We start from the raw sequence: 121,896 nt of genomic DNA, 5'->3' as shown, positions 1-121,896 counted from the left end.
TATTAAAACCCTATCTATCTATCAGGATCCCTTAAGTGGACCCTCTGGAGAGTGCCCCTGACTGCTGAAAACAGTACTCTGATCCTCATCAGTGGGAAAAATTTAGACTGGTCATCACTCATTCACTCCTAATGCCGGTCAGGGATACTTCTTCAGAGGGGGGAATATTATAGACAGATAAATTAGATAGAAGATAGCAGGCAGCTAAAGTGGCACTGGGCCCAAGATAGAAGGAAGATAGCGAGACCTTGGTCAGATAAGCAGGAGCCTGAAGTCAAGAGTTAATAAGAACCAGATGGACAATTAATTCCAGGGATTTAGGAAGGAAGGTAACAAGCAAGGTGATGAATGACCACTGTGACAACTTCTGTTCTTATGTGTCTAGAAAACACTTTTTTCTTCTCGCTTTGTTCTTTTAATGAACTACTTGGATAGGATAGAGGCAAAAGACCCCTGCAGACATATGCTTGCTACGTCCCTTGATCCCTTGTAGCCCCACTTGTTTAAGTAAGCTTGCTTTAGTCTAATAGATTGATCCTAGTTTGACTCAGAGAGGTCTGAGTCTTGGTCATTTTTTAGTGTAAACACTCCTAGACAAAGAGTCCCTTTCAGGTCACCTCCTGATTACTGGGAGCTATTCCTCTCTTCTTAATAAACACTCTTCCTGTGGACTTCCTGTGTCCTTGATTTCACTGTTTGTCCTCGTGAGACACGGACCCTGATTGCACCATTATAGTAGAACACCCCCAGGAAACCAGCTAGCAAGAGTCTGTGCATGTTTCTCCCCAAGAAGAAGCCATCAGTCCATCAGTCCTCAGGCTCAGAGCCCGTTTAAGCATAGAATGCTTGTTGGCTTTTTTCCTTTGACATTAAATTTCTTCCTAGGTTCCCGAGAGGGGTTTTGATGTAGTGAACATGGGTTGCATGAAAAGAGAAGGGTAAAACACCAGTCTGTGAGGCAAGTATTTACAGTGGCAGGGAAAGAGCCTCCTTCTGGTGGCTGTTGCTGTCTTTCAATTTTTGTCATGAGCACATTCAGCTCATAGACTATTGCTTTCATGCCCCATATTGGGAATGGAACCAGCTGCCACCTGGTGCCAAGCCTGCAGCTAGTGCTGACACAGAGAATAACCTAGAGCAGCTCTCAGATCAGGGATCCAGAGCTGCTGCATGCGGCCTTCTCTGCCATGCACCCCCACTGCCTGTATCAAGCAGCCAACTCTCACCCCTGGCTTCCAGCAGCAGTTCTCGGGACACATCCCTGCCTCGGATTCCTAAACTCTCTTCCTCAGCCCAAAAGGAAGACATATTTCTCTTTCTTCCCATCCATTTTCAACCCCAAAGTTCTCGGGGTTTTTTGATTTTCAGATTTGCTCCCTCTTAGGATGATATGGAAGTTTCTGTTTGCTTCCTGGAATTATATCTCCAACTGAGAGGGCTTGACCTTCTTGGATACTGAGAAGACAGGAGTGGCCAGTAAAGCATAGTCCCCAAGCCAGAGTAACTTAGTCGGTTACTATGCCATCAGTGGGAGGTTGACAGATCAACACAGATGGAGCCTGGTCAGATCTAGTCCAGCTGACCTTTTTTTTCTGTAATAGGCTTTATTTTTTAGAATAGTTTAGGTTCCCAGCAAAACTGAGCTGGAAATACAAAGATTTTCAATATACCCCTATATGTACAAAGATTTTCCAAATATCCCCATTGTGCTTTCTCCCCCACTACCAATAGCCCCTACCAGAGTGGTGAACTTCTACCAATACATCAGTATCACCCTATGTCCATAGTTTCCTTTAGGTTTACTCTTGGTCTTGTATGTACTGTGAACTTGGACAAATGTATCAAGACATGTATTCACCATCACAATATTAAACAACATTTTCAGTCTCCTAAAAGTCTTGTCTCCACCTGTTCATCGCTTCTCTTCCAGCCCCTGGGACCCACCGATCTCTTTACTGTATCCATAATTTTTTCTTTTCCAAACACTACAGAGTTGGAGTCATACAATTCATAGCCCTTTTCCATTGGTTTATTTCACTCAGCAGCATGTGATTGAGTTTCCTCCATGTCTTTTCATAGACTGAAACTCCAGCTATTCATCACAATTTTTATTTTTTTAAAATTTTTACTTATTTAATTATTTTTTGTACCGGGGATCAAACTCAAGACCTTGTGCTTGCCAGGCAGGTGCTTATACAACTGAGTTAAATCCAAGCCCCTCATCACAATTTTTAATATGATGTGGGGATGTAACTTCCCTGTTGCACCTAAAAGTTTTATGTCTTGAGTGTAACTTTTGTAAGTTCCTTCCCTCTCTCCATTCTTTCTTCTGTCCTTCCTCTTTCTCATCTATTGTCTCTTTATTGTAGAACAAAAATTCAGAAATGAGAAGACTCTCACAGAGCACACAGTGTTCATTTGAACTTACAATGAGCTTAAACATATTCTGAAAAAAGTTATTTAATTGGTTTGCCACTAAGATCTATTAGGATGTGTGTGGCTGGTGTTGTGCATAGATTGAATCTATAGTTACTATTTTAATTAATATATTTTAGAGTGTATACATTATAAAGTATTATGAAAAATACAGAATTATAAACTGATGGTAAAAAATTTAGATGGAAGTTTTAAATTATGTGAAAAAATACTGAGGTTTTCAAATATTTTGATGATGTTCCTGAGAAAAACTATTTGAGGGCCACCATCTAGAAATGAATGAATGAAGGCGACAAGACAGCTTCATATATCAATACATTGATTAGTCTTCAAGACATCATGGTATGGCAATGGAATTCACTCACTACCCAGAATAATTCAGAAAATATTCATCGTTGCTCTTATCATATGTTAACTATACAGAAAACTGCATAATGAATACCAGGATGGTGAGTAAAGCAAAATCTCTCTTAGATGATTATCAAAAATGTATTCATTATCAAATTCCCTAATCAGGGCAAATTTGGACATGCTACTTATTCTCCAATGCCCAGCATGGTAAATGTAAAGATATGAACCTTGCACAAGATTAAGAAAAGAGAAAGTATATGTACAGGTGTTTGATGTTTATCTTTGTCCTCTGCCTCAGTTGGACAAGATGCTTTGATCTTGGACAAGATGCTTTCCTTGTTGGTCCTTTGGTCCTTGCTGGTATAATGCAAAGTGACACGAATTTTCAAAATAAAAACTACAGATAATGTAAAGCTAATAATTTTATTGCCTTGTAAATACTGTTTTCCTCCATACACAAAGGCTGCTGATGTATGACCACGTAGGGCTTCAGTTTCTTACAGGTCAAAAGAGGACACTATACTAGATAGTATCTGAGGTCACATTCAGTCCTTTCATGTTGTGATTTTTAGTGAGATCTTTATAAAGCTCAAGACAATAAATGATCAAGGATCAGTTTACTTATTGAATCATGATTTTGCATCAGAAGAAAATGCGTCCTGAGCCCTTGGTTGGGTTGTGAGAAGACATTTTAGCAAAGTGTAAGTCTGTGCTTCAGAACTCATTTACTGCAAATTAACCAAGAAAGGCATTTGGATGTTGCACTTCTGAAAGGTGCCCATTCTTTGCATCAACACGTTTGCTAATTATTAGGTTTCTTAGACACACTGATCACCAAATCTAGGCTTTCTTTTCTATCATTCTCAAACCTTTAATTAAGGGATAGAAGGATTATTCTTAGAAAAGTTCTGTTTGCATGAGATCAGTGTATTAACCATAGGGACTCTAGCACAGATTATGTATGTTGTGAAAATTAAAAAATACTGCAATGAAGGTAAAGCTTTGAGGAGAGACCAAACCCTGATCACTAGTGAGTTGTGCGGCCCAGAACTCCAGAGAGAGAGAGAGAGAGAGAGAGAGAGAGAGAGAGACAGACAGACAGACAGACAGACATGATGACGAAGAAGAAGGAGGAGGAAGAGGAGAGTAGGGCACTGTTACTGCTGATCTAACCATCATAGTATATGGGTCCTATTTCTGTCCTTTTTAGATGAAATAGAAGGTACCATTTATACCTATCTGGCAGAAGTTCAGACAGCAAGAAAAGTGAACTGTTTGTCCAGCCTGTGAATCATATATGGAACCTCCAACTGCTTGGAAGAGTTTAGAAGGCTCACTTACATATCAAAGCTCCCACAGCCTGGAGGCAGCAGGAAGTTTTGAGAATATATTGGAGGAATAAGATAATATCCATGTTCACTGGATACTAGGAGACTTCTTTTCTTTTTTCTGTCACTTGACTCCCATTCAGTAATGATGACTGAAATGACCAGTTGTCTTAGCCTGTGTGGGTCACACCATGATGCTCTGAACTTGGGGAAGACTCTAAAGTTTTCTCGAGGTGCTTTGTTGCCACACAGAAGTTACTGTGAAGTTTGAAGTAGACTGCAAAGGAATAGAGGCCCCAGAAACTGTTTCCAGATTCTTTATTTTCCATAGAAATTCTAGAGCACTCCATTTCTTTTGAATCACCACAGGATGACGATACATTTCATTTTTAAGAATTCTGTTAAAATTTCTTTCCAAGGTGAATACTCTTTCAGGCTGAAGGTAGCCTCAAAGAGTATACTCTCTGGCTCAGATTTTGTCTCAATTTTAATATAACAGGACAGAATAAAACAAAAAAAAAATTAGAAACAGTGACAATTACATGAACCTAAGCAGGCCATTTATAGCTTAAAAGCAAACTAAACAGTGGCATTTGGAAATAGAAGTCAAGATTGCTGTTGGGTATGATTGATAAGAAAAAAGAAATCTAGGTCAAAGACTTCAGTATTTGCAGTTCATGTTTGCAAAGGAAGGACATTAAAGCCCCAAGAAAGCTAGGCACAGGCGCATTGAAGACAGCCAGACAGCTTGGAAAAGAGTCTGATTCTTCCATGAAAATGACTCTCCGATTGCTCTGTTTCTATTGCCATCAGACACGTGGTAGGCACGCAATAAATATTTGGATGGAAGATGAATTTCTGAATGAATGTCTATAGTCCTTTTTCTCAAGGGCTCAAAGAAACCTGGCAGGCACAGGCGCAACACAAACAAGAAAATGACAGGGGCCATAAAAAATTGCAGAGCAGTTGACAAAAACAACTCCCAGCATTCAAACAGTTCCCAGGACAGTATGTGCTGGCAGCAACTTGCAGCCTCCCTTTTCAGGCCATTGTGACTGGAAACATGCTCTTCTCTCTATTTATCAAAAGAGGGCAGCAGAGAAGAGAAGTTCAGATCGGTGGCCCTATGAGCTAAGCCATCCCACGTCCCCAAACATCCTAAAGCAGATTTTCCAAACTGTGTCCTTCTAAATGTTAACAACTTTGGTGTGTGGGGAGAGGCAGGGAAGGATTAAGGATACAAATTTTAAAAATATTTTTGCACACCTATTCTGTAAAGTTTCTTAGGTGTAAGGTGTCCTTTTGGTGTTCTGAGATTAGCTTATAGTATGAAGAATTTTTCAGTCTCTTTGAATGATAAGACAGCCCCCTCACATTTTTATTGCTCTGAATACTTACTAATATCTCAAGTGAAATACAAGTTCTGCAGAAGAAAAGCTCAGAAGAAACCCATCTTCCCAAGGTCATTCCTGTTTTTTTGCAGAAGTTGATCATTCTCGGGCTTCTGTCTCTGGTGGTGCCAACAGAGAGGGGACTAGAACTTGGACTAATGACATTTCTCACAATCGATTGTCTAAAGATGGAATCTGATAAATAATGATATTGTACACTACTTTACCCTTGCCATTTCTCTTCTTGGGTAGCTATCTTACCAGTCCTGGAAAGTAAGACCAGCTCTAAAATTTTTACCTGCAAGTTAAAAGATTGCACCTCCAGTTGAGTATGTGTCTTTCTGGAATGTCAAGCCAGGCCACACTGTCATAAAGGCTGGAGATTCAGGGATCTTCCTGATTTATCACTAGTGTATCAGTTGCCAATCTACTATCATACACAACTTTCATCTTTATTTAGAAAGAGAGCACGATTTTAATGAATGAATAAAAGAGTAAAAATTAACTTGATTCTCTTCTAAGGTTGCTATTGTTGTTACCTTAGAGAATACACTATATTGAGATTACCTTTACAATTTTAATGATGATTCCAAATACTTTACGTGATTTTATCCTAATTAAAATCCTTTGACAGAGTTTATATTAGGGAGTGCTTGGACTCTGGGTAAAATTAGGCAAAAAATGAATTTGTTCCTTGGCTTTAAAGTTGCTCACAGAACTAAATAGGAGGAACAAAGAATTGGGAAGAAAAGGATATTTCAGGAGAACCAGGTAATAATAGAAACTAGAATAAGGTCTTTTCTGAGGTTTACCATTGGGAATGATTGTAAGTCTTGAGCCACCTCTCAAGACCTAGATTCCAAGGTAGAATACTGATTGTCACAGCAGGCTATCACAAACCTCCCCACTGGCTAGAGAGAGGTGTATGTTAACTGGCAGACAGTTCCAAGCCTGCTGCTTGGCTTGAGGGTAGCATAGATTCGTTGGCAGGTCCATTAAAGCCACAAGCAATTTCCCAAAAGAACATTACAGGAGTATTGCCAAAATGAGAGAGTGTGGCTTAAGGGCAAGCAATTAACAGCTTTATGTAAGGCCCACGAATGTCTCCTTATCTTAGAGATGAGGAAACTAAGCCTAGAGGGATTATTCGGCCTGCCTAAGGTCATGTGAGTAGCAAAGAAAAATCAGTAAAAATCAGCTTAAGAATTTATATTGTTTTACTCCTGAATCAACACTTTTCCTGTTATCACTTTCCCCTTCTGTGCAGTCCCACAGCGACAACCACAGCAGCTACATTTACTGAAGATCCTTGTGGTCAGATACTGCTCTAAGGACTGTGCTAATACTAAGTAGCTTATCCTCATAAAAACCCTATGGGTTATCCCATTTTAGAGATGAGGGATCTGAGGTATGAAGTCTCCAGACTTAGTAAGTGGCAAGAAAAGAATAAAAATTGAGACGTTCTAGGACATTCTTTCCAAACAGTATGGTAATAAAACAAGATGCGAAAAAACACAAACCAAAAACCAAGATGAATCTGTAATTTTACTGCTCTCCTCTATCTTTCTCCCCTGCATTTCTTTCAGCAAATATTTACTTACTGTAGTGAAGAACTCACAGCTTCAGGCACCCTGCTAGGCTCTGGAGGAGGATGAAAAAGGTGGTCATGACCTTGCCTTACAGTGTTTATAGAATAATAGGGAAGATTGAGTAATAAATTATTACAGCACATTCTGCCTAATGTTCTGCTAGATGTCTGGGGAGCACAGAGGAAAGGCACTTAGCCTAATCTGGGGAAGTGGGGGTCAGAGAAGATGGAGCATGGGTAAGAAACACAAGAGCACAAACAGTAGACCACCCAGTCCCTCAGGCCTTAAGGGGCCGGGAGCACTAACACATACCAGGGTCTCATTGAAACCGCAAACCAATACTATTTTCATGGGACTGTATAATTGTTTCTCTCTGCATCATGCTGGGAATTTCCATCTTCCTGCTGTCTCTGCACTCACCTCTCTCAGGTTTTGCATGCCTTTTTTTGCTCCAGGTGTTTAACTCAGGCTTACATAAGCTTGAAACTGCCATGACTTAACTCTAAACCCCACCCCATATGATCTATTAATGCATATATTACCATTGTGATGAATACAGTAATGACCCTCGCCATCCCCATGCCAATTTCCCTTTCACTGGAGAGACTAGAAAGCTACATGTGTCATTTATTTGTGTCTCATTGCTCAGATAAAATACCCTATGCCCAAAAGAAAGAAGCACAGGTTTATTTAGCTCACAGTTTGGGGCGAGTTTAGTCTATAATCAGCTGGCTCCAAGGCAGGGTGACATGGCAACGAGCATGGCAGCAGAAGATAGCAAAAGCAACAAGAACAAAGGGAGAGAGGAAGCAAGCCTCTTTCCCTTCCTTATATCGTATGCAGCTACCCACTCCTGGGTGGATGCAGCACTCACACCCTTCATCCCAGCATTGGACCATGAATCAATCACAAACTCTAGAAGCCCTCCCCCATAACTGTATGAGGTGTTGAGGGGCTATCTAGATACAAACCATAGAACTACATTCCCCAGATTTCCTTCCACTGGGACTATAGAGAGCCATTAGATGCATCTGCATTCAGGTGGATATGATGGAGGAGCTCTTTCTTTACCTCTTTGAGAAGCTTCTTCCAGCCTCCTCTGATAGGCAGACAAGGAGATTTCCTGAGGCAACAGCTGGCACCTATTGCTTCTTGAAGAATGCTTTTACGGTGGCAGAAATAGTCTGGTCTCTGGATTAAAGCAGTATATTCTTGCCAGCTTCTGCCTCAAGAAAACCTCATGGCAGCTTGTCCCTGGAAGCTAGGAGACACTCCCAAACAGGAAAGAAAAGTGCTTCTCTATCATATCCACCTACATGCAGAGGAATCTAACAGCCATCTAGATCCCTCTTGAAAGGAAGTCTGGGAAATGTAACTTACTAGTCTTTCACTGTGTACAAATACTGCATTTTCTTTACCTATTCATTTGCTGATGGACATCTAGGCTGCTTCCAAGATTTAGCTACTATGAATTGTGCTTTTACAAACATGGGTAACTGTGCATCACCGCAATATGATGTCTTTAACTTTTGGGGGCAGATACTTGGAAAAGGAGTAGTTGGATCGAATGGAATTCCTAGTTTCAGTTTTTTGAAGAATCTCCATAGTGTTTGTACTCGTTTACAATGCCATCAACAATGTAAAAATTTCCTTTTGCCCCACAGCCTCCCCAGAACTCGTAACTTATTTGGTTTCTTGATGATAGATAACAGTTCTTTCTGGAGTAAGATGGAATCTTGGTATTGTTTTAATTTGCATTTTCCTATTGGACAGTAATATCAAACATTTTTTCATGTATTTATTGGTCATTTGTATTTCTTCTTCTGAGAAGTGTCTGTTCATTTCAGTTGCCCCTTTTTGGTTGAGACTTATTTTTAGGGTCTAATTTTTTTGAGTTCTTTGTATATTCTAGATATTTTGGTCCTTTGCCCAAGGTGTAGCTGGCAAATTTTTTTCCCATTCTGTGGGTTGTTCTTTTACTCTGTTGGCTGTTTCCTTTGCTGTGTAGAAGTTTTGGATTTGATATGGTCCCATTTGTTGATTCTTTTTTTTTTTTTTTTTTTTTTTTTTTGTCTTTTTCCTTTTTATCGGTACCAGGGATTGAACTCACGACTGCCTGCTTGCAAGGCAGGCACTTATGCCGCTGAGCTAAATCCCCAGCCCTCTCATTTGTTGATTCTTAATGTAATTTCTTCTACAGTTGGGGTTCTGTTCAGAATGTCCTTGCCTACATCTATGTCTTCAAGAATCGAGTTTTATCTATTTTATGTTACAGCAGATTGTTTCTGTTTTAACATTCAGCTGATTGATCCATTTTTATTTTAGTTTAGAACATGGTGAGAGACATGGGTCTATATTAAATTTTCTGCATGGAAATAGCCAGTTTCCCAGCACCATTTGTTGCAGAGTCTATCTTTTCTCCAGTGTATGCTCTGGGTCCCTTTCTCAAAGATCAAATAGCTGAACATCTCTAGGGTGGTATCTTCATTCCTCTACTCTCTTCTCCTGATCCTTGCTATGATTTGGGTCTAGATGTCACCCCAAAGCCTTAGGCAACTATAGGTGGGGCTTTTTAAAAGTGGTGGCTAGATCTAGAATGTATGGCAACGGGATTGAGTCATGGTGCAATGCTAGGATTAAGGATGGACAGCCTGGATAAAATATAATGGCAGAAAGAGACTTCTTGTAGGTCACCTTTTTGGTTCACTATTTTGCTTGCTTTTGCTGTCTTCTGACTACCATGAACTGTTCCTTCTCTGTGATACCCTTGTGCTATGCCACCCTGCCTTGGAGTCAGCCAACTGTGAACTGGGACTTATACAAACTGTGAATGGAAATAAACCTTTCCTCTTAATTTTGGGTGTTGGGTATTTTGTCTCAGTAATGAGAAAAAAAGTAACTAAGTCAATCCACAAGTTTGTTTTTGTGCCAGTATTATACTGATTTCATCTCTGTAGCTTTGCAATATAACTTGAAATCCAGAATTGTGATATATCCTGCTTGGCTTTTGCTGTTTAGGATTTCTTTTGCTAGTATAGGTCTCTATTGAGTCCATAGGAATTTTGGGATTGTTTTCTCTAGTTCTGTAGAGAGTGCTGTTGGTATTGTGATTGGAATCATTGTAGATCTGTATATCAATTTTGGAAATATGGCCATTTTGATCATAATGGTTCATCTTATCCAATTACTTGGATATCTTTCTACTTTCTGATGTCCTTTTCAATCTCCTTTTTCAGGATACTATAGTTTTCATTTTAGAAGTCTTTCACTTCGTTGGCTAGGTAAATTTCTAAGTATTTAATTTTTCCTGATGATATTATGAATGGCATTGCTTACTTTATTTCTAAATGATTTCATTATTGATATAGAGGAATGCTATTGATTTTTAAATGAGAAATAATTTATTTGGAAAAGAAGTTATATCAAAGGGAGAAGGTTGCTCACTTTATGCTGCCAATCATTACAAAAGCAGACATAGGCCAAACTAATAGATAAAATGCTAGTGTGACTTTGGGGGAAATTATGATCCAAGAAGCTTCATTAGTTACTCAAAATGCACATTTGTGCAAATTAGAAAAACCTGCACATTCTTCAAGATATTTTTATTACATATTTTTGGAAAATTTTCTTTATAATTAAATTTATTGTCTGCAAATGAGAATGGCCCACTTATATGGCAACCTAAAACATGAAAAACTTTTCTTCAGACTTATATTTATTATATGTATAATATTATAAAAATATTAAGCAATTTTTGCATACATGTGATTCTGGGGATTTGAACTCAGGGCCTCATGCATGCTAGGCAAGTGCTCTTCTACTGAGCACCCCCAGCACACCAGTGCTTTTAAAATACTTCTTACACATAACTTGCCATCCTAATTGTATCATTCAGTGCTCACTAGAGAAACATTCAATATAAGATATATTGGCTGGCTGCAGAGTCAGATGTGGAAGAGTACAAAAGACCCATCTGTGTGCTGAAGATCTGAAGGATCCAGAAAAAGTCAAAGGCCTGGAGCTCACTGCAGAGTTCCAGGTGAGTCCCCATCAGGAACTGAAGGGTCTGTGCCGGAGGGCTGCAGAGTCACTGTTGCAAGGCTGAAGAGTCTGGGCTGGAAGCCAGGAGACAAAAGTCCAAGGCAATAAGCGAAGATTGGAGCTCCTCCAAAGAGACAGAGGAAGCCTTTTTTTTTTTTTTTTTTCTCTTTTTATTCCACTCAGGCTACCTGCAAGCTTATTGGTTGGTGCCACTCCCAGCCAGAGTGAGAGGTTCTAACTTCATCATTCAGTCACATCCACAACTGTGCTAAGCCAGTCAGGTGGTTGTTTCTTGGGAGCTTGTTTGGAGGGCCTAGCAGGCTCTAGCAGTTACTCAGATACCCTTGACACAGGAAACTGTCCTTGTCCATCTGGGGTGGTCTGCCTTCTTTGCAGCACACAGCTTTAGGAGAAAAGCACATGGAGTCATGAGGGAAGAAGGCACCACCTGCCGAGTCAGCTGTGTCAGCCAAATCTACTCTGGCCAGCAGTGGGGTGACAGATGTCACAGTCAGATTGCCCTCACATCCTGGTCACTTCCTTCTCAAGCTGACACAACAATTAGCAACCACACCAATATAGGAATTAAATTTATTCTCAATTTTTCACTGTACAAGGGCCACCCACTCAGGACCTCCTTCTGTCCCTCTTACAGAGAAGATTTCCACTTCTCAACAATACATATTGCTCTTAAATTTTTTTTTCATGTACACTTTTGGTCTGGAACAGCGTACATGTATATTTTTAAAAACATATTGTGATGGTATCCTATAAACACAGTTTTCTTCTCTACTTTTTCTTGTACCAGGGCTAAATCCCTGGCTTCTCTTCTATTTTTCTAACATAATATAATAGAAGTAACATTTTTTCCATTTCTACATTGTATTTCATCTATTGTTTATTATATAGTATTACTCCAAGTGGACACACTGAATTTATATTGAACTTTGGTCAATATATGGTTGTTAATATTCTAAACATAATGAAGAAAGTTATGTTGAAAACTTTTAGAGAGTAATGTAGCTAATATAAACATATTAAATAATAAATGTCCTTATTTGTTGTTATAATAAGGACAATCATAATAAAATATGTTGTTGGGATGTAGCTAATAAACACTGAATTTGCATCTGGATATTTTGTTCCTCTAAATGTCTTATTTCCCCATTTGTGTTTATACTATGATGAACCCTTTCAGCATGAAAACTCTGGGGATGCACCCCACATGAATGTAGTGCACTACAGAGAAGCAGGGGCGTATTGGGGAAAGCACGTAGTTTTGGAATCAGACAGACTTGGACTGCTGCACTTTGAAATGTTATGCTCTAAAATAATGACTTGTACAAGAATGCTTGTAACAGCCTTCTTTACAGTAGCTAAGGATTGGAAACAGTTCAGGTGTCCATCAACAGGAAACCTCATAAACTGTAATGTATTATGAATTGTTCTCCTATAAACATGGATATGTGTGTATCACTGTAATATGATAACTTTAACTCTTTTGAGAAGATATATAGAAAAGGAATAGCTGGATCAAACAGAATTTCTAGTTCAGTGTTTTGAGGAATCTCCATACTGATTTTCATAGTGGTTGTACTAGTTTACATTCCCACTAGCCATATGGATGGGTATATATATATATTTTTTTTTACCCCCTACAGCCTCATCAGCATTTGTTATTATTTGATTATGGTCTATCTGAAAAGTCAGCGACTCCCAAAAATCTGCCATGCTGGGACTAGGAGGATCCAACAAGAAGCCAACCAGCCAGCCTTTCTGATAAGCTGTGCAAGCTGCACAGTCCCAGGAAAAGTCAGCACCTCCTGTGTGTGAGGGCTGAGAATCAATCCCACCCACCCCCGTAAGCAACCCGTTGGTTTGGAGGACAGACTGGGTTGATAGCAACTAAGGTACATAAAGCAAACTAAATGCTTGCATTATTTGGTTGATTTTGCAGGCATGGAGCCAGAGGTCTGAGCATGTCTTGGGAGGATGACAGTATGCAATGTACCAAATATGGGGGATTTCCTTCCATCTTGTCTTTAAAATCCAGTATTGTCTCACTGTTTTGCTTTGTTCTGATTGTTTTGTTTTATTCAATATTTTGCTTTGATTGGTTTTATAGTGTTGTGGTCTTGGTTTGATTTTGCTATACCTGATTGAATGAACAACTATTGTGAAGATAATAAGATATACTATGGTAGCTATTGTTGTTTTCCTAGTATCCTACTTTGAAGTTCTCTACCAATTTTGCTGCTTTGTTTTAATTGGTTTTGTTCTGTTGGATTTTACTATCTTTAAAATAAAAAAATTATGGTCTATCTACCAGCAATTGAAAGGAAAAGGAAATGTGTTATTTACGCACAACAGAGTACTACTCTGCCATAAACAAAGATGAACTTGAGTCATTTGTAGGAAAATGGCTACACCTCGAAGCCATAATGTTAAGTGAAACAAAACACACAAGCTTAAATACTATATGACTTCTCTTACAGGACAGACCCAGGATATAAAAATTGAAACATAGTAAGAAATAGAGAGGTAGATTTTCTTAAATGGGAAAAGTATCAAGAGATGGAGAGAGGAGAAAGGAAAATGAAAAAGGAATGTAAACACTGTATTCTGCAAACATGTAGTGATAAAAAACCTGTAGTGTACACATACAGGAAGTATTGTTCAGCAATAAACAAATGAACTATTAATACACACAAAAACATGATGAATCTCAAATTATACTCATGAAAAGAAAGTCTTACACATAATATGACAATTTAAAATAAGCAAAGGTAATTTCTGCACAAAACACTAGTTGCTTCTAGAGATTTGGATGGGAATTTACTCAGAAGAGACATGAAGGAAATTTCTAGGAAGATGAAAATGTTCTATAACATAATAAGAGCTTGGGAAGTGTGTCTTTTTTTGATTTTTATTTTAAAGGGGGTAAAATTAAACACAACAAAACAGAACAAAATAGGACATAAGAAAGCAAAGGAAGAGATATAAATTTCAAAGCTAGATGACCTGAGATCTTTACTATCATATTGTCTCTTGTTTTCTTCCAAATAGTTGTCCATGTCTTCACATAGAGAGAATTCATACAAAACAGCATAGTAAAAAAAATGATCTGAACTGAATGAGGAAGGTGTTTTAGGTCTTCAAAACCAGACAATAGGGAAGTCACTAATGGCCTTTGTAGAGTGTCTCATTTTCTTCAAAATAGCTGTCCATACTTTCATGTATATTGACATTCAATAAAACAAAACAGGTTTCTTGGTTTCCCGGCCCTCCAGGTCCCAGTGTGGTGCGGGTCTCAGAAAACACTCGTGGCTCCTATGCTGGGCCACCACAGCTTGCCAGGCTCACAGCCGCTCACCAGGGCAGGAGGGGTTGCTTCAAGCTATTTCTTTCTGATGAATTGATCATTTCACTGCCCAAGTTCTGAAATGGCCAACAGACCATAGAAAGACATCTCTTTAGGCTCCTGCTTGAAACCAACAGCGTCAGGAAGCTGCCGGCCTTGATTCAGACCAGTTGTGTCTTTCTTCTGAACACATCTAATGGTACCCTCAAGATCTGTGATTTGCTTTGTATATAAAACTTGCCTGGAAGAGATAAAAAGAGTCTAAATAAAATACTGAGTTCTAGTTAATAATATGCATATGAAGCATTTCATCTTACTTCAAAATGCACACAAAGTTGTAGGGATCAGTGGAAGACTGAGGGATTAGCAGGCAGGTGCTAAAGGCAAGTAACATAAAATGTTGTTTCAGAATTTAGGTTTTCCTGTGTAGTTCAAATTTTTCATAATAAAACATTAGAAAATATCGCGATTTTGGACATGGTTTATAAACTTCTGAGTTTAGATTTCTGTAAAATGAAAGTAGTAGCATTCACTTTACAAAGCAAAGTGTTTAGTTCACTGCCCTGTCAGTTCATAAGCCATGAGAAGGGTTTTTAGATTTGATTGCATTGTGTAGGGGCAGTGTCTCAAATGGTATGCAGACCTATCTCTCAGCAGATGGCAGGCTGTATATTCCTTGAATGGTTGAATAGCTTTTAGTGATAGCAGTGGGTTTTCTTTTTCCTTTTTTTGATAGCAATGTTTTAGAACCAGGAAAGAGAGACATCCTTTAACGATACTTACTATAAAGAGATTGACAGAGAAAGTAAAAACACAGTATCATGGCCAAACATCATACAGGTTTTGATACTAAGTGAGCACTCATTTGTTTGACAGATATTACTGACTGCCTACTGCGTATAGTCTTAAGATCCAGGGATATGGAGGTAGCTGAACACACAAATCAGTACAAGTCCCTGTGCTTGGTTCATATTCTTGTGATGATAAAGTTTATTGGGTTTACAGGGAATCAATCTTTTTAGCTGTGAGAGCAGAAATGTGGGAGACCTTTCCTTAGCCATCTTAGGGTTGTGGTTCATACAGTTGTCAGAAAAACCAGGTTAAAAAGACAAAGGCAAAGAGTTTGATTTGATCAAAGTTTTGTGTGGCACAGAAGCCTTCAGAAATGACCCAGGGAAAATTGGCAGTTTTTATGCCTGACTTGGATGAAGAATGGACAGCCATGTGGAAATGTGAGTGGACACAGGGTGTAATGCAATGGGAGGACAGCCAGCGAGGCCTGTTCAGTTCTGTGCAAGCATTTCTTTCCCTGGAGTAGGAGGCAGGAGCCTTCTTTGGGAGAGAAGGATAAAGAGTGACCTTTCTAAGTTTATGGCTTGCTTTGAGGAAGAGCAGCTTACCTTGGGGAAAAGGAATTCTGATTTCAGTCATTTGCTTTGGAGCAGTGAAAGTGTTGAGAAACAAAAGAACAGTACACATTCAGAGAAACTTTGCTTCTGAGGCCCTTCTGACAGCCTTCAGTTCAGAGCACCCAGCTTCTGAAGTGCCATACTTTAGAACATCACAACCTGAGCTTCAACACAGCCAGCAGAATCCACTGTGTGTGTGCTCTCTTTTGGGCACTTAAAGCTCCCTCTTAAGCCATGTAGAATACGGTCCACACTTTGAGAAGCTGCAATCCATCAGAAGAGACAGATTTAAACCAAACATTGTATCAACTATAATAAATTCATTATAAGTATGCTAAACACTGAAAGAAGTATAGAGAGTTAAGGGAACTTAAAGAAAATGTCCCCCTCATATTGAGCAAAAATAATGTCCCCCTCCAAGCTTTTCTCAGAGTTAAGAGAATGAGGTGAGCTTGACATGGACCTCTGTCAGGTCAACAACAGGAAAAGCAACAGAATTTGGTGAACCAGGAAGCAAGGTGGTCATTCCTTTGGATTTTGGTTGGTTCTGGATAATTTGGCTGCAATAAAAACAGAGCAAGAATTGTGGAATGGCTTTTAATCAGAACTGGGTAATCTGGAATTAGGTTTCGCTTGTGCCTGCTCAGCGGCTGCAGCACATACTCCAACACTTACTGCTGACACAGGCACAGGTCCTAGGGATCACGAAACAAAGCAATCACACAACTCAGCCAGGACAAGAACATCCCTGTGCCCCCCCCACCACCACCACTAGGTCATTGATTCTACATACGAAGAAGACAAAAGCCAAGGGAAGATAGAGAACCGATTAGAAATACATGTCTCAGATAAAAACTGCCACTCCTATGGTGTCAATGCAACCTGGGAACAAATCGAAATGGTTGCCTAAGTCATTATTGCATTACACGTTGTGTGCCAAGTCCTTACAATGAATGCAATCATAATACTGCAAACACATACATATAAAAGTAAAAAATAAAGATGAAATCATGAAGAGCCAGTAGAGAAGCAAAGGTTCCCTAGAGGCAAGTTGTGGCCTTAGACCTCCTGACTTCACCATCTCGGCTTCATGCTGGCTAGCTGGAAGACGTTGGGCAAGCCACTCAGCCTCCAGTTCCTTGGCTTTCATATCGGCATCCGTCTCACAAGCTTGTCTCCTTACCCCCCAAAAGAATCATTCAAATTAATGAACTTAGTACAATTTCTGGCATACAAATACTGCATGCATTTTAATTTTCACTCTCCAATGACTTTCTAAGAAGATCCTAGTTTCCTCTATAAGGTTTGATTAATACCTGTGATTTGTTAAATACGTAACTGAAACCAAAAGACCATCGCTCTGTAAGACTGCTTATATAAATATATTCCCAAATCAGAAAAAACAACTTTTTCTCTTACACCCTTATTTTTTTCTAATTATATGACCAATACACTCATGTGATGGGTCATTTTGTCCATCTTCCTGAGTGGGAAGTGTCCACCTCTTACCCAAGCAAAACTTCAACCAGACAAAGATTGAGCATTAGTTCTCTTAAAGCAAAGTAGGTATTTGAGAAGCACTAATTTGCTGTCATCTCAAGAGATACAAAATCTAAAAAATCTGTGCATTTTGAGTTGGCGTCAGGCCTGATTTGTTTGACAGGCCTTAAAAGAAAGAAACATAGGAAGCATTTACCTAGACTGAAGTTAGACTGAAATGGTAAAGATGTTTTAGGTTTTGTGTAAGCTGGTAAGTGTTCTGGCTCATGGAAAAACAGTCTTGCTGAAAAATTAACACACTTTTCTTTCTGGTACGTCTTTGCATAAGTTATTCCTCTTCTGCAAGATTAGGTGATACCATCTGTGAGTGTTCTGTCGCCACTCACCACGGCTGGCATATAAATCTGCACTTTCCTTTCTCTGCCTGTTTTTAAAGGTGCAAGAATACAAGAGCTAGCCCAGCTAATGGCCAAACGCTGTGGTTGAGGCTTGTGAGCAAGCCTTTTAACCTCTTGCTTCCAACTCCTCATCCAAAGGCAACAACAATCCTCCGGACAGGGCCCTCCCCCTGCCTGTGATAGGCTGCTTGGAATAGCAACAGCCTGTGTCACCGAAAAGGGCAAAGCCTTCGGAAATAGAAACAAAGTTGGTCACAAATCACATTGGCTTTGCCCGAAGACCCCCTCCCTCCCACTTTTCTTTATCATGGTACCATGGAGAAAGTGACCAGTCCTGTCGGCGGTGCAGGACACGGTGGTTTAGTGGCGAGAGTCAGGCTGTAACTTCTACGTGACCATGGTACCTGTTGAAAACGCAGAGGGCCCCAAGCTGCTGCACCAGAAGGGCAGAGAGGCGGAGAGCGATGGCCCCTTCGGAGCCAGCGGAGCCAGCCGGCATCCTGCCTGCGCGGGAGGTAAAGTGCGACCCTGGGCTGCGGGACCCGCTGGAAGGGACCGCGGCGCTCTGTGCCTCCGGGGCGTGCATGCGTGTGAGCGGTGTGTGCGCGCGCGTGAGCGAGCTGGATGCGGGGAGAGAGGGGACAGCGTTCGTGGGACTCGGAATGACCCAGAGCTGTAACGCTGTGGGGACTGCAGTCTTCTTGGGACATTAGGTGTTAAGAAAAATGTGACTTACATACCCACTTTGTTAGGTCTCATCAACTGTGTTTACATTCGCCAATGTATAAATCTGCGTTTTGGAAAAGTTGATTGGCAATGAAGACTCATTTGTAAAAACCCACACTCATTTTTTTTCACCGATTGTTGCTAATGGACAATTATGTAAAGATTGTTTCTTGAAACAGTATTGTAAGTGGGCTTCATAAAATGATTAGTTATGTAATCAATGAACACAACTTTTCTAAATGCAGCACATGTGAGTAGTGAACTTGTGGGTTGTTCCAAACCTGAAACCTCTTCTTTGCTTGGTCTTGCTTTCTTTAAAACTGACCTTTCAAAAGAAGGTTTGCTTTAACACCTTTCCTTCCAGACAGAGAAACTGGGAGACGTTCTAATTCATTCCACTTACCTTTGCTAGTCTACATGTCCACAGACACACCTGTTGCTGCTGCTTCCTTTTCATTTAGGAAGTTCCCAAAGAACTGCAGATAAGTCATAAAATGATATCAAATATATATATAATCATCTCCTTCCTACTATTTTCCTCTGCTCTGCCCCTCCTAATCCTGTATGGTGTTCCTAAACCATATATTGGAATTTCATAAATCATCTAAAAGTCTAAATGGGGTAAATGCATTCACCTTACACCTCGAAATGGGTCTACACACTGGAGTTTGGGGCGTGGGCTTTCCTGATTATGTAATCCACTCCACCATCCCTTACATGGACTGGCAGAGGCACCTTCTCAGGAACCAAGACACAGCCCTTCCTCCCTGTCCTGTGCCCAGGTCGACCTTCTCTTTTATCACTACCTCTAGTCTAAAGACCTAAGGCCAAGTTCCAAGCTGACCTCACCTTCTCTCCAGTAGAGCTGTACCTCTTCTTGTGCATTTGTTTGCCCACTCAGTGTTCCCTAGAAGCAGGCAGGGGGAATGTGCATCCGGGTGTGATAGAGTTGCACAATTCTTTTTTCTGAATTATTGAGAAAGTGAGCTCCAGGGTGGAGATGACATTCAAAGGGAGCGCTAAGTGGAGTCAGCTGACCATGTCGCCAAAATAATAAAGAAGAATTTCTGTCTTAGAGGGACTTTTTCAGGAACTATTAAAAATTGAATATTTAAATTTTGATATGTCTGTAAAAGCACAGTATTCTTTATTAGCTTATAGTGTACAGGTTTACAATTATTTCCATGGAAGGTAGTATGTGCTTATGTAAGAGTTGAATATGCACTCATAATTCACCTCAACTGCAAGAGTTCATGTTGTTGTAAAGAAATGATAAATGAATGACATCAATTATCCTTCAAGTTTAATTTTAAATAGGCCTTTATTATAGAGAATAGAAGCCTAAATGCTTTCCTAAAATCTCAGATGAGTATAATTTGATTTATGCTATATGTAGTTTACATTAAGATGAACACAAACTCTATATTATTACTTTTGTAAATCTCACAAATTTGCTTTGACATTCTTTGCTATCCAAAGGTACTTAGACACATTTATGTTTAAAGGAATGCTTGTGTAGCCTTGCTGTATGGGTTTGACAAATCACTTAATGCCTCCAACTTTTAATATTGATATGATACTTTAATTGGTTTTATAAAGATGTTGAGATGTGAAATAATAATTATAATAATTGTCAAATGTTGCTTTTGGCTTCTCTGCATATAAATTTGTATGCTTCTCTCTTTCACTGTCCCTCTCTTTCTGTCTCTCTCTTTCTTTGAGACAGGGGCTCGCTATGTAGTTGAGGTTGGCCTTCAGCTCATGATGTAGCCCAGGCTGGCCTTGACTTCATGGTGATCCTCTGTTCCTGCTTCCTCAGTGCTGACCTTAACCCATGTGCCACCATGCCTAGCCTTATAATTTCTTTTATCAATTTCTTTTATCATATTTATAATATGATTAGCAATTACAATCCAATTTTTGGATTTGAAAGAGTGAAATTTTTTTCTGGATTTTTAAATGGAAAAATTAAAAAACATAAAGAATAGTGAGTTATATAACCTATGGCAAAGTGATTAAATCATGTGAGATACTGAAAAACAAAACAAAACAAAACCCCTAAGCTCTGGGATTGAATACTGTTGCACACAATGAACCATTCTGATAGGCCTTCTTTGGCCAGCTTTCCTTAGAAAGAATGCTTTGTTCCAATGACCACAAGTTAATGAACTTAATTCGTTTTTAAGAAGCTATGACTCAAAATATATACACTGTTAGTAAGTTTTTCAGCTTTTACAGGCATAATCAAATTGACCTTCTAGGGCAAGCTCAAACCCAATTTGATATCCCGATAGAGAGGGCAGAGCCGATTGTGGTGGCCCCGGCCTAGGAGACTTGATGTCTGCTGCTTCTTCCTCAGTTCCAAGGCTTTACTTAGTTCGTGATCTCCTTTTCCCCCCATTAACACTGACTTTACTTCTTATCTGACCAGAAAGTCAGAAACCAAGAGCAGTGTTGACTGCGTGAGTGCAGATTCTGTCCCTAGGGTCATGGATCCACTGAAAAGGCTGTACTTGATCCCTGAAAGATGCCACAGCTTGGAACTTAAGAAGTACACACATCCACCACTCAGAGGAATATCTAAGATAGTTGCTCTCAAACATTTTAAAGCTGTCAAGCCCTTTTTATATGTGAGAGCCAAGAGGCAGCCGGTATGTAAGATGAGACTGTAATTAAGCTGTTACTGAGTGTTACTCTCAAGTGTAGTCTGAACAGAGACCCCTTGAATCCATACTGGCTGGCTAAGGCTTCCTGGGATCCCCCAGGAAAGTCTTCTTTGAAAGGAGATAGAGTGGGAGTGGGGCGGCTTGTAGAAATAAATATTCCCAAGAAAGAGAAATTCTGATGATAGGGCTGTGATCGTGAGAAGAGGGACTCTAACACCAGGCTAGTTACCCTGGGCAAAGCTAGGCCCAAGACCTGGGCCTCCTGTTACAATTGACTTTAAGGACAATGCCGGGCCATGCCATTTTTTTTTTTTTTCTAGTCTTTCTACACTGTGAAAAGTTAAGTGCCAGAATACCCAAAAACTATTGTGTTTTACAAATGTGTGTCCAATAGATGGGTGGTAAAATAAAGGATGACAACAAAAAATCATTGTGCATATTAAGATATTCTCAAGGAAATGACAGAATTTGTAGACAGGTTGATTTATGAAACTCTTGAAGTTTTATAACTGGGAATGAGGCCAGATTTAAGCTCTCAGGCATGGTGGTGTACACCTGTAAACCCAGAACCTGGAAAGCCAAGGCAGGAGGATTGCAAGTTGGAGCCCAGTCTAGGAAATCTAGCAAATGTAATTAGAGCGTGTATCAAAATGAAAAACAAAAAGATTTAGAAGTGTAGCTCAGTGTGAAGGCCACTGGATAAATCTGCAGGACTGAGAGAGAAAAAGACAAGACAGACAGACAGACAGACAGACTGACAGATACCGCTCCCTTTCCAGTCAGCACCGCTGTGAGACAGAGCATTTAGCCTCATTTAGAAATCATATCAAAAAGTCTAAATCTGAGACTGCACGACTGTGAAACTTGAGCAAATGGCTCCTTTGGGGGCTCCTAGAAAGTGGAAGGCTCTAAACAAACATGGTGCTATTCACAAGCTCTGGGTGGAGCCTTTGGCGCAGGCAGTAAGAACAGTGCTCTTGCCCCCATCTAAGGACACGTCACCCAGAGATGTTGTCACTCACCACAGCCGCCCTCCCGGACAGCAGCAGCAGCAGCCAGCAACAGGCCGTGGCGGGCTGGGAGACCTGGTTGCAGCCTGAGCCAAGCCAGCCAAGCCCTGGGGCCCACCTGGACCGGCAGAGCGGAGCCGGTGCACAGCTGCATGCCTGAACAGGCCCTCCCACCAGGGCCCCTCCTGATAGGCTGAGGCCTCTGTCCCAGTTGTAAAGAGCTGTATTTTCGACACCACCCTGCTGAAGTTGCTGGAGATGGGTGGGATTTTATTTTCATTAAAGAATAATCCTTGAAGTGTGGTTTCAGAGGTAAGGTTTTCTCAGTAGTGGGAACCAAAGTACTAGTTAGGCTGAGTTAGAAAATCCAAGAGCTCCAAATGGCCCTCCATTTGTGTGCTAAAGCAACTATTTACTCAGAGTTTATGAGCAAGACCTGGTTTTTTAATCGAGCAGAGAGGGCATGCTCTTGTTCAGTATTTCCTCATGATCAGTCTTTGCCAGAAGGACGAATAATTGAATCATTTAAAACACACAGAGTTGAGAAAGATAAAGTTGGGTGGCTTCTTCCCCAGGGTCTCTTTGATCAAATATCAAATGAGGACAATTTCTCATCAAACCATCCCTTGCTAAGAACCAAAACTCAGATACAACCACAGAAACCGAAATTCCCACCTGAAATGGAGTCCAATAACCTTCACAATAAATCATACATGTGTATATGTTGTTTCTGTTTTACTTTGGATTCTCTTATTGAGATTATTTTCCTTTGTGTTGTGGCACACACATTTATACCTTTACTAAATGCCTATGTCTCAGCAACATTCTCTTCATCTATTAAATTTGGGTAGAAGTCACAATATGATTAAAATATTTTCACATCTAATTTTAGCAGCTTTCATTCAATTTGAACAATGACTCATTTTCTATTCTGCCAAAATAACAGGGAGAAAAGTGCAGTCCAGTGTCTGACTTATATGAATATTTTTTTTCCTCAAGGGAATCAAGTGTAGTTTAACTTCAAACTGTTTGATTGTGGTCCCTTAGAAGTGATGGTTCCTCAGACCTCTGGTGACTCAGGTCTGCCTGGCGTGACAGCGCTGCGGAGCTCTTAGCGATGCTCATATAACTATACAAAATGTTTCCAGCCTTAATGAAGTTGGAGTTGGGCGCTGTCTGTCAAGCTAATTTAGAAACTTGTCTGAAATAACACCTCAGCTTCAGATGTATGAGGAAAAGTAATTGGAATCCATTGTTATGGCGAGAGAGCATCTCTACGCCAATAAAATGTTTCGTTTCCATTGGGAAACTCAGCTGTAGAACCATAAGGAAAAATCACACAAAGAATGTTTTTGTGTGACGTAAGCCCAATTATGTAGATTCTGTCAGTTTTGAAAACAGAGATTCAAGAACTTATACAAAGGCATAATCGAGATGCTGGAAGCAGATATAACTTTATTTTCTTTGATAGCAGTAAGAGAGGTCTTCAACATTTTACTTTCATATTAAGGAGATCTACTACAATGATTCAGATTAAACAACCTTTTGTTAAATGATTTCTTTGGGGGGGGATAGGGATTGAACCCAGAGCCTTCACACTGAGCTACATCCCAAGCCCTTTTTTTTTCTTTTTTAAAAAATTTTATTTAAAGAGAAAAAGAAGCCACATAGAAAAAAGGGTAGAAATAATACAGAATTCTGTCATCTTAGACATAGTTGTTCAAATTACAAAATTAAAGCATGCAAAGTGGACATTCAAACAGCGACTGCAAACAGTTCTGCTCAACGATCCAAGAGAAACTCAGTAATATGGTCATCTATCTTACACACTTAAACATACGTGCAGTTATATCCTTTAGAGCACTTCCTTTTCCTCTCTTTTTTACAATAGCAATTATGCATTTTGGGTTTTATTACTCCTACAATTCTTATTACTTTTTACACTAGAGACACAATGTGATATTTATAGATATGATTCTTATTTATTTCACTTATGAGGATAGTCTCAAGTTGTCTCCATTTACCTATGAAGGCCTCAAGATCATCCTTTTTATAGCTGAGTAATATTCCATTGTATAAAAATACCACATCTTTTTCATCCACTCTGCAGTTGATGGGCATTTTGGTTGTTTCCAAGATTAAGCTATTATAAACTGTGCTGCTACTAAGCCCTTTTGAAAATAAAAGATAGATAACAGGAAATTGGGAGGCTTTTCTCAAAAAAGGTAGAGGATCAAGAGATGGAGGCAGGGAGGAGGGAAAGAGGATGAAGAAAAGAATTATGATGTGCTATGTACGTGTACCAACTTCGCACAAGGAATGCAAACATTGTGTATAATGAACATGCACTAATAAACAATCTGAAAAAACATTTTTTTTGAGACACGGTCTCACTAAATTTCTAGGTTATGCTGAGTGGGCTTGAATTTGTGATTCCCCCCCCCCCAGCCTCCCAGAGTGCTGAAATTATAGGCATATGCTTCCATACTACACCTGGCCCCCCCTTCTTATCTGTATAACAACCCCAACCCAATCAGGCAGCCGTGCTTCCAGGTCACAGATGGGAACCGATGCCAAGAGAACAAGCTGATTTGTTACTGAGTTCTTACTGCCGTCTGCCAGGCTCATCCATTCTCACAGCTCTGTGTATTAAATAATATTATATTTACCTTATAAATGAGGACAGAGAGAAACAGAAAGATTAAAGTCTTGCTGAGGCTCTGGGACCAGCGGCATAAGCACCTGCCTGGCAAGCGCGAGGTCGTGAGTTCGATCCCTGGTACCAAAAATTAAAAAATTAAAAAAAAAAATAAACTCTTGCTGGCCTTGTCAAAGTTCAGCTATATCTAACAACTCTGATTCCAGACTGTACCTTCACCATTCAGACCGGGTCCTGCTGCAGAAAGCAAAGTGATTTTCTTCCCATAGCACAGATAATAGGTGTAGGGATCTGAATTTCAGTATTCAGTCCAGCCAGGAATTTGGTTCTCTTCATATCCACCAGTGCTCTTTCTACTTTCTGAGCTGCTCTATCTGCTAATTTATTATACTCCACTCAACCCTTGATTACGTTCTATTTGAGCTAGTTTCCTCATTTTTCATGTTCATGTTTTTTCTATAAAATTATAAGTCCCTGGATGAGATATATACTCTGGAACTGTATGAGCTCTGAGCTGCCTGACAGTGCTTGGAAAGTGTTTTGCAATTTGTAATACGTGGGACTTATTCCTTTTCCTCTGTGCTGCTAGCCACAGCATCGGGGATCAGTCATGTGACACAAACCCCGCATCTTGTACCATCAAATCCAAATGTAGCCAGTATTCACCATAACCACCAATGCTGGTTTTGATGACCATCCGGATGAACCTTGCCTGCCATTGTGACAGAGGCGATACAGCACGTGGCATATGAGTGACCGTTACATGAGCAAATCAGTGGAGAAAGGCTAATTGGACTTGAGCATTTTAATCCAGAGAATCCCTACTGGACCCTTGCTGTAGGACCGGCTCAGTGTTGGATACTTCAGAGTAAAGGTGTCTAAGACAGTAACTCTGTCTATAGATTTCACCAGCTCATCAGGAAGATAAAAATCTAAGCACTTGTAGTCATGTGCCACATTATGACTTTTTGGTCAGTGATGGACTTGCCAACATATCCAACAGTGATCTCCTAAGCTTGTCATGTATTTTCCATCTTTCCCCATCTCTCCAAAGTTTTCCTCTGTATTGTATAAAGTATCCCAGCATTTTTTCCCTCTCCCTCATATCTTCCATAGTCTACCTTCCCATTAGGATAACAGCCTCTTGGTTTCTCCGTAGACACTCATGAGACCATCCAGTTCTTAATTTTATTTTTTTGAGCTCACTTTGTAGCCCAGGCTGGTCCTAAACTCACAACAATCCTCCTGCCTCAGCCCCCTGACTGTTGGGATTACAGACGGGCACCACCACATCTAACTCCAGTTCTTAATTTTAATGAATAGAAGTGTTCTTTCAGAAAGAACCTTCATTTATAGCATTTAAAATACTATTTATGGTCTTCCTATTTCATTTCCCTAATTTAAAAACTTAAATAGCTCAAGATACAATTCTCAACCATTTTTGAATATGCAGGTTCCTTATGAAATAGATGAATAACTTCAAATCGTCATATAATTATCTGTGCAGTTTTATATTTTTTGATTAGATAATACAGAATGACAGTAAGCTACTATGTAATCATGAACACATTTTTTTATTTTTGTCTTTTTCCTTTTTATCAGTATCAGGGATTGAACTCACGACTGCCTGCTTGCAAGGCAGGTGCTTTATGCCGCTGAGCTAAATCCCCAGCCCCTACATTGTATTTTTTTAAATTTTCATCTCATCTACATAGAGTTGACATTTTAAAATACAAATATGTTGCTATTTCCCCCCCCAATATTTAAATAATCATTTATGTGATTACTTCATAAGATGTTGCAGATTTTCATCACTGCTCCCACATATTAAAAGTTTTCATCCTAGATATGCTGGAGGATGAGTTCTCCTGATTCAACTTTCATTAACCAGCTATTGAACAATCTCCATGAAAATATGGAAGCAGATGCAAAATTGCAATGCTACTGAGAACCAGAGTGTGAGTTAGGACTTAATGCTAAGCAACATGCAGGTGTAATGCTAGTGTATAAACAGGGGCACTACAGTGTTAAATTCTTTTTTAAAAATTTTATTTAGAGAAAGACTAAACAAAACAGAAAATAGGCAGAAATAATACATACGTTCAGAGAAAAAAATAAACAGTAAGAAATCACTAGTTGATGTTTACATATTGTCGTTCTACAAATAGTTGTTCAAGATACAAAAATGAAACGTGTAAAATGGGAATTCAAACAGCGAGACTGCAAACAGTTCTGTTCAACTATCCAACAAAAATAGAAATATGGTTATCAATCCTATACACTTAAACATACATGTAGTTATCCATATCTTCAGTTATTTGAGATTGAACAAACCCAAGCAGGCTAATATCACTCTCAACAAAGAATAATACTATTTCTGGGTTTCACATTATGACACTCCAGGATCAGCACTGGGTATTTTAGTGTCTCTTTTTCTTCAAAGTATCTGTTCATTTCATCATGTGTCAGAAGATCAGTTCTCATAAACCATTTATAGATTCTACACATACATGAGTCTTAACGTATATTTCTATCTTTTTTATATTAGAGGGAGAAACAAAACATAGCAAGGCAAAACAAAACATATTCCTATAAACATATGAAATGAAATTAACATATAAGACCATTGTACAAAGAGTTCTACCATGGTTCTTGTGTTGTCTCTTGTTATCTCCAATAGAATTGGCTATATCATCAGACATAGTATAATTGAATATATCAGTACATAGCAGTATTAATAAAAACACAACTTTGTATATAGTATAGAACTTCAAAAACCGGCAGTTATCAAACCAGAATATGTATCATAGAATCTTGTCATCTTCAGTGTAGTTGCCTATACTCTCAGACTTGATACTATCAATCATATCAATTTTGAATAAAATCTTCTCTGCCTCATTTCTGTTATGCTCTTTTTTTGCCATCAGTTGTCTGCTTATCTTCTTCATTCTGTTCTCTGCTCCATTCATTGAGGCCTCTTTGCCACTGTTCCTGGAGTCCTAGTACTTTTCTCTCTCTCTAGAATGCCCTGCAGTATTCTCTGTAGAGTTGGATTGGTGGTTGTGAATTTTCCAAGTTTCTCTTTGTCTTGGAAGCATCTTGTATTTCCATTAATTTCTAGAGACAGTTTAGCAGCATATATCAATCTGGGTTGGAGGTTATGTTCTTTCAGGGCTAGGAATATTTTGCTCCAGGCTCTTCTTGACTTGATGGTTTGTGTCGAGATGTCTGCCGTGATTCTGATGGGCCTTCCTTTATAGGTTTTCTGTTACTTGTCTCTAACAGCTTTTAATATTCTGTTCTTATACTGAATTTCTGGGATCTTGATTATTATATGCCTGGGTGTAGCCTGTTTTGGTTGTAGGTGGCTCGAGTTCTGTATGCTTCATATATCAGAATATCATTTCCTTTTCCTATGTTTGGGAAGTTTTCCTTAATTATTTCTGTGAATAACCTTTGTAGTTCTGTTGTTTGTACCCCAGCTTCTTCATTCACATTTTTTATTCTCAAGTTATAGATCCTTTTGTCACCTTCTAGTCTTTGTATTGTTACTGCTTGTTTCTTTGTTATTTTTAAAAAGTTTTCCCTATCGTACTCCCACATTGCAAAATTGTCCTCCAGTTTGGATACTCTATCCTTAGTTTCTTTCAAGCTGACTTGCCATCTTTCCATAGAGTTTTTAATTTCCTGGTGATCTATTTGAATCTGCTTCATGTATTCTATTTTTTTTTATATTCTTGACCAAATGGTTCTTGCCTTTGTTTGAGTCCCTCCCTTCTTCTCTCTGTGTCTGCTTGAGGGGTGCTTAGTATCTCTTTAATTAATCTTCTTATATCTGGCTTTATTTGGCTAACTATTTCACTTTTGAACTCATCTATGAGATCCCGAATATATCTCTTTATGTCCACTGGCGCTGTGTCTGATATTGCATGTTTGTTGTTCTCATTCTCCTTTGTATTTACCTGTCCTGGGTCAATGTTCTCAGGGTTGGGGCCTGGGGACTTTTTGTTGTTGCTTCCTCTTCTCATCTTTTTGCTTCTTCCAGGAGGTCCCAGTTTCTGTCTTTGTTGGTTACAATTCTTCTGAAGTGCACTGGCTAGATGACCCTTCACACTGCCGTGTGCTAGTGAGTTGCAGACAGGGACAGTGTATGCTGGCCCCTCCCCTCCAGATCAGTCAAGCTGCTGTGGCCTGCACTGTATTACTTTGCCCCGCTTCCCCTCCGAACTTCTGGGCTTCACTGGGTTAGTGTGGTTAGTGTGCCAGTGTTAAATTCTTACATAATTCCATGGTGCATCCTCATTTATTTGACAGACTGGGAGCTTTTACCACAAGGAACAGGAGGCTGGATCTGAATAGCATTATAGCTGCTTCCTCTGAGGACATATTATGCAGCCTAATTTTTCCTCCCTTATCCTGTCGTTATTGCTTCTTTTTTTGTGACTCTTCAGGAGGTACAGTTTCTAGAACTTCAAAGACTTCTGGGATGGGTAGGAAAGACAGTCTTACTGAATTTTGAATGCAAAATCAGTCATAAGCAAGGACAAAGGCTGAAAGAGCCACCAAAGAAGTGCATTGTACAAGTTGTAATTTTGTACTTATTATTTTTGACAACCTGAGGACTGCAATCTGCTTTAAATGATCCCAGGAATGATATTTCTTATTTATAATCAGGGGATCCAAAAAGTAGAAAATAAAATAAAATTTCTTTCTCAGTCTGGTGAATCCATCCCAGAAAAATAACTCCAGTATCAGAAATGTGGCTGGCAGCGGGGCACATCATTTGTGCCTCCAGCTTCGGACCTAAGAGATTCTAACAGGAGCCAGGCAGCCATGTTGTGTATTCAGGCATGTCTGAGACTGAATATACAACAGCCACTCCAGCCACCCTCTGAATTTCCACATTCCCATCCGGGTAACTAAGACATTCATTTTTCACTTCCTAGTCTTTCTTGAGAATTATTGGTTCTGGTCAGTGAAATGTGGGAGCAAATCTTCCAGGAGGCTTCCAAAAAATTCCCTCCTTGATAAAAAAGAAACGTGTCCCTGTCCTGAGCCTCCTTCATCATCTTTTGCCTTCGTCTCTGGTTCTGTGAAAGCCTTATTCCTGTTGCCGTGGTACATATGTTATGTATCACCTTGGATGTATGTTAACAAGCCAAGGGTGACAAAAGAAAATCTTTGAGAGGCAAGAATGGAAGAGTAGGTAGGGTGCAAAGTCTTGGAGACACCAAACCCAACATGATCTTCTTGCTAATTAAAATAAATGCCATTATGTTTCCAGTTCCTGTTTTTGAGATTTGTGCATTCTTATAGTTGAAACATTATAACTGACTTGAGGGTAAAGACATTGCATGTATGGTTATTGGAATATATGAGATGCGATTAAAAATGTTGTGAATGTTTATTTAAAAAATACAGTAAAAGACACACTGCTATTAATCCTCAAAACACTCCTCTGTACTTTGTACACACCTGCCCCTTTGTTCTGTCACTTTCCAAAGCAATAGTGGAAATACCAACTATGAGTGTCTTTAGTTATGCTGCTGTGGCTGCCTCTGTGTTCTGACTTATTATAAAATGACATTTTTTGCTCATTTTGACTTTGATGAAGAACCAGAAGTCTTGCAGTTCCATATGAAGTGAATCAGATGGATGTATTGTGATGTCTTTACAAATCTGCTTTCTGTTGGGTGGTACTTGACAAATAGCATTGACCTTATTGTGATCATAACTCATAGAAAAAGGACTTTCAGAACTGCTTCAGAAAGTGGCAACACACACACACACACACACACACACACACACACACAATTTCTCTTCCTGTTTGGGGACTTGGCTCAGTAGTATAAGCACCTGCCTGAGAAGTGTGAGGATCATGAGTTCGATCCCTAGCACATCCCTCACCCCCCAAAAAATTTCAGAAAGTGGCAAGAATGATGGGTTAAGTGTGCTAGAAATAAGGGGGAGTCTTTCAAAAGAAGCAGCGGCAATGTGTATTTTACCATAATAAAAATTCAAATTTTCAGTGTTCACCATATATTTTGATCACCTCATATACATTTCAAATACAATGGAAAGGGACCCATTTTAAGATTTTTTAAAACAGGAAACACAGACTTTGGGATGCAAATTCTTTTGTTCTCAATATAATTTTTTAAAGCAAAGACTGAAAAATAATGTAAAACATCTTCCATATTAATCTGTTTTTCATTACTGTAATAAAGTTTCTGAGGCAGGCCAACTTATTTCAAAAGGTTTATTTAGCTCTCAACTTCTCGAGCAGAAAGTGCTAGATTGGGGCTTCCACTGGATCAGCCTCTAGTAAGGATCAAAGCCTGTGTTGTCACAATAGGGGGACCATGTGTAGGAGGAAGAGATTGCATATTTGGACAGGAAGGTAGTAAGAGATTCAGGAGTCAGGCTAAGGCTTTTATAAGGATTCACTATCACCAGACTCACTCTAGGAAAATAGCATTCCTCGTCTAGGGGCAGATGCCCTAAGGAACGCCCCGAAGGCATTCAGTTACCACCACCTCCCAGATTGCCACACTGGGACCACGCCTTCAACAAATAAATCTTTGGGGAGCAAACCACATCCAAACCATAGCAACAGCTAATGATGAAAGTAAATCGAGGTGGAGATAGATCAAGCAGAGAATTGAGAGCACATAAATTTTTATTAAAAAAAAGTGGAGAGAAGAAAACAATAAAACTGACAAGAATCATCCAAAAACTGAAATGAAGAGAATAAATATGAGAAACTGTTGTAGTGTGCAGACAAAAACAAAAACAAAACAGGAAGATAGAGATAAAAGGAAAATAATATGCAGAGCTAATATGTAAATAAGACTAAATAAACAGGACAAAACCAACAAAAATATTAGAAAAAATTTTTTTTCTCAATCAGCATCAGAAAAATTTAGAAGGAACAAGAACCCAGACTTATCTTGGTTAAAGTTGGAAACATAAGAAGGGAAGGAGGAAGAGAGGAAGAAGACTATATATGTATTCAGGCAGAGGATAGCGAATAAGAACAACAAAGCCAAATCCAAGTGAGTACGAAAATGTAAACAATGTCCCCACTTGAAACCTCTCCTGCCAATGCAAAATGAGCAAACATTTATTTTAGGAAAGTATGTCTATGAAAGTACTGCTAAATTAAACCTGGCTTGGAAAAATGAAAAAGAATATTAGCAAAGTTTCTTTTTTTCTTGGAAAGATCAACCAATATTAGATTTTGAAGGAGGCCAAGGATCTATTGGTCTGAGATCACTGTGTAATAAAGGGAGGATTGGGGTATAGGAGTAGGGGACAGTAGGCAAGCCCCCAATATGTATCACCACAAAGGGTATCACACCTGTTCCAGGACTGAGAAGTAGTGTCTTGGGCCTTTGAGGGGTGGCAAACCCGTACAATAGATCACCTTGGTGTATGTGCTCTAGGGTGTGGGAGAAGTGAGCCTTCCAGCTAAGCAGCCCCTTTCCTGGGGCACCCTAGACCTCTACTGAGCAAGGCCTGCAAGACACATATTACTGCTCTCCAGGGGCTGCCCATCTAAGGCAGGAGGCACGCCTAACAATATAATCTGGGATGCTATAGATAGAGAAGAGAGAGGAGAGCATTGCTAACCCAGGAAGGTAAATCTGGAAAGGTTTTGTACAGGTGGAGATATTGGGCCTGGAGCTTTAAAGATAAATCGAGTTTCCCTAGACTGTGAAGGGAGATGCAGGATGCTGTGAAGGAGGTGGTCACGTGTGTGTGTGTGTGTGTGTGTGTGTGTGTGTGTGTGTGTGTGTGTGTAGGAGCACAAGAGAAGAATGAGTCAGGGAAAAATATAGGTTTCTGAAAACAGGAAATGGTGCAGATGGGCCGGAGAACTAGTGACTGAGACTAGTCACTGATGTAGAACTTGAAAACCCCACCTGAAAGGCGGGCATCTAAATGCTGAATGTGAACAAGCAGAAAACAATCCCATGCGCCAGACTATATTTAACTAAGTATTATGCAAACGACACTGAAACACTTTACATTCTTTGCAACAGTGCTCCATTAACTAGCTGACAATAGCACCAAACGCTTTATAGAAATGCTGCAAGCAAGCTATTCAGATGGGAAGCGTTTATGGAAGCATGAAGTTCTACCTGCTAACCGTTACATAATCTCATGTATTGAGCTTAGTCTGATGGTGTAACAGTGGGGAGGGGAGGGCCGAGGATTGCGATTCTGGAGTGCTGCCTCTATTCATTCCACTCCAACATCGACTGAGTCTTTTCCTGGTGACAAAAGATTAGAGGTGAGAATGCAGATATGAGTAAAGCAGATGTTTGCTTTCAAGGAACTTTCAGTCTAATAGTGAACACAAACAGATCAATAAGCATGTGCCTTACAATGGGATGGGTGCCCCGAAACAGTCTGTACACAATGGGCTGGGAGCTGGACAGGATACAGCAGGGCAGGGGAACGAGAGCACTCAAAGGGGTTTCCTAGGGGAGGTGGCACTTGAGATGGCTGAGTTGGAATGACAGGCATTCATGGCAGGGGAGCAAGAAAGGGGAGACCACAACGGCAAGGACATCTGGGGGCCACTGCAAGCTTTTCTTGAACAAAACATGAAGGAGGGGTCTTTTTAATTTGCAAAGCATTCACAGTTGGTCAAGCTGTATGATTACCTGGCTGCCTGCCAGAGAAACCCATGTGTGCGTGCTTCCCAGACTGCTGTGGGGCTTAGTTAGGCGGCAGGTATTCATTGTATGCCATTATGTACATATGCCCTAGTAGGCACAAGAGGAAGAAAGCAAGGAAAGAAGCAGGAGCTCAAATATTGTGAAAAATGGAGCATTTCACATCGAGCGCTAGTTAAAACTGTGGCTTCATCTGACCCACCGTGAGCAGAGACAATGCAGCTATTGTTGTGGCAGCCAGCTCTGTGTCTCATGGCCAGCTCTGCCGCCTGCCTGCCCTCTCCGCCCTGGTGCGGTGGGTCTCACCATTCATTTGCATAAAGCCTCTTGATTGGGCTCACATCTTCCCATTACCCTTAATAAAGAATTATCATCGCATCAAAAGAGACATTGGAAATCTTCCTTTTACAGCTGCTCCTCTTCTAGCAAAGTGACCAGAAGTCACAGGAGACAAGCAGAATCAGCAGCCTGTGCTGTTTCTTTACCCAGGTTTCCATTTCTGTAGGAGAGGACAGGGATGTAAAAGAAGGACCCTGGCAGAACGGCTGGCAATGCTAAGCGGCTTCATTATGTCAAGAGCTAACTGGCTTCAGTGCCGGGTTCATTTTGAAAAACACTAATTACAAATGATTGTCTTGCCCTCTCCTAAGTCCACCCAGCTCTCACCTCAGTGTTTAGACAAACAAACCCCACCTTCCTGCCATTGCTTCAGACCAGAGCCTGACTCTTTCTTTCCATTCACTGCTTGAATTCTCGGACAAATTATCTCTACTTCCTGGCATCAATAGGACCCAATCTTCTGGTGGATGTTTTGCGGTATTTTGGGGCTTCAGTCTTGGTACCCTAGGGGTACCCTTACACAGTGAATTAGAATTTCAGACCTCAGAGGGATGGCCCATGGTGACACTTCATAGAGCCCTAAGCAGCCCTAAGTTCCTATAGAAAGGTGAATAAGGGGCAAACCCTCTTAAACCATATAATGGGAAGATAAATGAAACTCAGACAACTAATACCTTACCTTAATTCTGCATCATAAAGCCTTGTTTTGGTTAGCAAATTGTCCAGAGATGGGTAAAATAGATAACAAGAAAATGTTATAATATGTAAAACTTATTTTTTTGGTCTTTTTCTTTTTTATCGGTACCAGGGATCAAACTCACGACTGCACGCTTGCAAGGCAGGCGCTTACGCCGCTGACCTAAATCCCCAGCCCCTAATATGTAAAACTTAAAGTAAAATGTTTTTAACAATTGGTATGAGGAAATGTTCTCACATCTCTGTGTCAGCTATACTAAGTGTTAGATTCTGAGTCTTACAAGGGCCCTTGACCTTTTGCACACACACTTACCAAAGAACTGTTCAAATACCGTAAGTCTAGAAAGCAGCAGCAGAAGCCAGATGCCTTTTCAGTGAAGAATATGTCTCCAGACTACAAGAAACTGGCTTTATGTTCCCTCCTTCCCAACTTGACTCTAGCCATCACCAAGATAGGACGATAGGACAGTACAGCATCAAAGGAAGAGATCCTTGCGTCTCAAGGAGGCTTTGTATTGGTAAAGAAAAATTCTTTTCCTTCTAATAAAAGGGGAAACAAGGAAGGGAAGGTGGAGAAGGTAATGGGGATATTTCCTGCAATTCTGGCATGATTTCCTTACATCTTTAACTCAGTGTCCCCTGCTATCCTCAGCCCCTCCAAATGCTCTTTCTGGGGCCTCCTAAGAATTTCATTCTCTACATCATTTATTTCTCCAATCAGCATTTCAGTGACTAGTTACAAATTACCCAACACTCACACATCAAATATTGATAAGCTGAACAATAGCAAGTAGAGGGAAGACTAAGGCAGTATCTTTACCCAAATGAGAAAGTTCTACCTAATTATCCTCGGGGTTAAAGGGTTTGTTGGTGGAGGTTTTAAGGTCATATGTGGAGAAGAAAGCATGGAAACTGAGGAGATGGATAAATTCATAAGAGAATACGTCAAAGTCATTTTGTGTGTTAAAAAAGGAGCATACAAAGTATTAGGTATGCACTTCCAGATATTTAAGGTTTTTGGAGGCAAGGACCGCATCTGTTTTATTTTACTACGTGCATACGTATTTTAACATTTAGAAATATATTTGGTCGACAGTTTAATTGCCACAGATCAGTTTTATTTAATGGGGAACATTGCATTCTTATGTGCTTTTTTAAAATATTCAGTGGTGATGATGATGGTGATGATTTTTAATCTCCCACCTCCCATCAGGATTCTGGAGATGAAAAATACCTTGGATATTTGTGATGATAAGAACTATAGATCACCTTAGCTTGCTCTTTGTGGTTCTCAAAAATTAAATGGCATTTCTAAATCATATCCCCTCTCCTCAACAGAGGCAGCGTTTAATGGCTCTGCCTCGGCCTAGGAGCTTACATGCCCAAGCATTTGTTTCTACCTTATCTCCCTTGTATCTCACTTCTGCTTCTCCTCTATTTCCCTTTGTGATGCTTTCCCGATGTTTCCTGCACTAAATGGTAGAGTTCCTAAGGTTTTGGTCATCATCTCATTTCTCCTTTACATTCACCTGTTTTTCTAAATGACCAGGCCATTTTCATGGCTTTAAATACCAAATACATGCTGCTGATGCCCAAATACCTGCCTCCAGCCTTGGCATACTTCAAATCTGTAGACCCAGCACCTCACTGGCATCTTTACTCCAACATCTTAGAAGTAAAACAAATAAAACATTGAAATACGTTCAAAATATACTCCTTTTATCATCACACACTAATTCTGTCCCTAGTGTTCCCTGGATTCATTTAATGATACTATAAAATCACCCACCTGATTGTTCAAGCCACAAAGCTACCTTTGGGGCCCCACCCACTTTCTTTCTCTCCACCTCCAACTCATGAGCAAGTGTAATGGTTCTGAGCTCCAAGACATGTTTGTGTTTGTTGACTTTATCTCTAGGTCTACTTTGAATATGCAAATCACCTCCTCTTGTCAAACCAAGGCAACAAATATGTCTCTGCTACCAGTCTTTCCCCTCAAAGAGCTAGTTTACACAGCAGCACCTAGGAAAATAAGAAACCCATTGTGTTTGTGCCCTCTGAGCCATTTGACAGGTGTCAACATTGTCACTCTTGGAAAACAATGCCAAGGCACCACTGTGACCTACCAGGCGGGTATGAAGTGGCCCCTCCACACCTATCCAGATTCACTCTCTGGCCTCTCCCGGCTACCTCTCTGGTCTTCCCTTGAGCCCCACACACTGTATGCTGGGCCATTTGACAGTTTCTGAGACATGACTGAGACTTCCCTGTCTTCCATCCGATTTTAATTTTTTAAAAAGAGAAAGATATAAAGTCCTCTTGTTCTCATTCATTCTTTCCTCTTCTTTCTTACTATGAGCAGTGGCTGTTGTTAGTTACCCCTTCTGCATCATCTCCCTTTCTAACACAACCTTGACATTGGCCTTCACACGTCATCCACCTCTACCCCCTACCCCAAAGCCCTGACATACATAAGCAAAAGCCAACTGCACCTCAGCCATGACTAGTCATTCAACAGGGAGCAGTAGGCCTCCAAGAAGTCCTTGTTTGCTGCTGTGCCATTGGAGGCTTGCTCTCAGGGAGCCTGGGCAGGATTAGAAGAGCCAGTGTATATGAGTTTTCCTTCTGGTGCCAAGGCACATACTAAATGGCATTCTTGTTTGCTCAGTCTTTATTATCCGTCATTTTATCTCACATAGTTGTCTGCTCTTAATTAAAAACATCACATCAAAGAAAGAAGAAAACTGAATTTCCTAAATGTCCCCACATCTCTCTGCTAACACAATAAAACTCGTATTTCTATCTATAGCTAATCAGTTTTTGTTAGTGCATTATTTTCTAGAGATGTGTTTAAATTCCATGTTACACGAGACTTACAGAGGTCTAAGTCCCTATTCGAATAGAAGATGTTTAAATTATAACTCGGAACTGACCTCTCTGTTTCTTTCCTTCTGCTCGTAGGTTGCAGCATGTTTACTTTCCTGACATCTGTCACCGCGGCTGTTAGTGGCCTCCTGGTAGGTTACGAACTTGGGCTCATCTCAGGGGCTCTTCTCCAGATCAGAACCCTGCTGGCCCTGACCTGCCATGAGCAGGAAATGATTGTGAGCTCCCTGCTCATTGGGGCCTTCCTCGCCTCTCTCACTGGAGGGGTTCTGATAGACAGATATGGACGAAGGACTGCAATCATTGTGTCATCTTGTCTCCTCGGATTTGGAAGCTTAGTCTTGATCCTCAGGTTGTCCTACATAGTTCTCATCATGGGCCGCATTGCCATTGGAGTCTCCATTTCCCTCTCTTCCATTGCTACCTGTGTCTACATTGCTGAGATTGCTCCACAACACAGAAGAGGCCTTCTTGTGTCATTGAATGAGTTGATGATTGTCATTGGCATTCTTTTTGCCTATATTTCAAATTATGCATTTGCCAGTGTCTCCCATGGCTGGAAGTACATGTTCGGTCTTGTGATTCCCTTAGGAATTTTGCAAGCAATAGGAATGTACTTTCTCCCTCCGAGTCCTCGATTTCTGGTGATGAAAGGGCAAGAGGAAGCTGCTAGCAAGGTTCTTGGAAGACTACGAGCAATCTCAGACACAACTGAAGAGCTCACTGTGATAAAATCTTCCTTGAAAGACGAGTATCAGTACACTTTTTGGGATCTGTTTCGGACCAAGGATAATATGAGGACTCGAATAATGATAGGTCTAACACTGGTATTTTTTGTACAAGTCACTGGACAGCCAAACATATTATTTTATGCATCAACTGTTTTGAAGTCAGTTGGCTTTGAAAGTAATGAGGCAGCTAGCTTGGCTTCCACTGGAGTTGGGGTGGTCAAGGTTGTAAGCACCATCCCAGCCACCCTTCTTGTAGACCATGTTGGCAGTAAAACCTTCCTCTGCATTGGTTCATCTGTGATGGCAGTTTCGTTGTTGACTATGGGTATTGTGAATCTTAACATCCACATGAATTTCACCAATATCTGCAGAAGCCATAGTCCTATTAACCACTCCTTGGATGAGCCTGGGCTTTATGGAGCAGGAAACCTATCAGACGGCAACAATATTCTCAGAGAGCACTTTGAAGAAATCACTTCCCACAGCAGGGGCTCACTTACTCCCATGGGAAATGACATGGGTAAGAAAGGGGAGATGACCTCCACGTTCTTACCAAATGCTGGACTACACCAAACTGAACACAAGATAGCCACAGACCCTGAGGAAGTCCCAGCTTCTTTGAAATGGCTGTCTTTAACCAGCTTGCTTATTTATGTTGCTGCTTTTTCAATTGGTCTAGGACCAAGTAAGTACGTTAGTCTTTATTCTTTTCCTCTCTCTCCAATGAATTCTTCTGTACCATCTTTGATTAGAACATTATATTGTTATGTGGCCTTGTTTCACGTAAGCAGTAGAAGTAAGATAATGATGGTCATTAATGGTCTGCTAATGTGGAAATATGCTTGACTTATACTTGCTTCTGAAAAGCTCAGCACTGATATTGAACTGAAGGATAAGTTTTCCATTATATGTCATTCAAAGATACAATCAGATGAATCAGACCTGGTAAGAAATTTATGCTCAAGGACATTTTATTGTTTTATGAGTCCAAGTTTATGGGGTTACATTTTCCTCCATGTCATTCCTGAATTTCTTTATAGGTTAAAGAAAAAAAAAACACAAATGCTTAGCTTTTTTAAAGAGATGATAATATATGTATCATGAAGAAAGGAATGATGAGTTGGATGTATTATTTCTTTGAGTAAATGTTACTCTACTTACCTCCCAGGAATTGTCTCTCTCATGCATTAAATGGGAGAACTGGGGTCTAGCTAGTCACATCAAACACAATGCTCTATTTCTAGTTCCCTGACCAAGTTTGAATACTTCTCTTGAGCAACATCCTAAAGATGGACCTGCAAAATAGGATGTTTATTGAAGTTCTGTAGTCTTTTATCCTCTCACTCATAGTTCAAACCTTGTAAGATGGTTAGGAAGGTCTTTTCTATACCTTTCTAGGAAACATATGCATAAAAATCAGTGACAGCCTTTTGTACCACCACTGTTCCTATTTTAACCTGTTCCTATTTTTCCTTCTTATTCTTCTCTCCTTTTTCCTCTTCTTGCTCAGGTCCCTCCTCGCTATTAGAGAACTAGTTCAGAAACTTCTCCACAAGGATCAAGAAGGCAAATAAATTGCCTCAAATAAAAGGAAATAGTGGAGGTTTTAGACAAATATGAAAACAAATGCTGTGTTGAAGAGGGCACCTGGTACCAGATACTGGATAGGGAGTCTGTAAAGAAGGTCATATAAGGGCTTGGTCTAGCCATCAGTGCTAGCTTATTAACTGTGCATTCAGGAGATACATATCAAGTGGCTCATTTTTTTTTTAAAATAACCAATAACCATACTAGTGCTGGGAAAATAGTGATGAACAAGACAGGCTCTGTTCCTATATCTAGGGAGAATATTGTGGAATAAATGAGCTACACTCCCTCATCAACTTGCTGCTCAGGAGTGGCTAGGATTGGTTGGTTGCCCAGTCTCCATTAATTAGTGACTAGACTCACATGTGTTGATGTTGCCTGTCCTCTCCCAACCCTACCTTCTCACAGTTCAACTTCCATGCCCACATTTAAAATATCACTTTCTAGATATTGATTGTTCAGTTCCATAGGGGAGAGAAGACCTGATGGACTCTGCTCTTTGCTGTGGTAAGTTAGAGATAGCAGCTGAAGCTTAATCATCTGTGGCAAAGTTGGGTCATACGTCCCAAAACATGGATGACTAAAAGCTGGCTGTCCTCTAGGCCTTCAAGTAGCTGTATCTCGACATTAAAAAAAGGAGTGTGGCTCCATAAGCCTCTGATTGTTATGACTTGTCCCTGAACCTTGAGCCTACTTGTTAAGTCTTAATAATATTTGTTATTAATGAACAGTGCCCTGAAAACAAGCTGCTGCCATCATCAGGCTTCAATTATCATGGGTGTACACATGGGTGTACATGGATATTTATGTGGTTATGCTGGTGTTTCAATGACATTTGATTAAACATCTTGTTTCCATTGTATTTCAAGAAATGTTTCATAGTCTGTCAGAAGGGCAAGGTATGGATGCTATGTTTTATCTGAAACATCTTGATCTTGTTTGTGGAATTTTCGTATAGAAATAAGTGTAGCAGGTTCTGTTCATTTCATAAACTATGAGTGTGGTCATCAATCCCTTAATTTCCTTTGTGAGATTCCTTTTCCTTCTCTACATTCATGATTAAAAAAGTTACCTTTGTATATCAATTTTCTTTAGCTAATCTTTTGACATATCAAGAATCTACTAAGACTCTAAGAAACCTAAGAAAAGGTTAACAGAAAGAAGCTCTTCTAGGTTTTGATTCAGAGAACCATCAGGTTAAAAAAGTTTGTGTTAGGACACAGATCATAAAACACACCTACCTAAACTTCCAGAATAAACATATTTATGGTTAGAATACTTTTATCCTTATGCTACCCTTTTTTCTTAAATTTTTTTTTAAAATGTAGCAAATCCTTAAGTATATTATACAGCACTAATATCTGATTGTATTGGAATTACCCTTTCCAGAAAACCCAGTTTGACTTTGGAAATAATTACTGGAGTCTATTTGTTTACTTACCTTCTATGATTTCTTAAATAACATTATTTTCTAATTCTTTTAAAATACAATTTAAGCTTAGATTCAACTGGTGTTTATGGGCAGCTATTATGTCAAATACAAGAATAGGCAACCTTGTTTTGGTCCTAACAGAAATCTTAATGTATTAGCTTTTCACTGCTGTGACAAAATACCTGAGACAATAAACTTAAAGGAGAAAAGATTTATTCTGGCTCATGTTTTCAAAGGTTTCAGTTCTAGTCTCTTGACCCTGTTGGCTTTGAACCTATGGTGAGGCAGCACATCGTGAAGAGAAAGTGTGTAGTAGAGGAAACTGCTTTACTTCGTGGTGGCTGAGAAGCAAAGGGAGAAAGGAAGGAAGAAGCCAAGGTTTCAGTATCACTTTAAAGGACAGGTCTCCAATGAGCTAACTTCCTTCCACCGGGCTCTACTAGCGTCAAGGTTAGGGACCACATCTTTAACATATGAGCCTTGGGGGCATTCCAGATCTAAAAATTAGTGATTAGTTTTAGTTCAGTCCGCTTCTTGAATATTTTGAACTTCTGTCCATCCTTTTTGAACTTTTCAATGGGCCATTCTGTTCTATGCTGCAAACTCTAGATAAATGAGCACATACTTTTTACAAGACTGAGCTCTAGAAGCAAAAAAGAGAATAATAAGTTTCTGATGTCCTTTTACTTGACTAACTGAACTTGATTAAGGAAATGTTAAATGCATGAGTTGGTTAGAATTCAAGCTCAGCTAATGTAACAGGGACCAAAATGATAATGTCTTAAGTAAGTTAGGTGTTTCTTTTTCTCTCATTTAATGTTAGAGATAGATAGTTTTGGGTGTTAAGGAGGTGCCAAGGGTTAGGCATCAGAAACCTGTAGTTTTCCCAGATTTTATGTTGGCCAGGACTTTAATACTGGTTCCTAATCTATCATGATGACTATTTTAAAATATTAAGATGTATTTTTAATGCTATTCTCCTTTACCAGCACCCAGTGGTCCCTCAAGAATAAGTGCAATGCACAAAGTACAGTCAGTTCAAAGGAGGCTGGGGAGCTAAAGGTCTAGGTAATCTGTAACAGTGCGAGTAATGGCACCAGCAGCAGAACCGCTGTGGGTGATGTAGGTAAGGAATTTCATATAGAAATCAGATGTCAAACAACAGTGGAAGAATCTGAGGAAGCAAAGGTCCAGAAAGAAATGACTAGAAAGTAAAGGAAAACCCTACTGATCAGGGCCACAAAGGATGTCAGTGGAAAGATGTTGATTGTGCATCCGATTGTGGCCTGGAGTCTCTGCAGGATAGAGGAAGAGCTGCATTCAAAACTAGAGGGAAATCCATGAGAAATGAAGTCCATGGGAAGAAACTGCAGCCTGCATCTGTTCCTCGCTGTGTCAGGTCTGGGCATGCATGCAGGCCATCTGCAGGAAAATGTCTGTCCTCCTTCAGGAACTCTGACAGTGTGTCTGGGACTTGGAAGAGTTGTAGGAGGAGCTCTGGCTAAACTTAATGCTCCCTCTTTCCCCTACTGACAAGGTGAGCCAAGGGTCAGCAATATAGTGTGCAAGCCACAGTGGTGCCAGCAACCAGCGGGCACAGGACTGGTATGTCTCACAGGACTTCCCAGCTTGTGCAGGTTTCTCTTTCTGACAACACTCACCCAGAAGTGTGCAAGAAGGGAATTCTGGGAAACATAGTCCCAGCTTGGTTAAAGTGACACAGCACAAAACTGCTGCAGTGATAAACTCTGGACACAGACAAAATAGATACAAATATGGAAAAATACATATTTTTAAAAAATTTTATTTAAGGAGAAAAAGAAAAAAAGCAGGAAAAGGGTACAAGTTATATAGAATTTCAGAAAAAATAAACAGTAGGAAATCATTAGTTAATAGATTACATATTGTCATCTTCGAAACAGTTGTTCAAGTTACAAAATTAAAGCATATAAAGTGGACATTCAAACAGTGAGATTGCAAACAGTTCTGTTCAATGATCCAACAAAACTCAGTAATATGGTTATTTATCTTATACACTGAAATATACTTGCAGTTATATCCTTTAGAGCACTTTCTTTTCCTCTCTTTTGTACAATGACACACATTTTGGGTTTTATTACTCCCACAATTCTTATTACTTTTTTTTTTTTTGAAAAATATATTTCAAAAGATTAAGGGTCTGAATTCAGTCTTCAGTTGCAGTGATAAAGCTTTTTTAAATTAAAATGTTAACTATTAAGAGGTATGAGTAGCTTCCATTTCATCCACTTCTTAAAAAGAGGTGAGATCATGTTATTCATGTCTCTTGGAGTTTGCTTCTTTAGCTATGAAACCAAAAATCACTCTTAGGCTAATGCACTAAAAAGGCTTTCGTATTTGTTTTCTCAGGAACAGTAATTATCTCCCTTGAGCTGATGATTCTCATCTCAGTTCTATCATCTCACATGACTCCGCTCCTTTTCCGCCAGTGAGTATGAGACTTTTCCGCTTTGATGCATCACTGTCAGCCAAAGACAAAAGCCCAAGTCTGAGTTCGCTTTTGCCTCACACCTGGTGCCTTACCACTTCCCGCCCTTTCCCATTTCCCTGGGCCGCTCCGCTGGCCACCCCGGGCTGGTGTTTTGGGCCTTTTCTGAACTCAGTCAGTGAACAGACAGTGCTGGATTTTCCTTCCCAAATGACTCGTGTGTTTACTGTTTCCTCCCTCCTCCTGCCATCCTAGTAGCGTTATGTTTCCAAGTCTAGGTGATTGGAAGACCCTTGCCATAGTCTCTTTCTATCCCAGGCCCTTATCGTGCTCATCCATCTTTTATACCTGTATCGATTAAATATCATTTTCTTCATATCAGTCATGCTCCCAAAACTTCCATACCTTCTCTTACTACATAAATCAGATGCCTTTAAAAATGAAAAAAAAAAAAAATTAAATTAGTCTACGTTTTCCTTTTATAGAAAGCAAATAAGAAGCTGCAAAGACTGAAGTCATACAGTCTGAAGTCACAGTTCTTTGTCACTCATCTTTGAGGGAACAACTGTGTCTGATCTTCAAGGCCCTCCTTCATCTCATTCGGGCTTACCAGGGCATCCTTGCACTATTTACACCGTTGTCTGTGGAGACATGGTCCAGCACCCCCAGTGAACCAGAAGTGCATCCGGATGCCACAGAGCACATCCAGTGTGTGATTAGCCAGGCATGTTCAGTGGCCTTCCCAGCTGGACTTCTTTGTTTTTCACTGTGCCACCCCCTGGTCAATAAACACAATGCACTATTGCAACATATTGTTTTCCTCTCTACCTACATCCTTTTTGTCTCTGGGCCTTAATAAAAATCTTTCCTCTCTGTAAACCCACTGCCTTTCTAGAGGATTTCTTTTATATGAGCTAATAGTGTATTGCTAGCATACAGTTATCCTGTTCTGGGCTACCAGGAGCCTGAGTTAAAAATCAGTGAACCTTGTGTCTAATCCCAGCTCTTAAAAACTTACTGGCTATGTGACCTCAGGTCGTTTCTCTTCTCTAAGGTGTTTCCCATCTACTAAATGAGTGTAATCGTGCTGGTTCTATCTTCTCGCGTGGGTGCATGTCAAATGAGCCAATGCGTGTAAGTGTTTTGCGTGTGTAGCACATGATATCAATGAGCTACACGGGACAACACAGCTCAGTCCTTAACGACATATGTGTTCCTTCTTCTATATGTTTGTTTTGGTTTATTAACTAGAATGTAGTTGCTAGAGTATAGATTCCTTGAAGGAAGAAACCACATTTCATGCTTTTCATTTTGTTCCTTTAAAAGCAAGCTGCTAGGAGGAAAAAGACTTTAAAAATACGATGCAGACACAGGAAAGACGTAAGTGTGCTTCTTAACTTGCAGGGAGCTATCAAGTGGATGGGCGAAGGTCGCAATAAGCTGGAAATGCCAGGCTGCCAAGAAGGCACTGCTGCTGCCAGACACCATCACGAGGCGTGTGCAGAACAATCCATCACTTGGCCCTCATTTCTAAAATCTCTCTCTGTCTTTGTAAGAAAAATGCAGGAAGATAGTGGTACTCGGAAGCAGCTAGCAGGAGGCATGTAGGGCATTTCTTTGTTAAGTCCTAAAGAACTATTTGGACACAGTATCTGAAAGTTGTCCTGGATTTTGGGGGACAATTTGCTTTTTGCTACAACCTCATCATGGAGGAGAGAATGTTTTTGAGAACTTCTTAGACCGTAAGTAATGCTAGGCCGATAGAAAAATCTCAGGATTGAAGGCAGTTGAAGTTTAAGAAAAGAAATAATTCTTTCATATCATGACTTGTCCAATTGATAATTACAGTTCCATAGACTGACCTGTGTGTTCACTTGTAGAGCTAGGTCAGCCCATTGAAGGCAAATGTCTGAATTGCCCTCTCCAAAGAAAAGTTGTTTCTCACTGTGGTGTGGGACTATGAATTCTCCTAGTCTTTTAAGGAGGATCTAAAGAATTGTGCTTTTCTGCCTCCTTGGCAAAAGTCAGTCATTTATGTCTATATTCATGTTGTAGTTATTTTTCTACCCTAAAGAAAACATACCATAGGAATTCCATTTCAATCCTCAAAATTATGTTTTAGGGCATTGGCATAAACTGTAGGAACTGTTGGAGTTTAAACAAGATTGTTTTTAGGAGCAAGCTTTTCATACCAGGTTTTTTAACGCATTATAAAACTTATTAACCTGCTGTGATTATTCCTTAGGTATTTCATTTAGAGAAACTATTGCCCGTAATACAAACAAATCCTTTGTGCAAACAGGTATAAAAGGAAAAGTACTTGCTGCTCTAAAGTAACATGGAAAGAAAAATTAAACCATCCTTATTAAATCTTCTTAAATATGGGTTGGCTTAAAACAACATTCTTTAATTGCATTAGATCACGGTGTGGTTTTCTTCTGCCAGGAACGTGTTTCTATTCTTAGGTTAAAGTATATGCCTACATCATTTCACTTTCTGGTCTTGTGTTTCTCTAACTTTAAAAATAACAGAGTTGCTCTAGATCGCAGAATTTAGGAGGAGATATAAATATGGAAACCTACATTTTATGCATTTAAAATATGGTTCTAAGAGAGCTCTTTCGATCTGATAGCCTGCTGAAGGCATTTATGGTTCAGAAGTGGGTAAGAGCCCCTGTCCTCCATTTCTCCGTAACTAAAACTAAAACTCTTCTGTCAAATAAAATCAGGACAGCATTCCACTGCCATTATTAGAAACTCTTACTAAATATTCTGTTCTACATATGTCATCTTTCACTTCAACAGAGGTTCAAAATTTTGGCCCGACTCTCCACTGTATTTCTGGGCTCCCTTCAATAGCTAAGATGTTTTCAGCATGAAATCACAGATTCTTATTATTTTGAAGACGCAGAACACATGAAAATTTCTCTTCTACTCATACCTCACACATGAAGTAAAGATGAGCCGAAGCCCAAGGTTTAACGTTATTATGAGTTCCTTTGAGGTGATGCACGTGTAGAAACGCAGCTCTCCTTAAAATAGATACCATACCTCAGAAAAATGTTTGGGGTTGTTCTTTCCACAATAATTATTGAACTTTTTAGGCCCCAAAATTCATGTGTCCATAAATTAGTTCATTAACTTCATCTTTCATTCCATGATTGGCATTTTTTTTATGATGAATAGATGGAGGAAATTGTTCTCAGTGTCACCGTCTAAGTTAGGTGATGAGATTATGACTGTCATCCTTTAGCTACAATGACACATTGAGGGAAACTAACACTGAAGACTGAATGGCAAATGACAACACATGATCTTCCACTGTTTCTTTCACCAAATCTGAGGACCAAAATAAGCAGGAGAGCTGGGGTTTCCCTCCGTGGCATAAGTGCCTGCCTGGCAATCATAAGATTGTGAGTTCAATCCCCAGCACACACACACACACACACACACACACACACACACACACACACACACACAAAGGCAAGAGTGAGCACCATGGAGTGACCAAGAAGAGGAGATGGAGGGAGAAAGTGGGGAGTCATCTCTTCACTCACTGACCCAGCAGGTGTGCATACAGGGCCTGGCACAGGTGCTGGAGATTTTGGGGGGAATGGGAGAGATCCGCACTTTGTTCTCATGGAGCTGGTGATGGGAGTAAGTAAGAAGTGAGAATCTGAATACATATATAATACAATGTCAGGAAAGGGAAGTGTTAAAATTAGGATAAAGACAAGAGAGACAAATTAAAATAAGGGTAAGCAAAAAAGCATGTTCGGAAGAGGGTTCCTTTCAGATATGAGGGAGACAGGAGGAGTTTCCAAGCTGGTGACATTTGTATCAAGGCTTATTTGAAGAAAACACTGAAGATCTGGGACAAGAGTTTAGTAGGGATGATAGTAGTCAAACGGCCCGGCGGAGGCCAGGAGCCTACACACCGTAGGACTAGATGCCGACAGGGCTTCGAGTGCTAACGGCCTGGCCTGCCAGCTCCATAATAGAAGACTTCGGGGAAGTCATTTAATATCTCAAAACTTCAGTTTCCTTACTGAGAAAACGGGAGCCATAGTGTCAACTTACCTTGTAATTATAGAGTTCAAGGAAGCAGGCTGTATAGTATCTCCTTAGTTTAGAGCCTGGTGTACAGCACTGGCTCAGTATACTTAGTGATAAATAAGTATTTATTTATTAAACATCTGGCTCTCATCTAGACATGAGATGGTTCTGACTAAGTAGGCGTCTCACTTAGGCAGCTCAGGGACACAAAGGATGTACTCCATGGCCTTATACTGATTTATGGTGTGATGATCATCCTCACCTCCCTTTATATACTATTCTAGTATTTAAGGCTGTGGAAATTGATTTGTGTCTTTCAGTAGTGTGTGGTTCAATCTTGAATCACATATAATCAAGAGGATTTCTTAGGAAAAGAAAATCCTGAAGCCTTGATGAAAGGTAAAAAGTGTGATTTCAACTGAGAGATGCCCAAATGTTTACTCTTCTGAGGTGTTGCTATACTTTAAACTGCGTGTTCTGAGCTCAAATAAATCTTGCCCTGTTTACTGTAACTTCCCTGAGACTAAAATAGAGTCTAGTCTATGATAAGTTGGATGAATTTTCTTTTAAAAAATATAAAACTCTTTTAGTTTTCATGATTAATGGGGAGCTTTTTAGTCTGGAGTTAATACATTCATATCTCTTCTGGAATAAAGCAAACCCAGTAACTAGGGAACAAAAGGCAAATGTGGTTTGTGTGGAGCCCTTTACATATTTAGCTAAAAACTGTGTCTGAATAAAGCTACTTAGTTGAAGATACATAACTAAAGAAGGCTTATGTTTTAAATTTACTAAAATTAAGGCCTTTTAAAAATACATGTTGTTAGAGCAAGTGTTCCAAGTTTTTTCCAAGTTTTTCTATTTTGTTCTCCAGGTTCTCTTTGGAAAAAAAAAAAAAAAAAAAGACTGAGACCTTCAGTTTCCATAGCATGACTATTTCAATCTTAACTCAGTCACTGAATAAATTTAAACTTCACTTTTTACAAAAAGATCTTTTTGCAATTCCTTCATGGTTGTCCTAGGAGAAATATATGAAAATCTAAACCTAGAGTTTGGAAGGGACATGGTTTTCTACCTAATCAGTATTATTTGAGCTTATAGAAATATTTCAATGGATTAACAGGCTTAAAAACCATAGTAAAATTCCTCAGATGTGAATGGAAAATCCAAAGTTAATAATAGTAACAAAAGATCTTTGTAGAAAAATAATGCCATAGTTACAGATAATAAAACTGTCAATAAGTGTAAAGGGGCTAAGATTTTACCCCATTTTCAGGTTAACAGGTTAGCCTATTGCAGTTTCATAGATGTTGATAAAAGACAGAAGAATTCATCATCAGAAATGAAGTTTATGATTCACAATTAGCAAGAGCCAGAAGACCAGATTTGTGCTAGATCCCCAAGCTTCAATGCCCACAGGTCAGCCGGGAGACATTAGATAATCCCTGTGCCTGGGTTTTATATATGAGAGTAATCCCAAGCATAGAGAAGCCACATTTTAGAATAGACACTAACCAGCCTGATTCTTTGTCAGTTTACAAAGTGGTCCTTTTCTCTAGAGGAGAGCACAGTCATTGTCCTGTGTAAGAGCCTCTTAAGATAGTCAAGAGCAAAAATGATCAGAGCTGTTGCTTACAACACTTGCAGAAATGCCAGAGACTGCTGGGGATGGGGATGCAAGCCTGTAATTATAGCACTCTGGGAGGATGAGGCAGAAGGTTTGCAAGTTTGAGCCAGATGTGAATAATCCAGAGACTATCTGAAGATAAAAAGGTGAAGGGGAAGTAGTTTATTGTGAACCCTGGCTTCAATTCCCAGTACCTGTCCACAAATGAATGAATGAATGAATGAATGAATGAATGAAAATAGAAATAATTGGCAAAGACTAATAGAGAATTGTTTCCCAACACAAATATCTTAATACTCAGTTATCCTCTTTTCAGTCTTCATTGAGATTAGAATTTTTGCAAGTTCAACAATTATGAAACCTATTTTTTAGTTTTGTTTCATTTTATAGAGTTTTGGAGGATGTGCATCAGTAGGAAGCATACGAGTCATCTGCCAAACCCTTAAATTCAGATTTTATATCCAAATAGCTCTGGGTCTTCAAAAAAAAAAAATTGCTCATGTGATGATTATACAGCTAAAGAATATGGCAGTTCCAGTGAGGTAGAACAGAAGGTTCTAATTTGGAAGTTGAGTTAGCTGTTTCACTCCAAAACATGCTGGGTTTAAGACAAAGAGGCTTGTATTCCAGAAGCACATTAAGTGTTTGCAAGGATTTTATGTCCTTACATTTTACCCTGGATTCTAGGCCTCTAGCAATCAGAATCATCACAGTCAAAGGCTTTTTAAGTGCTCATTTTCATTTACCACTATTCTTATGGGTTAATTATATGGCTTTAGAGAGAAGAAATACTGCATAAATTTTTAAACAGAAGAATATCAAATGTAAACATTTTATGATAATATTCACATAGTGGGTTTGTACTTAAGTGTTCATACCTTTACAATTTTCAAAAGCACATACTTTGCTTTGAAATCTTCAAATTTCCTTTATCACTAGTGTTCATGTAATCCCTGCATTTTCCCCCTGGTGAACTAGGTTAAATGTCATTATGCTTGACTGAAGCAATCATTTGATCCTTACAATGTGAGTCATTACAATAATGTGAAGTAAAAAACATTGTATCTGAATAGTTCTGCACTAACTTTGCCTCTGAACAACAGGAAATGCCTAAAGAAATATGTGCATGACTAATGGGATCTTTCTTTCCTCTTTGAAGTTAGAGGATGCAGAAACAGTATCCAACAGAACCAAAGATTTTAACCTTGCATCTTTGCAGCATGAGTAGAGCACGTAAAGCAATGGCTCTATCAACTTTGTCACCATCGGCAACTGCTCACGTAAGACATCGGTGTTCAGCTTTCCTCTCCACCTAGTACGCCATCATGTCCTCTGACCTTGAAAATTATAAGTGTTGTGAAAGTTAAATATCATGTTGTTTCTCTTATATGAGAAACTCAGAATATAATTTAATTAAAAAATAAAATAAAGGAAAGATAGCAGGAAACAGAGAGGCAGGCTTTTGGAGATGGAAAAGGAATGGGGAAAGCAGGGAGGAAGGATGACAAAGGGATAAATCAAAGGGACTGGAAATGATTAAAAGTCATATATATGTACCAAGTCACCAAAATGAATGTAACTATTATGTATTAAGACATACAAATTATAAATACTGGGTGATACAGACATGAAAGAAGCAAAGTAAAGTTTTAATACTATATTAATAAACACAAGGAGTTATTTGTTAATTGTTTCTCAAAACATATTAAGAATTATTCCAAAAAATTTGCAAAATTAAAACTATAATATTAAGCTGGGCAGGACAGCACACACCTGTAATCTCAGCATTTGGGAGGCTGAGCAGGAGGATTATTGCAAATTCGAGATCAGCCTGGGCTATAAAGTGAGCCCAAAGCCAGCCTGAAGTGCATAGTGAGACCCTGTCTCCAAATAAATAAATAAATAAAACTATAATACTTTCCCAACTGAAGCGTCACTAATGAAAAAAATACAATATAAACTGTTATGACTAGAGCCATCTTATTCAAGATGTAGTTCAAAATAGAAAACATGAATTTCTCATTCCTCCTTTTTTTTGCTTATTTGTTTCTCATTTTAAACTTTAGCTCAGTATTCTGCAAATTGGGGTATGCATACTTTAGGAAGTTCACTTCCCAAAAAATATTCCTTTGATGATTTATGAAGAAAGTCAATTTCCAGGGCTGCAAGTGCAAAAAAATTTCTTAAAAGTTCTCCTTCCTCAGCTTAACAGTTAGAACCACTCTCCCACTTCAAAGAAAGCTCACATGTTACTCATCATCAGTCTTGCCATGATAAACATCCCAAGTTACAAGAACTCAAGAACACTAAAAACAGTGACACTTGGAAATATTGGTGTAGGTGTTAAGAAATGACTCAAATGATAATATAATAGTCCTTTCATAAGCAAGGTATTTCAAATGATTTCCTTTCAAACAAAAAATAATGACCTAATCCAGTTATCAACTGATACATTATTATAAACAACTTTGGTTGTCAGTCTCAAGAACTGAATAACACTGTTATTATAAAGTTCCATTAGCTCTCCATCTATTTTGACTATTTTAGTCTTGAGAACAATAAATTTAAAAAGCAGAAATGCACGAAGTTACTCTAGAAATAAGTGACATTCACAGACACATGATAAAGAAGCTTCTCATTCTCTGCTAAATAATGAATTTTGATTTTTATATTTGATATTTATGTTGAACATATTTTAGATATTTCTGTAACTTTTATTTATTTTGCATTAATTAGTTAATAATTAAACCAGGAAATACACACGAAGCTATTAAATTATGTATAACTAAAATAAATTTCCATTTAAGGTTGTCTTAAGACATATGATACGTTTATCTGAAAGACTTTCAGGCTGTTAAGCAATGCATTACAATAGGATGAAATTTTAAAGTCAAGAGAAAAAAAAACAACAGAAAATTTACATTGAATACTTTGCTGCTATTTTTTTTTCCCTTGAATGACGGATGATGCTGGGAATCAAAAAGGCATGGTATTTAAATTCTGCTGGAAACATTTAAGAGTCATACAACTATTTTGCTTCAAATTTTAAAGTTGACAGCAGTAGAAATTGCATATTTTGTTATTATTCATGTTTAGGGTGAAAAAATGTTGAATGTCGGCTTATAAGTGAGAAATTTACTTTACTTTTCAAATTACTTTGAAGGCTACACAAACAAGAAAACTCGAAGCCCACTCACATAGTTTCTTCCTCTTCATCGCCTGGTTCACAAACAGCATTCCATTTTTTAACTTTGGCACATTATCATAATTGGTATGATTCTGATTATTTATAAGGGTCATTCCACTGCATCCAATTTCCCCTAAAATACCTTTACACAAGTCACTCCTAATTAGAAATCATTGGGCTGAAAATCTGGGATATGTTGACGACACTTTAATTCCTTGCCTTTCTTAGTTTGTAATTCAAGTAACCCAAGACTGTGTTCTTGAATAAAATGTCTCTTTTACAAAAGGCTTATGGCGGGGGGGGGGGGGGGCACAACTCAAGGAGAGTGAGAGACGGAAATGATAATACCAGCAACAAAAAATAAAATCTGCCAAATCATTGCTAGTGTTGGAGTTGGTGGCTTACAGTGGAGTGTGGTTTTTAAAAAGCATAATTTTTCCATGTAGGGAATTTATGAAGCCAGAATTTAAACATCTGCTTGGGCAAGACGGGCATGATCCTATTCCAATTCATGTTTTGATAGCCTCTTTGCAGGAGGAGAATAAGGTGTGCTGCGTGCTCTTTGTAAAGGCAATAAAAGCCGTAGGATTTGGCTTCATTCCTACAGCATATAGGGCAGGGCTTCCTTTGCAAATCAGATTGTTGAAAACTGTGCAGCCTAACTGTAGAACTTCCTCCAAAGTTGCTAGGAGTTCTCTGGCAAGAGTTTTAAGACCTCGATGAGTCTTTCAAACGCTGGTCTAGCATGCCAGGTGGTTCAGGAAGAATTCAAGCCAAGTGGAAAATGTGCCTGGAGAGCTGCAGGATTTAAATCTGAAAGCGTAGGGGGTAAAATGACAGTTTTCTATAGCTAAAACTGGAGCAAAGGCCAGAAATAAATAGGAGGGAAGAAATACTCATGTAGTAGGATTATTATTTTTATTGAATATCTGTATTAACCCGAGTCCATGTGCTCAACTAAACACAAAAAACCTTTGATGTATTTGTCATCCATGGTCTTCTTAGGGTACACCATGTAGCCATAAACACTCTGTACATTTCATCTGGGTCACACAAATTCTGATAGGAAGCCCTAAGATTGAATACCATGTGAAATATGTGTGAACAAGAATCAGATTCTAGGAGCCATTACTACTCCCTTACCTCCCACAAGTTCAAATTATTGTAGCATTTATTCTTTACTGTGATGCTAGGCCAACAGAGCACACATCATATCTCTGTCATGAGTACTCCAGAGCCCTCCAGTCCCTCCATGTAGCCATAACCTGGAGAGAAAGTGGGCCAAATCATTGGGGAAAAGTATCAGTGATTTTACGAAGACTTCCACTTGTTATTATAAATATCATTACATTAAATTCCCAGGTATAGCGTATGCCTCTGTTCTCTTTACTTGTGAATGGAAATTGAGGGTGATATTCATCTTGACTGTCAAGTTTATTGAATTCAGAAATGTCTAGAGAATGGTAAGGCACATATCTGGGGTGCCTGTGGATCTTTCCAGAGACAATTGGATCATGAGGACTCTAGCTTAATCAGTGGATCAATGCATTGATGAGGTCATAATGTGGTGGCACCATTGGGATGTAATGGAAGGGAGCTAAGATAGTGTATCAAGGGGCCTTGAGCTGATCCCCGGTGCCTTCCTCTGAAGCAATCTCTGTTTCTCTCCCTCCTGGCTGCTCTGCTGTGCCCTCCTGCCATGATGCCCTACCTTGGCCTCAATCAACCATGGACTGAAACCTCTAAAATCATGAGCCAAAACAAATCTTTTCTCTTTCAAATTGTGCATGTCAGATATCTTTTCCTACCAACAGAAGGCTGACTAATACACACACAGCTCCTTCATTCTTTCTGCTTTGGTCATTCACTCCATCATTCTGGAGAACAGGGAGGCCTGTAAGATTTTCGCACCAAGATCTGCCACAGCAGGATTTTCTGGCTGCCAATTCCACTTAAACATTTTTATTTCTCTCTTCCTGGATCTGAAAACTTGCAATTTTAGTTTCTGAAATAATTATCAGGATAATTCTCCTTATTTTAAATTTGACAGTCTTCATATTTTTTACAGTTTAAGCATCCATTAGCCAAATGCTGCAACATCCAGCTTGTTGATATTATAGCAACCAAGATTTTAGTTCTTGAATTCTTCCAAAAAAGAAGTAGAAGCTCTCAGCAATTATACATTTATTTTTGGAACTGCCAAGTGCAGGCTTGCCTGAAAACAGGGAAAGTCTATTTTTCATTCTTCAGTTCATTAACTCAGACTGGAATAATTGCCCAAGAACTTGGCTTAACTGCTGCATTGAATGTATGCTTAGCACAGGCTTTCAGTGTGATCTTGAGTTTTTCTAGGCAAGATCCTCGGTTCAGACTGAGCACATATAATCATTGCTTTTGTACATCTTTCCTGCCTTCTCACTGCTGAGATGCATCACCTGCTATAACAGCAGTATCACCTTATTCTGATCTGAGCCCAGTGTGGTTCTGATAAACCCAGCAAATGCCACCAACAAATGCAAGAGCCATCATGATGAAAGGTAGAGTGTGGAGGAAGGGAACTGGAGAAGTATTAAATTAGGGCTGGGAAAAATCTGAGCCACCTCCTCTATTAGGAAAAAAGGTTGTTCCTCCTCCTCCTCTTCCTCATGGCTGCTAAAGTACAAGACCTTCAGAAAACCCAGAGTTCCACTTGTGTCAAATAAAATGGAGAAAAGAACACATGAGGGATACGTTTGTGGCAATAGATATTCAGCTTAAAAATCGCACTGATAGAGTTTCATGTTGATCCAAGGACAGATCTTCATTTCAGAGTCTTCCTTTGAATCATGTAGTTATCATTAGTAAAAGTTGGAGCCTCAATCTTGCAATATTAAAGATAGGATAACTGGTTTCATTCAAAGAAAAGAGCTTCTACCAAGGATATATTCTGCAAGAATCCAGTGAATCTTTGGGGATGGGGAGCAGGAGGAAGAGAGGTTAGGGAAGAATTTTTTAAAATTTCCTGTTAGTTAAAACAATAGTAATTATGCTCCTTTGGCTACAATGATCTACCATGTCTTCAAGTTAACTCTTTTATAAATTCATTTGGAAACAATAATCAAGAAAAAGTTTTTTGAGTCCTCTCCTGTGATGTGATTTGTTTTTCTTACTTTAAAATAGTACATTTACTGCACAGATGTTTTCTCTACAGAGCGTGATCTTAATGCAAGAGATCAGTTGTTCTGTTACAGGCTCAGCTGACTATTCCATTCGGCCACAAGCAGACCAAGAGGCTGCTGGTCAGAGTGAACCCATCCTATCTCCAAGCTGCTTCTTCTAAGCTGGAACTCTGTGGTTGGTCACCACATAGACTCTGATGCAGGGACCTAGGGTTAGGGCAACTCCTAAATCCTTTCCACAAGATCAAATGTGTTTACAGTTACATTCATTTACCATATAACCAATATTCATTGAGCCACTACTAAAAGGCCACAATAATTAAGATGCAACAAATCCCATAGTCTAGCTGCCAGGGTTCTAATGCTACTTCTGTCATTTAAGAGGAGTTCTCTTGGCAAGTTTTTAACTCCTTCATGCCTTAGTTTCTGTAAAAGAGAAAAAGTGATAGTAATTACTTTGTAGAAGTTCATGAGGGTCAAACAATATAACATTATAGACTTGTATATAAAGTTTGCCTGCAGTAAGAACTTGCCACTCTTTTATTAGGCAAACTGGGTTTACTGGGCTGTGATCAGAAGACAAGTTAATGTGCCTTCTTCTGCCCTTGCTCATCCCATCAAGCAGCCCCCATAGTGTTCCCTGTCACTCTCAGATAATAAAAAGTCCTCTGATCAATTTTGGTGCCAAGAAGAGTCTCTTTCCAGCGATCCAAATGTCTACTCTGGTATAATAATTAAATCTGGGAGCTCTATTTAATTTAAGCTTCTCTCTACCAGCTTGCCCCTGGCCAGGAGGCCCACATGGGAGAGAAAAGAAATAGCAGGTGTCCTCTCGCCCTTCAAGCTGTTTCCTACTTATTCATTAGCTCAGACTACAGACTTCTCGAAGGTGAAGCGGAAAGGAGAGTACAGGAAAGGGCACTGTCATACAGCAGGAATAATCAGGATCTGACCTAAAGCTCCCACGTGAGGCAGATGTTCAGAGCTAGCACTCAGCTGCCTTAGGCGCTGCCCTTCTTTTGAGGTTTGGTGGCCTGTGTCAGATGCTGGCACTTCATGCTGCACCCCACTCATGAAAGCCATCACTCAGCTCTCCCAGTGCTTCTTCTGGAGTCTTTCTCCCTCGTTTGGGAGTAAGCAGAAGGCTAGCCCCTTTCCAGCCTATCCATTAAGGCAGGAAGTGGCCCTATGGCCAACACAAATGCAGGCAGGACCAAGGCAAAGGGAACTCAGCGAGCTGGCTTCCTTTTCAGTGGGTTTTTGCTCATTACGCTGTCTGCCATTTCTCTTCATTCTAGTGCCATGGCTGGTGCTCAGCGAAATCTTTCCAGGTGGGATTAGAGGACGAGCCATGGCTCTAACCTCTAGCATGAACTGGGGCATCAATCTCCTCATCTCTCTCACATTTTTGACAGTAACAGGTAAGAGTCTTCAGTTTCTTCTCGTACCTTTTCTCCTTTTAGGACAAATATCACGGAACTATATTCTTGTATGGTACATTTTATTGTGAAAAATTTCAAGTACATTTTGTACAGAGAATGGCAATGATCTTGCTGTATTCATCACCCAATATAAGTGATTCTCCATCTTAAAACCCCACTGCTCTGTCCCCATCAACCATTCTGAGTTATGTCCTACACCTTGTCATACATGTCTAAAATTTCAGCACGAGCCTTTTACAAGACAAAACATTTTAAGCAATAAAATCACTATGTAATTATCATACCTAAGAATATTAGTCATCCCTTAGTATACAAAATGTCTATATTCACGTTTTACCAATCGTCTCATAACTACTTTTTTAAAACTTTAGTTGAATATAACTTAGGATTAATTGATAGGCCTTATCTGCATATTTCACCTGCATTTTCCTGATCCTTTATTCTGCCTTCACTTTTGATTAAAAAGTAAAACCTGGGTCACTTGTTTCATAGAATTTCCTACAGTCTGGATTTTGATTGTACTCAAGTCACATGTCTGTCCTTAGTTTTCCCTGAAAGTTCCTGTTCAGATCTAGACAGAGGTTTGAGGAAGTTCAGAGTTTTCAGAGCTCTTTGCCAATGCCTTGTGGGTGACAGTGATGTGTTCTGCGATTAAGAGGGGCATCAGGTCTGGCTGTCTCCTGTGGGGCTCCTTTGATGATCAGGATGCAGACCCACTGTGTTCATTCCGTCATCCCTTCCAAGTGTATCCACAGTACATCTCTGGGTGTGGCAACTACTCTGAAGTGTGGGTCATATAAAAGGGCAAGATAAATGCTTGGAAGTTTTTTTTTTTTTAGTTCTCAAAGTAATGAAGTAGTTTCCTAGCATCCTCCAGAACTGACCAATGGGTTGAGGTTTTTTTTTTTTTTTTTTTTAACTTCATATAGAGTGTGATTACTTAAATGTCTTAAAACATGACTATCATAAAAAAAATCCAAACTGGAAAGTTTTATAAAAAAATAGTCCAGTTCCATTTTAAACACGCCTTCATTTACACATATATGTATGTATGATTTTCAAAAGCGGATGGCTATTCAGTGTATACATATATACATAAGTATGTGTATACATATTTATATTTGGAGTACCTAAGTAAATATTGTTTGGATTTTTATATAAAATTTTCAAATGCTACAGTTTTAGACAGAGAACAAGACTAGAGGAAACAACCGAACTGGTTATTATCATTGACTATATCTCTCCTACCTAGATCACATACATAAACATGTGCCTTTTACCTCTATGCACACACACAACACATTCTTCATGTGCTGTTTGGTGTGGCGAAAGCAAAATATAAAAGAATGAAATGAGGAATGAAAAAGTATGAAGCAAATATTTGAGAAGCCTCACTAATAAATTGGATAAACTAATGAAGATTCAGAAGTTCTGCATAGGCTTTTGGAAAAAATACTAGGAAAACAGATCCAATTTTGAAGTCAACCTGGAATGATCTAAAACCTTTAGGTGACATTTAATTAGGATGTTTAGCTATCTCTAGTTATTTTCAAAACCCAATTTTCCATATGAGGATGAGAGAGACCTAAAAGATGTGAGGTTCTACTTGGCCACAAGCCCTTACATATCAGCATTTCAACGAAATTTCATCTGAAACAATAAAGCAGACGGTTCCAGATAGACAAACATCTGCTGCAGTGGGTGGGCATGGCACAGCTGCAGTACCGCACTCAGCTCTGGTAAAATATTTTCAGAAGTTTGTCTAAAACTTGCATTGTGGGGCCAGGGATGCAGCTCAGTGGTGTAAGTGCCTGCCTGGGAAGCCCACGGTCATGAGTTCAACTCCAGATACCAAAACAAACAAGCATACAATAACAACAAAAAAACCCCAACTTGCATCATATCCACCAAGAGAAGGCGACCTGGATGAGGAGGGCATGTCACCTCTCCTGTGTAAAGAGTGGTTGAGGGAGTTCAGGGTGTTTGATTTGGCCCAGCGGATTGTCACATAAAGGAATGAGGTGCATTCAAGTGCTAGAGTGGCTGTCATGAAGAAGGGGTGGGGAGAGATGTCTCAACGCGGGTCATGCAGAGGACAGAACAGAATGTCTGAAAGGTTGATTTGGGGTTATGGTAAGGAGTGAGCTTTTAACTGTCTCACTGGGCAGTGAAGAGCTTTGTGAAGTTACGAGTTACATGCTCAGACAAAACTGGGGACAGGTCTGATGAGAAGCTTTTTGGGTTTAGTCAATGCTTACAGTCAAGTTGTACAAGCACTTAATTAAGCAGTCACCCAGATAAAACCTTGTACCAGCATGAGACAAGCACACAGAGAGGAGTTTAATTAAAACTTCTGAAAGAACAGCAGTGCTCTTCCATCTTTCCATCTGAGCACAGCCCCCTGACAAGTGGTCTCCTTGCTTAGATCCGTGTACACTGGTTATACTGCTGGGGCAGTGTTCTCGCCTGACCAACTGTGATTTGTTGTTGCAACTATAACAGGTTATTTGCAAATCTTTTGTCCAGTTGTTCTGAGCCTGTGTGCAAAAACAGCCAGCTACTTTCTTCCCTTTCCATGTCACACTAGACTTTCTGCTGCCAGAACAATGCAGACCTCCTTGGCTAATGTAACTTGATTTTATTCAATACCTATAAAGGGATTGTATCTTTGCCTAGGTGTGGGAAGGTGAAAAACTAGGCTGGCGAGTGAAATCTGTCACAATCTTGACACTCTTGCTGCTTGCTAATGCACCTTGGCAAGTTGATGTCTTTTATTAGACCCCTTATCTTATCACTTTTTTCTCTGGATCGAGAAAGAAGTATTCAAATGCACTGTTGGCTATTAAAGCTGATGAAATAATGCCACCATGAATTAATTCATTCAAATCAGAACAAAGAAGGGTGAGTTATATCTAAGAGAAATCCATCTGTACAAAATATGTCAATTAAAAATGCCCACCAAATAGAAACCAAATTGCTATAGTGATGGTTTCCAAAATGGAAACTATGGAGAGTGTGAACTATTTATTACCTCCAGGAGTGTTATATATATTTCTGTGTTATCTGAAGTTCTGTTTTTGCAACAATTATGTGTGTGTGTGTTTTTTTACTATTAATAAGATTACACTACCATTTCTAGAAAGATAGTCCCATCAAGAGGATTGCATTGGACTTAAATTGTGATAGTTACAAGATCACTATTTATTTTATCTGGAAAAGTTGGAGTAAAAAACAAAAACTTCCAGGGCTGACTATACTGTTAATGTGTGAATCCTCTTTTCCTAGAACTACTGGCATGTAGGTATGGCTTTATATGTGCTCTAAGAGTCATCCTTTACTAATGAGATTAAGATACCACATAATATATTTCTAATCATTTTCTTTTGTTCCTTATAGATCTTATTGGCCTGCCATGGGTATGTTTTATATATTCATTCATGAGTCTAGCATCTCTGGGTTTTGTTAGTATGTTTATACCTGAGACAAAGGGATGCTCTTTGGAACAAATATCAATGGAGCTAGCAAAAGCGTAAGTATTCATATGCATTGGTTCTGAACAACAGTTGTTGGTCCAAAATACAACTTTTATATATAAGTAAATAATGTCTCAAATTATTTAGGATATTTTCCTTGGGCTATGTCTCATTGCATAGTTACAGATTCTCTCCCTTGCATTTATGAGGTTTATTCAGCTAGGGGAGTGGAGAAACCATTACTTTACAACAAATAAGCCTTTTTACAAGTTTATTTTATGGAAAAAAGATAAGGCAAAATTTCATAATAAAATAATGGAGAATAACAATAGTTAATATATTACATGTTATCTTTAAAATAGTTGCTCAGGGTACTAGTTACGGGCATAAAAATTTCTGCAATTGATATCAGCACAAACCTACCTTTTTAACAAACTACGAGACACTAACAGTGTAACTAACTTGTATTTTTTTCCCTTTTCCTTACTGTCCTTTCCCCTTTTACCCATCCTAGTTTTTTTTTTTGAACAATTTCTTCCCATTTCACAGTATCTACTGTACATTTTAGACCTTCTTTACTCTTTTAATTTCTCACACAAGGAAGACAATACATTGTCTACACATGAGTGATTTATTTCACTTGTGAGTCTCAAGTTGCATCTATTTACCTATAAAAGCCTCATGTTTATTCTTCTTTATGAATGAGTAGTAGTCTTTTGTATAAAAATGAGCCTTTTCAAGCCTTATTCAGTAGTGATCTCAAAATCTCTAGCTCCCCACAGAAGAGGCTTTCCTTGTTTGGAGTTTTGGAACACTGTGTCCGCCCTGGGCTAGGAGCATGGCTTCAGTCTTTCAGGTTTATAGGTCTTAGAGTCCTAAATCTACAACTAGCAGACAAATCCTTGAGTCTTCATATCCACAAGTGCTTCTAATATGCATATTTAAGTTAATGTTAAAAACATAAAAAGCTTTTACATGAATAAGCATTTAGAACACTAATTAAGTAAATTTTACCTGGAGAGATTTTTAAACAATTTAACTTAAAAGTCGGCTATAGAAAACTTTCTTCTAGTAACAAAGTTCATAGATGTTAACTGCCAAAATTGATGGCCTGGAGGGAGAGGTGACAGGCAGGGGCCAGGAATGAGGAGGAACTTGTTTTTCTTCTTAGGATTAAATCGTAATGCTTGGAAGCATAGGGATACTTACTTTTCAGTTTTAATATAAAAGGAAGAGTTAATTTTTTTTGCAGGTTGTGATTATTAAAAGATACTTCCACAACACTGAAAAAAAAAAGAGTATAAATACAGAAATTGTGGGCATAGTGCTATAGAACTTTTATTTGTGAACTGATGTGGATGTATGTGTGTATATATATATATTTGTATAGATCAACTGTTAATTTTGGGTTAGTAGGGCTTATTAGTAGGATGTAAAGAATTTTCACCTTGTGTTTTATGAACTTTTAAATGGTTGAAAGTTTACAAATTTTTAGTAAGCAGAAAAACTTCTGTTACTGTAAGTTAACTGTAACTTCTCAAACTGTAAGTTAAATATCAAATTGTACAACTAACTGTTGATACAGATTGGGCCGTTTTTAAAAACATAAAATGCAGACGATTCATTTATAATGAGAATTATAATTGTCAGGAAGGCTGGGTATACGCTTGACCTGATCAGCACACTGCCTGCCTCTCTGCAAATTTCTGAAGGATTAGACTTATTAACAAGGATAGAATCTAAACAAGATTATCAATTAATGCATGATTAAAACCATTAATGACCTCAGATCTCAGTAACTCAATGCATTCATGTGGAAATGTGAAACCCAGCTGCCACATTCAGGCCTTTCCCAGTACTGAGCTGTCAGGACACCAGTGACTTCCATATCTACCACCTCCCTTCATGTCTCATCCTTCCTTATCCTACTTTCACATTAGTTACCTTGTACTACAAAACAAAACTTCATATATGTAGTGCTTCAAATAGCAGTTTACTATTTTGAATGGTTCTCTGTGTTGACTGAGTGGTATTTTGCTTGTTCCACCTAAACTCATTCATGGGAGACACAGGTAGACAGAAAGGCCTATGATCACATAGGCTAGATCAAGTAGGTGACAGTAGGTGCTGGCTGTCAGCAGAGAGCTTCAGTTCTCCTCCATATAGCTTGTTATCCTTTAACATGGCGTCCACACGCAGCATTCCAAGGCAGTGAAGCTCAAAGCTACAAAGCCCTTCTCCACTTTGAAACCCATACATCACTCTGCTTTTTACTATCAATGGAAGTCCCATGCCCAGTTTGGATTAAAGAGGAAAAGAAAAAGACTTTACTCTTGATAGGATGAAGGGCAAAGCTTTTACCACATCTAATCTACCATACCTACTTTTTCTTGAGATTCTTTTAGCTCCCATGAAAGTCTTTTTTCCTGGATCCTCTTCTACTTCTCTGACTCTTAACTATTTCTCCTTCTATTAGAGCTATCTTCAAAGACTTAGCTGTATATCCTCACCCAGTAAGAGTCAAGTCAAATCCTCAGCATTGAAGTCTGAGGAATTCCAGGCCTGGAAAGCAGTCCTTTCCCTCAGATTTTCAATATTTTCTGGTCTCCCATTTTTGTGAGTACTTCACTAGCTAGACTCTCGTGGTTAAAAAACTCCTTAGGTAATTCAGTTCTGATTTTCAGAAATGTTCTTTATTTATTATCTTTCTTAAGTAATCCCTACAATGTCTAGCTTCATATTGATTCTTAGAAGATGTCTGAAAAGTATGAATTTTTTGATTTAATAACTTGTAGACACGGTCAGTGCTGAATTCACCATGTATGGGAATTTGATATAAACATGCAAATCTAACATCCTACATGATTGGACAATAAAAACCACACAGGTTTTGACATATGGGTCATAGTATGTGATTTATGGTATGCAGTGAGAGAAGGCAAAGGTATTGGTTAAAATAAATGAGACATATTGGCCTGCCCACTACTTCAGTTATTTATTCAAATCTTCGTTTACTGTCTACTATGAACCAAGCATTGGACTAAGAATTGAAAAGACAAAAGACAAAATAATTCATATATAAAATTTCCTTACCTTAGAAGGCAGACAAGAAATCAGATCAATACAAATACTGTTAGCACAGAGATATCACACATATGTACATATGTATTATCATATATATCATGTATGTATATACATCATATATTCTCCTATATAGTTATGCTGTATATGTGATAATTTCATTGTATAAAGTCTTCTTGAAAGATAAAATACCAGAGCTGAATCTTGGAAGAGCTGTCTGTATAAAGAAGGTATATGTGGGGAGTCAGAGGAGGGTGCTTACATACAGGGCCCAGGGCATTTAATGGTGTTGTGTTAAGATGAACATATCTTTATCTGAGAATTGAGAGATGAACCCAGAGCAAAGGGGAGTGTAAGTGTCTTGTATATCTTAGTAAGGAATTTGGATTTTGTCCTGATGTAAGCAGAACTTAAAATAATACAGCAGTACAATTAAGTGACCAGAGTTTCAAAGGAATGTTCTAGCAAAATATGGAGAACAGAAAGGGGAGACACTGAATGATTGAGATCTACAAGAGGGTTGTTGCGGTAAGCAGTTAGGGAACTGTGAGCCTGGATGCGGTACAGTAACAGAATAGAACTTGGTGCTAGACTAGAAAGATAGTTGAGGGAAAGAAGGGAATGAGGATAACTTTGAAGCTCCAGAAACCAACCCAATATACAATAGTGACATTCACTGAAGTAAGACATGGAAGAGGAATGGGTTTGGTAATGGGAGTCAGATGGGATCTGGGGATTGTCATAAGAGTTCAGTTTGTACAGATCACAGGTGAAGTACCTACGAGACATGCAGATAGAATGGAAAGAATCCAACCATATAAAGGTTTCTAAAAAATTATGAACACTATTAGTCACTTTTTGGTCACTGGGACAAAATACTTGACGCTCATAATTTAAGGAAGACTGATTTTGGCTCAGGGTTTCAGAGGTTTCAGTCTATGGTCAGCTGGCTCCCATGCAGAAACAGCATAGTGGAGGGAGTGGAGGAGGGAAGCTGCTCAACTCCTGGCAGCCAGTAAGTAGAAAGTTAAGAACCAAAGAAAGAGAAAAGAGCTGGGGATAAGAATACACTCATTTGGGTCACACCTCCAGTGACTCACCTCCTTCAACCAGGTGCCACATCCTAACAGCACATTCACTGGTGGATCCATCAATGGATTAATTCACTAATGAGTTTGGCATTTAATGATCCAATCCCCTCCTAGAAGCCTGACAACACATAAGATTTGGGGAGCATCTAAAGCATAACAAAAATTAATTAAAAATTGAAGCAAGGAAAAAGAAATAATAAATTATCTGAATGTATTAATTTTTTCCATTGAATTGAATAAAATGAAATATCTATTAACTATAATTCTCTATTGTCCCCTTTATAAGTCTAACTTGAAATCAGAGTGCTCTGTTATCTAAGATTAAGAAATTTTATATCTATCTTTCATGTAAAGTTGTTAAAATCTAACAAAATGAAAAATTGAAGACAATTTTTTAAAAAAATCCAGTCTTTCTGTTTCATAGGCTTCTAGAAAAACACATTTCTGAAGAAAGTATAATTTGGGTTTCTAAGACTCAGCGAAACTTAGTAATTCAGGATTTAGGGTGGGGAAAGAATCTGTCTAACCGAATAGATTTCTTTACATATAAACTGTTTTTGAAAGAATCACATTTGTGTTACTTTCAAGTCAAGTAATTACTCAAGTACTAGTTCAGGATGTCTCCAAGAGAATATTAATTATACATTAGAAGAAGACTCAGGCCAAAGGAGAAGACTGTTGACCACTAAACAGTACTTTGAAGTTTGTGTCAAAGAACGAAAATATATCATTATATTGGTGAGGAAAATATAAAAGATGGCAAAACAATTCTGTATTTCAAACTCAATTATAGCCAACAGCAGTACCTCCTGGGTGTGTACCGTTGTGGGGAAGCTCAGTAATTAGGGCTGGAAGGAAAATCATGTAATTAGAAATCTGGGTTAACACCTATTTATGCAATAGTACAGAGCAGAGGTTTCTCCCCAGGGCTGTGGGCTGGTAAAAGCTTTTGGAATGAAAATATAAGCAGATTGAGTTATGTAAGCTGACCAAAAGATTTGTGAAACAAATGTTAAACAGGGTTTCCTAGAGAGAAATATCAAAGGCAAAAAACCAAAACAATGGCATCGACAAGTTATCAAACTAGCTAAGGAAAGGTGGGCAGTGGAAAGACCATGGGATGTGTTAGTACAAAGACGCTGAAGTGAACTTGAAGACTGCTGAGCGTAAGGGAGTTTTCCCAAATTTAGAAGTTAATAAAACAATGAATCAATTTTTGTCAATAGGGAAACCAGTCCTGATGGTAGTCTCACGGAGTTTTTCTAAGGGATAAGAAAGGAAATCATAATATCAAGTTAACTTCGAATTTGATTCTACCCATTGTGGAATATTTTCCTCTCTCTTATTTGGAATTTGGTTCTTTTACTCCTATTGCTGCAAAGCTGAAAAAACACATATTCCTTATAAAATAAACAGTGACTCAGCTGAGAGGTCAAACAAGATTCCTGCAGTAACTTAATTTGATAGGATTTTACTTTGAACATCTGCTCTACCAGCCAGGGATGCAGAGTGAGCTATTTGTTGTGTTTGCTTTTTTTAACTGTGATTTTATTTATCCTTTTCTCTAACTTAAGAGGAAACAGAAAAAAGTGAGAATATTTTATAAATATTTTAATTATGAGGTCTAAGGTATTTTTCATATTTATCAGTTAATTTGATGCATCATTCCTTCATGCTAATTAATCTATACTAAGTATTGCTGAGCATTAAGTGCTAGGCAGTGATGCAGGTGCCACAATAAAGTGCCAGGCCCTGATGTAGGTCCTACATTATCAGCTACAAAAACTGCTGGGAGAATCAAAAAATATGGATTTGCACTACGTGACGGGGTGGGGGTGGGGGTGGGGGCTACTGTTGATTAATCCTGAGGTTATTCTGAGACATAATCTTTGAGATAAAATCTCAGTGGAAAAAAAAGAGCCAACCTAGAAAGATAAGGAAAAAGAAAATTTGGGCAGAGAGAACAGGCAGTGCAAAGACTAAGAAACACGCTAGATCTGATCCAGGAACTGAAGTCCAAGAGGTCACCATCTTTGAGATAAGTTAGAAAGTAGGTAGAGACCAGCATGTGAGTTTTTTTGCGCTGACTAGGGACTTTGGCCTTCATTCTAATTTCAATGGAAAGTTATCAAAGGACTTGTAGCTGGGAAGTAAGGCGACATGATTTACATTTTAAGGCATGCCCAAGCAAGCACCTGCAGCAGCTCAGTGGGGAAGGCTGGGATGCACGGAGAAAGTGCTGGATCCTGCTTTTGGCCATGACCACTGGCCTCCAGTGGCCCTCCTTGCTGCTTGGCCACCACACATAACCCTAGTCCATTAAATCTGCCTCTGTCCCAAACAGCTGCTCAGTAACCACCTTCTCTCCTTGGAAAGCTTATCTTCACTCTCACTGCTGGCTTTGCTTCTGCCTTCACTGAAAGGGCAACACAGTGAGGGGGAACTTCACCATTTCCTGTGTCGACCTATACATCAGTGTGTTTACCTCCACCGCGTCCCTCATCCCCACAGGTTGTGCAGATTAACTCTCTGTTTTTCCACTAAGATGCCAATTGTTGCAGGCCCTTTTCCCTATCCAGCACATTCCCCAAGACTTCTCTCGGCTCACTCCTGTACATCATCCATGTTTTTATCTCACTATCATCAGCACAGAAACCTGGTGATTCTTCCCATGTTTTTAAAGAGTCTTTTTGGTGCCATTTTTCTTTCCACCTTCTGTTTTATTTCTTCTAGACAGCTGCTGATATTCAGTAACCAGTTCTGCTCCGTGCATTTTCTCAAGAAGCTGCCCCAGTGAGACTAATGGCCACCACTTCCCTGAGATGTCTCTCTTTAACATTCTAGTATCCTTTGCATTCCTAAATCCAGGAGTCAGCTCTCATTCTCCCCTTACACGGCAGTGCTAAGACTATTCCCAGCATGTTACTGAGGAACATTCTTTTCAAAGCACTTACTTTACTACCTTTTTACTTCATTTATTATCTCTTCTCCATACATTTAAATTTTTTGAGGGCAGGGAAGTTGGTGTATTTTGTCCATTGTTGTTTGCCAGGACCCAGAACAATCCCTTGGCAGACAACTGAAGCTTGCTGTGTACAGTGTCATGCAGCCGATCAGACTGGAAAGGCCGAGTACAAAAACAGGGCAGGCAGTGACCACAGCTTGTCAGGCAGTGTGTGCTGAGGAAGGACGCAGCTAACTGAAAAGGCTGGACACTTCATCAGAGCTTCAGTTCCTTCAGGACCTGAGAGACTCTGGGTGTCTGTCACCCATATTCTCACTTCTTTTCTTCCCCCACCTGGACTCCATGATCGCCACCAAGGCTACTCCTTTACCTAGCCCCTTCTCTCTACTCTCCTGTCTCCATCATTCAAATTTTAACTCTGAGCCAACTATTAGCTTATTTTGTCCCCATGCCTGAGGAGCTAACTATGGCTAAAGAAAACATTCGCCCACGCTGACTGATCTTGTTTCGAATTTATGAAAATAAATCCCAAGTAGGTCTTTAGAAATGTCCTGCAACCTACCGCAGACCCCTGGTGAGATGACTTCCCTACTTTGCAAGATGACTGTGCCACATCTTTGCTTTCCTCAGTCCTTTAACACTGCTTTCTATATTCCTGGTCAGTGACTTTACTCACTGAGAATGAGACCACTTCATCCTCTGCCATGAGCTCTACTAATCTACCCAGGCCTGGACCCACCGTGTACTTTGATCCGGTGCAAAGGTCAGTGCTTCTAAGTAAGTGTGCACTGACTGACTGGGTATCAGCTTCCCGCCCATCCCCTCTACGTGCCACCACACATGCACACATCCAGAGCTGCAGTATTGCTTACCCTAAATGTTCCTTTCTAGACTTCAAATTCCTTAACCAGCTCCTGCTCCCACTTTGCATTTCTCTTTGAGATTCATCATTTCCTCCTGAACTTCATCCCAGTTTCTAATTAAATGTCACCTCTTTAGAGACACCACCTGTATGATATAATCCCTCCTCACAACTAAGACATTCCTTTTCTTTCCCTGATCACGTCTCACTAGCATTTCTGTTAATTCTGTGCTTATGTGCCTGTTTCCTTTAAAAATACAGGCTCTCTGAAGTAGGAATGTTTATCTACTCCATCCATGTCACTCACCATGGCACAATTCCATTCATTGATTCAGTATAGAAAAATCTGAAAATGGAGGTTCAAAGACAATCCTCCTTTTTTAGATAAAATATTTTGATGCCAATGGGAATAATACTACAGAATTTATCAAAGGAGAAGTGATGAGATAATGAAGAAGGCAGGATATAGATACAAACACAGGCATACTGGTAGAATTTGAGAAATGGAAGCAAATGAAATGGGGTATCAGATGCAATCTTTGCTTGTTCTCTGTATGCAATATTACTCCTGGAATCTTAGCCTGCAGAGGACTGCAATGGTTGGGTTCTGAGAAAATACCCCACTTTCCCCTTTGCATGAGATTCATGAAGATCTGTAGTATACACTGGATTTCATGCTACATTAAGGGTTCACAATAAAAGTGTTTTTGCATAGCTACATTAAAACTCCTGGGTGATTTTAAGATAATAGCCTGCACAGTTTTTTCAAGTAGTATAAACTAAGCATGACATTTTCATTAGCGCTTCTTTCTCTTTCAGGAACTATGTGAAAAACAACATTTGTTTTATGAGTCATCACCGAAAAGAATTAATGCCAACACAGCTTCAAAAAAGCACACCCCAAGAGCAGCTTCTGGAGTGTCAAAAGCTGTGTGGAAGGGCAAAACCAAAGCAGCTTTCTCCAGAGACCTAACGGCCTCAAATCATTACGAAGGTTGATATAATAGGAAAAGGCTTGCAGGGTCTTTGGCCTGTGCGTATGTCACTCCATGCTTTCTTGTCAGGGTCATGGCGCTCTTTGAAGAGGACACGCAGATGCAAGGACAACTATTAGTCCCGTTAGCCCTTAAAGGAACCTCAAAAGGTAGATGAGGAACAGGGTCCTAGGCAACTCTGGCTTATTCTAAGTAGGTTAGCAGGTTAAAAAATAAGAAAAACTGGCTGGTTCAATACTGTCTACCTTTCAGCACAGCCACCTTTGAAAGATTAAGTCCTACTGATGAGATGGATCTTGGCCTTAAATTACGGCTGTATGAAACCGGTTAGTTTTATCAGACACCGGTGTTCCGGACACAGCGTGCAGTTTTTGCCCACTAACACACTACTTGCACTGGGGCTTGTATGAATAAGAACTGGGACACAAGGTGGACAACTGCACATCTGTGTTAGACGAGGCCAGTGGCCTGGCTAGGATTTTAGTGATAATTCCACAAGGATTATGCAACTTATTTTATAAGTAAAACTTAATGCAAAATATACTACTTTTATGGATTTCATTTAAATAGTATAAAGTATTAAACAATTCTGTAATACTTGAGAAAAATAAGCATTTTGTCTTTTTTTAATGATTAAAAAGATAAATTTGAAAATCCTAGGCCCATACTCATTTAGAAGTAGCTGCTAGTAAACTATCAGAAAAGAAATCAGGCCATAATTATCCAAAAATTTCTAAGCAATTAGGTTTATCAAATCAAACCTACAAAAATCTCCCCTTGGAAGGCTTTCATGATGACTTCCCTGCAACTTCCCCCGCTCCTCAGGAATCTCTCTACCTCAGGTTATGGCAAAAAGACTATATATGGATGCTGACTTTCAGATGAACGTAGATATATGACTTTAAACATCTGGAAAACTCACTACCTATGTTCTTCTCTTATAGAAAATCCATAATACAGAATTTTTACCACTGATACAGTAACATAATAGGTTCCTAATTACAAACTGTGGATGATATCACAGAAACTTAAAACCATGACCAATTTAACATCAAAAAATTCAAAAGATTATGACTAATCCAAAGGAAAAAATTCTATAAGCCAAATCCCTTTAGCTTGGCATTTCGTTTCTGGCCCCTAACAAACTGTCCCAGTTTGATGTAAGGGAACAAAATCCATTACCGTACATTCCCTTATAACAAAGTGGAAAGATAACCCAGGTGAGCAATAGTAAAATGCTATCAAAGACTCAGGAGAATGCCTAAAAGTCCTAGTTTTGAAATATATTGTCCAAATTAATGTTGGCAAGAAGAGATGGTACATTTTGTAAGTAAGTTAGAACATGCATTGTTTTGTTTTGGAAACAGAAAGGAATGCGTGTTCTACAAAGAGGCAATTTAATATATAGGGATCTTTGGTGGAATTATATGCCAATTTTTTTAAAACTCAAAACTGGTTTTATCAATATGAATTTTTCCTTTTTTGGTAAGAACCACATAAGATTGTAAGATATTTAACAATGTTGCTCCATGATTCTTTAACTATTTCTTGGTTTGACTATTCATTGTAAATGGGCAATAAATAAATAAGTAAATAAACAAAGCTGGTTTATTCTTTTTTTTTTTTTTTTGTCTTTTTCGTTTTTATCAGTACCAGAGATCGAACTCACGACTGCCTGCTTGCAAGGCAGGTGCTTATGCCGCTGAGCTAAATCCCCAGCCCCGCTGGTTTATTCTTAACAATCTCAGCTCCAGTATCTTCCACATTCTTATGGTTTTTTTTGTGGTACCGGGGACCGAACTTACGACCTCACGCTCGCCAGGCAGGTGTTTATGCTAGGGAGCTAAACCCTCAGCTGCCTCTTATGTATTTTTAAAATTATTCTACATATGCAATTGAACAATTTTGTCTTCAAACTAATTTTCACCCAATATCCATCCCTTCCCCACACCGCATGAAGCTGATTTGCAAAAATAAAAAGGGGAGAATGCTTACAATTTATATGTATATATTCACAGTTTTTATTTATAAAAAAGATTTACAGTACTTGTGGAAAGCCAGCAGAAGACATCAAACACACCCATATCTTCCCAGCTTTGTTCTGGTTAGAGGATTACCCATGGACACCGTCAGGGGTGCTCATGCAGTAGCTGAATGTAGCCCCAATTACGATATCTTTTCTCCCCTTTCACATGAAGCATTTCCATGAGCTACCGACCAGTTTTCAAGTCTTCTGAATACTGAAAATGTTACATTATCTGGATCTGTACCTTGGCTATATAATTATGTTTCTTTCCCCCTATTGTCTCTATATTTTTTGTGAACACTGCAAAACAGTTCACCTTGTTACTGTCAATTAAAACTAAATGGAAAAAGCTCAGTTTTAAAAGTCTGCCTATAACTGTTTTATTTATTTTTATCCTCTGTATTTATGGGTATAGCTCTCCTACTGATCTTAAAAATGAGACAAATAAACACAAGTGTGAAACAAACAATAAAAATCTAACAGTCACACTTAAATTTTTCACAAGAATGTGTAAAAGTTAGCCTTTACCTCCTTCTTTTGAGGGACAGGCAGGCTGGGGGAAGCTCTAAGAAACAGATAAAAAGAAACAATAGGTACTGTTGAGTGCAGTGCTTAAGTTAGGTTTTCAACATTTTATACTATGATAAGGAAAATGTTCTAAATACAGAGGTTTAAATGTTACAAGTTTTTACTTTTCAAAACATTTTGGTAATTCAGGTTTTCATGGAAGATTGTGTTGAATACTGCCTAGTTAAGTTTCCCTAAGAAGCTAATCCGCCCCTACACAGGCTATGTTTCTAGGTGAAGTCACTGTGGCTACAGCAAACTCCTGCACACAAGCAGTGGCACACAACTGCTGCTCGCCGTGTTAGTGCTGCAGGGCTCTCGCAGGAGCCAAGGCCGCGCTTATCCACGCATATTTATGATACACACTGCGAGCAGCAATCCCATACAAGAAGTAGTCATGTTTAGCTCCATTAAATAACACACAGGAAGGGGAAACATATATCCTGGAAAATGGCTTTCAAATTCAAGTCGAACTGTATGTTAATTACACTGTGGCACAGTGGCAGTCTGTGGGCACTTCTTGATAAAACAGCACAATGTCATCAACTTCTGGAGGCTCTTCGGACTCTGACCTAAGGTTAATCACCCAAGAACTCTGACCACTTCCCTACACGGAGAGCCGAGTCTTTCCAGAATAACAAAGGGATGTACAGGAGCAACCTATCACCGCTTCTTTCTCACACCCATCAAGTGGGGTGAGAGGCTTCTCTCTTTAGAACTACAATTCTTAACTTTTAAAAGTTATTTAACATTTCCTATCATATTAAATTAGCAACATAAAACATTATCCTTTATCTATAAAGTTCTATCCCAGTTCCCTAGAGCTTATATACACGTTTTTATTTCTAATTTCAAGAAGGAAATTTCTATATTTGGTAACAGAGCATGAAAAGATACTATACACATGTAGCATTTATATATATATACAAAATACACTTCAAAAAGAAGCCAACACATTTTAGCCAAAGTCTAATCTTGCATAGATTAAAAAAAGAATTATGAACACAATTTTTGTTAAAATAGAAAATGGGGAGTAAAAGTTACAGAATAGATTTGAAGAGAGAGCTTTTTCCAAAGTTTTATTTGTGCACATTCAATTGAAAAGGTAACTTTTACAGGTTCTTTGGTGCCCATATTCAGCATACAAAAATGTAAAAGACTATTCATAAATGAAACACATTAGCTCAAACTGGAAAAAATAACAATGACGACAATAAATCAATTGAAAGTAGTGCACACTGTGACAGCTCTGCTTATGGGGACATGAGAATTACTGCGAAAATAAATAGAATGTCCTCTTATAAAAGCAGCAACGTCATGTCTTGTAAACTTTCTTTTTATATTACAGCGAAGATTGAAATAAAATCCAAAGGGACTGGTGCTTACACTGTAGCCATGAGTGAATAAAAGAGTCTATTTCCTCAATTACTGTTGGTCCAGTTTTCCTTTTGAGTCCAATGTGCAGCAGGTTTGAAAAGGTGCTCAGTTAGAGATCCTAACCAATGTAAGCGATGAGTTATAAAATTTCTTTCCTGCTTTCAAACACAAATGGGTAAATCTGTTCCACAGCAGTAGCCACAGCCTTCACATTGGGCCCTGTAATGAACAAGAAGTAAGAAGGGCTGAGAAAGGGAGCACCAGGAAAAACAACTTTCCCACAGTGAAAACATTCGCCTGGCTCAGAATACCAAGATGACTGCTTGCAAAGAAAAGAAAAGAAAAAAACTAAAAACGACATGTATGTAAGGATGCATGTAATCATAATAAAAACCAAGGAACATGATCTTTTTTCTGAACAATATGAAATGCAAAATATTGTTCACTCTTTTAGGGCATCAGTATATTTAAAATGACACTTCCACAAAGAGGAACACAAAGCACTACAGTACACCCAGGGAAGAGGACAAATGGGGCCAGTCATCCACTGTCTCCTTGCTCACTGTTGTCAGGCTTTTGGCTAGACTACAGCTATGGCTCAGAGGAGTTTGAGGAAACCCAGCAGGATAAAATAATGCAGCTGCGAAATTTTCAGTGATTTTACACTAGATGGTCTAAAATGCCCTGAAGATCATTTATTACTCATCTGGCTATTTTATCCTCAAGAGATTATCCAGGTCAGTGATTGGGAAGAGCACAAAGTGATGCTACTAATGAATAAATCCATATAAATCGGTCACGACTTTTTAAAAATATCACCTGTGGTCCATTGCAGAAAGGAGAAAAATGCCTCTCCACTCTGGTTCACTCTATGACCTGTCTCTCCTGAAAACAGCAACTTGAACTTCTGCCGACAGCTCCTGTCTATAAGCCTATGTTGTAAACTGTAACACCTCGAGTTCTGCTGCCTGACTTCTCCTACCCCTAATCATGTGCCCATGAAAAGCTTTAGAGCAGCTACATAATGAGACCCTGTCTCAAACAGACAAAAAAAAAAAAAAAAAAAAAAAGGTATCATAACTTTTTATAATCATTACTATGCAAGCTAAAGGTATGAAAAAAATTTGGTAGTATTAGATGTTGAACCCAGAGCCTTTGCAATGAACTACATCCCCAACCCCCCAACCCCTTTTTTATTTTTAATTTTGAGCCAAGGCCTCACTAAAGTTGCTAAGTTGCTCAAGTTCAGCTTGAACTTACACTTCTTTAGCCTACAAGAGTACAAAACTGAGATTACAGCCATGCACAACCACATCTGGATACACTAGAATATTTTTAATAGCTCCAAACTGAAAATTACTCAAATGCCTATGGAGATGTCATTTACATTGGGTATTACACAACCATGAGTGAGTGATCTACACAAAAGAATACAGATGAACCTCACAAGATAACCAAGAATGAAAGACAAAGGCAAAATAGCACATTATAGATAAGAAACACAAACAGTACATAAGCAGGTAAAACTAATCTACAGTGCTAAAAAATTCAAAGCACCTATCCCTTTAAGGGCACACGTAACTGAAGGGAACAATGTAGGTATTACTTCTATCTTGGTATGGGGGTGTCTTATATCACTAACCCCATAACAGACAAATTTGGTTTCAGTAGCACAGATTACCTGTCACTGTGATACTTCCTGTTGAAAAGATCTGTAATGTAGCTCTTAGGGATTTTATCCGGTAACACACAGCAGGATGAAGTTCAGGTTCATAACTGTATTAAAAAGCCACAATTAATATAAATATTTACAGCCTGACTGATAATTTCAAATTTGACAAGTCATCTTGATTAAAGACCTACCTGGCATGAGGTCTATTGTTCTTTGTAAATTCTGGCAAACGGATTTCAAAGGGCATATTACAAACTGCCAAAACGTTAACAACCTTAAAATCTGTAAATATTACCTTTAGGAGAGAAGTAAAACTTAATGAATTATTTTGAAATAAAAAATCTGCTCATTATGGCAATCCTTATGAAAATTTAATTTCTTGAATAAAAGCAAACAAGACAAAAACATTCTCTTATGCATAGATCTAGTAATGCAAGCTGGCAAGTATGAAAAGCTAAAATTCAATGAAAAAAGGTCAAAAACTTCACTAAAATAGTGAAACTTGAAGTATTTTCATGATGAAAACTGTACACTTCATCTGGGTTTTTTAATCTTAAGTATATTGATTTTAATGTGTAATATATAAAAACTGCCTCAAAAAATTACCAAGAAAATCAAAATACGGTTCTAGAAAAGTCAAAAGGAAAAGTTGTCACTTTACACAGCCAATTAGAGAATATACATTGGGCTCCAAAGATCAGATGTTTTCTCATATTCAACAAAGTGAACTAAGTTTAGTTAGATGTTTGTTTTTCCTTGGGGTGGGTAAAGTGATAATACTATACTTTTAATTAATCATGCTTTTTTGGGACAACATTTCTGGTGTTAAGAAGTTTCAAGGCTGAAAATAATGTTCCCTTAACAATAATAACTTTAGCCATTCCAACTGAGATCTTGAATTACTTTGTTATCTTTTCCAATATTTTTCCTAAAAATCAGAATTCTCTATTATCTGTCTTCCAACTCAGTACTTGCCCAAAGCAGTAGAAAGCCAAAGCACCAGATACTAACACATACATCACATCACAGTTGTCTCTCAAGGCTCTCTACACTAGCTTCAAGTGCCAAGACCAGCAGGTTCAGTTCTCTGACTTCCTAGACTGAAGTCATTTGAGACACACTTAACTTTCCATCACTTTTCCCACAGTTTATACAACATACAAATCCCAAAGAGCTTGGCTTATCTCTTAGAGGACCACATGTCATCTTTCTCTTTCAATTACAATTTACAAGTGACCTAGCAAGTCTACTGTAATTATTTATTTATTTAGTGGTGCTAGGGATCGAACCCAGGGCCTTGCATATCCCTGAGCCCTGTAATAATTTATTCAAAGCTTTGCTGAACAAAATATTTGAAGAGACTGACTTGTCAGCAATAATCACTTTTTTCATGTAAGAACTTGCAACTCATCATGTCTGAATCTATCTTTCAAGGACCAAATTTCAAATTTCATCTTTCTTTTTCATCAACACTTGCAAGTGACCTAGCAAATCCATCATAATTTCATTAGAAGCTGTGCTGAACAATTATGTGAAAACGTGGACTTGCCAGCGACAGTCGCATTAAACGGTAGCTTGGGAGCTTGCCGTTCTTCATGTCCCTGTCCACAGAGCTCAGCATGCTCAGCATGCTCAATACTCTAACCTGGCATTTCTGAAATAATAAAAAACTTTTGGGAGGATGAGTGTAAGAAGCTGAAAAGGCACAAGTTTATTTATAAGAAAGAAATTTGGGGAAATCCAAGAAATTTTATATATACCCTTATGTCCAAGTTTTGCTACTCAATTTTGATACTGAAAAGCCAGAAACACCAGAAAAAGCTCAATCATAAGAATTCCTATAATAGTTTCTTTAGCTAGCAAATTAAAAATTTTAATTTTACAAAAATAAACTCTTGAATATTTATAGTTAGATAGTGAAAATGTTACCTGAAAACCTAGTTTCTGCAGACTGCGGGCTAAACGCCTGGCACCAAATTTAGCTTCTTCTTCACTATGTTTGAAAGAAAGAGAAAGATTATCAGTTACACAGGAAGTAAATTTTGTACTGAGGAACACAGTAAATGTTACATATAGTTTTACTTTCAGTCTAAGAAATGTCTTTTCTATGGAGAGAAAAGGAAAAAATAAAAATTAAAAATTCAGATAATTTTACCTTGTTGCTCCAGTGCAAATAATTTTTCCTGAGGACCAAATTGTAGCTGTAATTCTAGGTTTTCTAAGCTTCATTAATACTTTCTGGGGGGGAGGGGAAACAAAACCAATTTGATTACTTCGTAAGTATTATTTTTCACATATGGTTCTGTTCTATGTGACCATGTAACGTCTAAATACCACTCCAAGCCTACCCATATAACTAACTGTTCTCCAAGTTACCCATTCTGAAATCAAATTCAACAATCAGCACAAATGACAAAGTTAATCCCCAAGAACTTTTAATTAATTAAAAATCGAAGTCTACATAAAGCTCTCAACAATGTATCTGGGGACCAATAAACTACAAGTATATAAATATTTCACTTCTCATTCTACTTCAGGCGCATCATTGGAATTTGCATAGATCCTCACACAAGACAAACTTGTCCATGCATCAGGAGCCTAGCAGCAGCTGCTACTCTCATCTGAAACAGTCTCCATTTCATATTCTCATTTATTGGGTCTCTTACCAGATGGCACTTCCACAGGGAGAATCTCTTTCTGACTATCCCATGAAAATCGTCATCCCTTATCACTCCCTAATTCCTAGTCCCGCTTTGTTCTGTTTCAGGGTACCCTGACTACATTCCATTATATTGCGAGCTGAGATGCCTCTCATATACTTAAAGTTCCACATGGGAATCTCAAATTCAGGAGAAATGTTTGAACTGGAGATGTAATTTCAAATTCCTTAGAGATGAAAAGTAGTTTAAACTATGGGTTGAAAATGAAAATACCTACAGAATAAAGAGGTCAAGGACTATGGTCTAAGATACTCTAGGAACTTAAATTTTCACTGCAATTTTTCATTTATGGAAACATTTATTACATGCTTATTATATGTAAAAAAGAGATAAATGCTCATCAGATAAAACAATGTGAGAATGAATTCAATGGTTCTCCTTAAACCTTGTTACATTTCGATTTCTTTTTTTACTGTCATATGCCATATTAAAGTAAAGTACTGTGAAAGCTGAGGAGTCTTAAATTTGCAAAAGATCAAGATGACATTTTAACTAAAATACATAAAACTCCACACCTAAGTGAGTGAGAAACACTGGATTGGCTCTATCCTGCATGTAACTGTCTCTCACCACAAACTTGTCCATCAACTCAAGAGTTTTCAGTCAAGCTTCCTAAAAAACCTACTTCCTTTCCACATCAAGCTTCCTTTCCAAATGCAGTGTTTGCCGTTTTCCTTTCAAAATTTTTAACACACGTTTATTCTTTTTTCCTTTTTAAAGAGAAAATGGTATTATTGATAAGCTTGAAAATCTTTAACTGTGGATCAATGAAAATTTTAACTGAATTCATTATAATTTGATTTCTAGTACTAAGAACTTATAACATCTTGCCTATGTATACACAGGAACCTGATTTATAAAACTTAATATAACCTTCAAATATATTGCTAATTTTTGTAACAGGATGTATAAACATGTATTTATCAACCTTTAGTTTATAAAAATCCAGTAATAGTCACTGTCATTTGTGTTCATCTCAAAACACTAAGGCATTATTACTACTTTAATAAGATTAAGTATTACAGATTAAAAAAACTAAAATTTTAAATACCCAGATTGAGTTTTGAAAAAAAATATATATGCATTTTTTTAGCTAACCGATAAATAAAAACCACTTATCTTGGCTAAGTACAAGGCGTATGACAATTAACAAAATCATAGTATATTAGGGCATCAGTCAAGTATAATCATATTTGAATAAATATACATGAAAACCATGCATAGGTCCCTTCCCTCACTTCGAAAGAATTGAGGAAATAATAACATGAATTCCTAACAATGAGTTAGTTCTCTGAGGACTCAGATAAGTTTTCCCCTCCAATATGTCACCTCCGTAAGAGGAAGCGTACACAGTGAGGACATGCAGGGATCACTTCTGTACTTGGTACAACCAACTCAAACTAGGCACCCATAAAGTGTCCGCAGGATAAATATATTTTAGTGTCAGTCACAGCAGTATAAATTAAGACCAGGAACAAATTCAGATACTTACTCCAACATCACGCTTATAAATGACATTTGCTCCCTCCAAAGCAATCTTCCTTAAGTTCAAATGGCATCTTGTTCTAAAAACACAGACTACATTTGTAATTAAAATGTCCAATGCAACATCACTGTCTGCATCCATTGGGGTAGTTTAAAAACTTAGCTTCCCGCCACGAAGTTCACATCCTGAGAAACAAAACATACACACACACGAAAAATCATTAAAATTGAATATTCTTTTGATTTATTTTTCACAAATTTTGACATAAAAACGTAAGGAATAAATCTATTTTTAAAATGCTTCAAAATCCAATCATGTCTTTTTTCTCACAACTGAAAATGTCCTTTAAGAAAGTAACATGCCACATGACATCCCTCAAAATCTGGACCTTTCATTTCTCAACTTAATAAGCAATCTTCACATGGCAAGAATGTGCCAGACTTATCTCCTGCTACCCGCCTTTGCGATCATTACGTTTCGGTGTACAGTTACGGCAAGTCCCCAAACACAGTACGTCCAAGCGCTAGACTTTGTAGACTTAGTGAATTTACTAATACCTCACAAACTTGCTGCAGCTATCAAAGGTTGACCTGTTTCTAGGCAGAGTAACCGATTTATTTAAAATTTAACACAAAGTATTAGTTATACATTTAAATTTTTTTCCCATTTCCCAGTTATTCATTCATTATTCAGTTATTGAATGATTTCAAAATTCAGAGGATATTGGAAGAAAAAAGAAATAAAGCAAAGTACACTGTCCTCAAAGAGTTCACAAGCTTGTGTGAACAGGGAGACACCTAACAAATACAATTTTTATCCATCTCAGAATCTTCTAAAATATATTTTTTAAGACTCCTAGAACATTTGTATAAACAATCACCTCTTCTCCATTTGCTTTTAAGCACTAGGAATTGAACCTAAAGTTTTCATACTGAGCCACATCCCCTGTCCTTTTCAAAATTTTTTATTTTGAGATAGGGTCTCACTAAATCACTAAGTTGGAAGATGAGGCTTGAATCTGAGATTCTGCCTCAGCCTCCCAGTGCTAGGGTTACAGTATGTGACCCACAGCCACTCAAACCCTAGGTTATATTAAGTACATGACCTACATACATCTAAAATTTTTTTCCTATGCTTTTTTCATATCTTAAAAAGTAAACAACAGTAATTTCGCTTACCAAACCCGTTCCTCCCCAATACAAATCAGAAAACAGAAACAATGCAGAGTAATTATCTTTAAGAGTCCTCCTTGTAGCCACAATATAAAAACACTCTAATAAGCATTTAAATTATAGGACAAAAACAATGATGTCAAGATCATAAAAATTCTCTCATTCTTTTGCCTTGTAGTTTTTCATAAAGTAACCAAGACATTACACCTCTAAGACCACACAATATTCAATTGTTTATCAATTACACCCTAAATTCATATTTTCTCACTCTTACAATCTTACCTTCCCTTTAATTTCCAAGTTATTTTGTTTTTTGCATGCATTAAATCTGCCTCAAGTCATTTAATGTCCAAGAGCAGGACAGAGGTGGCAATGGGGACTGTGCCTCTATTCTCAGTTGTAGCATGGAATACATAGAGCCTACCAGAACGATGCTGTGATCAGCACATAAAATAACGTATGACAGGGGCCTGGTATACCTCAGTGCAGAACTCAGTGCTAAAAATGCAGCTGTCTGGGTTCCAGACACACTTAAAAGTATTAACAGTCATGTATGTAAGGTACACAGCACATGTATCTAGGAAATCATAACAATAAGTGGCAGTGGTCATTCATGAAGTAAAGGCAGAACAGATTTCTAAGTCCTGCTTCCCATGATTATACTGTAACACAATTAAGTTGTCTGGAGACCAAAACACATTCTGCTAGTTTCCTATAAAAACGATGAAAAAAGTTATGAGGTGGAGTCTCTTAGTTGTTACCCCAACACCTGGAATCCTCTTCCTAATGACCAGAACACAAACGCCTGGCTTAGTGCAAATGTGACAGCAACACAGTAGTTTTTAGGTCTCTGGCAAAAGATTTGAAGCAGGTTCAAAGAGACTACCAAGATACTAAGAAGTCTATCGAAGACTGGCATAACAGCTTGAAAGAAACTAAGGACAGACTATCTGAACTGGAGGGCAGACTTGTAATATGGGAGAATGAAATGAAAAACTTCTTAAAAATAACAAAGAAACAAACAGCAATAATACAAAGACAAGAAGATGATAAGAGGATCCATAACTTAAGGATTAAGAACATAAAAGAAGAAGTAGGGACACAAACAAGTGAACTACAAAAGCTACTCACAGAAATAATCCAGGAGAATTTTCCTAATTTAGCAAAAGGTAAAGATACTCAGATGTATGAGGCATACAGGACCCCAGCTACCTACAACCCAAACAGAGCAACACCCAGGCATATAATAAAAAAAATTCCAGAAATTCAATACAAGAACAGAATATTAAAAGCTGTCAGAGACAAGAAACAGACCACTTACAAGGGAACACCCATCAGAATTACAGTGGATTTCTCTGCACAAACCATCAAATCACGAAGAGCGTGGGGGGAAATAATTCAAGCTTTGAAAGATAATAATCTCCAGCCAAGATTGAGATATCCTGCACAACTGTCCCTGGAAATTGATGGAAAAACAAGGTGCTTCCAGGATAAAGAGGAACTGGGGGAATTTGCAACCACCAATTCAACTCTACAGAGAGTATTGCAGGATATTCTAAAAAAAGAAAAATACAAAGAATCCAGAAATAATGGCAGAGAGGCCACAACGAATGGAGCAGAGAACAAAATAAAGAAGACAAACTGACAGCTACTGACAGAAAAAGAGCTCAATAGAAATGAGGCAGAGAAGATTGGATGATAGGAACAGCTATTTTGGAGAAAATCACATCTTAATAGGTAATACTGATTTAGTATCATCTTGTTTTGAAGTCTCATCTAGCTTTTGTCCTTCTGTCTCCAATGGTCTAAATAGGCTGTATCGTATTGGATTTTATTATGTACAATAGTATAAGCAAAAACCTTTTAAAGACAAGGAGATTATACAGAAACCATTGTTCATTTTCTGTTAGTCGATTCTAAATACTCTGTAATGCTGTCATTCTCTTGAATGGGTTTACATTGTTTTGATATACTTAATGCTACAGTATACGAAGTTGTACTCAAGGATTTCAAAGAAAGAGACAATATGGTAACTACTTTTAGGTTAGGATTATCTGGTGGTGAAACACTATTCTGCTTAAATGGTTATGTTTTGATCTGCGCTGTTTCGTTGTTATGCCCTCTTTTATCTCAATCTCCACTCTATTATTTACTTTTCTATCTTTATCCTTTTAATTAAAGGAAAAAAATAGCAGGATATATTATAGTAACCCACTTTGACTTTTCATTACCTTGATTTAAAGCCCTGTATTACTCTCACCATCTGGTTTTTAACTGATGTTCCCCTATTATGTTTTGCTGGATAGTATCAGGTTCGAAAGTTTAGGCATCAGCTGTGAAGATGAGATTCATTATGACGCCCATTCTTGTTGACTTTTATCTACTTTTGAAGACCTACAATGTCTCCAGTGTTTTGGTTTTGTCGGTTTTATTCTTTACTGTTTTGTTCAATTGTATTATAACTAACGATATAGGCAATTCTATTAGAGATAGCGGGAGGCATTAGGGTAACCATTGTTGATCACCTTGTATTATGTTTTTATATTATCTATTATGTCCACCCTTTTGACTTGACCGATTCTGTTCTGTTATGTCACATTTGGTTTTACTCTCTTCCAAAAAAGTAATAAGAACCGTGGGAGCAATGAAATCCAAAATGTGTAATAGTCATGGTACAAAAGAGAGGAAAAGAAAGTGCTCCAAACTATATAACTGCATGTATATTTAAGTGTATAAGATAGAAAATGATATCACAGAGTTTTATTGGATCAATGAACAGAACTGTTTGCAGTATTATTGATGGAATGTCCACTTTACAAGCTTTAATTTTGTGACTTGAACAATTATTTCTAAGATGACAATATGTAATCCATTAACTAGTGATTTCCTACTGTTCATTTTTTTTCTGTAAATCTGTATAACTTGTACCCTTTCCCTACTTTTTTTTTTCTTTTCTCCTTAAATAAAATTAAAAAAAAAAAAAGATTTAGTTGAGTGGCCACATGACTATGTTTTTGTCAGCAAAACATGAAATGGTTATTGTTTTCTGGGACACTTGCTTAGAGCAATGAACTAGGCCAGCAAAGACTTCTTTGCCTTTCTCTCCTTCATTCTGGCTGCCTGGAGTGTCATGAGACATGAGTGCTAGCTTTCAGGTTGCCATTTGGGACCATGAGATAACGAGCTGAAAGTAGCAGAACAGCTGGATAAAAGTACAGTTCGGGGTGTGTCACAGTTCCGGGTGTGTCAACCTCCTTACTATCCCTGCGCTTCCTAATTCCAGATCTCATGTACGTTAGACAAACAACAAAAAAAATCAACTCCCATTACACTGAGTATACCGTAGCCCAACCTAATCTCTGCTGCATATCTCTCAAGGATAAATTACAAAATCCAAACACCTAAGGGAGCTCCTTTGTATTGACCAAATTTACTTTTTTTTTTTTGACTTGGTCTCACTATCCCAAATTTACTCATATATATATATATATATAAAATTTTATGAAGCAGGTTAAAACAAGTTGATGCAGATTTACTATTTTGAATTTTAAACTACTGAATTGCCTGAAGGCCAATATTAGGGTAAAAACAAGACAAAAAAGAAGGATAAAGGAAATCTTCGTGAGTACAAAGAAGCCTTGAATTTAATTCAAAATTGACAAGTGTTTCTATATTTTGGCAACTTAAACTCTAAAAATGAAGTTATGGATATAGTTCATCCTAATTTATCACCTGATCATATTCCAGACAAATAACCCAGCAAATAGGCTTCAACAAAACATTCTGAATCGAAGACGCAAGAGGAAAAGAGCACTGTAAAAAAGAGGCACCCAACAGCAAGACCTCCCTTTTCTCCAGAAGTATGAAAAAGATACTTTTGCAAATCTTAAAACAGAGATTAGTAATGCATATTAACAAAGACTTACTCCTTAAAAGTATACATATGTTCCTTTTTTAACAGGCTAATTAGAATAGTAATCCAGTAAAAGAGTAATTTCAATTTCTACAAAGCTTCTCAGGGCCTATTACTCTCTAGTTTTAAGTGTAAACCATGTAGTGGGTTAAAAAGGTCTGCATGAGTATTAGTAATTAAAAATGCTTAAACAATTCCTGAAAATATGCACGCATGTAACTTTTGTTTAAACTGAAATAATAAGCCAGGGACAGTGGTGCATGTCTGGAATTCCAGCACTATGGGAAGCTAAGATAGGAGGATGGAGTTTTTAGCATAGCTGGAGCAACTTAGTGACTTAAAACCTTGTCTAAAAAAAAAAAAAAAAAGATGGAGCTGTATTCCATGTGAAAGTCCTGGCGGGGTTTAATCTGCATTGCAAAACAGAAGAAAAAAAAAGTTCCCCATAAAAACAAACAGCTATGGAAAAGATGGTAGAAACTAACTTCCATAGGGAAGAAATGTTCCAAACTGCCTCTGTTATAGTACCTATAATTAAACATCTGGTGACTTCCTCTATTATGTGGCAGGCTTTTTGAAGTCAAAAACCATGTCGTAAGGGTCTATAACTCAGTTCCTCACTCAGGGCCACAGACATCCATAACATACTTTTTAAATGGAAGTATGTACTTGAGCATAAGGGTGGCCAGCTGTGCATCTATCTCAGTAGCTGCACTGGGGGAATACAGGAAGCAATCTCTGTGCTTACCTAGTTGGGACAATAATGGCAAGGTGTGCGCACATGTGTCGAAGTGTAAATGGGTGGGTTTTACTCACATATGTACCACAGTACATTTTTTTGTGTATATGTGTTTTATTAAAATGTTTTGATTTTCTTCTGATTTTTCATGTAGAATTAGCCCAATTAAATACAACAGTGCATAAAAATCTGCTACTACAACTTTGGGAGGGGGCTGAAAGTGAGTCATCAAGCAACAGGGGTACCAGCGTCTTAGATTACATAAACCAAAGTTAGCAAGACACAACAGATAGAGAAATGAGAAAGAAGACCTCAATTCAGATAAAGAAGAAAACACTAATGTAAATAGATTCAGGCATAGTCAAAATGCTACAAAATGGCCAACAACCCAAAGTTAGAAATAGGCTGGAAAATGTCTTGCCAGGGGTAAACCTACTGGACAGAAGGCGACATTCTGATTGAATATTACACACTGTACTGGATGATACGTTACAAGATATTTGGAAATATGCTAATAATGAAATACAAGTAAAATATTTGATAACCATCAATAGTAATGCTCAAAAATATATTTATCATGACACCTCATTACCTCAACTGAAAGCCTTCACAGCAGAACTCTATTCTAATCCTCAGAATCTAAAGGATTATGGAGAAGTGACAGATGTGGCACTGAGATTTTTAGAACAATAATGACACTCAAGAGATTTAGTTTCCTTCAAAACTGCCTATGTTTTGACAACAAAAAGACGGCTGAGAAAAAAAAAATAATCCAGCAATTTGGCTGCATTCACTCATGTTTTGAAAGCTTTGGTTTGAACTGTCAAGCAATTTGTACACAGTCCGAATACATGACAATTAAAAAACTAGTTTCATCATTTCGTGGTTGTTGATTTTGGCAATAAATGCCAAATAAATCATCCAAATACAGAATAAAAACATATGCCCTGGTAGATGTGCTGATATTTTACACCTTGGATTTAGAATTTATTCTGGAACTCAGCCATCAGGTTTTTATTCATGTAATAATAAACTATAGATGTTATGATCAGACTTTTTGGACCTATTTGAAAAAACAACACAAATGTTACATTCAACAATTGGTTTACTAGTTACCCACTGATGTTACATTTGCTATAAGAACACCAGTTGATCAACATAGGAAGTCTTTGTAACAACAAAGGTGATATTCCTGAAAAAATGTTGTAAGTTCACAATACAGAAATTTATATTACAATCTTTGGATTTCAGAGAACATAACACTGGCCTACTATTGGTGAAGAAAAAAAAGGTAGTAATGAAATTATTGACTATGATGATAAGACTGACAGTGAAACCAGTACGGTGGTGTATACCATAATCCCAGTACTTATGAGGATGAGGCAGGAGGATCCAGTGAGTTCAAGGTCAGCCTGTGCTACACGCCAGACCATCTCAAAACAAACAAACACTGATAGTGAATCTTCAACACAAATGCAGTAACTATGATGTCATTCAAAACACAAAGCACGGACCAATGGTTGTGTTTTGCTCAATTCTAAGCATGTCAGACATACAGTTTTCAAAGAAAATAACAAGCGCAAAATATCAGGGAAAATTTTCTTAAAAGAATTAGGACTAGAATTGATAAATGATCAATTACAACAGAGGAAGAACAGTATGCATCTGCCAAAAAACTTCTCAAAAAGAATTCTGGAGCAGACTGGTGAACAGACAACTGAAACATTACAAGAAACTAAGAAAACAAGACCAGCAAGATGCCAAGTATGTCCCAGCAAAGATGACAGTGAAACAAAGCAGTGACACTGTTCTCATGGATGAAAACTGTCTGAGGTGTGATAACTGAAGATAATTTCTGTAGTACAACTTCATTTGTATTTTCTGAGGTACACACAGGAATTTATTTCTGCTGTTATTTCATTTTCCTGTTAAGCGGGCATTGTGCAACATAATAGGAAGCTTCTCCAAAAGAGGAAGACAGAGAGGCGCTAAGTAAGGCCTGCATAACAGGAAAGGAAAGCTGACATTCGCTGTCAGTGTGAGACCTGGGCATGCAACTCCCTGTTATCATGTGCGAAGAAGACTGCCTTAGGTGTGATAACTGAAGCAAAGGTTATTTCTGTGGTAGAGTTTTGTTTGTATTTTCACTGTAGTTCACACAAGAATTTATTTCTGCTGTTATTTTTTAGATCTGGTAAGCAGGTTAAACAGTTGAAAGTGAAAATGTTGATGTTTATTCTAAACATGTTACAAAAAATTTTAATATTTTGATATTTTATTTTCTTGTTAAGTATATACAGTGTTTAATAAAGCTCATAAAATTAAAATTAGTAATTCATCAACAGAAATGTTTCTAAAAAATAAATGTGGGTGTTGTACACCCGCCATAATGTGCTTTTCAAAAATTTTGGGTGATGATCCTGGGGCTACAGGCCTAACGGCTCAGCACTGCATCTGGCAAAGAGTAGATGCTCAATTATTATATGGCAAATCAATGCTATAAAAATTCAACGTTTCAACCTTACAGCTACATGAAATGTCATATACCTAGAAACTGAAACGCTTTCTTTTTATTTTAGTCATGGAAAAATTTTGTTATGCCAAGCAGGGAACATTACTTCAAAAGCTTCCATTACTTTCACATGAATGAGAAAGAGCTAACAGACAATTTCTTTCCTGAGAGCCTTTTAACAGAATATCCATGAAAATGGTGACATAATAAGTAAACTTATATGTTTTTTAAATTTGTAAAGCTCCACAAGGAATGTGTTTAAGCAGCTCCACAAAAACTCCCCAGTATTTAGCAATGACATTTAAACTCAGAAAACTCTCAGATCTGGCAACTATTAGCACTACACATGAAACATTTAAGATATACAAAAGGGCAAAAATAGAACAATGTACATCTATAGTCAGCTTCAAAAATAAACACTACAAGTGACATTTCCCCCATGTTATCTCTTCCAAATCACATCTTTATCCCTACTTTCTAGAGAATCATGTGGTTCTGTTTCTTGTTTAACAGATATTTAAAGGACCAATTCAATTTTTAAAGACAACTGATGTCTTCTATTTCGAGTCAGTTTTGCTGTTTTCCTAGCAAATTTCCTATTTCTTCTTAATCTTTAAATTGACCAGGCATATTAGTCCTTATGGTCTCTTAATAATCTTTTAAACTCGCTACTATAGTACATTCTCTTTTCCCTAGTATCATTTATTTCTTTTTGTTCTTCTCAATCTTTTCCAAAGTTTTTCCTACTTTGGAAAGTCACTTCAGAGAACTACCACTAGTTGATCCTCTTGATTTCTTAAATTATTTGTGTATTTTTAACATTTCTTTCTTTTATAAATTTATTCTATTCTTATTTCTTATGCTGGAAAGTATTTAAGTTGAATGTTTAATACTTAGGTTTTTACTGTTTTTCTTTTAGGAACATTTAAGGCTATTGTACCAGACCATAACTGAAGTGAGACACATATTTTCATTATGCCTCGAGTCCAAGACATTTTAATTTCTATCGACATTTTTCTTGGGTTTATTTATTTAGAAGTCCTTGTTTCTAGAAATGCAAGTTTTTAAAGCTTATCAGTAATTGAGGAGATGTTAACTTAAAAGAATAAGATACAATTTATTTATATCAGCAAATAACAAACTGGTGCAAAGGTGTGAGTAACCCAGCATTCTCTTATAATATAGCACAAAGAAATTCTACAGAAGGTAATCTGACAGTGGCTAGCCAAATAATGTAAATGATACATATACATATACGGAATTTCAGTTAAAGGGTACACAACTGTCTCGAGAAACCAACTGTGTACACAAATCTTGTTAATAGACAACCTATAGTCTGGCTTAAGTACAGCCTAGGAGACTGGCTTAGGTCCAGCACAGTCTCATTTAAAACACTAGTAAATATATTTTAATGAAATATAAAAATGCAAATTTAGATATTTTAGACAATATTGTCTTTTAGAGTAAGGAAAATTACCTAATTTTCATGAGTTCATTTTGGCTTATGTGTCTATAAATGCACTTAAATACGTACAGCTGCCAAAATATTAACAATTATTCTATTCAGAGACTTAGCACATCAGAGTGACTCTGGCCCCTCCCCAAACTTTATATTTTTTAGTCAAGTCTAATAATGAATATTTAAAGTGTCAAATACTTATTAGTTTTATTATACGAAAAATAAAGTTATTTCTATTTTAAATGAAAGTAACTTGCCCACTACCCAGGCCTAAAATTAAGACATTAATAAAGTATTTTGTCTTCTTTCTCAAGTAAATGCCTAATATAAGTTTGATTTGTCAAATATTACCTCCTAGTAAGTTCAAATCTATAGCTGTCCTATTTTTAGGAAATAGCATTTCTAGCTTTCTATAAAAATGGACCATATGAGCTAAAACAGCTTTCCCCTTGCTCAATGATTTCGTGGACAAAAATATATTATGTTTTAAGTCTTCTGGTCAACGCCGCCAACTTTCTTGTTGTATCCAAAAACGTTACTTTAGCAACTATAATAACTGCCACCTTAAGCCATCACCTGGAAAACACCGCCACCTCCTGGCTCTGAAGACGAACTTCATCAGACTCCAATGTCCAAAATTTTCCAGTAAACAAAGCAATAACCTTAAAATCTAACTGGAAGTCCAAAAATGAAAGCTGATTCCACAAAAAGGTAGAATCTCCTACTTCAAGTATGTTCAAGTTGTAGCTGAGAATACTGAATAAGGGGCTTCAAAAATTTAATCAAAGCATAGCATTCTCTTTCCCTTTTAGAAAGAGAATAGCCCTTGATGTCTCCTTAGAGTATGGCATAAATTGTACAAGAAGGGGCTCGATGCAGTGTTTGCATTTAGCTGTATGCACTGGGCCAGTTACCTAACTTTAAAGTTTTCATTTCGCTGCAGATGAAGACAGTATCATCTGTACCTCCTGGGATGCTTTTACACACTAACTATGATTATGTATGGCAGTATTGTAGCACACAGTACGTGTGCATTTAAGTGACGGTTGTCACTGTTTGAAGGATTCATGGACAACTGAATAATGTAGCTATATAATGAATTAATAGAAAACTGGAGAATGGTCAGAGCAACAGATGGAAAATATATTACAATAGGTTCGGCACTAGTCAGCACACTACAGCAATCTCTTTTGTAGGTTTTACTGGAACACGGCCACATTGTGTGTTTTTGTAGTGAAATGTGCAGCACAGCTGAGTGGGGCTGACAAACACCGAATGACAGACAAGTCTAAAATGTTCACTATGTGGTCCTTTAAGAAAAAGTTAGCTGTTTTCTAGGTAAACTCAATGACGCACTATCAATAATACTAAAGTCTGTATTTTTAATTAAAATGAACAAACTAGTATGATATACTTGAAGGTAACTTGGCTGATGTAAGTGGATCTAAATGTCTCTGATAACAGATGACACGAGGAAAAATAATTTTGTAGGTGAAGTAAGAGTAGTTACGGAGATTAACATGCTTATTTCATAGAGATTATGCTAAAATATCCAAGAGAGAATGTGACCTGTAACATACCTTAACTTTAAAATATAGGTATCTTTCACAACCTGAACCCAGTAACATATTTGGTAAAGTTTTAGTTGACTCCCTTGAAGTTTGAAATTTTGTCATAAGGACTAAACAAATTTAGATAATATATTCTGAAATACGGCAACTAATTCTAAAATTCCAAGAGTTTAACATAAAAGATAGAAACAATATTGCTGGGGATTAGCTCAGTGGCTTACGGCACCTGCCTGGCAAGCGCAAGGTTGTGAGTTCAATCCCGGTACCAAAAAAAAAGGGGGTTGGAGAGACAAAGTGTCTTAGAAATTACATAATAAACTTTCATTTTAATTATAGAACTACTTTGTTCTATAAGATAAGCAATCATCAAAGGCTGAACTTCCCACTTTGCCCTCAACATACAATCAATCACACAATCAGGTTCCAAGGGGCAGTAGAGGAGTGAAGTTAGATGCACGACAGTAAGTCAGATGAATATAACCTTTAACTTGGCTTGGCAGGGTCACATTCTATCACTGGGACATTTTTTGTTTAGCTCTAGAATTTATACTTTAGGAGTCAATCCTTAGAGTAGCATTTTTGTATAGTAAATGAAAATATTAACACTATGAGGTCACAAAAGAATTCGTATTTTCCAAGGAAAAGATTATATAATATTCATATCATATAAACATTCAATACATACCTAAGTAAAAGTGAAACTATTTGATATATAAAACTCTCATCGTAACATTACGTTAAACAGAGATAGTCTTCATGATCATCTAAATGCCAAGTCTGATGATTGGTAAGCATGTAGTATCCAAGTCAATAACCTGCATTAAAATGATTATGATTTTTATGGAAATTAACAACAAATCTGAGGGCTGCCAGTAAGTTTCTATTTAAAAAAAATACAACAACAGTAAAGAGGAGTGTATTTTATGCTTCAGTCTGAAATTATCTGTAATGCTAAAAGGTAGTAGCGGTAGACTGAAATGATGCCGACTTTCTGAGTAAGTCCTTATGGAAAGATGAATTCAGTGGTTTATGTAGTCATGAAATAGTTCTGGCTGGGAAAATGAAGTATTTTATAACATAAAAATGCAAAATCTAGTATCTATCCCATCTCAATAATGTTTAAACAGCAGCTTAAGAATTTCACTGTTTCAACACAGAAACAAAGAAACAAAATTTGGACTTGAAGATGATATTCACAATCATAATGGAAGGTGTTATGTATTAAGAACTGGTGGTCAACTTAATGCCAAATGGATTATATCACCATGGCACAAGCATAGATACTCCACCCGTGGAAAGTTGCCAGCATAAATAAGAGGGGTGGAGAAGGAGAAGGAAGGGGTTAATGCATTATTGCATTGAAGCATTGAGGTACAGTGGGTTCTCCTGGAGAAACTCTGGTCCTCATAGAGCACTGCTTCCTGGCTCTGGAGGGGAAGACGTGTGCCATTTGGTCTCCAGGATGAACTCGTCACACTGGCTTCCTGGCATGTACTCGACTGTGCTTGTCATCAGAGGAGCTTGGGGCCTCCGTGTCACTGAGGATGGCTGTGGTGCTTTTCAGGGTAGCCCTGGTCTTTGTTGTGAGTGTGACTTCGCAGCTCCAGCACAGAACCCTTATCTCACCAGCACAGCTCCTTCACCCAGCTAGCATGGACTTTCTGGCTTCCACTGCTGACCTTTGGGCCTTCCCTGCATGGATCCGTAAGAGACTGGCGTGAGTCCTTCTTGTGGGCTCTAGACCTCCAGTTGGACTCATGGGAGGCACTGTCATGAGCTCCAGGTTTTCATCTGGACTCAAGTGGGACATTGCTATGGGATGTAGGCCATTGACTAAACATTCTATGTCTTTGGTGTTGTGGATAGATTTCTTGCATTTTCTTGTGTTGACTCTCAGTGACCATCATAAAACAGTACTATAAACTCCATGTCCTGATTCTAATTGTTCTCTGTGTACAACCCCTAACTATAACAGAAAGTATGTGACAGTGCACTGACTGCTCCTATTTTCATTTATAAAATGCAAATAATACTATCCATTTCATAGGAGAAATAATGAAAACCTCACAAGCTCTATCAAAGTAATGTCACATTAGTCAATGTTAATATTAACACTGATTTCAATTAATGTACTACTGTAGATACCAAGAGGGGAAAAAGGCTTACGATAGGCTTTTAAGTTGAAAATACCTTACTATTTGAAGCCTACTGAGCAGCCCAGTGTAGCAACACAGTCCACTATAGACTACTGGCAGTCTCCTCTTGATTCAGTGGCTGATGGGGAGCTGTGGCTTAGTGATGCTACACAGCATCTCAAGCGTATCTCACTGCATACGGCTAACCATGGAAAAGCTTGAAATTCAAAACACAAAGTTTTTGCACCATTGTAAAGCAAACCACAGTAAACCATGAGCCACCCATATCTTACTGACTATAACTTTAAATTCAGGGATTCAAACTCAAAGATGAGAAATTAGGCACAATTATTCCTCATTATATGCAAAAGCAAGATTTATTTTGCATTTCTTAGTATTTCAAGTAAATTGTCTTAAAGATGATAGAATGTCATTTCTGGTTATATAAATAGTTAAAAAATCCACCCATAAATCACCCATAAACATTTAAGGTTTTTTTCTGTTTACACAGGCACATGTTTTTAGGCTGCTAGATCCATATCTATATCTGTGCATATTAAACAAGACAGACATACATATGCTGTCTTACCTTGCCACACAAGCACTTTATACAAATCTTTGATAACTTGAGATATTAAAAATAACCATACTCAATTAGTTGATTTTTTTTACTGCAGACTAATCACCTGTATTTCTTTGAGATTCTCTCACATTTTTTTCAAATTTCTTACTGATTTATAAATACCCATACATGTAGCTTTATCTATTTTTTCTACTGAAAGTAATTTATCTCTATTTCTGCATGCAACTAACTTCTACTTGTGTAAAGCTCTGCATTACTTTCATTCAATTAGTTCCGTAACAATGAACTGGCAATCTAACCCTCAGACCCCATGCCAGAAGATAGGGACCCAGCAGTAAATAGGCCCTGGGAAAGAAACCACGCTTTCAGTGTTGAGCTAAGACTAAGCACTACCCAGATCTGAAGGAGGGGCAGCAGAGCTAACTGGGGGAGGAACTGAAGAGAAAAGGAAGGTTAAGATTAGGCGGAAACTTGGGTTGGGATCAAATCATGCCTTATTCCAAGTTACAGAATTTCACATTTACTCCAAGAGAACTGGTGACCTAAAAGAGAAGCAAGAAAAATGACATACAGACTTGTATTTAAAAATACGCATCACTGCCATTTGGGCAATTGGAGGACTAGAAAAGGTAAGGACACTCTGGTAGGCTTCACTATCACAGTACAACAGTGTGGTCCAGAGGCTGGTGATGGTTGAAGGTGGAGGGCAGTGGACAGAGACATTCTCAGGAGACATAGTAAACAGGGCTTTATGATTAATACGGGGATGGAGGACGACTTCAGGTTTGTAGCTTAAGCTACTACGGGCTGACACAAGACACACCGGAGGAGGTGCAGGTTTGCACTACAGGCAACTGCTCTAGACACTGAATAGAAGGAACTCGTTAGGTATTCAGGAGGAGAACAGAGTAGATAATAGGAGAAGAGTCCATTGCTCAGGATAGGTCTAGGTCTAGATTACAGACAAAATTTGGAAATCTAAGTACAGAAGGCAATTCAAATCATCACTGCTAAATTAAAAAACGAACAAACAAACAAAAAACACAAAAGAAAGAAACTGAGGGATCTGATACCTGAGACTGCGCCAAGCGTCACTATGCTAAGGCCCACTGCCAGGTTACATGTCTATCTTTATCATGGCAACTTTGCACACTATCTTCGAACTTTAAGTAGTTCCCATTTACATGTCCGCTGGTTAGATAATGAACTCCTTAGAAACACAATCAAACTTCACTTGCTTCTGTACCCCAATCCCAGCATGGTTCCCAAGGTACTACACACATTCAATAAAAAGTCTACAGAGCTTAACCGGTTAGTTTGAGATTATTTTAAAAAAACAGTGCTTACACACACACAACGAACACCGTGGGTTAAACCCACATCTACATTATGACCCAGATGACCGAGGGGAAGTTGCCAAGGCACTGAACTCCACCTCATTATGCTCATTTGTGAGCTATGTCCAGTAACTCAATCTACCAGAGACTGCTGTGAAAATTCATGCAGTAAAATTTCATGCAGTGTGCTCAGCACAGGGCTCCTTTACAGTTAGCCACTGCCACTGTCACCACTATTACCTCCTCCCTTCATCTTCCATCGACAGAAAAATGTTCAAAAGTGGAAAGGATTTCTAGTTAATCATTGCAGCCCCTCAAGAGGCTGCAATTGTGTTTTCGGAATACAAAAAGAGACCATGTTTCTTCAACTTTAAAGCAAGGGTAAATTTTTTTAAAAATTCAGATATAGCTAGTAAGTCAAATTAGTATTGGGAGAAAAAAGCCCCTAAATTTAATCATTAATTAAGAAAAAGATAACAAAAAGTCACTTCAAACAAAAACAAATAGTTGACTGTGAAGTTTTTCTTTAGGTAGGAGGTGTAGGGGAAGGCCATGAAGGAAATGAAAAAGATATTACCTATAAAAGTACGGAATTCAGAAGTGCAGTAATTTATGATATTCAATTTAAAAATTAAGATTAAGATGTTCACTTAATTTAACTTGTAAGGTATCAGTTTTCTTGAGAAGGTCTTCCATGTGTTCCCATTTTCACTTAATATAAACTACCATTTTAAAAACTAAAACATTCCACCTCTTTACGAAGAAGCTTGATGTATTTCCTAATTACTCGTAACAGGAAGCTGTAATTTATAAAACTAATTTAGCCATTGAATTAATGCTGAAACAATTTTCAAAATATTATTTTACTTGCAAGTATAAATGTTAATTACTGTGTAGCTAACGAACTAAACAAATTCCCTTCTAGCTTCTGGTTGGCATAAGAGTTAGCATACATCAAGATCAGGCCTCCTGTTCTCTGATTATTATTTCAAGGATGTGAATGCAATGTCCTGAACCGCTCAACTCATCAAAAATTTAATCAAGAGAAAGTATAGCAAAGAAAAAGAGTGAAATTTCCTATTTGGACAGTTTTCTTTTAATAATTTTCAGAGGGTTATCAGTAGCATGTTAAGAAAGGGACTAAGAAATGAGTTTTTAGAAAAACGGTAAAATTCAAACTTCTCTTGTCAAAACATAGCACAGAGTGAAAAAATACAGTGTAATTAAGGAAAACAGGACTGCAAAATGGATACCCTTCCCTCACGTAGGCCCTTTTACCAAAGCTGATCAGATTTGAGGAACTAAAGAGAATGTCACTCAAAAAAGATAATACAGAGAGCTTAGCTACAGGTCCGAAGACAGTTTTTAAAATTTAAAATTAGAAACATTATAAGTCCCTGCCTGGCAAGTGCAAGGTCCTGAGTTCAATTCCTGATAGAAAAAAAATCCGAAACACTGATTTTAAAGTAGCACAACAGTAAGGTGAGTAATTTGATAACATTCAATTAAGAATTCTTTCATAGATGGTATTACAAGAATAAGGAAGTTTTCTGGTCTAGTCAATTTTTCTTTATTGTTAAAAAAATACTAAAGACAGATTGTATAAGGAAAATAGCTTTAGTTAGCAAACAATTTGGGAGATTCAAGAACGTAGTGCTACCACCAACCTGTTCAGTTTTGGTGACGGCCTCCTTGCAATGCAGAGTACCAGAGGACCAGACGGGGGCCCACGTGTTAATTAAAGTCCATGTGTTGTTTTCCATGAAGTCCCCAGTCATGAATCCACTCTAATAACTTCATCGAAACCCAATCTTTCCCAAAGGCACCACTCCCTAACCACCACGGTTAGCATGACATTTCATCCTCTTAATATCAGTAACATAAAACTTTAGGGTTACCTGATTTAGGGGAAACCATATTCAAATCACAGCAAGAACACTGGTTCCCCACACATTCTGACTTCACTGACCTTGGCTGGGTCCTAACTTTAGGTCATTTGTAAGATGTTTCTCATGGGCAGGCAGCTGAGAACCACTGGGTAAAACACCATAATAGGTAACCAAGATGGAATTTCCCTTTCAGAAAGTCTTTACAAAGGGCCATATTCTTGTATCAGGGACTCTTTATCATAGAGAACATCAAGATTTCTGTACTCTGTTTACCATGGCTTGTTTCCTGAACTACACTCCTGCTCTAAACTGGCACAATCTGCCTTCTGCCTCTCCATAGTACAAAATGTTACAAATGAGCATGGATCGCATCGCGGAGGCCGAGGCCGTGGCGCAGCTGAAACTCCCTCCTACTGGAAGGCTCCAGAGCCGAAAGCGCTGGGAACCTGCGCTGTTTTGACTTTCAAAACTCTCCTTTGCCACTCCCACTCCGGCCTTGGAGTTTTCCTCCATCTCAAACATTTCTGTCTGTTCATTAAATTCAAAGTTCTTTGCTGAAGTCTACAGCAGTCCTCGAAAAGCTTAAAACAACAGTTCCAGAGGCTAGAAGCCCCCAGAAATTGTATACATGTGAATCCCCATGTGTGCCTGAGGAGGCCACTGCTTTTCTGATATTCTCAAACACATGTAAGACCCATAAAAACCCTAAATCCTGGTCCTCAGAAAACTTCTCAGGCTTCAAGTGCTATCCATGTGTTTTTAAAGGCTGGCTCCTACATCAAACCTCACTCATCAGAGATCTAGTTCTGTATTCCCAAGTATCTAGTAGGCACATTATTTTTAAGCCAATACATTCAAAACAAACTCACCAATCACCTCAAAAATACTTGTTCTGGCCCTTAATTTTAGTGAGTGGAAATTCCAGAATCATCTTTATCGTCCATGTTTCTCCTATGCACTTTTAAATTCCAATCTAGCTTATTTTCTGTACCAACAGTTTTATTTTAGGGTTACTTGTATGTTATTATGGCTACAGCCTTCAGATTAAATTCTCTGCTTGCAATCTCCAAGATCTACTCCATCTATCAAAAGCTACCAGAATTATCTTCCTATATTACATTCCTACTTAAAAAAAAACATGTCTTGGGGCTGGGGATTTAGCTCAATGGCATAAGCACCTGTCTTGCAAGCATGCAGTTATGAGTTTGATCCCTGGTACCAATTAAAAAAACAAAAAAAGCGAAAAACATGTCTTGGCTCTCTTAGGCAGACAAAATAGAATCTAATCTTCTTAGTTTGGAATGCATTGCACATCCCACCTTTAGTCTCCCTGTTATAACCTAATCTACTCTCAGTCTAGACTTTGTATCATCCCCCTTTCACAATTGTACACCTGTCCAGAATGCCTTTTCCCGCTCCTTCTACTAAGAAGCCCTTACAACTGCACACATGTAACTGCTGTGATGCAGAATCTGAGGGTATACAATGGGACCACAGCCTAGAACAAAATGGTCAAGCAAAGAACCCTTCTAGCAGCTACAACTCAGTGGGAAAAAGGCAACATATAGAAAGGCCAACAAAATTATCACAGAATGTAATCTAAGAAATAAAATGACAAAAGAAAGAAGTAGCTGGGCATCATGGTGCACGCCTGTAATCCCAGCACTCAGAAGGCTGAGGCAGGAGGATTGCTGCTGGTTTGAGGTGAGCCCCAGCTACATAGTGAGTTCAAGGTCAGCCTGAACTACTGAGCAAGACCTTTTCTCAAAAACAACAAATAAACAAACAAAAACCCAAAAAAGAATGAAAAGTTTAGGGTGAATTACCCAAAGAAGGCATTTCAACCATACAAAAGAAAAAATGATTTTTTAAATGAGATCTTGAAGGGTAAGAGTCAAATGCAGAAAGTTACCCTAGCAAAGCACTCAGCAAGTGAAAAGTTTTGCCTGTATTATACAGTCTACTAGCAGCACTCTGAAGTGAACTGCTTAATTGAAAAGTCTTCTTTTTTTTTTTTTTTTTTAAGCAGGGTATAGTTATGTAGTTCAGCTTGGCCTTGAACTTATAGTGATCCTCCTGCCTCAGCCTCCCAAGTGCTAGGCTTATAGGCTTGCACCACCACACTCTGTTAAATGTGTGTCTTTTGATCTTCATTCAGTAACTAGCACTTGGTCCTGAAAATTAAGCAAATGTTGCTAGATTAAATGAGTAATTTAAGAACAAATGAAAGAAATAAATGTAGGTTCGGGGATGTAGAAAGAGCAGAGTATTTTTGCAATGACAGAAAAGAATCCTAGAGACTTACTCTTTTGAGAAAGTATATCAGAAGGCATGCATTCTTTATATATTACTTATCTAAGCAGTTTTGCATTATGCTTTGAAACAATTTTCAAGGAGCCTCAAACCACTCCAGTTCTCCAACAATATCCTATTAATTCTCTATTTCACTTTCCAGTTTGTTCAGCTTAGTGCTGCTAAACCTAGCAGTTTATTACTGGTCTTACTTTAGACCTGCAAATCTTGAATAACAATTGTGTTATAGGAAATTTTAAAATACAGCAATACATTTTGATATAAGAAATTAGTTAAATTAAAACTATCTGTAGACTTTTAGCACTTCTATGATTCCATTTTCTTTCTCACCTTTTGTCACTGTATAAACATCAGCATAGAGTTACACAAACCTAGATGATATAACTTATACTATACACCTACACTAATGGTACTGTCTACTACCAAGGGCCACAAACATGTACAGCATGGTACTGTACTGGATACTGTAAGCAACGGTAAGTATTTATACTTCAAATATTTAAAAAGAAAAGGTACAGTAGAATGCCACTAGGTGGCCCATGATTATCATTATACAGATGATTTTGTTCTGTACATTAAAGTAGAACCTTTAAAATTACTGGCCACCCAAAGGTTTTCTGTTATACTGACTAAGATTAATTTCAATAATATGCTGCTGAGAAGATGGAATTATTCATACAGCTTTTTAATCTGTTGAGCCATGTTACATCTTTGACCTCATATCCCACAACAGTAGAGAAAACAGTACCTTTGAGATCAGTGCACCAAAATCTCTGTTGAAGAAGATCTAACAAACTAGTTAGGTCGTGTCTCTTGTGACCATCCTACTCTGTGACCACCAAAGGTCCTGCAACATGTTCAGCTTAAGAGAAAATGAAGGGATTCTCAATACAATTTCTCTAGGCTATATATGTACACAAGAAACTCGCTGTAGCTGTAAGCGTGAGAGAAAGAGGCTTTGGGGTTTATGCATCGCATCCAGCAAATTACAAAGGATGAAGTGGTTCTTCTTCCACAGAAGCTTCAAGTTCACATACGTTCTATAAATGCTGAGTATAGCCATAAATCAAAAACCCATCTTCATATTTATGCTTTCGAGTTACACACTGGCTTTGCCATCTTCCTATCTGAAGGGTACAACACTGGTTCCCGAAAGGTTTTGGTGGAAAGTACAGTAGGGAAACATTAATGATGTGTTAGATCCTAGTCTCAAAACAAGTTTTACTGTAGACAACAGTATTGACACCCTAGAGGCGGACTTTCTTAAAAATTTCCTGACACAGACACCAGAGCATATGTATCTATATATAGTTATGCCAAAAAAATTATTTCTCCCCTTATCTCAATAATTTTTAGATCAAAAATTCATGACTATGATGATAATGTTAATATCAAAACTAAGCCTATGATAGCCAATCTTGCAGTTCAACTTAACCTAATCTCTAGACTTCACTCTCTTTAAACAGAAAAGTAAAAGTCACACCTCTACACACAAACATGTATTTGCCAATCTCCTGAGTATATGGGATTGTAACAAAACAACTAAAACAAAATTGGCACTCATGGAAGAAAACGGTATAAAATTTTAACCTACATATTTAAGGCAAATATAACTTTAATAATATATTTTATATAATCTGTATTTTATGAAATATATTTCAACTAAAAACAAAACATAGATATTAGACAAAACAGGAAAGATTCTGCAATTCATTGTTTAACATGAAACATTTAATTTTAAAAAGTTAACTATCTCTACAGTAATCTAAACAAAACTAAAATTATCAATGTCTTTGGTTAGGTAGCCTCCATATTTGGTTTTAACTTTACTATAAACAAACAATTTTGCAACCCTTCAAAGTCATTCAAGGACCACTTGAATTACTGGAGCAGAACAGCAATTCTAGCCATTTCTAAAATTACAAGGAAGTTTCTATTTAGAGCAAATATAGTGACACAGAAAACTCAAGTTAAATGTCTTGACGATGACACTAACAAGGTTCAAGTTTACCACCAAATAAGGTGAGGTAAGTAAAACAACAGTCTTCTAAAGAAGGACTAATTCTGTTACATGAAACCAATGGGGTCTATCCCTTTTATTCAGAAGTCCCACACAGCTAAACAACCGGGCAAGTCCTCAGGGAAATAGCATTTCAATAGCTGCAACTCTGCGCCAGACCAGGCTTTGTTGGCTTTCTTTTTCCAAGAAACATAGATGTCGCCCTTTACTTAGTCCATCTGCCTAAGTGATAACCAGATGTCTGTGTCACAATTCGAAATTTAAAGAAAGTACCCTCCCCTCTCAAAATCTAACCACAAAGTCCAATGGTCCATGATTAAAAAAAAAAAAAAAACCCTACAAAACTTTAGTAAAAGCCTGTAAACAAAAGAAACACACACACACAAAACCCTACAAAACTCTAATAAAAGCCTGTAAACAAAAGAAACACAGCATTCAAACAATCTAACACTTCACCTTCAAAGCAATATCTAGTACCACTAAGAGTATTTGCTATTATTTTTTAAGCTCTTACCTAAAGTTATAAGTGATTTCTACTTAAATCTCATAGAAGCCCTATGAGGCAGTACTAATGAGGAAGTGCAGATGAGGAAATTGGGGTTTAGGGCACTGAAACACGTCTGTCCGAGGCCATACCACTAACAAGCAGAGATATGAGGCTAAACACAAGCCGCTTGACCCAGAGCCCAGGCTGTTAAATGTTATACCAATGCTAATCCAAAGAAATGTAACTGATTCAAATCGAAACTTGTCTCAATGAAAACAGTTGCAATTTACCAGGAAGAGAAAGGGAAACAACCAATTTTCTGGAACTGATGGCAATAGATATTCTGCTTTACTTCTTTTAAGATGTGAAGTCCTCACCAAATTACATCAAAACAAACCATGGCCAATGTCTATAGCCAGTTATCTATCATTTTAGGCATCAACTATGAGATTTTGAAAAAGTTCACCTCATCCACTAGATAAGCATCTGAAATGAAATCAAAGTATCATTTCCACATACTAAAAGGGTTAAAACTTCAAAATGTGCATATACATCTATCAAAAAAGTTCACCTTATCCACTAGGTAAGTATCTGAAGTGAAATAAAAATAAACATCATTTCCACCTAGGAACATGTTAAACTTCAAAATATACACATACAAGATAAGACCATACAACATGATAGTGATTCATAGTCCTGGCCTTCAAAAAATGTATAATGTAGCAGGCAAGATGACATCTACACACAAAGAACTATAATATCAAGGAGTATGTAACAATTCAATTAGGTGTGTCACCAGCACATGTCCTGAGAAAACTCTTTAACACATGATCTAATTTGCAATATTCTTTTTCAGTGAATATTCACTGCATGGTGAAATTAACCAACAGCTAAACTTTTGGTCTTTATTTTTTGGTGAAATTTAAGTTTTGTTATTGATTTCTCCTTGAAGGTAGATCGGAACTGTCCCACACATTGTCTTAGTGTTTTAAAATATTTAATAGCACCACCGGCAACACATTTCTAGCACAATTATTAGTATGTAATAAAACTAGCCATGTAATCCAAATTCTCTATTTATCACCTGTTAGTCACAAATAAACACCAGCTGAGCAGAATTTCTGATGTGACCTGATTCCTTTCCCCTAATGACATATTTCTGGAATCTTACTTTTTAATAACTATACAAGAACAAACATTTTATCTGCCTAAGGAAAGATCTGACTGTGTCAAAATACAGAATTCAAATTTGTCATGTAGCCTGAAAAGATCTCAGATGTACATACATAAAGGTTCTCAATCTCCTAAACTGGGAGTTATGTGACTAAAGCAAATCTTGGACTACTCAAGTTATGTATGTCAGTCAACTGTTCTTTTTATTGTTTTTTTTAATACTAATCACATTTGAAAAAAGTTGGCAGCTTATAGTTTACATCCCTAGGATAAAAAGTTAAAATTTTAGGCATCAATTAGATTTTGAAAAAGTTCACCTCATCCACTAGTGAGTATCTGAAGTGAAATAAAAAAAAAAAAAAACATGGTTTCTACCTCATAACAAGTTAAACTTCAAAATATACAAATATAGGATAAGACCATACACCATGATGGTGATTCATAGTCCTGGCCTTCAAAAAATGTCTAATTTAGCAGGCAAGACGATATCCACACACCAATAACTACAATACCGAGCAGTATGTAATAAAAATATGTAAAAGTCAAACCATGTCTTCACTTTTTGCTACCCATTATGTCATTTTTCTGCTTTCTACAAGCACACAAAGAGCACCCAAAGGGCAAAACATCTCTCATCCAGTTATGAACACCTCAAGTGCCATCAGGCATATAAAAGGTACAACAACAGGAATAAATTTCAAGGAATATTTACTAGTTCAAGTGTCGCAATATAGCTAAATCTTTAAGCTACTAAAGGTTTTGACTCAGAAACATTCTACTATTTCTTCTAAAATCAATTTAAAATTTTGTTTTCACAGCAATAATTCCTTTTTTGAGTTTCTGAGACAGCGCCTCCCTTTTTAGCTCAGACTGGCTTTGAGCTCACAGTGTAGCCCAGGATGGCCTTGAAATGGCAATCCTCCTGCCTCTGCCTCTCTTGAGTGTTAGGATTACAGGTGTGCGCACATCTGGCTTCACAGCAATAATTTCATCACAGTCTATGATGCAACAGAAGGAAATCAACCACCAGGTTATTACTGGCTTCCTTTATTAAAATATAGTACTCAAAATCGATTAAGATAGTTATGTAATATTTGTTGATTTTAAAGTAACATGCCATATATATTCGTAAGTGATGACATACTCCAGAAATACTATGTTTCACTGTTGCTTCTACTTTATAGAAAATTCTGTACCTTCTACACATAGATACATTTACATAGAAAAAATTTTGTTTTGTTTCGTGAAACAGGGTCTATGTAGTGCGGGCTGGCCTTGAACTCACATTGCTCCTCCTGTCTCAGCCTCCCAAGTACAGGTGTGAGCTACCACACTTGGCTCTACATGACAATTCTGATGTGACTTTTTCCCACATAAAGAAAAATGTGGGGAAATACGCTTAAGTCATTTCCTCAAATTTGGCAAGCATACTTTTAGTCAAATATTCAAATGCAAAATGATCATAGTACACTGATACAGAAAACAGTGTTTTTTAGAGTAAGAATAATGAAAATCTAAAGTTCAATTTAAAACCCAAAGTAGGCTCTGAGTTATTTTATTTTTAAACACACTTTCACTTAGAATGACTATGTGTACAATTACAGTACAGTATTACCACTTCTTTCAAAATTCCTTTTACTCTGAAAGGTACAAATATTTTCACAAAGACATATGCTAAAAGGCCCATAACAAAAAGAAAAACATACTAACAGCATAAAGCAATCATTTTTCATGAGACATGATGTAAGACATGGTGGAATCAAGACAACACCAAATGTTGGGATGTTGGGGCACAGCAAGGAAAGCAAGAATTGGGTTTTTTAAAAAAGGTTAAGACAGGATCTAGCCCACCCATGCACGCTCACACACACTCCAAATAGGAAGGGACAGGGCAGTAAGTTCAAAGTGGAATGAGTCTGACAGCACCCCGAGGTTCCAGGGAGTTCTTAATGCGTCATATCACGAAATAAATCCTGGGACTTAATATCCACAACGTGGGGGGCCGTGGGTCATCCCAGAATATCTTGCACAGAACAGCCTTATGAAAAATTAAACAACATCCTTTAACTCGTTAATCCAAAGACAAAAATACTGAATTTTTCTTCTTAGTCTTAAGATGCAATATATTTTCCAATGTTGACACTTTCTATTCTTGTTAAAGAAAACTGCCCATCACCTTGCACATACACGAAATTACTTCATGAAATTGAACCTAAATTTCTGATTAAAAGCTTTATATGAAAACGCTTGACTCAAAAATTCCATATTCTGGCTAGCTCTCTCTTATTTAGGAGCGTACACAGTAGCAGGTCATTACAGTTTCTGAGACTGTCGGTACAAAATCTAAAGACCGGGGACACCCAGGCTAAAAATAATGTCTTTTTGTTCAAGAGAAGCCAGCCTTGCCAAAAAAAAAAGACATGGGGGACAAACAGAAGCTGTGCTTCACATAACTGTCTCTATGATTTATCAATTTTATTTTCATCATTAATCTTCCATTTATATAGAGTGCTTTGTTCTCACTGACCACAAAAACGTTATCACTGTAGGATGCATATGTGACCTTCCCAGTGTGCCACAGGGAAACCTCATTTACTGACCTAAAATGGGTCTTGGAAAGTATTAAATCATTAAGTAGTTTGTGATGCATGGCTAAAAACACGACATAAACTGATGAATATTTAACTGGGTATATCAAACCGAATACTTTCAATCAGACAAATGCTGAAAGTTCTTTATCTGAAGGAACTGCCATTTTCTCAAACTTTGAAAGAATCTGCAAATTAAAGCAGGGTAACTGCACTTTCTGCTTATAATTCGCTTTTCAAATTTCCCCAGGGAAATTGTCATTGCTTCTTCACATATACGCCCCATACCAAGCTTGTTCTCTTTTCTTGAGCATAATTTTAAGGCATGTTATCCTAAATTTACAAGCACATTGGTTACTACCAACGTCGCTTTGGAACTGTAGGTGACAGATGCAGTCAGAGAGCTCAAAGATGTGTATGGTCTGCAGTTTGAATCTTATTCCAATGAGAGAGATGAAGATGTACATCTCGGCAGCAAAGCTTTTTTAAAAACCCGTCATTCTCATTTACTTTTCGAGCTCGTACTTGCTAATATTAAGCGATTATGCTCAGCTCTACCTACAATTCATTTTCTTTTACTCGGCTCCAAATCTTTCATCAAACCTAATTTTGGCTAATAACAATAATAAAATAAAGTGGGGCTGTTGGCATTGCCAGACTAGGAGCTCAAGAAGCCGCTACTTGGGCGCGTTCCCGCCGCTGCAGAGAGGCCGCTGGAAGTTTACTGTGAAGCAATGGATCCCCAGCATCTTTGCACTGTGGCTCTACCCCTGGATGAGGGCACTACAGAAACAGATAGGGAAATCTCGCCTCCCGGTTTTTCCCAGTGGTGTTTCACCCTACACAAGCTCCGAAAGGCGCCCCGGCAGGGCAGCCCCACCCCCACCCGTTAGCCCTAATGAGATGCCCAAATACCGTACCTCGTCCTCCGCGACCCTCTCTCCGCCACCCGGCCAGTTTCCCCCTCTCGACTGCTCTCCTCAGTCACCGCCCCCGCACGCTCACCCCCCAGCACCCGCCCTCCAGTCCCGCGCCCACAATTCCCGCAGCGGGCGCTCAAGCCGCCGGGTGCCCGCCTCCCCCGCCCAGGGTCGCCTGCGGGGTTACCGTGGGAAGACCGAGCGGCCACAGAGGACGCGGCGGCAGCGCTGCTGCCGGTTGCGTCGGATGCGAAGCAGAAGCTGAAGGACAAGGATGAGGATGAGGCGAGCGCGCTCCCCAGTCTCCATGGACCTCCCGCCCCGGCCCGTTACTAGGAGCCCCCGAGGCTCGGGCTCTGTCTTCCCGGCTTTGTTGTTCCGGGTACAGGGCGGCCGCTGCTTCCCCGCGACAATAAATAGACTAGACGCGGGAGAGCATAGAGACGGCGCGCGGAGGCTAGAGCGTCACCGGACGGGGCGCTCCTGGGCGCCTCGCTAGCCACTCATTTCCGGCTCTCACTGCTCCCGTCACTTTCTCCCGCCCCGCCCTCTCCTTTCCTTCCTCCTTCCTAGTCCGGGAGTTGGGCCCTCCCGCACTCTCGCTGGTCTGGGCGGATGTAAGAGGGCGGTGCCATAGGGCGTCGAGCCGGACTGCTTTGCTTGAGAACCACTTGAAAAGGTTTTGAAAAACGATGTATGCCTTCCATATTTTTAGCTGATTTCTAAACAGGTACATTTAAACTTGCGCATAGCGTATACTATACCTGGACTTTTTTTTTTTTTTTTTGTCAAACGTCAGAGACCCAGAATCGTCAGTGCCTTATAGACTGTAAGAATTTAGATTTTTTTTTCCAGGTGCTAGGGAAAATGGAATTTTAAGCTGGAGACTAACATGATCTAAATTACCAAGGCAATAGTTGGAGAAATGTTGTATTTTAATGGCTACTGCCGTTGCTGAAAAGTCAGTTTTAAGAGTGACAATTCTAATGGCCTTAGGGGGCGCTGGCCTTCAAGGGGACCAGGAGATGGAATCAAGCCCCAACAATTATTCTGGACTCCCTTTTGTCATGGATTTGTCAACAATTTGCTTCACTCTGGAAGTGATGTGGTTCCACTGTACCACCATTTCCTATCAATCACACTTACTGAAACACATTATCTGATGCGTCCTTCCTCTGACCAAGAAATAATTTCAAAGGAGAAAAGACAAAGAGATAAAGTCTATGGACTTTATTGCTTTTGTAATGTGTCTCATTACTCAAATGCCAGCAAGGAAACAATACATTGTAATGTCAGAATACATAGTATGTTTTTAAACTAAGGCTATTGATTCATGTAAGAAATGACCGCTGGAATTGGGAAATGAAGTTGTTTAACATATAGAGGTAACTTAGTCATAGGTGGTAGAGATGGTGAGAAGCCTTTCACCCCATACAGGAAAAATAGCAAACTTTAGGTGAGTGTTACTGAAGATATGACATCAGTTTGCAAACTGTAGTAGTCAGAAATTAACTGAATTTAGAAATTTATAGGCATGTTTTGAAACATTTAATGATTTGACTTTATGAAAGCATTTGTTTTAATGGTTTGGTAACCAAACTGTAACAACAACAAAATGGATCTTTCACCACAGGTAACTTGAGAGACTGATAGATTATTTTTTATGTCCAATAAGGCTGTAGCTTTAATGAACTTTTAGCTGAAAAAGAAAAAGAAAATCTGGCTATTGGGATGTTGGCTATTTCTTCCCTCTGTAGCATTCCTGAGGCATATAGTTCAGCATAACCTTTCTGAAAGAGACAGGCAATAGTGAGCAAAACCTGTTCAGCATTGTTAGAAGGAGTCCTTTCTGCCAGCAGATTAGATATCTTATACTGGTAAGGATCAGATAATATTTACTCTGCTAATCAAAATAACTAAACTTTCTACCTCACAAGTTAATGTAGTAAGTGTGAATGTGAAGATCTAGAGAGTGGGGTCAAGGATGCCTCATGCCTCAGAATTCTTCCCCAGATATCTTGTTATGTCCCCTTACCATAAAGATGATTTCTTTCATGCCAGCTAAATGGTGAACAATTTAGGGGATGGAGTCTGATGCTATCACCTGGCTTTATAATTCCAGTTGGTTCCTCCCCCTACATTCAGTCTATGACAAAAGTCACTGAACTTAGAGAGATTGACAGGGTTGCTAGGCTAGTTTCCAAGAGATAGAAACAGGAAGGGCAGGGTCCACTTCAAAACTCATGTCTCAGTGAGATTTCTGATAACAAGCAAATGGATTTCCCCAAGTGACATTGACTAGCAGCCAAGAAAAGTTTTAAAGTATTTCCAGAAAATAAATACTCAACCTGGCAAAAGGTGCCTAGGGTTGTTCTTCCTCAAAGACAATATCCCAGTCTTCAGATGAAGTAGAAAGATAAATTAGACTCCCAGGACCATTTGGGAAGTTCCCTTCTCTAGAATTTATACCTGTAAGGCAAAAATCATTGAGATGAAGTAAATTTGAAACTTTGGTTGATAAAGATCTTGATTCTCTGCTGGAGAAGTATCTTAGTTATTTTCTCATGCCTGGAACACAATGCCCTATGCTCAGAACTAAAGGAGAAAAGGTTTATTTTGGTTCAATGTGTAGAGGTTTCAGTCCATGGTGAACATGCACCAAGAAAGGGCAGCAGGGGAGAACCAACTCCTTGCATTGCAGGCAGGAAGAAGAAAGAGATCAAGGAAGGAGGGAGGGCATGCACACTTCTTGGCTACACCTTTGGTGATTTACCTCCTCCAACCAGGCTTTGCTTTCAAAATCCCATTTATCTATAACCTCATCAGCAGTGACTCAGTCACCTCCCCAAAGCCCTACCTATGAGTGCATGAATCTCTGGGGAAACATTACATATAAACTGTCTCAAGAAGTACAGTCCTTCCTACTCTGACTACCCTGATTCTGCAGGCACACACTCATCATCATTGTATGTTGATTTTGCTTTTCTCCTTAGTTTTGATTTTGTTTCCTTTATTGTGTATCTAAGCACTGAAATAAATTCATTATTTGTCATTTAGCCACATCTGGACCCAATCAAGAATGACAGCACTCAAAGATCCTGAATTTGGGTGTGACTTCAGTATCTGGATGTGATTGTGTTTTCTTTTTCCACTGAGAAGAGATGGAATATATTTGCAGGGGTGAATGGGATAATTGATTTATATTAAGAAGACCTAAAGATATGAACAAAACTCATGTGTTCATGCACCGAGCTATCAAAGACAGCAGTGTAAGGAAGACTTTTTTGTTTTGTCTAGAACTACTCTAGTCTATTGGGAAGAGGGCTCTTTCTCCCTATTTTGAATAACTACTCCACTCTGCCTGTCCACACTCTATAAGGATCCACATGAGACAGTAATGACCTTGGTGATTTATAAATAAGAGAGATTCTGACTTGAGCTGAGCCCCATAGTACCTGTGCTATACTGGATTTATTGCCTTTCAGTTCCAAATTTATACCTTGTTCCAGTGAGATAGATCCAGATTTTATAAAGCAGTTTCTTTTTTCTTGATATCACAATGTTATGTTCTTTCAGTAAAGAACACTGACAAAACACTGAAATAAAAAAAAGGATTTATTCTTTGGTGTCAGCATGTTCTCCAGACAGGATTCTGCAGCATAAAAGACTGCTCCCGTCTCCACTGTCTGAGAAGACAGGTGAATTTCTCAGCTCCGAAGGGCATTGGCAAGGGTTTCAAGTGTGTATAATTCACAATATTTGTTTGCCCAGCCTGTAAAAAATGAAAGATAAAGACAAGCATAGTGGCACACTCTAATCTCAGCTATTTGTGGAGGATGAGATGGGAGGATCATGAGTTCAAGGACAGTCCAGGCAACTTGGGACCATTCCATCTTAAAAAAAAAAAAAAAAAGTGCAAGGTAACCAGAATGAGCTTACCATTTTGCTAATGGTTTGTCTAGAAAGTGAAGGACTTGAAAAGCATAAGATTGGAAACTTGGTGACAAAGTCTGAGAAAGAGGTATGTGGATAGACTTTTCTGTCTGGGCACACACTGTGAAGATATTTATGTTCTATCTGAGTGCACACTTAAGTTATCCATTTTAGAGGACACTGCTATAAGTTGGGTGAACAGAATGCAAAGCAGTACATGAGGATATCAGTGAATATCTTTGCTCAGTCATCACACTGTTTGCTTAATGCATTTATGAAAAGAGTGGTTGTAGTGATAGTGAAAGAAGTCATGCATGTGCTTGACAAACTGGCTTTCCCTTACCAGGTCTTACCTTGCCAACTCTACTTCCAAGCGTTTATCTGTCAATATCAGACAACAACGAGTACCTAATATGGCACCATTCCCAGAGGGTGAAGAGCTAGCCATCTGGTGGAAGGTTGATTACATTGGATCTCTTCCATCATGGAAGGAACAAAGATTCATCCTCCCTGGAATAATCGCATATTCTAGAAATGCTTTTGCCTGCACTGCCCATAGTGTTTCTGATCACACCAATATCTAAGAACTCACAAAACCAGTGCATTCCATCAACATTGTCCCTGATCAAGCAATTCATTTCATGGCAAAGGAAGTGCTTTAGAATTAACTGAACTGAGCATATACACCGCCCCTGGGAACAGCTCACTTAACTCAGTGATGCTAATTGTGGAAGATAAACCTGTGGTTCTGCCTGGGAGACAATACCCTGGAAAAATGAGATTCTGTCTTATCAGAATAAGATTCTGATACTGAATCATGACACTGTCTCTGACATAGTCAAGATACATATGAATCAAGATGTGGCAGTGATAGTAACTCTTTTCACAGTATCACCAATAACTTTCTCTCAGAATTTTTCTTTCCTTACCTGGGAACTTCGCTGCTGGTTTAGAGACTTTAGTTTCCCTGGGGAGAGTGCTTCCATCAAGAGTTGCAATGATTTTATAAAGTTGGACAATGGAACTGCAATCTAGCTATTTGGGTTCCTTACACCATGAAAATGAAAGGCAAAACCCAGAGGTTTTCTAGTGGCTGGAATGATTGTTTCTGACTTCCAGGAGGAAACCATCCTGTTTCTGTGCAGTGGAGGTATGGAGAAGAATCTGGCTCCCAGAAAATCCTTGTAGTAGTTCCCAATATCAAAGTCAGTGAGGTACCTGGGATTTAGCTCAGTGGGATAAATGCCTACCTGACAAGCATGAGGTCATGAGTTTAATCCCTGGTACCAAAAAACAAAACAAAACAAAGTCAATAAACTGCAACCAAAAGTAAAAGGTAGGATGTTTGAAGAGTTGAACTCTTCAAAAATGATGGTCTGGATCATTTTGCCAGGTAAAAAATCACAAGCAGATGAGGTTCTCGCTGAGGGCAGGAAAAAATATAGCATAAACATAGATAAAATGAAGTCATAGATATCGATTATAGGCTTGTGTGACAATGACTGTCGTGTCTTTTTATATTTTCTGTTGACTTGTTATGTCTGTTCAGATTTAGCGATTTTGGTTTTTTCACTTTGCACTTTAATTTTGTATTCAGTTGACAGTTCTGTTGATTTCCTAGTGTTCCAATAACAACATACTGCAAAACTTGTATACTGTCAGCAGAAATGTATACTGTCATCATTTTAGAAACCAGAATTCCAGAATCAAGGTGCAAGCAGTGTTGACCCTTTCAGGAGATGTGAGGGAAAATGTGTTCCAAGTCTTTCTCCCTGATTCTGGTGATTGCTTGGCAATCCTTGAAATTTATGCTGTATCACCACAGCCCCTCTTTCCATCTCAACATCATTTTGTTTTCGTCTTTGTCACACACCCTGTTTTCCATTGGCTTCAAAGTTCAATCTACATTATGATCTCATCTCAAGACTTAATTACGTCTTTTGCTTTAGAAATAGCTTTATTTGTTGACATAAAATTTATGCATCAGTTAGCCCACTTAAGGTATATAATGTCATTGTTTTCAGTGTGTTCACAGAATTGTGCAGTGAGAGCTGCGATCAATTTTAGAACATTTTCATCATCCAAAAAGGAAGCTCCAAACCCATTAGTATTCGTTCCTCTTCTCTCTCTCTGCCTCCAACTACCCTCTTTGCTTTACTTTCTCGCTTCAGACTGTTACTTTCAAAGGTACCTTTTTATTGCAACTCTAGACAGAAGTTAACTTTACAATCGGTTTCCAGGTAACAGAGCACAGATAGATCTGTGACTGAATTTGAGGATTAATTAACATAGCCAATGATGCGAATATTAACTCCTACGAATGTATGTCTCATTTTGGGTGTGAACTTTGCTTGAAAGAAAGACAGCTGTATCTTATTTCTCTGAAATATAGCATTGTTTGTTGTCATGTGGAAACTGAGAAGTCAGGCAGCTGCCTCAAGTGCATGTGGCTGCTACATCATGAGCAGCTTCTCCCGCAGCTGACTACTGCAGCCCATGCCGCCCCTGCATATGCAATTCCTGCACAAGTGCACCCCCATCACTTCTGCCTGTTATGGCTTGTATCTAGCTGTCCCCCAAAAGCCTCATGTAGTCATAAGTGGGACTTTTCCTAGGTAGCTGGTTGTAGAGTGTGTGATATTGGAATTAAGGACATAATGCTGGATTCATTGATTCATTGTGAGATATTATGGCTGAAAGTCCCCAACCCTGGGTGTGAGTGCTACCTCTCCTAAGGGAATATAAGGAAAAGAGAGCTGCTGTTGTTGCTTGCCTCTTCACTGATTTGCTGCCTTCTGCCTGCTATGAACTGTCTCTTCTCTGCTGTTGGAGCCAGCCAACTATGAATTGAAACCTCTATAAGCTGTGAGTCCAAATAAATCTTCCTTCATTTACCTTTAGGTGTTGGGTATTTTGTTTCAGCAATGAGAAAAATAACTACAACACTGTCCCTTCAGCTGAGAGTGCACAGAATGACACTTCCCTGTGAACTGCTTTTTTCAGCACCAGGGCAAATGTTCAGTGAATTCTGTTTGTGAAACATGATGGATGCTATGGCTTCAGTGAGCTGTAGCCATGCCCTCTCCAGTGAGATCTGGAGCTAAGTGGTGGGGAGAGGATGGGTCAGATGGAGGGAGGCTCTTCCTTGGGTGTGCTATCTCAGTCCTGGGAGTACACCATGCACTTTTTTATTCCATATATTTTTGTTTCCTTTTTCTTTTTTTTTCAAAAATAATTTTAGCCCTTGTTATCATTTAACACTTTATATTACTATCATTGCTTAAGTTATAGTGGGCTTATCTTTCCTAATTGGATTCATTACTTCATCTTCTAATTACTGTGATTGTATGGGAAAAGGCATGTGACCATGCTCCCCTGAAGAGTAGCCTATTACCTGACTTATTAAGGTTCATCTGGGAGAATAAGTGATTCCCTTTCTGGTGGTGAAACTTGGAGTATCTAACTGCATACAACAGGCTGACATACCCTCCTCAGGGAGGAACAAGATGATACTAGCAGATAATAAAGTTAATACAGAGAAAATTAGAATCAAAAGATGGAGAAGACAAGCAAGTATAAACCTACTTGCACAGAAAATTTTAGTAGTCTATAAAGACATTGATTTTCAAATATAGCTGTAATTTAATGTTATCCCAGTTGACAGTCCATGTGATAATGTTTTTAGGAAATAAAATCTTTAATATCAGCCAGACAAGAAAATGCAAGAGCATAACAGAAACTTTTGCAAAACAATATTAAACTTACCAAATCTAAAAACACACTGGAAAACATTAACTTCCCAGTATAGTACTGGAATAGGGATGGACAAAAAATGAATGGAAAAGAACAGAAAAAACAGGTCCATGTATTTAAAGGAATATACCAAATGATAAAGGTGACATTTTAGCTCTGTTAAAAAAGACAAGTTATTAATAATGATATTGTCATTTGACTATCCATTTGAAAAAAATATACAGTAAGATCTTTGTTTCAGAACAAAAAATAAGTTCTACATGGTTTATGGATCCCCAGTGTCTCTGACCATAGCTCCCATAGACAAGATCTTTATAGTATTAGTCACAGATACCGGTTTCAAAGATACTTGGCTTGGTCAGGTGTTATTGCCAACTCTGTATCCATGATCCATACAGTTTATTTTTTAAACAATTATGTAACTTATTTTTCTACACAAATACATGAATATATTTTTCGTACAAATTCAGAGCACACACGCACACACGCACACACACACACACACACACACATGCACAATCTGTGAAGTCTCCTTTAATCCCTCTTGCCATCTTGATACTTTATATAAAATCTACTGAGTATGACTTCGAAATTCTCCACTTCTGGTGATCCTTCAGCTTGGCTTTTAATACCTCTATGAATTAATATTTATGTTTATTCTGTTCATTCTATTGAGTTTTAAAAGAAGTAAAGATGTGTTATTAGGCCAAAATTCAGTTAGGCACTTACAAAATTAAATTTACATCTAGAATAAAATAAATATAAATATTAACATTATTTTGAATCAGAATAAAAAATTATTTTAGAAATGCATTTCACTTTCTAGTGGTGGGAAGATTACCCATTTCATTTGTACTGTGGGAACTGTGTCATGCTGCAAACAACTCAGTCCAGTTGAGGGGAAGGGATGGAGGTTGATGCAAGAAAAGTCCTTAAAACTTGACTTGTTGCAAGAAGATTTAGGGTATAAATAATTTTAGATCTTGTCTCTAAGTAAAAGAACTAACACAGTTCTATCGTGGGAATAATTTGCTGTATAAATTCTCTTGTAGAATAAGGAAAAAATGAAATAAAAAAATTAAATGAGCCAGAAAGTATAAACTCAAGAGTACAAAATTAAATATAGAAAAAATAAAAATAAATAGAAAATGCAAGGTAAGATTGGTAAACAAATTCTAGGTTTCTAACAATTAAGCTACATGTGGATGGATTAAACGGATGCCTCAAAAGACAAAAACTGTAACTGGGGTAACTATTCTCTCATTCCTTTTAGTTATGCCTAAAAGCCCAAACTCCAATCCTGGAGAGATTTTATCCTGTCTAAATGCTCACTTTTATAGACTTTGCTCTATAAAAGTCCCTGAAAAAGACAGAGTCCTTGGCAACCCACTTGGGACCCCTTCTGTCTCTCTCTCAGACAGAAGCTTTTTTTCTCTCAACAAATATTTTTACTCTTAACAAAATTAAGATTTAGGAAGCTTAATGTTACTCATTTTAAAACAGAAAATTTGACAAATTGTGAGTTGTGTCCAATTTAAGAAGCTAGAGAAAGAAAAGGAAATTCCAAGAAGTAGAAAAAATATATAAAGGAAGAAGGTGAAAACAGAAATTAGTGAAATAGGAAAATACAAAATTGAGACGATTCTATTGGTTTTTTGATAAAAGTTATAAAATTGACAAATTTTGAATGAGTCTGAACAAGACTCTGTAGTCCAGAAACCAGGAGGCAGTGCTAAGATCAGATATAACAAAGACTAAACAGACAAAAAAGAAAACACCATGAATAATTTCATGCCAAAAAAGTTCAACATTTTGATAACATCAAACATAATTTGGCAAAAATGATCAGGAAGAAAGGAATGAACCTCTAAATTTTGGTAACTTGCCAATCCTACTGAAAAAAAAAAAACTAAAAGTATTGGAGATCTAGAAACTTTTCTTAAAGATGAGGTCAAAATGAAGAACAAATAATTAAGAAAGTCACCACTAGGAAGTCTGTCCCATGAATATTTGCCAATCCTGAGATTTTGAACTTTCATTTTGATATTCTCATTATATGTAATTGCTCAGCGATTGTACAAAATGGGAAATTCAACAGGAAGCCCTCCTGACACTAAGGCAAGATCTAAAAAGTGTGTAGCCTAAGAATAAAAATATATTTAAACAAATTCTCTTGCAGCTGTTTCCATTATGTTGGTAGCCCAGGAAATTTTAAACCTTGAATTTAGGTTAAGGTGATCTCAGACTAACAGTGTTCCTGGCAGTAAAAAACAGATCTCTCTGTAGGAAAGCAGATTCCTGTTATGCTTCAAATTATTCTTAAAAACACATTTTCAAATATTATTGCCAGCACACATGGAGTTATGTTTCAATAGGCACATGAGGATAGAAAGCAACACAAATAAGTACCAATAGAAACAACAAACAACAGAAACAAAATCTTGAATACAAAATTTGCATTTATGGAACTATAAAACAGGTAACAAAACAACTATGATTATTAATCAATAAAATGAAAGTTAAGTTGTGCAGATGAAAAATGTGAGATATAAGAAGGATTTAAAAGACAATAAACTGGTAAATAAGTGGATTTATAAAAGAACAAACAACGTGGCATTTGAAATAGAAAATTGAAATATAGTTAAATAAAAAAGTTACAACCCAATTAATAACAGCATAAACAATGAAGTATAAATAGAGTCAAGTAATCTAAGCTGCTTTTATTATTAAGGAGGAAAGTACAGGTTAAGTATGCATGCTGTAATTTCTTCGATGATTACCAAAAGAACAGAAAACTATCAGTAAAGGGAAAAATTGAATGATACAGAACAATCCACTGAATGGAAGTAAGAAAATGTATGTAATAATGAAACAAAAAGCATGCACAGGAAGTGATAAATTAAAATCCAAATACATGCAGAATTCTAATAAAGAGATATGGACTAAATGTTCTAGTTAAAAGAGAAGATTATCAAATATAACTAAAAAACAACAACAACAAAAAAGACAAAATCTAATTATATACAGCTTCCCAGACACAGCTGAAGCATAAAGACATACAAAAGATTGAAAGCAAAAGTATAAAGCAACAGACCATACAAATACTAACCTAAACAAATAAAATTAGAAAAGAGCTTTTAAAAAAATTTTATTTTCACTACATGTTTGTAGCACATAATGGTTTGCTTTCCCAGAAGCTGAGGTTCGCCTTCTGGACTATTTCATTCTTTTCTCTTACATTATGCTCAGTTTCTTCAATTGCTCTATAATTTCCAGTTTCCCTGTCAGCAACCTCTTGAGTTCCAGAGATCTAATTCTTTTTCTTCATGAAGTTGTCTTCCAGGTTTCTTGATTCCAGATCCTAGACAGGCAGTATTTTGCTGCCTGTCTTTACTCACCATTTTTAATGTCCTTGAACAAGACAGTTTTTAAAAGCAAAATATATTACCAAAGCTAGTGAAGATTACTTCATAATGACAAAATAATAGTTCTCTAGAAATATTGGACAATTTTAAATTTGTATGTACCTATCAATAAAGCCTCACTATATGTAAAGGGAAAATGAATTATCAGGAGGAGCATACAAATCCCTGACATGGATTGAAGATGTTTCTTAACCTTTCATAGAAATTAATTAAAAAAGCATTTAAACTAATATTAGATTTACTGTCACTAAGACATCCATACTTTAAAAGAAGAGAAGTTTAATTTGGCGCACAGTTTCAGTCCGTGTTTGGGAGTTTGCACTGGGGAAGGGGGATGGCAAACCAAGAATGCTTTTAATGGCAGTCAGAAGCAGAGCAGAATATAGTGTCAGAAAGAAAGGGGGAAAGAACCGGACATACAGCCTAAGGCCATGCCTTCGAGACCCATCCTGACACACTCACAAACACGTTCTGTCAATCTCCAGGGTAGACCCCACAGTGAGTCAAGATGCCACTCCACTCTAGCTGTCACACTAACAAACCAAAGATTAACATAGCACAAAAGAAAAATTGTACCTGAAACACCCCCCCACACACACACGGAAAAAATTCACCAATATTTTTGAGCATACATTGAATAAATACACAAAAATTAATAAAACACAAGGCAATAAAACAAATTTGAAGAAATATTAATGGGCTGAAATCAGACAAACGTTCTCTGAACACAATCAATAAAAATTAGAAATAACAAGAATATAAAAATTATTATATATTTCATCTTCTTTTTTTTTTTTTTTTTGTACTGGGGATTGAACTCATGACCTTGTGCTTGCCAGGCAGGTGCTTATGCTGCTGAGCTAAATCCATGGCCCTATTATATATTTCAAAATCAAGAAATTCTCTTCAAAATAATTCATGGCTTAAAGAGAAAAAGAGTAGAAACTTAAAAATATTTTTATTTTTTTAAATTTTATTTTAAAGAGGGTAAAATTAAACAGAAAACAGAAAGTAAGAAAACAATGTAAGAGACAAATTTCAAAGACAAAGACAACAAGAGATCTTCACTGTCTATCATATTGTCTCTTGTTTTCTTCCAAATAATTGTCCATATCTTCACATACAGTGAATACATACAATACATACACACAGTATAACACTGATCTGAATGGGATGATGAAGGCCTTTTAGGTCTTCAAGACCAGACAGTAAGGAAATCAACAGCGGCTGTCATAGTGTCTCTCATTCTGTTCAAAATAGCTGTCCATACCTTCATGTATTTTGAAATTAAACAAAACAAAACAGACTAAAATGACTCTAAACAAAGAATAATATTATTGCTGGATTTCACATCATGATGCTACAGAATCAGCACTGGGTACCTAGTGTCTCTTTTTCTTCAGAGCTGTTGTTTATTTCATCATGTGTTATATAATCAGTTCTCATAAACTGTTTAGAAGTTCTATGCATATATGAGTCTCTACATGTATATCTATCTTTTCTGTATTAGAGGGAAAAACAAAACAAAACAAGACAACAAAACAAAACGAATTCCTAGAAAAACACAAAATGAAAAAGTCGTATAAAACTACAATACAAGGTGATCTACAATGGTTACTATATCTCTTGTTATCATCAATAGAATTGTCTATATCACCAGGCATAGTATAATTGAACATAGAAGTACATAACAATATTAATAAAAATGAAACATTGGAGACATTACATTATAAGACTTCAAAAGCAGTGTGGGTATCCTAGTGAATCTTATCATCTTCAGAGTAGTTGCCTATACTCTCAGACTTGATATTATCAATCATAACAGATTTGAATAAAATCAGTCAAGACAAAACGATCTAACAAACCAAGTTCAAAAAAGTTCAGTCATAATAAGACAGTGTAAGTAATACAGGGTTTCAGATTAAGTTAATAGGAAATTAAGGATAATTACTGTAGTATATCCTGCTATTTTTGGAATAGCTGTCTGTGCCCTCAAGTCTAGTACAAGTAGACAGAATGGAATAGAATATAACCAAACTAAACAGAGTGATAAGAACAATGTGGATTTTAAATCATGATGTGCTATTAACAATGTTCTCTGCCTTCCTTTTTTTAGGCAATTCCTCCCCTTTCACTTTCACAGGGTGCATTGTACATTTTGGGCCCCCTAACTCCTTTAGTTTTTAGGTTAGGGGGGCAACCCGCTATTTATCTAAGTGGTTCTGAACTTTTTTACCCCGGGCTTGATCTTAAGTTGTATTCTTTTACCTACAAAAGCCTCAAGGTTTTCCTTCGTTATAGCTGTGTAGTTCTTCACTGCACAAAAGTATCATGTCTTTCCAATCTATCAGCAGGTGCTGGACGAGTTGCCCCTGTTTCTCTCTGGTTCCCTGTCACACAGAGCATTGTTTCCTCATCTTTGACTTTCCATAAACCCTCTTTCAGGTTAATTATATTTCCTATACAGAGCATCTTGATGGACCTTACCTCCTGATCTACTCTGCCTGTGTTTCTTTTTGTTAATGTATCAAGAGTCAATCTTCTCTGCCTCATTTCTGCTATGCTATTTTTCTGCCATTGGTTGTCTACTTTTCCTCATTCCACTGTCTGCCCCATTCATTGAGGCCTCTCTGCTACTGTTCCTGAAATCCTGGTGGTTTTTTCCCCTCCATTTCTAGAATGTCATTCAGTATTTTTTGTAGAGTTGGATTGGTGGTCACAAACTCCCCCAGTTCCTCTTTGTCATGGAAGCAGCTTGTTTCTCCATTAATTTTGAGACACAGTTTTGCAGGGTACATCAATCTGGATTGGAGGCTATTTTCTTTCAGGCCTTGGAATACTTTGATCCAAGCTCTTCTTGATTTGATGGTTTGTATTAAGAAATCTGTCATGATTTTTATGGGTTTTCCTTTATGAGTGATCGGTATCTTTTCTCTGACAGCTTTTAATATTCTGTTCTTGGGATGAATTTCTGGGATTTTGGTTATTATATGTCTTGGTGTAGCTCTGTTTTGGTTGTAGGTGGCTGGAGTTCTGTATGCCTCATACATCCAAATATCATTTCCTTTTCCCATGCTTGAGAAGTTTCGTTAATTATTTCTGTGAATAGCCTTTGTATTTCCTTTGTGTTTATCCCTGCTTTTTCACTCACATTTTTTATTCATAAGTTATAGATCTTCTTGTTGTCTTCTAGCCTTTGTATTTTTACTGTTTCCTTGTTATTTTTAAAAGATCTTTCCTTTCGTGATCACACATTGCTAAGGTTTCAAGTTTTGTTAATTTATCTCTTGCTTCTTTCAGGAAATTTTGCCAGCTTTCAGTGGAGTTTTCAATTTTCTGGTAATCTCTTTGAATATGTTTCATGTATTCTAGGTTTTGTTTATACTCTTCGTCGAAGGCTTCTCTCCTTTTTTTTGTGTTCTTCCATTCTTCCATCTGTGTCTTTCTGAGAGGTGCTTAGCATTTCTTTTATTAATCTTCTTATATCTTGCTTTACTTGTTAATATTTGTTTTGAGTTTATCTATAATATCCTGAAGCTATTTCTTTATGTCAGCTGATACTGTGTCTGATATTGCGTGTTTGCTGTCCTCGATCTCTTCTGTGTTTATCTCTTCTGGCCTCACATTCCCTGGGGTGGCTGGAGGCTTTTTCTTATTTCTTTCTCTTGTCATGTTTCTTGTTTCTTCCATACAGGCGTACAGGGGAGGTTCCAGCCCCTTTCCTATTGGTTATGGTTCTTCTGAACCATAGGGATTGCTGCCCTCACTCCTTCGCTGGTGATCACTGATGTACAAGTAGGGGCAGTGTAGGCTGGCCCCTGCCCTCTGAGCCAATCAACCAGTGGAGGCCTTCGCCATGTTAGTGTGTGCCACACGGCACACGGAACCAGTTCGGAACAACTTCGGGGACAATTTTGTCCCTGGCTATTGGGTCTGGGCCAGGTGCCTGACCTAGCCCAAGCAGATCCCACTAATCTGCTCTGGGCAGGGAGCAGCCAACTGAAGTCACTGCCAATTCTTGTTCAGGCCCGTCCTGTCCAATACCAATATGTGGTCTGGTCGGTCACATCCCCGCTCCTGGGAGGGCCAAATTCCGAGCGTTCACAGCGTATTAGTGCAGGTCTCCATGCTGGCTCTGTTGTCCCTCGCCAACCCCCGACTTCAGCTCAACTGTGGCTCCAAGGAAAGCGCTGCCACACGGTCCAACCAGCTCGAGAGAGCGCCACTCCCGTGAGGTGGGCGGGCTCCAGTGGGAGCACGTCTGGCTCCAGCCTTCCATCCATGTTTTTCTTTTCTTTCATTCTTTTTCCTTTTCCTTAGTTTCTTCCTGGGTCATGAGAATGCCTCTCTTTTCATCTGGTCTTTTCCAAAGTGGTAAATTCTAGCGTGTGAGCTGTTTCTCTCAGAGAGGTTCTGTACCTTGTTACTTATTGATCTGCCATCTTCCCTGTGACTAAAAGAAATATTTTAAACATGCTTTTGGTAAACTTCTGTGGTATAGCT

General features: G+C 38.1%; 2 protein-coding genes, 1 long non-coding RNA gene and 1 other non-coding gene across 7 annotated transcripts; 1 reads left to right on the top strand and 3 right to left on the bottom strand.

The window, feature by feature from the left end:
* Nucleotides 1-14,044: 14,044 nt before the first annotated feature.
* LOC134472081 (uncharacterized) lies at nucleotides 14,045-22,403 on the bottom strand. Its single transcript, XR_010041909.1, has 3 exons — nucleotides 22,219-22,403; nucleotides 18,934-19,006; nucleotides 14,045-14,738 (listed from the first exon to the last, which is right to left on the bottom strand). It is a non-coding gene; the product is annotated as an uncharacterized LOC134472081 (long non-coding RNA).
* On the bottom strand, nucleotides 14,532-14,667 carry LOC111756369 (small nucleolar RNA SNORA2/SNORA34 family). The gene has a single exon (XR_002790857.1). It is a non-coding gene; the product is annotated as a small nucleolar RNA SNORA2/SNORA34 family (small nucleolar RNA).
* Slc2a12 (solute carrier family 2 member 12) lies at nucleotides 18,013-71,225 on the top strand. Of its 2 annotated transcripts, XM_005003136.4 has the most exons (5): nucleotides 18,015-18,319; nucleotides 37,546-38,886; nucleotides 57,013-57,135; nucleotides 60,553-60,685; nucleotides 69,448-71,225. In XM_005003136.4, exons 1-5 carry the CDS (start codon nucleotides 18,202-18,204, stop codon nucleotides 69,599-69,601), a joined length of 1,869 nt encoding a protein of 622 aa, XP_005003193.3. In that variant the 5' UTR covers nucleotides 18,015-18,201; the 3' UTR covers nucleotides 69,602-71,225. The 2 variants fall into 2 exon arrangements, with proteins under 2 accessions (XP_063089039.1, XP_005003193.3); XM_063232969.1 differs by lacking the exons at nucleotides 57,013-57,135; nucleotides 60,553-60,685; nucleotides 69,448-71,225 and adding exons at nucleotides 43,609-43,687; nucleotides 44,173-57,006 and having other exon boundaries at nucleotides 18,013-18,319.
* A 395-nt stretch (nucleotides 71,226-71,620) lies between these two features.
* Tbpl1 (TATA-box binding protein like 1) lies at nucleotides 71,621-106,731 on the bottom strand. Of its 3 annotated transcripts, none has more exons than XM_063232970.1 (7): nucleotides 106,470-106,731; nucleotides 79,478-79,550; nucleotides 77,421-77,503; nucleotides 77,195-77,258; nucleotides 75,457-75,560; nucleotides 75,275-75,369; nucleotides 71,621-73,812 (listed from the first exon to the last, which is right to left on the bottom strand). In XM_063232970.1, the coding sequence occupies exons 1-7, from the start codon at nucleotides 106,589-106,591 to the stop codon at nucleotides 73,733-73,735; spliced, it is 621 nt and encodes a 206-aa protein (XP_063089040.1). In that variant the 5' UTR covers nucleotides 106,592-106,731; the 3' UTR covers nucleotides 71,621-73,732. The 3 variants fall into 3 exon arrangements, with proteins under 3 accessions (XP_063089040.1, XP_063089041.1, XP_063089042.1); XM_063232971.1 differs by having other exon boundaries at nucleotides 79,478-79,656; nucleotides 106,470-106,680; XM_063232972.1 differs by lacking the exon at nucleotides 106,470-106,731 and adding an exon at nucleotides 106,283-106,345 and having other exon boundaries at nucleotides 79,478-79,656.
* Nucleotides 106,732-121,896: the final 15,165 nt, after the last annotated feature.

The sequence above is a fragment of the Cavia porcellus genome, unplaced genomic scaffold (genome assembly GCF_034190915.1).
Source record: "Cavia porcellus strain 051 isolate PalLab524CR breed Dunkin Hartley unplaced genomic scaffold, mCavPor4.1 scaffold_22, whole genome shotgun sequence".
Lineage (NCBI taxonomy): Eukaryota > Metazoa > Chordata > Mammalia > Rodentia > Caviidae > Cavia > Cavia porcellus.
This window is presented reverse-complemented; position numbering and strand designations above follow the sequence as displayed.

Bases quoted from the DNA above. Each gene is read 5' to 3' on its own strand.
- Slc2a12 (XM_005003136.4), top strand. From the start codon at position 18,202: ATGGTACCTGTTGAAAACGCAGAGGGCCCCAAGCTGCTGCACCAGAAG. The intron at 18,320-37,545 runs GTAAAGTGCGAC...TTCTGCTCGTAG, and splicing joins GCATCCTGCCTGCGCGGGAG to GTTGCAGCATGTTTACTTTC. The intron at 60,686-69,447 runs GTAAGTATTCAT...TTTCTCTTTCAG, and splicing joins TCAATGGAGCTAGCAAAAGC to GAACTATGTGAAAAACAACA.
- Tbpl1 (XM_063232970.1), bottom strand. From the start codon at position 106,591: ATGGAGACTGGGGAGCGCGCTCGCCTCATCCTCATCCTTGTCCTTCAG. The intron at 79,551-106,469 runs GTAACCCCGCAG...CTGTGTTTTTAG, and splicing joins GGCCGCTCGGTCTTCCCACG to AACAAGATGCCATTTGAACT. The intron at 75,561-77,194 runs GTAACATTTTCA...TCTCTCCTAAAG, and splicing joins TGCAGAAACTAGGTTTTCAG to GTAATATTTACAGATTTTAA.